This window comes from Spermophilus citellus (genome assembly GCF_964194105.1).
Source record: "Spermophilus citellus genome assembly, chromosome: 2".
Classification (NCBI taxonomy): Eukaryota; Metazoa; Chordata; class Mammalia; order Rodentia; family Sciuridae; genus Spermophilus; species Spermophilus citellus.
This window is the reverse complement of record NC_138183.1, coordinates 203,959,845-204,081,740: the sequence shown is the minus strand read 5'-3', so window position 1 is coordinate 204,081,740 and position 121,896 is coordinate 203,959,845. Positions and strand designations below refer to the sequence as shown.

The following is a 121,896-nucleotide window of genomic DNA, read 5'->3' as shown; positions in this document are numbered from 1 at the left end:
CTTTCCTATCCCCACATCCCCTCCCCTTCCCTCCCATCACTTCCCTCTACCTAAAGATAATACTATTCTTCCCTAGTGCCCCCACGTATTGTGAATTAGTATCTGCATATTAGAGAAAACATTTGGCAATTAAAGGCAATTTTTACAGAGTATTATTTCTGACTCCCAGGCCCAGATTTGGCTGAAATATAGAACTTGTTCAATTCAATTAAATATTCTTTTTATTTACCAAATCATTAATTTCAATATTTTTAATAATTTCAGTCTTAAGTTTTTTGCCTTCCCAGTGTTCACATATTTATCAAGTAGTCAAACTTTGAACAGCAAGCTAGGCGCTGTGCTGATTGTCAGGGAGACAATGGTGGACAAACAGAGTCACCTTGATGAAGTCTTACCATCTTACTGAGGCAGTTTAAAACAAGAGTTAAAAGCTCAGGCTCAGAGTTCAATAGGCTTTGGTTTGAATCTGGTGCTACTCCTTACTCATTTGAAATATCTTGGAAAATTTGACCTAAGCCTGTTCTTCATCTATAAAATGAGGATATTTATACCTACCTCTTAGGATTGCTGTGAGAACTAAACGAATTAATACCTTTAGAGTTCTTAGAACAAGGTCTGACACATAGCAAGCAGTCAATGGATTTTATTTATTTTTAAAGGACAGGATTAGGCTTTTTTGAAGAAATTTTTATTGGTGCATTATAATTAAACATAATAGTGGGATTCAGTATGCCATTACGTAATTTGCTCAAAATCCTTCCCTAGCACCTTCCTTTTTCCTCTCCTCCACCCTCCCCCATCCATTTGTTCTACTCAGCTGATCTCCCTTCTATTATTATTATGTTAATTTGTGCATTATTTTCATAACGAGATTCATTGTAGTATACTTGTACATGGACATAGCATCATTTGGTAAATTTCCTTCCCCAGTACTTGATTAGTTCCTTACCTACTAAATCTACAAATGACTGATGAAAGGATTCAGGCGCCCAAACATTAATTTATCTGCTAGGCATAGAGACAGTAGTATCAGCCATACTTCGGTTTAAATCCTTGCTCTGCCGTTTACTTCCTGTATAACTTTGAGCAAACTACTTAAACAAGAGTGATGCCTGTAAAAATGCCTTCTCGCAGTATTTGAAACACAACAACACATGCTTAATGGACATCAATTATTGACTAAAATGTTCTGAAAAGCAGTGATATCGCCCACATGTGTTCCTAATAAGGCTTGATGCTTTCCACACGTTCTCCTTTACGCTTAACAACCCAGCCAGGTGACCATGATCGACCCCATTTCATAACGGAGGAAGGAGATGATCTTTGTGTAGCTGTAATCGGAACGAGAAGCGAGTCTTCTGTGATCCCAGGGAGAAGTGGTGGCCTGGAACCCAACCCTCGACCAAACCCGGGACTCGCAGTGCTGCCTCCCTCCGATGCGGAGGCGGGAGTCGGCCAGGCAGTCCCCGAGACTACCCCCACGGACCCGTGCCTGGAGCAGCCCGTCAGGCTTTCGGTGCTTCGGGGTGCTAGGCCTGGGCAATCACAACCGCAGGGGCTTAAGCAGGTTCGCGGCGCTCAGACCTCTGGGCCGCTGGCTGCTAGCCGCGAGAGGTGGGGCAAAGCCGGGCGGGGAAAGGTCGGAGCACCGTTTCCAGGCAACGCGCCGGGGGGCGGGGCCTCGCGTCACTGAGGTGCGACCGGGTCGGCCGCCGAGCCGCCGCCTGCTGGTCTGAGCCCGGGGCCGAGGCGGCGTCGCTCACGCCTGGAGCGCGATGCCTTGAACTTGGGTGAGCTCCGCTGCGTTGTCCTCTTGCCGTACCCCAGCTTAGCTGCTCCACGCCCCTCGAGCAGGAAGTAGAAACCCCGATCAGGCCTCGACGGCTGAGCGGGAATTCGGGGAGCTAGGCCTTTTCCAGGCCTGGACTTGGGGCGCGGGGCTGGCTTGGGAGGCCTCTCGGTGTACTCCGATCTCCACCCGGCGGTTTCCAGTGCCCAGGGTGAGGTGCTTGCCCCGCTTTGGAGGTGGTTCCGGGAGTCTGGGAGAGAAGGTTTTCCTCCTGGAGCCCAGAACCGTTTTTTTGAATATTGCCGCCGGCGCAGTCAGTCGGCCTGCGGATTTAGCTGTTGGTTACAAGTGCATGTGCACTGAGGAGGGGCTGAGGCGGAGAGCTGGCGCCTGCACCTGGACCGCACGCGGGGCTGCGCCTCCCCGAGTGCCACTCTCCTGAGGAGAAACCCTTTACTTGGGGCTTCAGCTCAGGAAAGCCAAGTCGTTCTTAGCACACCCAAAGCCTAGGGCCTTTGATTGTCAAACTAGCTGCTGCCTTGAGACCCAGCGCAGGAGGGGTAGTTTTCTTGCTAATAATAATTGTAGTGATTACACAGAAGGGAAAGAAACCCCTGTTAGTTTTTGAAACTCCCTCTTCAGTTATTTGTGTCGTGTTATAAAATGTGGATTTGCTATCATTGTTGAAATATAGCCCCAACTTCCTTAAATAGGCACTGTCATATTCTGATCCTGTCCTGTTTTACAGTGCCCAACATTCATTTATTTCCTCTGGTGTATTTATGAAGCTGCAGTAACACCTCCAATTCTTTGTAATTCTTACACCTCAGCAGAAGTTTATCATTACCACTCACCTCCCAGCATTCTTGTGGCTGTAAAGTGAGCTTCAGCTGTTCAGAATTTGCCTGGGGCCTGAGCTACCAAAGATCCTGAAGTAGTGTCCTCTATATTGAAGCCATTCCTCTGAGAAAAGTGGTGCCTTTTGAATTTATCATTACCACTCACCTCCCAGCATTCTTGTGGCTGTAAAGTGAGCTTCAGCTGTTCAGAATTTGCCTGGGGCCTGAGCTACCAAAGATCCTGAAGTAGTGTCCTCTATATTGAAGCCATTCCTCTGAGAAAAGTGGTGCCTTTTGAATTCAGAACTCAAAAATAGTATGGAATTTTCTCCTTTATGCTGCCTGACTTCAGTTGCTAAATATTGTCCTCCAGAATATGATTGTATTTTTCAAAAATATGTTAATTTTTTGTCACTCGATCCCTCTTGGTTTTTATCTAAATACACACTTCCTTTCTCCTCCTTTTCCCCCGAAGACTTGGGAGATCCACACAGAATTCTTGCAAGTGTAGTGTGTTTTTCTAAATATGAAAAGTTTTTAGTAAACACATTGATGCTATTAGAAATCCACTAATTCCCAAGATTGTTTTATAGATAGTTTTTGTTGTGGTAGTGGGGATTTTTCTTTTCTTTCTTTTTTCTTTTTTCTTTTCTTTTTTCTGATTAAGGTCTTTAGTAGAGGAAAGGCATCAGGGCCCAGAGAAGGAGAGGGAAAGGGGAAATACTAGGGACATATATTGACCAAATCATGTTGTTGGATTGGGTGCATATACAAATATGTAACAAATTCCATTATTATGTATAATTGTAATGCACCAATAAAATATATGGAAAAATCTTTCATCCCAGAATAGCTATTCCAAACTCTAATGACTCTGACTAGCTAATTGTTCCACTATGTATCGTGTTAATTTTCTATCTTGAAATGTGGTTGAGACCTGCTTAGAGATGTAGAGTTTGACTAAGCAATAAGTGTCAGTTTCCTTAGGGAACTACTTGTAGTACTTAGTACTTATTACTGAGATTAAAGTTGGCATGAAAATAGATGATGACCATTTCAATTATAAGTATCTTTTGCAAGCTAATTTGATGGAGAACAAATTTCAGAGAGGTTTTCTAAATGTTTCATTACTTGTCAACTAGTCAGTCATTTTGTTGCACTTTCAGTTTTGCTTTAATCCTTTTATGAATGGATTGTGGTTTAAATTTGCAGAGAGTTTTTGTGGACTTTTGGTTTTGATTTGGGTTTTGGTTCTGGGGTATCTTTGTGTGTGTATGCCAGTTAGCCATGATGTGGTTGTTATATTTTTATAAGAAATATTTGAACTACAACAGTTCATTTGTTAGACAAAGAAGTGATCAACTGTATGTACCACCCACTAGAGAATGGCATTTTTGGAATCCTTGATGAGCTTTTGAGTTTCAAAATAACAGTTCTTTATCTAGAAAAACCTTCAAATGTTTCTGAAAGCACATTTCTATCTTGCTAGAAAGGACTATATTAAAAGTGACAAAGTAGTTTTGAGAGCTGTTAGTTCTTTGAGAAATCTTGACTACAGGTTTGTGTTTTTTTGATGAATTTTATGCCAGTGGTTTGCAAATTAAGTTCCTATGCAATACTATTGTTTAATGATTTAGAGGTATTTTGTTAATTTCAAATAGTGAATGTTTCCCATTTTATATAAACATCAATGATAAGGTTTTACAGTTTTGTGTTATTTTCTTCCATATGTGTTTTTAACTTCTACTTATCTCCAAGTCATTACTAGATGACTGGACAAATAAACAAAAGTCAAGGAATTACTCAGTGAATAATTAAAAAAACAAAAGCTGTCAACAGTATTTATTGCATTCATTTAGAAAACATTATGTACCTATGTATTTTCTAAAAGAGAGAACTTAGCTCTTATCCTGAAGCAGCTCATGGAGGGGAATGGGTAAGTGACTTAACTGATGATATATGACAAAAAATGGGTAAAATACCAAAGATAGATACTTTAAAAGCTGTGGCTAGTGACTAAAGGATGGCCTCAACAGATTGTCTTTTTGAACATTTATTCTTGATTGAAGTCTTATATTACATAGAAATAACAGATATACTTTTAGGCTAGTATTAGACATTAATATTTAGCAATATTTTATTGTTTTCAAAATAAACTGTAAATTCAAGGTTCTTCCTCCTAAACCAGATTGAGAATCACTATTCCAGCTATCTTGGCTAAATACTGTTGTATTTTAATCTAAGGAGTCAAATGATGAGGTTTCCTGGATACCAAGTGAATTACAGAAAAACAAGTTAATATGTTGCCTGAGATTATAAACTTTATCATTCAAAGTTAGAACACCAGATTGAAAAAAATGAAGAAACAAAGGGAAACATTTTCTAACTCAAAAAACAAGCAACTAAGGCTTCCTTGTAAATAGATGTTGGTGATCAATGTAGCAAAATATGCCACTTTGGTACAAGGATTATTTGGGGTTATAGGCACTTAAAAAGTAGAGGTTTAAGAAATGCACTCTACCTTCCTTTTTCTTCCTGAAAGCAGAAGATAAAACCCAATGTAAAGGTACTCTCCCTGTACCAGGGAAAAGAAGACATTCTTAACATCAGACATGGGCAATCAAGGCTGAGAGAAAGCTATACAACCAAACCTTAAAGTAACTCTTATTTTCTCACTTTTCCACAGTTAGCTGCTGTAGCCCCAAATCCTTTGTTTCATCATATTTTTCACAAATTACTACTCTTGGTCCAAAGCAGCATTTAAACTTTTAGCCCTACTTTGGTCTGTGCTTTTCTTGGGTCTCCGTTTCCAATTGATTTATTCGAGTATTATTGCATTTTTATTAAGTTGGTACAGGAAATTTAGAAGAAGTTTAAGTTTCATTTGGAAAACTCTCAATATTAGGTTCAAGGTCACCTACTCTACTTCCCACCCAAGAAGAATCTGTTAGTCAATAGATGAACTTCTCATTTTAAACACTTCAAACTTCAGCGAAGAGGCTCACATACATCACCCATTTCCACTTCTGGATGGTAAGACATTCTTACACCCAACTGAAATTTGCCTCTAATTTATACTTTTTGACCATTCTTCTCTTTGTAACTATAATATAAATCTTACTTCCTCTTTTACATGGTAGCTCCTAAAATATTTGAGCAAACCAATCATGTTGCTCTGGGTTACCAAGCCATACTAGAATAAATCATTTTGTTTCCTTTTCTAGACCTGTAACATCTTGAATATATTCTAATTTATTAGTACCCTCTGACTACTTAGAGCTGAATGTAGACCTTCATTGTGGTCAAACCATTATAGAGTACAATGGGACTAGGTTTCTTGTTCTGGGCATCTGCTTCTAGCAAGAGTTTAAGATTATTTTAGCATCTTTGGTGTCCCTATTACACTTTTGATTATTTTGATTAACTTTTTTTTTTTGTATTTTTAACTGCTTAATTGGGTGCATCTTACCTAGATTTTTTTAAAATTTATTTTTATGCCTTTGTTTACTTTTTTTTAATTGGTTGTTCAAAACATTACATAGTTCTTGATATATCATATTTCACACTTTGATTCAAGTGGGTTATGAACTCCCATTTTTACCCCGTATACAGATTGCAGAGTCACATCAGTTACACTTCCACTGATTTACATATTGACATACTCATGTCTGTTGTATTCTGCTGCCTTTCCTATCCTCTACTATCCCCCCTCCCCTCCCCTCCCCTCCCCTCCTCTCTCTCTACCCCCTCTACTGTAATTCATTTCTCCCCCTTGTATTATTTTTCCCTTTCCCCTCACTTCCTCTTGTATGTAATTTTGTATAACCCTAAGGGTCTCCTTCCATTTCCAAGCAATTTCCCTTCTCTCTCCCTGTCCCTCCCACCTCTCATCCCTGTTTAATGTTAGTCATCTTCTCATGCTCTTCTTCCCTACTCTGTTCTTAGTTACTCTCCTTATATCAAAGAAGACATTGACATTTGGTTTTTAGGGATTGGCTAGCTTCACTTAGCATAATCTGCTCTAATGCCATCCATTTCCCTCCAAATTCTATATTTGTCATTTTTTAATGCAGAGTAATACTCCATTGTGTATAAATGCCACATTTTTTTTATCCATTCGTCTATTGAAGGGCATCTAGGTTGCTTCCACAGTCTTGCTATTGTGAATTGTACTGCTATGAACATCGATGTAGCAGTGTCCCTGTAGCATGCTGTTTTTAGGTCTTTAGGGAATAGAAGGGGAATAGCTGGATCAAATGGTGGTTCCATTCCCAGCTTCCCAAGAAATCTCCATACTGCTTTCCAAATTGGTTGCACCAATTTGCAGTCCCACCAACAATGTACAAGTGTACCCTTTTCCCCACATCCTCGCCAGCACTTGTTGTTGTTTGACTTCATAATGGCTGCCAATCTTACTGGAGTGAGATGGTATCTTAGGGTGGTTTTGATTTGCATTTCTCTGATTTGCATTTCTCTGACTGCTAGGGATGGTGAGCATTTTTTCATGTACTTGTTGATTGATTGTATGTCCTCCTCTGAGAAGTGTCTGTTTAGGTCCTTGACCCATTTGTTGATTGGGTTATTTGTTATCTTATTTAATTTTTTGAGTTCTTTATATACTCTAGATATTAGGGCTCTATCTGAAGTGTGAGGAGTAAAGATTTGTTCCCATGATGTAGGCTCCCTATTTACCTCTCTTATTGTTTCTTTTGCTGAGAAAAAACTTTTTAGTTTGAGTAAGTCCCATTTGTTGATTCTAGTTATTAACTCTTGTGCTATGGGGTTCCTATAGAGGAATTTGGGGCCCGACCCCACAGTATGTAGATCGTAGCCAACTTTTTCTTCTATCAGATGCCTTGTCTCTGGTTTGATATCAAGCTCCTTGATCCATTTTGAGTTAACTTTTGTGCATGGCGAGAGAAAGGGATTCAGTTTCATTTTGTTGCATATGGATTTCCAGTTTTCCCAGCACCATTTGTTGAAGATGCTATCCTTCCTCCATTGCATGCTTTTAGCCCCTTTATCAAATATAAGAAAGTTGTAGTTTTGTGGGTTGGTTTCTGTGTCCTCTATTCTGTACCATTGGTCCACCCGCCTGTTTTGGTACCAGTACCATGCTGTTTTTGTTACTATTGCTCTGTAGTATAGTTTGAAGTCTGGTATCGCTATACCACCTGATTCACACTTCCTGCTTAGCATTGTTTTTGCTATCTGGGTCTTTTATTTTTACATATGAATTTCATGATTGCTTTCTCTATTTCTACAAGAAATGCGGTTGGGATTTTGATTGGCATTGCATTAAACCTATAGAGAACTTTTGGTAATATCGCCATTTTGATGATGTTAGTTCTGCCTATCCATGAACAGGGTATATTTTTCCATCTTCTAAGATCTTCTTCAATTTCTCTCTTTAGGGTTCTGTAGTTTTCATTGTATAAGTCTTTTACCTCTTTTGTTAGGTTGATTCCCAAGTATTTTACTATTTTTGAGGATATTGTGAATGGAGTGTTTTTCCTCATTTCCATTTCAGAGGATTTGTTGCTGATATACAGGAATGCCTTTGATTTATGCGTGTTGATTTTATATCCTGCCACTTTGCTGAATTCATTTATTAGCTCTAATAGTTTCTTTGTAGACCCTTTTGGGTCTGCTAGGTATAGAATCATGTCATCTGCAAATAGTGATAATTTAAGTTCTTCTTTTCCTATTTTTATGCCTTTAATTTCTTTCGTCTGTTTAATTGCTCTGGCCAGTGTTTCGAGAACTATGTTGAACAGAAGTGGTGAGAGAGGGCATCCCTGTCTTGTTCCAGATTTTAGAGGGAATGCCTTCAATTTTTCTCCATTCAGAATGATGCTGGCCTGTGGCTTATCATAGATTGCTTTTACAATGTTGAGGTATGTTCCTGTTATCCCTATTTTTTCGAGAGTTTTGAACAAAGAGGGATGCTGTACTTTGTCGAATGCTTTTTCTGCATCTATTGAGATGATCATATGGTTCTTATTTTTAAGTCTATTGATGTGGTGGATAACATTTATTGATTTCCGTATATTGAACCAGACTTGCATCCCAGGGATGAATCCTACTTGATCATGGTGTACAATTTTTTGGATATGATTTTGTATCCGATTCGCCAGAATTTTATTGAGGATTTTTGCGTCTAGGTTCATTAGAGATATAGGTCTGTAGTTTTCTTTCTTTGAAGTGTCTTTGTCTGGTTTAGGAATCAGGGTGATGTTGGCCTCGTAGAATGAATTTGGAAGTTCTCCCTCTTTTTCTATTTCCTGAAATAGCTTGAAAAGTATTGGTATTAGTTCCTCTTTAAAGGTTTTGAAAACTCTGCTGTATACCCATCCGGTCCTGGGCTTTTCTTAGTTGGTAATCTTTTGATGGTTTCTTCTATTTCCTCAATTGATATTGGTCTGTTTAGGTTGTCTATATCCTCCTGTCTCAATCTGGGCAGATCATATGACTTAAGAAATTTATCGATGCCTTCACTATCTTCTATTTTATTGGAGTATAAGGATTCAAAATAATTTCTGACTATCTTCTGTATTTCTGAAGTGTCTGTTGTGATATTGCCTTTTTCATCCCGTATGCTAGTAATTTGGGTTCTCTCTCTTCTTCTCTTCGTTAGCATGGCTAAGGGTCTGTCGATTTTATTTATTTTTTCAAAGAACCAACTTTTGGTTTTGTCAATTTTTTCAATTGTTTCTTTTGTTTCGATTTCATTAATTTCAGCTCTGATTTTAATTATTTCTTGCCTTCTACTTCTTTTGCTGTTATTTTGCTCTTCTTTTTCTAGGATTTTGAGATGAAGAATGAGATCATTTATTTGTTGGTTTTTTTCTTTTTTTAAGGAATGAACTCCATGCAGTGAATTTTCCTCTTAGAACTGCTTTCAATGTGTCCCATAGATTCCGATATGTTGTGTCTGTGTTTTCATTTATCTCTAAGAATTTTTTAATTTCCTCCTTAATGTCTTCTATAACCCATTGATCATTCAGTAACCTATTGTTCATTCTCCAAGTGATGCATGATTTTTCCTTCCTTCTTTTATTGTTGATTTTCAGTTTCATTTCATTATGGTCAGATAAGATGCATGGTATTATCTCTACTCCTTTATATTGTCTAAGAGTTGCCCTGTGACATAATATAGGATCTATTTTTGAGAAGGATCCATGTGCTGCTGAGAAAAAAGTGTAACTGCTTGATGTTGGGTGGTATATTCTATATATGTCAATTAAGTCTAGGTTGTTAATTGTGTTATTGAGTTCTATAGTTTCCTTATTCAACTTTTGTTTGGAAGATCTGTCCAGTGGTGAGAGAGGTGTGTTGAAGTCTCCCATGATTATTGTATGGTGGTCTATTAGACTCTTGAACTTGAGAAGAGTTTGTTTGATGAACATAGCTGCACCATTGTTTGGGGCATATATATTTATGATTGTTATGTCTTGTTGGTATATGGTTCCCTTGAGCAGTATGTAGTGTCCCTCTTTATCCCTTTTGATTAACTTTGGCTTGAAATCTATTTTATTTGATATGAGTATGGACACTCCTGCTTGTTTCCGAAGTCCATATGAGTGATATGATTTTTCCCAACCTTTCACCTTCAGTCTATGTATGTCTTTTCCTATCAAATGCGTCTCCTGTAGGCAGCATATTGTTGGGTCATGTTTTGTGATCCATTCTACTAGCCTGTGTCTCTTAATTGGTGAGTTTAAGCCATTAACATTTAGGGTTATTATTGAGATATGGGTTATCCTTCCAGCCATATTTGTTTATTTATGTTACTGAATATGGTTTGTTTTCCTCTTTGATTATTTTCCCCCCTTTACTGTCCTACCTCCCACTGTTGGTTTTCATTGTTATTTTCCATTTCCTCTTCCTGTAATGTTTTGCTGAGGATTTTTTGGAGAGATGGTTTTCTAGCTGCAAATTCTTTTAACTTTTGTTTATCATGGAAGGTTTTAATTTCATCTTCCATCTTGAAGCTTAATTTTGCTGGATACACAATTCTTGGTTGGAACCCATTTTCTTTCAGTGTTTGAAATATGTTATTCCAGGATCTTCTAGCTTTCAAAGTCTGTGTTGAGAGATCAGCTGTTATCCTGATTGGTTTACCCCTAAATGTAATCTGCTTCCTTTCTCTTGTAACTTTTAAAATTCTCTCCTTATTCTGTATGTTGGGCATCTTCATTATAATGTGTCTAGGTGTGGATCTCTTATGATTATGCACATTCGGCGTCCTGTAGGCTTCTAGGATTTGGGATTCTGTCTCGTTCTTCAAGTCTGGGAAGTTTTCTCGAGTTATTTCATTGAATAGATTGCTCATTCCTTTGGTTTGGAGCTCTGTGCCTTCCTGTATCCCAATGACTCTTAAGTTTGGTCTTTTAATGTTATCCCATATTTCTTGGATGTTCTGCTCCTGGTTTTTTAACAGTCTTGCTGAGCTGTCTATGTTCTTTTAAAGTTGAAATACTTTGTCTTCATTGTCTGATGTTCTATCTTCTAAGTGTTCTACTCTGCTGGTAGTATTCTCAATTGAGTTTTTAAGTTGGTTTATTGCTTCCTGCCTTTCTAGGATTTCTGTTTGTTTGTTTTTTATAACCTCTATCTCCCTGTATAGTTGATCTTTTGCTTCCTGGATTTGTTTATGTATTTCATTGTTGAAGAGATCTTTCATTGTCTGATTTTGCTGTCTAATGTCTTCCTTGAGACTCCAGATCATCTGAAGCATGTATCTCCTGAATTCTTTATCTGACATTCCATCTGCTGCAGATATTACCTCTTCTAACGTCGAGTTGACCTGCATTGCTTGTGGTCCTTTCTTTCCTTGTCTCTTCATACTGTTCACGTTTCTTTCTGCTTACTGAGACTGTTGTGTTGTTGAATTTTCCCCCTATATATTTGTATTACTCTTGTATAGTTGCAAAGTCTCCCGCGCAGGCGCGGGCAGGGGCTCTGCTCCTCCTCCAATTGGGGCACTGTGCCTACCACATCGGCAGGCCGCTGGGCCTGTTCTGCTGGTTGGTAGCAGGTGCGCCTACCTTGCAGGCGCGTGGGGCGGCTCTGCCACTCCCAGGTTGCTGGGCCTGACCTGCTGGTGGGTTGCAGGTCCGGCTACCTTGCAGGCACCGGGGGAGGGCGCACACCTATTTGTATTTAGACAGTTACGTGAAATGGAGGACGTAATGCTTGGGATGAAAGTTGGGGGGAAGGGGAAGGTAGGTGCTCTTGAAAAGAAAGAAGGAGAGGGAGATAGATAGCATAGAGGAGAATGGAAAGAGCAGTAAAACTTGGAAGGGGAGAGAGAGAGGGAAAAGGGAGAGAAAAAATTAAAATGAAATAGGAAATAAAATTAGGTCTCAGAGATCCATTTTCTTCTCTTCCCGTAGGCAAAGCTGTGCCCTCCGGGCTGAGTTTTGCCCTCAATGTGTCAATAGCAATCCCTGTAAGGCGGTTCCTGGGAGTCTCTCAATCCTGTTGGTCCAGAGCCGTTTCACTTCTACGGCCCCTCCTCCCCTTCCTCCTGCCAGCCAGCCAGGTCCTGCTCACAGGAGGCAGTTCCCCAAGGATTTGGTTACACTTTCAGCCCCACCGAGTGCTCTATTTCCCTAACTACTGAGCACTCTCGCTGTCATTCATCTAAGCCCCAGTGCTGTGGAGCTGTGGTCTGGGAGTCAATTGTTTAATTTTTCCGGACCCCTTTGGTGGGCACACCTTCGGAATCTGGCAGCTAAGACCATTGGTGTCGCTGCTGGTGGTAATAGGAGTTGGGGGTCGATGATCCCCTCTACTTCCCTCAGCCCCTACAGTCACAACCATACTGCTGGTGGTAGGAGGAGTTGGGGGTCTGGAGTGTCCTCTGTTTCCCTCCGCCCCTACCGTCACACCCTCTCAGTTCGCGGTTGGGGGATTTGGGGGTGGGGAGTCTTCTCTGCTTCCCTCTGCCCCTACAGTCACGCCCTCGTCACTGGCAGTAGGGGGAGTTGGGGGTCGAGAGTCCTTTGGCCCTTACGGTCTAGATTTTTTTTTTTCAGTTGATATTTCAAAACATATTCAGGAGTTAACTTTGTGCTGTATTAAACAATTTTAATTTCAGCAGGTCAGTATCTATTTTAATCTTGATTCTTTGGATATTAATCCAATTTTGATCATCTGCAGGTTAGACAGTCATGCAGTCTTGTCTTCAGGTCATCAATAAAAATGTTAAACTGCCCATCTTTTGGTGCCAGCCTCCCTTTCCCTTAGTCTCTCTGCTTTAGTTACTTTGGTTTTTTAAAAATTACCTCAAAGACCCCATGATCCTTCCTATCTCGGGCACTTTCCTTAACTTCAGCCTGGAATACCCTGCTGTCACCATGCACCACCCCTCTTTTCTTACTAATTCTGACTGTCCTGAACTCAAATATTTTCCCAGGAACTTCTTTCCTCACACAGGACTAGGTGGATGCCTAATGCTGGTCTGAAACCATTAGTTCCTGATATTGCTTTCACAAGTTTGAATTAGAACAAGAAAAATAAGGACAATATATCATTTTAATGTGTGTACATATATATTTTGAACATTAGGGTGAAGTCACTGTCTTTCTTTTTTTTAATTTTTTTTAAAGATGGGGGAGAGAGAGAGAGAGAGAGAGAGAGAATATTTTTTAATATGTGGTGCTGAGAATCGAACCTGGGCCGAACGCATGCCAGGCGAGCGCACTACCGCTTGAGCCACATCCCCAGCCCGAGTCACTGTCTTTCTTAGAAAGGACTTTTATTCTAATGTTATATCCTACTATTCAATTTTTGAGGTTTCTTTTTTGTTTATTTTTAGATTACTTAGACTAAAAAGAATTATGCGACCCCATGGTACATATACTAGTCTGTAATACTCAGAAATCACTGATGAATGCTCTAGACATCCCCCTCAAAGTTAGTGTCTTTACTTGTTTCTCTTTGGATATAATTGCTATAAATCTAGTTGGTCATATTTTAAAATGTAATTTTTACCTTCAGAGTTTTTTTTGTTTGTTTTTAGTTACCTGGATCTTCCTCATCAATGTCTTTTCATTTCTATCTAATATTATAATATTGTTGCCAAGTAGGCTCAGATTCAAAATAGCACTTGTATGTTTTTGACAATTGTACACTTCCTATATTTAAGATAACTTAGAGAATAAACCTCAAATATAGTGCATTAGAATTTAATACCAGAAGCAAATTTTGCACACTTAGGACTACTTACTTTATATTTTAAAACTACATTTTATATTTAAAGCTATAACTTCATTTTTCATTAAGTGATGAAATAAATTTCCTGACAAAACTTTTTCTATGAAAAGTTTTCCCATTTCATCTACTTTATATGGTATGGATGTTAATTTGTGAAATAAAATGATAGTCTTTAATGGGTACATGAAATAGAATTTCCTCAGAGATCACATTTTTAAAAATTATTATTCATTTTTCATTTCTTATCTGTTTTTAAAAACTAAGAAAAAATTACTACTAGCTCTTTGACTCTGGGCAAGTTACTTTAATCGCTTGTTTCCTCACTTATTTCTTCATCCATAAAATGGTTATTCTAGGAATTTAAATGACTGAATCTATGAATACATGTAAAGTGTTTAGAAGTATATGTTATACAATGGAAGTGATCAACAAATGTGAACTGCTTTTACTATTATTAATAGTATTTGTATTGAGTAGGAATATCACATGTAGTTATTGAATACATGACCATAGACAAATAATAAAATTTAGCTTAATGTTAACCAGTACTTGGTATTATGTTCAATCATTATTTACCAAAGGAAAAGAACTCTCTAGAATAAACACTTCCAACTCTTCTGTAGCCACATACATAGGGTTATATCTTTCAAGATTTTAGAGTATGTGATTATTATATAAATGTTTTATGGTTAAATTTTAAAGCCAATTCAATAAATTATTACTCTATATTTATAATAGATTATTAGTAGTGATCTGGCCTTTTAACTAAAAATATTCATATTTAGAAAACAAATTACAGGGCTGGGGATGTGGCTCAAGCAGTAGCGTGCTCGCCTGGCACGCGTGCGGCCTGGGTTCCATCCTCAGCCCACATACAACCAACCATGTTGTGTCCGCCGAAAACTAAAAAATAAATATTAAAAAATTCTCTCTCTCTCTGTCTCTCTCTCTGTCTCTTTCTTTCTCACATCTCTCTCTAAAAAAAAAAAAAAGAAAACAAATTACATAAATTCTAAATTAAAAATACCTTGCAGAATTAAAGAGCAAAAGAGCTCTTTTTCCCCCCAAGCAGAAATTGTGAGATGGTTAAATTATCTTAACATTTTCATTTTATTAAATATTTTAAACCAAAAAGCTTATTTAATGTATTTTAAATTACAAATAAGTTGCATATTGATAAATAAAAGATTTAAGCTGATATAATTTTATCAGGAGCCCGTGTATCATAGTGTTTAAGAATGTGTTCGAGCATTAGAATATGAAAAAGGAGTTCAAAGTTCACTTCCACCCTGTACAAAGTTCACTTGCACTCTGTACTATACATTTTATATAACACTTGGCTCCATTTCTGTATCTATAAAACAGGAATATGATAACATCTACCTCAAAGGATGTAATAAATTAATGATATATGGAAAGCACTTAGTTTGGAGTCTGACATGTGGTTAGCAGTCAGGAAATGTTCTTAGGAAAATTAAATAAGATAAACAGTTTCCTATTAAATACAATTACTAGACTGCCCCCTTGTATAAAAATTATCATAAGTGAATGCCATTTTCTCATTTACCTATGTGATTCTGAAAAAATAAAATAAATCTTAACCTTGAAAATATAGTCATTTGAAAAGATTCTGTATTAGACTCAGATAAAACTACTGAACTCTTTACTTCCTAGTTTTTCTTTATTTGAAGGATGGATATATCACTATTTTTATGTTGTGTGTAAAAGTAACTTTTTTATATATTTTACAGAAACTATGTGAAGCAACACTTTCTGGATTCTAAGAGACATCATTTCATCATGGGACAGCAAATTTCGGATCAGACACAGTTGGTTATTAACAAGTTACCAGAAAAAGTAGCAAAACACATCATATTGGTTCGAGAAAGTAGCTCCTTAACTTATGAAGAATTTCTTGGGAGAGTAGCTGAACTAAATGATGTGTAAGGCTTGCTCTTTTTCACTCTATTTTTTTCCCCTTCATGTGTACACCATATGTCATGGCTGTGTAAGAAGTAACCAAAGATATTGATTGGTAAGATTTAGTGTTTTCAGCAACAGTTAGCAAATATTTGTTGACTTTATTATAAGTAGACTTCCTGTGTAGTTATTTTAAAATAACTATGTAGATAATGGGAACAGAAAAGAAGAACTTAAAATGAAATTTGGAACACAGGCCACAGATATATTGAAGCATTTCTAGAATATAATGCATCCTAACATCTCAGTAATTGTATACTAAAAGACTGTAAATTTACTTGTTTGAAAGCACTAAAGGGGTGCCCTACAGAAGGAACTATGTCATTTAGCCACTAAAAAGAAAGATTAGGATAGTCGGAAGTAACTCTGAAAAGGCTTCTGTACATCAGCCTCTTCCGTTGAATGGAGAAGGGAGAGTATCCCTTCTGTGTTTGTTTACTAAGCCGTTATTTTGCCAGAGAAATACATAGATAGTGATAGGTAACTTTCATCACTTAGGAATAAAATTTTGCTTATTCATGTTTTCTAATTATTAATACCTTGAAAGCCCAATGTAGCTCTTTTTTGAGAGAGAGAGAGAAAGAGAATGAGAATTTATTTTTTAGTTTTCGGCGGACACAACATCTTTGTTTGTATGTGGTGCTGAGGATCGAACCTGGGCCTCACGCATGCCAGGCGAGCGCGCTGCCGCTTGAGCCACATCCCCACCCCCCCATGTAGCTCTTTTGAATAATTTTTTATCTAAGATGGATTGTAAAGGTCTCTGCCTTCTTAAAAAGCACCTAATAAAACTTAGCCTTTTCTTTGTGAGTTTATTCTTTTTTTAAATCAATTTTTATATGTATTTGTATAGAAATTCTTAAAATACACAGGTCTTTTTATCCTCGAATGTTCCCAGACCACTATGATTTTTAAATACTGCTTGTTTGTTTTCTCCCTTAGTGACAGGTAGGCAGATGTCAATTCTTTCTATTAAATCTTTCTGTTGCCAGTACCCACTTCTATCTCTTTATTTCACATTTATATATATACACACACATATACATACATACACACACACATATATACACATAAATATGTATATATACACACATACACACATGCATATATATTTATATATTTTTTCGTATATACCCTTTATTATATGTATATTTTAATATATATCTTTTCTTTATTATATATACATTACATATTGATCTTCAATCCCCCTGGGAGTATAATTAAAACTTATATAAGATATCTTAAATAATATCTTAAAGATTCTCTTATTCTCTTTAATTTAGTCAACATTTACTGACCATGTATTACATGCAAAGTATTGTGCTCAGGGTTGTACATTTTAACTGAGGCCTAAATTGATTACCCAAGTATTATGGAGAATCCAGCTCTGAGTCTGAAACTCCTTCCACTATTCCATATTCCTTCTCCTTAAACCCAAAAGAGACAAAAAAAAAAAAAATTACCTGGAGGTCTAGAACCACTTGGTATATAAATTTGTAGTAGTTTAGTCACTATAAATAGCTTAAAGTTAGATTTATGAACCTACTCCCTAGGCTTTATGTGTTAGATAAGAGACGTACTTATTGAAAGAATGATATACTGTCTTTATGGACATGACTGGAGTTGGATGTTCCTAGCCAGTGATAAAGAATAAAAAAAGAAAACTTGTATAAAGATTTAATATTTATATATAAAATATATATAGAAAATGAACTAGAAGAATATGCACTAAATTATCCCAGTGCTTGTCTCTGGATTAGGGGATGGTTGGAAAAGGAAACAAGAAAACAGTGCAGGGAGATTTTACATTTTACTAAGTTTTTTTTCTTTTGTATATTTTTGTATTGTCTGATTTTTTTTTTACAATAAAAATGTACTGTGGGTTTAAAAAAATTCTAATATTTAAAAATTTTTAATCATCCAAATGGTAGTGTTTAAAGCATTACTTCTGTGACCATATTTTTAAAGAATAAAGTAAGATTGAGAATTTAGTAGTATCATAGAAGAGGGTGCTTTTTGTTTGTTGCTTGATTTCAACTCTTAAGAATGATTGGGTAACACTTTCCATCTTTTCAGTCTTAGAATTCATATGTGCAGGCTCTGTCTATTCTATAATATTTTGCCTATTGACCTAAAGATATTGGATAAAATACATCCTATAAAATCACCTACAACTTTATTGTGTCATACAAAAGTAATGGTAAAGAATATATTTCTTTTATTTAGCACAGGACACTTCTAACTGGATTTGATATTTTTTTGCTTTGCTGTATTAGGGGTTGAACCTAGGGCCTCAAACCTGCTGGACAAGCACTGTATCACTGAGCTACAACCTCACCCTCTGGATTTAGTTCTTAAAATCAATTTGTGGGGAAGGGGGTAGTACTAGGGATTGAAGTGGATTAAACTATGTTATATACATTTATGAATATGTCAAAATGAACCCATTATTTGTATATCTATAAATTTAAAAAAACAATTTGGGTTAGAGTGCTCTCTGACAACTGTAGTTAAACCTATTTAGAAGTGTGGCTTGGTAGCTGGGAAATAGAACTAAAAACTGGCAGGACAGAATTATTTTCACTGGCAGACTTTATTTCCTAAGTCTAATTGCTTTATTTCTGATGGTATCATTTTACTTAGCTCTAAGTCACTTAGTTGAATCTGCTTTACCCTACTGATGCTCAGAGAGAAATGTTAATAATTATAAATGGAAACTTCAATGTTTAAATTTGTCTTTGAACTGGGTATTGACAGTATATTGAATTATTCTTTAAAAGAGTTATGTTTTCATGTTATGTTTTAGGGGCTCTCAAAATTACTCTGCTGGGAGAGGATAATAGAACCATATTTAGTTTCTCAAGGGGTTTGTTTTACTTGATCACTCCCCAGATTGTCTATAAAATTAAAACTTTCGAGGAGTTCATGTTATTGCTTAAGTAGGACTCAATGAACAGAAAGATATTTCTCAATATGTATCTCAACAGTCAATATTTGGATTTCGGATAAGTGAAACTGGACTAAACTTTTTCTTTAGATACTAAATTTCTTTGACTTATTTTTCCTAAATGTCTTTCTTAGGACTTTAAAGATAATTGATACAGATATGAAAAAAGAAAGAGAGATTTATAGGTATTACTCCATAAATCTCTTGGCTTTAAAAACTTTGGAAATTAAGTTGTATGTTTATGTTCATAATATTCTTTATTCCTGTGTTTTAAGAATCTAATTATTACAGTCATGGTTATCATTTGTCTTTATGTGTTTTCTTTGTTTTCTATTCTGTTTGTGTTTCTTGAATCTGGTTTTATAGCTCTAGTATTGTATGTGACTTTTCATAAATTAATAAATATGTTTGTCTCTTTTCAGAACTGCTAAAGTGGCTTCTGGCCAGGAAAAACATCTTCTCTTTGAGGTACAACCTGGGTCTGATTCTTCTGCCTTTTGGAAAGTGGTTGTACGCGTGGTCTGTACCAAGGTGAGACTGATGGAGACTTCTGTTTCTGAGCTTCAACTATTTGGGGGTTAAAACCACATTTTAAAGTGTAACATCATATAGTGGAAGTAAATGTTAATAATTTGGTGGTCTTGTAAAGCATAGTTTTGATACTGCCTTCCAGCTTACTGATTTGTCTAATTTTGATGTATTATAGAGATTTTTCTAATCAAAGAAAATGGTAGTAAACCTTTATCTTTTTTTGAGTTTTAGCTGGCTGAGGAGTCCTGTTTAGCACTAAGATGGTACTTTAAAAATTAAAAATATCTTAGAAGATCATTTCTTTCAAAACATTGGGTTTTGTTCATTTAAAAAATTCACTAGAAAAGTTTGATTTATTTTTTAATTCTTTGTAATGAATTTGTTTTGATAATTCTTAGTAATGGATTTTTCACCATCAATACACTGTCCTGTCGTTGTCTTTATATTTTAGATAATTGAATATTTCAACTCAGCTAAAAATACAGTGGTAGCTGTCAATGAGTAGATTAGAATAGGCAACTCTTAACTTCTTGAAGCCATAGACATGTGAATGAAAGGTAAGGATTTCACTGGCCTTCCTTAAGTCCTAACCTCTGTTCTAAAACAAAGATGCAATTAAATTGTCCATTTGCATATACACTATAAGTTGGATATTAAAAATGCCTTTAAGTCCACTCCTGACCAACTCATAAAGAACCCTAGGGTTCATATTCCCTTCATACACATACATTAGCAGGAAGAATGTGCTTCTCATGGCTAGTTTAGATTATACTAGTTAGTATTGACTCCTGAGTCATTTTAGGGGGTTATGAATGCCAAAATAAAATCAGGCTCTCCCAGTGATGCAAAGCGGAAATGCTGCTTGGATATCAGCCAACTGTTTCTGACACATCTTTTGTTTCTCCATGTCTAAACTTGATGTCTCTTAAAGGTCCACCTTAGCCACCATCTTTTATAAAGTCTTCCATAAAAACTTCCCTAATAGGAATTCTTTTCCTCTTCTAAATTCCAGCAGCACTTTATTTACACTTCATAATTAAATTCAGCATTAAAAATAAAATAATTAGGTTCTTGGCTTGAAAATTAGATAGTAAACTTCTAAGGGCAGAGACTAATCCTTTTATGCCTTACTGATGTAATCCAGTGCTTTGCATCTGATGGGAACTCAGCATATGTTGGGTGATCAAAAGTCTTTTGCAGATCCAGATGCAGTGGCTATCAGGAAACTTCATGAATTATATGTTTCATCATTCTTGATATTTAGACTAAAATTTTAATTGTCCTTGAATTTTCTTTTTTTCACGCATTTTCAGAGTCCATTCATAAATGAGTCCTGTTAGTTTTGTCTTCAAAATACATTCAGAACCTAACAAGTTGTTACCATATGCACTCTATTCCCACTCTATCCCTGGTGATCATCACCTCTCACCAGGATTATTCCACTTGTCTCCTAACTGGTCTCCCTGCTCCTGCTCTTGCTCTGCTGTGCCCATTTTCAGCACAACAACTAGTCTATTAAACATCACAATTTAAAATGTAAAGTAGATCATATTACTTCTTGGCTCAAAGCCTTCCAGTACTTCCCATGCATGTGGAATAAAAGTCAATTCATTTTAGTCAACAAAGTTCTATATATTCTATCCTTACCTTACTCTCTAACCTTATCTTCTGCCAATCCTCCCTCTCATTCTGTTTCAAGCACTCTGGGCTCCTTGTGCTCCTCGCTTGGTATACATCTGCCTAACAGCTTTTAAACTTCCAGAAATGACCCACAGCTATCCATATATGATTCATTCCTGTACTTTTTCAAGTTCTTAAATGTCACCTTCACTGTGAGATCTTCCCTCCAACCCCTCAACATTCCTCCTCCCTGATTCATCTTATCCACAACATTGATGTCCATCTAACCTAATCTGTATTCTGCCCGTATAGCCTACCTATCTTATAACTTGCATGAGGGCAAATTTTTGTTTTATACACATTATGTCTTTAGTACCTATATTTTTAGTGTCTGGTGTACATAATACTATAAAATCTCCATCAGTAAATGTAATAAGTATAATTTTTTTTTTGATGTGTTCTCACTGTGTTTATCTCAAACTCCTGGGCTGAAATGATCCTCCTGCCTCAGTTTCCTAAGCAGCTGAGACTATAGGCACATGACATCCAGCTACCCGGCTGCAGGAATCCTACGATAGGAATAGTTAGTGTGATAAACTTTGCTAATATGGTACTAAGCTTATATAAATTTTTCCATAATTTCTTCTGTACTTTATAGTTCCAAAGGAAGACTGGCCTACTTTCTCCAGCTGTGAAGCCCTATTCTATAAACTGATAAATTTCTGTCCCTTTTAATTCTGTTTATTTGTTCTCCATGTACAGTCTTTTATTATATATTTGCATCTCCACATAGATCTTACCTTCCAAAAAATCGATCAACTTTCCAGTTAGTAAAGATGAATTTATCATTTGAGCTAAAGCTCAAAATTCAACTACTCTTTGTTAGTATTTAATGTAATTTTCCTTAGTTTAGAACTTTGGGTACAGAGCAGAACTTAAGTACTCAGTTGTTTTAGTCATAGTAGAATGGCATATGGTTGTTGGATTCAAGTAAATCTCTTAATTTTAAGTTCTTTAATTAAGAAATAAAAATGAAAGTATTGTGAATATTAATCTCTAAAATTGGAAAAGTCACTTAACCTCATCAATTCTTAATGAGATGATCGCCTAATCAATCTTACATAATAATGCAGTGGCACCCTCTCCTCCACAAAAAGTCTTAACTGGGCTTCTCCAGAAATCTTCACCATGGCTGATTTTAGGACTGTCAGCAAAAGAGTCGCTACAAAAGAGTTCAATGTAGATAAACTTCCTATTTTTGTGTTGCCCTATTTTACTTGGCCACTGGCCAGGAAGAAATCGGCACTCCAGATGTTGGACATCCCATTACTAGTTTTTCACATTTATCCAGTATAGTAGTTTGTAGATGTGCAAACAAGGCCTCTGACCTTGAGCTGGAGCTTCACAGAGAAGTCTACATTTCTAAGATAAGAGAAATTACCAGGTGGGCTCCATGGTAACAGCTAGCAGGGGGAGGAAAGAAAGGAGAGAAAAAGCTCTCCCCTTCTCAGGTGTTGTCCTTGAAGGGTTAATGTGCCCAGAACAGTGAAAGAAAAAGCCTCTTTTATGTGAACTTCTGAGCCCCTCCCCTTACATGTTGGGTATAAAATTCTGAAACCACCTGAACTCGGGGTTCAGGGGATTGATTGATTACTGCAAAAGCTGTGCCCTCTGAACCTGGCTGCAGCCAAATAAAACTGTTTCCTGTTGCTAACTTTGGTGCTTTGCCTTGTCTGTCCTTACAACAATAAGAGTGTTCAAATAAGATGTATCAAATACAATACATTTGTATATATATTTTAAACACCCACAAATGAAGGGGACATGGTATTATTCATTTACACAGACCCTTACTTTCTCAAATAATTTACAAATATCGAAAACCTCTGTTTTGGTAAATGGATGGCATTAGAGAAGATAATGCTAAGTGAAGTTAGCCAATCCCAAAACAAATGCTGAATGTTTTTTCTGATATAAGGAGGCTGACTCACAGTGCGGTAGGGAAGGGGGAGCATGGGAGGAATAATGAATTCTAGGTAGAGCAGAGGGGTGGGAGGGAAAGAGAGGGGGCAGGGTGTTAGCAAAGGATGGTGGAATGATGGACATCATTATCCAAAGTACATGTATGAAGACACGAATTGGTGTCGACATACTTTATATACAACCAGAGATATGAAAAATTGTGCTGTATATGTATAATAAGAATTGTAATGCATTCCACTGTCATTTATTTTTTTAGAAAAATCAATTTAAAAAAAATTTTTTTAAAGAAAAAAACTTCTGTTTCCTAGGATATTTGGACTAAATATTTGTGGTTCCCCCACACACACTTTTTTTTTCCCTTCATTTCTTTGTATTTTTAGATTAACAAAAGCACTGGCATTGTGGAAGCATCACGGATCATGAATTTATACCAGTTTATTCAGCTTTATAAGGACATCACAAGTCAAGCAGCAGGAGTGTTGGCTCAGAGCTCCACCTCTGAAGAAGCTGATGAGAACTCATCTTCTGTAACATCATGTCAGGCTAGTCTTTGGATGGGAAGGTATATAATGCATAATCATTGTGTTTTGCTTATTTCCATTTGTACAAACCACTGAAATCTCATTAATATATTGGCTGGTGCTCATTCTGACACCTTAAATCTTTTTGTCTGAGTTGGTATTATATCTCAGATCACTTTTGGATCATTTTGTCCTTTCTTTCTTTTTTCAGTGCCAAATTAAAGCTAAATTAAAGTGGTTCACACCAGGTAATGTTTCTGTCAACCCAGTCTCTAGGAATCCACTTTCTATATGCTTGCATCTGATTATAAAGGAGATATTAATAAGAATTTGGGTTCTTAGATGTCAAGCCTTTAAAGGAATTAGGTTCAAGAATTTGGCCAAATCATTTCAGAAAGTGTCTAATTGAAGGATTAAAATTTAAATAATGGCAGTCCATTCAGGAATGAACAAGTCATTGGTGCACGTATTGCATATACTGAGCTACCAGAAGGAAATGAAGTCTGCCAGAGAATTCTATGATGGTTCTTGTTTACTCAGGCCTAATATGTTATCGTTATACCTAAAGTATTTTTTTTCCCTTCTCTATTATGCTTTTGGCCTGTGAAAGCTCCCACCTGTTGCCATTTGACAATCATGACCATAATTTAAATTTATAAATACCTCATTGGAAAAAGAGTTGCGTGAGTCCACACATGTTGACATCCTGTCTTTTTGTCATATTGGATAGATAGCAGAAATCTGTATTGACAGTGTCCTTTCCTAGAGTTAGGAATGTGTATAATCAAGAATTTCTCTTTTATTGTTTTATTTGCACTTGCATTTTCTTGTCCATCCTTAACCAACTGGTTTCCAAATGCTACATTGCAGTTAAATTTTCCATTTATCATTTCCTGTTTATCTTTAGTAGCTTTCATGGCTAAGGCTGTTAGACAAATGACATGCCAAATGAGGTTTAGAATGTTGTAGGTAGTATTTAGGCTTATCTTTCCTTTACTTTATAAAGTTAATTTTTCAAAGACAGGGGTCTAATTTTCTGCTTTTTTCTTCTCCCTCTTCAGAGTGGCAAATTTTTTTAAGTGTTTTGAAAGCTGAGGATATTTAAGCCATATGGTAGCAAATGAAAAGAAAGTAATACTAGTTTTCTTGTTGTAGTCATCTTAATGAAAGAGGTAAAAGTGTAATCTCTTCATGTGCCCTTAAGATGGGGAAACTCAGTAGCTTAATGGTTAGTTAGGGCTGCTTCTTCCTTTGTTTTTTGGTTCACAGTGACACCCTGATATACTGTTTCATAGAAAAAGACTTTCCAAGTTGAAGAGGATCTTAAGGGACCTTTCTTTATACAGTCTGGTTTTACATCTGATGCAAGATTTTATTAATGGTTTACATCTATTTTTACAGGATATTAGAACTCATTAAATCCTCACAGTAACCCGATAGAAGTATAAATATTGGCCTATGTCAGATGAAGAAAGATTTAAACAAATAAATGCCTGATTAGAAATTGATATCACTGAGACTTATATTTAAGCCTGTCAATGCAGCCATGCTCTAACCTCAAAGATCTTATAGTACTATACTTCTGCAAGTTTACTTTTCAGTGGTTTTGAAGAGGGACCTAAAGTTCTGTCAAGACCCAGGGTGGTGCCAATGCTATTGACCCTGAGATAACACTTGGAGTAGCAAGATTCTATTTAATCGTACTTGACCAAATAGAATCCAGTTTTTACTTGCAAATTGGACAACTGCTAACCCTGCAGTTCTGTGAAACTCAGTGTCTCTGAAAAGCAAGCCTTTCCATGCCCAGACAACTCTAATTACTATGAAGTTTTCCCTTTTGCCTTGTGTTCCTCAAAGTATTGAAAATCTGGCTCTCTGGACACAGCACAGATTCCATTACCAAGTCATGTGTATTCAAATCCTTGATCCACTTTTTCATCAGTTTTCTCATCTTTTAAAAGAGGTTAAGAATAATAGTATCAGTCCCAGAAGAATGTTGAGAAAGTTTTGTGAGTTAATAGATATACTATGTGCAAGGCATTGAGAGATTTATATCTATAAAAGTTAACTATCAGAGCTGGGGCTGTAGCTCAGTGGCAGAGGGCTTGCCTCTAGCATGTGCGAGGCACTGGTTCAAGCCTCAGCACCACATGAAAAATAAGTTAATAAACAAAGATATTGTGTGTCCCTCTACAACTAAAAAATATTTTTAAAAGAATTAACTATCATTCTTATTAAATTGTTGCAGTATTCTATTCCTTGCTTTCAGTGGCTGACCCTCTGAGATTGCACTAAAAACTCTATTCTCTCTTCCAGCCCTCAGATATTTAAAAACGAATCAAATTCTCACTGAATCTTCTGTTCTCCAGAATAAGCACTTCCAGTTCCTTGGCCTGTGTTTATATGGCTCTCTTCTTCATACTGTAGATTTTCCTGGACAATACTTTATTGGTCAATATTGTGTTCAGAGTATGAGGTAGAGAAAATTAATTCTTTACAAGTGGTCTAACAGGATCAAGTAGAATAAGACCCTGCTCCTTCTTCTGATCACTGTGCTGCTAGGAAGGCCAAAAAACAAACAAACAAACAAACAAAAGTACATTGTACAGATTCCACTAGCTATTTCTGTATTTCCTGTGTTTTATCTCTATAATGCTGTTCTTTGTAGCCCTGTGCTCCTCACTTTTAAATCTAATCTTCAGAACACTCTGACACTCTTTGTAGATTCAGTTATATTCTCTGAAACTGCCACCCAAGTCTACATCCCAGATGAAGATTTTAATACTCTCAGAATCAGAGACTCTAATTCATGAGGGTCTGGTATAGATCTAAAAGACATTTGAATGTTGAACTGACTATATTTCATCAGATATAACAGATTCACATTCATTTAGGTTTTCATTCCATTTCACCCTTTCAGTTCAGTGGCCGCTCTCTTTTTCCCATGACTAAAGTATAACATTTAATTTTAATCTATTACCACATCCTAATGATTTGTTTTCTATCATGCTCCTTAAACCAGGCCCTAATTATCTCCCAAGTGAATTTCTGAAATAAGGTCCTAACTGGTTTTGCTTTCTCTACCATCACTCATTTTGTATTCCCAATTAATCTTCCTTGAGAAAGAGAAAATGGATATTTTGAGTTGAATTACTAAGGTTGAAGTTTACAAAACTCATAAGTGCATCCTGGAAAGGAAAATACTATGTGCAAAGGCAGTTCAGGGCACTCTGAACTGTGGCTGAGGCAGAAGTTTCAATATTTCTTTTCTTTCCAAGAAGATGAAAAGGCTTTTTGAGGACAGAGATTTTGTGTTCTATCCCTTTTGTGTTTTACATAGCATTTGATACTTAAGATTAAACTTTTCTTTTACTTATATGCCCACTATCCGTATCAGCAGTGCAAGGTTCTGATGCACTGTTCATACTTTACTGTTTTGTATCCTATGTGATGGATAAATAATATATTGATTGAAGTCATTTGTATAAATTCAGTAGATTAAAATGGGCATTTTCAGAAAGACATGAATAATTCCAGTTTTTGTCCATGTTTTGTTTTCTTTAATAATCACAGAATTTATCTTTTATCCAGTCTTTATGAAATTTATCCCTTAGTTTCTTCCCTAATATAATTTGCTACCCTAAAAGATGGTAATTTTAGTTTCATATTAACTTTGCACATAAGTCATATTGTACTTTATATGTGTTTTAATGCTTTTTAAGGCAATGAAAACAAAGTAGAAATCATATGGACAGAGAATATCCTTGTCCCAGCTCAGTTTTCACATTGCAGGGTGAAGCAGCTGACCGATGAGGAGGAGTGTTGTATCTGTATGGATGGGCGGGCTGACCTCATCCTGCCTTGTGCTCACAGCTTTTGTCAGAAGTGTATTGATAAATGGTAAGTTATCTGCTGCCTTCAGGGATAGGCAAAGGTCAAATGAGATAGTATATGAATAAACTTTGAAAAGTACAAAAGTATTGTAGTTAAGTATAAGAGATTTCTATTCTTTAGTATTTTGAATTTTATGATATAACTGCTGCTAGTTAAAAATATTTTTATACATAAATTTTATAAAATGTGGGAATATAGCTTGGTTTTAACATTTTTGTTATAAGGAAATTTGTGCCTGATTTTAATCTAAAATCAAATGTTTTTCTTTTTCTCAATGGATATTCATATGTGCTTAGAAGGTAAGTCTTTGTGTATTGGATTTGGTGAGCTAGGTCAGCTAGCTAAACTTGTTATTTTACAAAATAAGAATCAAGCATTTTGGAGGACCTGTAAATGACATACAATAAATTACATGTATGTAAAGTACAATTTCATGTTTTGACATACATATAGACCCATAATAACCATGATCGTGATCACAAGATAATGAGCAAATCTACTGCCCCCCAAAATTACCTTACACCCCATTGAAAAACCTCCCTCCCAACCTTTCCTCTAGTTCAGGCAACTGTTAATCTGCTTTCATTTGCTGAAAAGTAATTTTGGATTTCATAGAATTTTTATAATTGGAATGATATAGTATGTACTTTTTGGGGGGAGTGTCTGGCTTATTTTGATATAATTATCTTTAGATACATCCACTTGGATAAATTACAAATAAAAGCTCCTATATATATTCATAGGCAAGCTTTTTGGGTTTTTTATTCATTTGTTCTGGGTTTTTGTTTTTTGGGGTTTGTTTTTGTGTGGTACTGGAGATTGAACCAATGAGCTACATCCCCAGCCCTTGTTTTTTATTTTAATTCTCACTAAATTGCTGAGACTAGCCCCAGCTTTGAAATTCTCCTGCATTAGCCTCTTACATCACTGAATCACAGGTATATGCCATATGCCACTGTACCTGGCTCATTATAAATATTTCTATGGACTTTGATTTTTTTCTTGGGAAACTACATAGAAGTAGAATAGCTAGATTGTATAGTAGGTGTGTATGTTAACTTGTTAAGGAACTGCCAATTATTTTCCAAAAACGTAACTTTTTATTACTACCACCAGCACTGCATAAGAGTTATAGTTGCTCCAAGATATTGCCAACACTGGTTATAGTCAGTCTTTTTAATTTTAGCCATTCTAATCAGGTATATAGTAGTATCTCATTATGGTTCTAATTTGCCTTTCTCTACTGAGAGAAGATATCAAGAAGCTTTTCACATGCTTACTTACCATCTGTATGGTTTTTTTGTGAGGTGTAGCAGATATATATATCTTATCAGACACAGTATATGTTTTACACATATTTTCTCCTCTGTGGCTTTTTTCATTCTCTTTTTTTTGGGGGGTGGGGGGAGGCAGTATCCCTAGCCTTTTTTGTATTTTATTTATAGACAGTATCTCACTGAGTTGCTTATTGCTTCACTGTTGCTAAGGCTGGCTTTGAATTCATGATCCTCCTGTCTCGGCCTCCCAAGTCTCTGAGATTACAGGTGTGAGCGGCCATGCCCAGTTTTGTTTTTTTTTTTTTTTTTTTTTTTTAACTCTCTTACGAATGTCTTTGAAATAGTACAAGCTTTTCATTTTGATGAGGTCAAATTTGTCAGTTGTGATTTATAGTGATTTTTAATGTCCTAGTATAAGGAATCTTTTCCCTAACCTGAGGATATTAAAAAAAAATACTCTCTCTCCTCCCAAAAGTTTTATAGTTTTTTAAAAATTTTACATTTAGGTATCTGATCCATTCTGAGTTAACTTTTGTTGAAAGACTTTTTCTTTACTAAATTGTCTCTTCATTTTTGTTGGGAATCATTTGTTCGAATATGGGCCTGTTCATAAACATTTCTGTTCCATTGATCTGTTTGTCTATTTTATTCTAATTCCATACTATCCTGATTATTGTAGCTTTATAATAAGCCTCAAAGTTGGAAATAGTCTTTTGGATTTCAGTGGTCTTTTGGATTTCAATATGAATCTTAGAATCAGTTTATCAATTTCTACAAAAAAAAACTTGAAAAGATTTTGATTGAGATTGTGTTGAATAAACAGATCAATTTGGGGAGAATTGATTTCTTAATAATATTGAATCTTTCAATACACAAGGTATTTCTTCATTTACTTAAGAATTCTTTAATTTCTCTAAGCAATTTTTTACATTTTCAGTGTTGCATATCTTTGACAAATTGTCCCTATTGTATATTTTATGCTATTTTTTAAAAATATATTTTTAGTTGTTGATAGACCTTTATTTATCCGCAGTGCTGAGAATCGAACCTGGTGCCCCACACATGCCAGGCAAGTGCACTACCACTGAACCACAGCCACAGCCCTTTTTATGCTATTTTTAAATGGGTTTCATTTCATTTTAAATTTTTTATTGCTAGCATATAAAAAGACAATAGATGTGCATCAGATCTTATGTCCTGCACTCTTACTAAACTCATTTGTTCATTTTGGTATTTTTATAGATTCCGTAGAAGTTTTTGACTGTCTCAACAGTTTTTCAAAGTTTTTTTTTTTTATACAAAATTCTAGACTGAGAATATTTTTATTTTCAGTACTTTAATGATGTTGTTCCACCCTCATCTTGGTTGTATCCTTTTCCCATGGGAAATCTGTGGTCCTTTTTTCCTCTGGAGACACTGTCTTCTATTCTCCTCTTGGTGCCTTAATATTTTTATCTTTTCACTGGTTTTAAGAAATTTGAGTATGATGTATTTTTTTTCCTCATGTTTCTTGTTCTTGGAGTTTATCAAGCTCTTAAATTTGTAGATTTGTAGTTTCATCAATGTTGGAAAAGTTTCCAGCCATTATTTTCTCAAAATTTTTACTATTTTCTCTCCCTTCTTCTGGGAGTCCAGTTGCCATATTTTAGACCACTTGAATTTGTGTTTCATTTTGCATAGTTGCTATTGCTATGTCTTTCAAATTCACTAACCCTTTTTTTTTTCTTGGTTGAGGGCCAGGGTTACTGGGAATTGAATTCAGGGGCACTCAACCACTGAGCCACATCCCCAGCCCTATTTCATATTTTATTTAGAGACAGGGTCTCACTGAGTTGTTTAGTGCCTCACTTTTGCTGAGGCTGGCTTTGAACTTGTGATCCTTCTGCCTCAGCCTCCCAAGCGACTCCCAGATCACTAACCTTTTTTCCTGCAATGTCCAGCTTTCTATTAATCTCATCCAGTATCATTTTGTTTACCTTAATATTTTAGTTTTTATTTCTGGAAGTTTGATTTGAGTTGTTAAAGTCTTCTATATACTACTTAATATAATTGGTCTTTCCTCTAGTGTTTTGAATACATGGAATGTAGTTATAACTTTTAAATTTTCTTATTGGTTAACACTAATATCTGTGTCAGTTTTGGGTTATTTTGATTGTTTTTTTCTCTTCATTGTGGGTTATATTTTTCAGCTGTTTCTTTATATGCTTTGTAGTTTTTCTTGGATGCCAGATACTGTGAATTTTGCCTTTTTAGGTACTGGATATTTTTGTATTATTATAAATATTTTTGAGTTTCATTCTGGAATATAATTAGGTTACTTGGAAATAGTTTGATCCTTTTGGGTCTTGCTTTTGTGATTTTTAGGAAGGACCCCATCAATGTTTAATGCTAATTATGTCCCACTAGTGAGAAAAGACCTTTCAGAGTACTCTACTCAATGCTTTAAAAATTATGTGGTTTTCCAGTCTGACTGGTGGGCAACAGGCAGTATCCCATACCCTCTGTAAGCTTTGTTCTCTGAAATCTTCAGCCTCACATAGTTTCCTCATTTGAAGGGGAAACTATTTGTAGATCTCCAGAATTCTCTCTGTAGCTCTCTCCTCTCCAGTATTCTGCCCTGTGAACTCTAGCTTCCTTGGCCTGCAGAGTTTGACCTGTCTCTTCAACCTGGGGTGTCTGTCAGGTTCCATCTAGATCTGTCCAGGCCCCCTTTCTTTGCTTACCTCCTCTTAGGAACCACTGTTCGTGTTGCCTAATGTCCAGTGCTTTATATGAAACATTATATTGTAGCACTACTTTATAAATTTTGTCCCATGTTTTAATTGTTTTAGTGGGAAGATAAATCTGGTTCTTGTTGGCCAGAATCAGAAGTTGTTTTTAAATTGTGATGTTATGTGCCCAGAAGAGCACATATAAGTATCTCATAAGATATCTCTGGGGAGCTAGAAATCAACCTGAATGGTATATGTCAGCTGGAGCTCTCACATTTCGTTTTTGGAGCATATTTCTAAATTTTTGAACAAAAAGCCAAAGAGCAGTTGATATAGCTTCATTACTCTTTGGTCTCAGATTTTACAGAGAAATGAAAAGAAAAACATTTTTCCTTGTATGACATATTTCTGACTAAAATATGGTAACATTTGAAAAGTTTCCCAAATAGTATTTGACAGCAACAAAAAAAATCCTTTGGAAAACAAAATCTTATTTAAGTAATTATATATGTATTCTCTGCCTATCAGAAAAATCTTAATGCATATAAATTTAATCTCTTAAATTTGAATGCTCCACTTTTATAGTTTCCTTAAGAAATCTTATTGCTTATGAACCAAAGGACCTTCTGTCAGATCTTTAAGCATAATTGTATGTCTTAATTGAGAGTTATGAAGATATTACTTAGAAAAATGACTGGTACTACCCTTTCCTTCTGCCTTATTCCCCTACCACTGCCAAGAAGTTATTCCTAGGGTAATGGCTTCCATTTAAATACAAGTAAACATTAAGTTTATTTTTTATGTGCATATATTACTTTTCAAACAAATCCATTTTTTAAAAAAGGAAAGAAAACAAATTGTTCTTTTTTTGACTTCCCTAATAGGAGTGATCGACACAGGAATTGCCCTATTTGTCGCCTGCAGATGACTGGAGCAAACGAATCTTGGGTGGTGTCAGATGCACCTACTGAAGATGATATGGCTAACTATATTCTTAACATGGCTGATGAAGCAGGCCAGCCCCTTAGGCCATGACCTTCCATGGGGGAGATCTTCCTTTGCTATTGTGGGCTACAAATACATAGTGGTCATGGAGGACAAATGAAGGGATATTGTGGCAACGATACAGAAAAAGCAATTTTTCCCACCCTCTTATTTTTGCTATTGTGACAATATGTCCCATTTTTTTAAATAAACTTCCCATGTCTTCCACTTTGGTAAACTAAAATTTGCTACTATTGTAGATCATACTTCCCTATTATTTAACTGTTCTAATGTGTATTAGAACTAATTGCTCTTGAATCCTTTGCTAGCAGGTAACAGCAATATTTCCGGAGGCTTTTTGACACTACAGTTTTTCAAGGCATGAGTATTCTGGAATCTTTTTTGTTAGGTTTATAAACTTTGAATGTTGAAAAGTTGTAGCCATCTGAGAGAAATTTTTAAATGACTAAAAATGTAGACTACTTCAAAGTGCATGTTACTACTTAAAACGTCTTTCTGCTGGAATCTAAGGAGTATTTATTATGCCCCCTTGTGGTGAATTATTGCTCCTTTTACAATTTTACTTGAAGTGCTCCACAATTATTTCATAACTTTATATAACTTCAGTGTGTTTTGGAACTATGTATTTTTAATTTTTTACTTAAAAATCCATTTTTTTGTTATATGATACAGTTTAGTTAAGGACTATAAAGTTGGGGCTTTGCCTTATAAATTAATTTCTGCTGGAGAACCTTCTTGGCTGTCCTGGAAATGCATTCCCAAAGCTAGATAACTGATCTAATTGACTTTTATAATGCTCATGCATTTGGGGAGTTTCAGAAGGAAATTTTTCTTCATCACAAATACTAAATTTTGTACTTCTAAATTATAATAAGTCATTCAGTGTTCATTTATGGTGCTTTTATTTTAACTTGAAGGCATCTCTCTGGGTTTCATAGTCCCTGATTTTCTTAGATTAAGAAATAAGGAAATAGGATGAGGCTTTTTCGCCATATTTACATAAAATATCTCAGAAAACTAGAAGATAATTTGGCTTTCTTACTGCTTCACTGTATTTCCTTTGAAAATCTCCCAAAGAATATAATAATGATGAAATTATGGTCTTCATTAGCACCTCAACCATTTCTTTAGATTTTTGCTTAAGAAATATGAATTTTAACAATATTTCATCATATAGTTAAAACTAGGGCTTGAAGTCTCCTTTAAAAAATATTTTAACATTCCATGCAAATTTTGACCTATTATTAACAAGTTACAAATATTCTTGTTTTTCTAAGTACCAAAACTTTAAGTTGCTACCTATTGATGACAGAAATTTTTGAACGTTAAGATTTTAATAGGGCTGGGCATGGTGGTCCACAATTGTAATCTCAGTGACTCTGAAGGCTGAGGTAGAAGGATTGCAAGTTCAAGACCAGCCTCAGCAATTTAGTGAGACCCTGTCTCAGTAAGAGGAATTGGGGAGGTAGCTCAATGGTAAAACACTCCTCAGTTTAATCCCCAGTACCAAAAAAAAAAAAAAAAAAATGGACATGCAAATAAAATAAAATCCATTGCAAGGAAAAATATCTGGCTAATAACTTGACTCCTGATAGGATCAGCTAATTACCAAATAGCTAAACACTCACTACTGGGTGTTTATGCAAGCAGAATACTGGAAGCTCTATCACATCAACATGGAGATGCACTTGGATGATTGTGTAACCTTGAGAAAGTCTCTTACTCTTGTTGGTAGTTTCCTACTTTAGAAACAGGTTTTTATCTGTGGTTTTCATACTACTACTTCAGCAGTGGAATCCTTTTTTTTTCAAGTAAAAAATCTTAGAACCCTTATATACATATGCATGCACACATTCTAGCCCACTATATTTCTTATTTTCTTTTTTTCATTAATATAAATTTCCTTATATAAACTTTATGTACTATAATTACTAAACATTAGGTTAACCAATGAAAACACACAGTAATGCATTGGTAATACATATATTAAAATTTGGTAACAAATTTGTACCATGAGAGTTGTTTTTCTTTTTTAAATCAAAAAAATTTTAAAATTCCAGTCAAATTTGCAGGTTCCTAAATCTTCTCCATTGATTCCTCTTATTACATGGAACGTTTGTTATTTGAAAACCTCAGGATAAGTGATCCTCTGAGATGTTTTCCAGATCTGAAATTTTAATTGTCATTTTGCATTAGACTGAGTTTAATTTGGAGTGTCTTAATTTTAAAACATTTCTGGAAATGAGCAATGTTGCTTTCCAGGTTTTTGATCTCTCCAGGTATAGCCAATTATTTTATCCCCCAGGGTCACCTTTAAAGGAATTATTAAACAGTGACTTGATATTGCATATACCTTTTTATCTTGCAATATGAACTCCAAGACACTAACTGATCTACTGTGAAATATAAAAATGTTTTTTATTAGCCTTATTAAATGAACGTAGTTCTTTGCTCACTTTATTAAACTGAGTGATAATTCTTAAGATGTGAACTTTAGGTAGGTTCTATTGTAATATCTAATCATAATAAGAGTTTTAAATTTGTTTAATGGACAAAATGTATGCTTTTTCTATTCTGTACAGCTTTGTCTTTTTTAAATATGAAGTACTTAAATGCACTTACTATGATAGGAAATATGTGTGCCTTCTAGGATTTGTGAAATGGTCTCATGTTATTCTGAGGAATTTGTTTTGTAAGCTATAGTTTTCCCTTCTATCCTAACTCAATAACAAAGGGTTTATTTATAATGCTGTAGTACTTTAGTTTGAGAAAATGAGTTTGACTCTGTACTGAATTTAGAGGTTAAGAATAGCAGCATTTTAGCTAAATGAAGAGATTTCCTTCTTATGTTATTTCACATTCTTCTATACTAAATATTTATATTCCTTAAGAGGACTATTTGTGCTCTGAGGATTTGTGATGTTCATGTGCTACGTTTTGAGAATAATTTCAAATTGGACTTGATTTTCTTATATCCAATATACGTCTGGATAATAAGGCTGTTTGGAAATATCTTTCAGTTCAGTGATTTTTAACATTGGGAAGGTAGGTTCATTAAAAAGCAGTCTGAAGAATTTACATTTTATCTGTTATGTTTTAGTTTTATGTTATGTTTTGTTATGTTTTATTACGTTATGTTTTATTGATTTTTGTTTGTTTGTTTTGTTGGAAGTTTACTTGGTCTATCCAGGAATAAGAAAACTAATTGGAGATTAGAGAAATCAGCTGATAACCCACACTGACAATATAATATATAATATTGGCAGTAGTAATATTTTGCCCTATTTGACAGTAAAAATAATTGATAAAATACTCTATCTTGTGGTTGTTTGGTGTTTACCTCATAAAAATCATTTCCAAGATCCAAGAATATAATTAGAGATGCATCTTCAAAATTTTAGTGCTGAGAAAACACATAAGAGGAAGTGGCAGCTTATAATTAAATTTTCTGGTGCATATTATACTGTGGAGAAATATACATTTTGGTGTCAGGAGACATAAAAGCCTCCTCAGAATGTATTCATAGTCTTACTGTCATCATCTTACTAAAAAAAAAAATATTCTTTAGAGGTTTGGGGGAGCTATATTTATCTATGATTTGTGTGCCTTTTATTGGAGTTAATTACACTTGTTCTTTATAACAGTCATGGTTCAGGGATAGAACATTCAGGTGCACCACTAATATAGTTTTACTAGCACAGTACTCAGAAACAAGTAAAGAGATAGCTGGAGGGATGTGCTTTCAGCTCTGTTTAATCCAAGAGAAAGTAAAAGCCAGGAATGGGCCTTGATAAATACCATCCCAGGAGCTGAGATTTGTGTGCATGAGGCAAAGAGTAATGATGTTGACTGTTTCAGTCATACAACTCGAAGTTACACGGAAAACACACTAATTAACACTGCATCAAAACCATTCTTTTAGAAACCAGTGTACAATTGCCTTTGATTCCAACTGTGAACACAATGGAAAGAAAGAATTTACCTCCAAAAAGGCCAATCAAGTACAACAGTGTAGTCAGAGCATAAAGTGCTTCAGAAGATAGGTGCCTGGAAAGATTGCAGGACAGTAGAACCAACACACATTGGCTGAGCAGACTAATGTAATATCCAGGGAGAGGAACTTTGCTGATAAGCCCCTAATAAGACAGAAGTTAGAGGAAAAAGATAGCAAAGATTTACCTTCTAAGGTCTAATGAACTTCAGTTTGAATAATTTGAATTTTTCTAGTGAATGTCATCCATGTCTCAGTCTTAGTAAAAAATAAACTGTTATTGATAGCTTTTCATTATGCCCAATCTCAAAAAAAAAACATTTGATGTAAATATTAATTTGAGATAGTTTTAAATTATTGAATCACAGTCCTAACATACTTTTATTTAATAATTAAAAAAATACTTGATACAGATAAAATTACAATGAAAGTACAGTACTTGCTATGTTAGGGTGAATGTATACAAATGGAGGCTTTTAAAAAATAATTTCTAAGATAATGACAGGTTTTTATTCAGTTTCATAATTAGCTATATAATATAGCACATATGTTTGCCTAATAAAAAGATTACATTTATAGTTTCATATGTTGACCACTGGAGGGGCAGGCATTATAAAGTCACAGGACAAGACAATCTAAAGTCAATACACATGTTCCCACACAAAAACAGGGTTCTTCTAGTTTTGAGTACTTTGTTGAGTGCTCAGAGCACAGGTCCTTAAAAAGTTGCAAAAAGAGAAATTCATCCATTTATTCCATGTGCATTTATTGAGCACCTACAATGTACTAGGCACTAGTAACACAGATGAGGAATTCATTAACAAAGTTTAACTTCAGATTAGTCATAGAAATGCTTTTTACCTGGGACCACTCATCTTCTGAAGAAGTCTTCATATCAGGTAAGGGGGAAATTCTGTCTTTGAAAAAAATGTACCAGGTTACAGTGGTTTAAAAAGAAAAAGTCATTTGTTCAGTCTAATGGAATAGCAGGGGAAGGACTGGATTGGAAATAAGGAAACCTAGCTCTAGTCGTCTTATTAGCTGTGTGACCCTGAGCAAACAAATTTCACTTCTCTGGCCTAACTCTTCATGGATAAAATAATAATTGGGCTACAATCATAGGATAATAAAACCAGAAGGAACAGAGATCATTTGGTTCTGTATTTTTTAAAGTTTTTAGTTTTCAAATGAAAATATGTAGTAGCCCCAGTGGAAGACTGATGAAAGCAGAGTCACTTTGACAGCCCCCAGAGCCTCACTTGCCCCATTTCCTCCCCACCCCTGGAATTATTCTTGGGGGGAATTCACAGAACACATTTGTAAACACTTTCCAGACGAGGAAACCAAAACAGAATAGGAGTGCCCATGTTAATGAGCAAACTTGGTTTTATAAGTTAGAAAGGAGAGCTAAATAAAACAGGTTAAGAAATTCATAAAAAAAAAAAAAAAACAAGAAGGGAATCTCTTCTATTCCTCTCAAAGTAGCCCCTTTATGAAAGGGAGCTTTGAAGTGATTTTGTGTAAGGCAACCAGCTAGCCAAAGGCTGAAATGAACAGCTACCAATTAGCCTGCAAGGCCTGCAGAGAAAAGTGGCAGAAAACCACACAGACCTCATGTCACTTGGCATTTGACCATGGATAATCCTGGCCCTAACTCTTTAGCCTCAGCAGGTACAAGAGAAATATGTGGAAAATTAGGAACAAGTACAGACTAGTGCCAGCTCCCAGGTGCCCGAGGAAAAGCTGCCATTTCTTACTCAGAAATACTAACAGAAGTGGGCATGTCTGATCATAAAATGAACAGGGCAACCAAAATCACAAGTTTAAAATTTCTTCAGACACATCCTCTTCACAGAGGAAAACCCTAATTTGGTATCTTGACCACTGTTAGCCATAGCTGACTTAAAATTAAAAGGTTAAGGTGCGTGTCGAGTGCGGACCTATTTGGTCAGGGCTGTGAACTCTTCTGATTTCATGGCATCAGACAGGAAGCTGAGCTCATTGCATAAGGTCTCATATCGGAACGCCATCCGGATCTGAGCAACATTTGTCTTTCGAATATCATTTCCCTCAGGTCCTTCTTTGTAATAATTTTGTCCCAAAAACTTTTGCTTTTCCTGTGGACCAAGAAAAATACAAATAGATTCACTTTCTGTACCCACAGGGTAGCTTTGACATTAGCCATAACATACAGACTAGTCCCCATGAAGCAGATTCCCCATAAGTACATCTCCCCGCAGGACTCATAAAATTCCTTCTGGCCTCTGTGTCCCTGAGGATGTCACCTGACAGCCTCGGTCATTCATTCCTATGATTTCCTGGAAGGGAAGAACTGTAGGAACTGCTGGGGGTGGAGAAGGTGAGGTGAAGATGTTAAGTCCCTCCTGTGAGCTGACAAGAGCAGACAGGTGTTTCTGGGGAACTACACACAGAATCTTGAGCCTCTGTTCCCTGTATCGTCATCCACAAGTACAGCACCTGAGGTAGCCTCTTCTTGTACCAGTGACATTTCCCAGGGGAGGTGTCCCAGGAACTGAGATACCTTCCGGAGGAGGGTTCTCAACTCTGGCTCCACAGCAGAATCACAGGGATCTATACAAATATTGCTGACACCTGGGTCCCATCCCTAGAGTTTTTATTCAATTTAGATACTAGTCATCTAGTTTGAAAGTACTTAGTGGCTACTATGTGCCAGGCCTGTGCTAGGGTCTGGGGATATGCATGCAATAAGGCTCTGCCATCATAGAGCTTCCATTCCAAGAGAAAAACATAAGTACATGTTACAGTATCGGTTGTGACAAATGTTATAAAGAAAAAACAGATTTAAGGAACAGAGGAGGATGGCAAGTGTGTGGCTATTTTAGAGTGTCATTGAGTACAGGTCTGAAAAGGGTGAGGGAGCAGCCATGAAAGTCCAGGAGGCTCCTAATGATCCTCCCAGAGCCCAAGAGTCCGTGCACCAGAGGCCCCGCTTGTTCTGTTCGCCACAGACCCCCGTGCACACAGTAGACATTCTTTGCCCATTTGGTGAAGGATGGCAGGGACAAGGGCAGCCCCATCACACCGTACCTGATGTGAGAGGCCACTCTGCAGCACACTGTTCCTGGCGATCTCACACAGGTCACACGTGCTCAGCTTCCACACTTGGGCTGCAATGGCATATTCCTCCATCAGTGCTTCCTAGACCCCTCCCCAGAGGACATGGATTAGATGTAGAATGTCCATTTCTACCCTTCACACATCTCCAAAACTGAAAACCACCTACATTGCAGAGTTCATTTTCCTTTACTACTTTTTTGGCACCTGAGTCTCCAAACAGCATCACACCTTAAATCCCAAACTCCTAGGATCTTTTCTATGTGAAATTTTAAGTTACCAAACAGAAATAAAAAAATACCTCTACATTTGGTTTTTGACCAGTACTGGGCTCTACCATGTTCAAAACTGAGTGCCAGTCATCAGTGATGCCAGGCTCTGTGCTCTGGGACAATCCCTGTTAAAAGGAGAATTCCTAATACCAATTAAATGTAATAAGAGTCTGTTCAAGCAAAAACAAAACAAAAATGACTCATGAATAGGGCAGCTCCCTGAGCCAGGACAGAACTCCAGCCAACAATGGGATCTGACAGCATTTATAGAAAAACAGCACACAAAACAACTTCACTGGTTACAGCTTCATCAATCAACCAGTAAATTCTTACAGCTTCACTAGTTAGTTGGCTCCAGGGTCTCCTGTAACCAACCTAAGCTCAGTTACTGAATTGTCTATAATGGCTTGGTCTGTTGGGCTTAGTACAGGTGACCATTCCAAATCCATGGCCTCCTATAAAATTTTTACCCCTCTAGTCAGGCACATTTTTAATAGCTGCTCTTTAGAGTTACTTAATGCACTTTTTTCTTAAGATTTTAAAAGTATGAGTAAAGTACTGAGAGAAGAGATGGAACATTAAATAAGAATAAAAAATGGTCCTAGTACAAGCCAGGAGATAATGTTACCCCCAGAGGATGAGCTTTGTGCTGTGGTCCTGTGTCATCTTTTGGGATGTGACTGTCTGCCATGAATCCCCAGTCCTCCCATTACCTCTTCCCCCATTCACCCCACTGCCTCTGTCTTCTACAGCAGTGGTTCCCAAAGTGCTCCAATGCCCTCTGGGACACAAAGACCTTCTGAAAGGTCCAGCCTTTGCCAACTATGTATCTTTGTGAGGCAATATTATTTTCACAAATTTTGATAAAAACAAATTGAATGCAGAAGCAGATATGGGAACCCAGCTGTCTTCTATTAAGTAAGACATTAAAGGATTTGTAAAATTGCAAAACAAAGCCACTCAGTATTTTTGTTTTGGGAAATAGTTATTTTTCATAAAAATTGCTATTTATATAACAAGTTCATAGTGTTATTTTTAAATGAATTAATAGTTTTAAATGTCTTTAGTTTCTAAGATTTTTCACTTTTCCCAGAAATACAAAGAGTAGTAATAATAATAGTATTAATAAAAAGGCACCTAATATTTTGAATAAATGCTAAATGCAGACATATTAGACTCTATTATAATTTTTAGATTATTTTCTTAATGAATTTCTGCAGGAACACAGAGAATTTTATGCCCATTTTATAAATGAAGAAGAAGAAGAATACAGAGAGGTTTAATAACTTGACCAAGGCCACAGAGCTAGTAAATATCAGAGAGGAAAATGGAGAAAAGCAAAGAAATGTACTTGTGTCTTCAAGGTTCAAGAACCCCAAAGAGGGTTCCTGAAAGAGAGACTTTTCCTTACCTGGGGCCCACCCTTTTTCTTTACTGGGTCACCAACCCCCCCCCCCCCAAAGCCAAACTGAACCATGAGTACGGGTACCCACATGGGAAGACAGGCCAGGACCAACGGCTGCTTGGACACAGCTGCCCTTCCCCCAGAGCCCTCACCTTTGTGTAGTGGAACTGCATGGGGTCATCAGTGGAGAGAGAGATGTGCAGTCCCTTGTGCAGGAATTCCCGCAGAGGATTCTTGGAATATTCTAGGAAAAGGCTGTTGTTGCTAAGAGGGGACATAGCAATGGGGATCTGAGCAAGGTAGTAGAGATACTGCAATACCGGACTCTGCAAAAGAACCACCAAATTCCTGTAACACGTGCTGGAGGTTGGACAGTGTCCTTACAGGTCCCCAAGTTCCCCAAAGCCAGTATACCCGGCCTACCTTCCCTTTTCCTCCTTTCCTCCATTCCTACATCACATGCCAGCCCCCAGGCCACAGTCTTGCTATCTACCCTCGGTTTGGTGTACACACTCTTGGCTTTAGAGTCAAGGCACAGTGAGGAGCAGAAGGGGCAGTTGCCGCAACCTACATCTTCATCTCCCCTCCCCCAGGGGACCCAAGTCAGGCAGGAGATGCTCCATTTGTATGGTTTTGTGCTTTGATTTCAAACATTCAAGTAGAGATTATAAACACTGCAGCCCCTCAGTGTGTTCTGAAGGGATGGATGGGGCACACTTGGAAGCTGCAGGGGTCTTCTCATGTAGCGTGCACCCCACACAGAAATGTGACACAGGCTGGAATTGCCAGACCAGGGTAAGGGCTCCAAACAATATTCCTATGGAAGTGACCCAACATACGGGAAGACTAAGTACTCAGAGTTCATGGTAGCATTATTTACATAAGGGAGAAGTTGGATGGCTGATGTGTGCCCACCACTGGGACTAGTTGAATCAGTTGTAGACCAAGTGGCAGATAATTCATCTAAAGCCTTTGGAGTGAGGAGCCAGGTATTATATTGCAGCACAGAAAACTGCTTACTATACAGTGTTAAGGGACAATGTAGGAGCCAAATTTCTGTGTTTACTATTACAGATGCAATAAAAATATGCTGTGGGTGAGCCGGGCACATTGGTGCCCAGCTGTGATCCCAGCAACTCAGGAGGCTGAGGTAGAAGGATCACAAGTTCAAGACCAGCTTCAATAACTTACCAAGACCATGTCTCAAAATGAAAAAATAAAAAGGGCTGTGGATGTGACTCACTGGCAGATTGCTTGTTGTGGATGAAAGATGGGAGTTGGAAATACTAAAAAGCTAATAAAGCTGTTTCCATAAATTAGTAGCAGTAGGCTTTTTTATTTCTCCATTTTTCAGAAAATCTCCATCATGACGTGCTTGGTTTTATATTACTTTCAAAATTAAAAATGAAACCAAGATGACTACAGACAGCCTGGCCCAGACAAAAGCCCTGGCCCTCTAGCACCACTGGCCAGGGGCGGACAGCTACTGCGGGGCAGGGTCCCGTGAGTGGCTTGCTTACCTTCTTGAGGAGCAGCCCATGGGAAATGTTGTCAGCAGTTAGAAAGGCAGACACCAGGTGGGTGATGGAGCCAGCCTCCCCACAGTGAGGCCGGAACAGAAATGTGCTCAGGCCTCGTTCCCTGTAGGAAAAGGGAGGCCCTAGGTCAGGAAGCACCTCTGGTTCACTCGGCTTGGGGTCCACACCCTCAGCCCAGGACCTACTTCAGGGGAGACTGTGCCCATGGCACAGCACAGCTGACCCAGTGCAGCCTAGAAATAACCCCTCCAAAAATTCAGAGGCCCGGGCCTAGAGCCCCTCAGAGCTAACAGTTATGATCTCCAGGGGCAGAGATAGGGCCTAGGATAACCCTGGCTGCCTGCTACCGACTCTTGTGCTTTCCTTGTCTCCAGGACTTGTTTCCCATTCATGAGCCTCCAGGGCATGAAACACACCATGACAAACCAAGTCCAATCTCTTTATAACAAAAATGGGCAAACCGAGGTGCAGAGAGTAAGGCTGTATTCAGTGAAGCCGCTGAGCAGGTCCATAGCAAAGCTAGAACTAGAATCCCCACCTCTAAAAGCTCATTCAAGGACTGCCTCCACCCAATACCAGGTCTCTTCCTTCAACCACGGCCCTGTTCACAACCTCCACACCTACTAGCTCACACTGGCCTAGGCTGAGCCATGGGGCCCACAGGCCCAGCAGGGGCATGGAGTGGCTCCCGGCCCAGCTGCCCTGGGCATCTGACTCCTACCGTGTGTGCCTCGTATGTGGCTGGAGGCAGCCTGTGCAGGTAAGACCACTCATGAGGCACTAGTGGACTGAGTGTGCTTTCATCCATTAGTTGTTTGGTGCCTACACTGTGCCCATCACATTGCAGCTGCAGTAATTAGCTGAAAACACAAATGTGTGCAGACACTGTTGGTATCGAGTGAATGTTCTTGTGTGCTCACATGTCCTGTTTCTGTTGTCTCAGGGACATACAGGTACACATGGAGGTATGTGTTGGTGAGTGTGTACCTATGAACTGTGTGGTGTGTAGCTTCACTGTATATATGCATGTGTGCTGGCATGCGGGTTGTGGACATGTCGGCATGCATGTGTGATTTTGTGATGCATGCCTTGTGTGGTGTCCTGGGGGTTGTCTGTGTGAACAAATGGATGTGTTGGTTGGAGTGTACATAGCCGTGTGGAGTGCATGCACATGGGTATGTGCTAGCGTGTGAACACAGGCCTGTGCAAGGGGCGGCCTCACCCACCTGCGGAGGTTGTTGAGCACCATGATGTTGGCATACATATAGTACAGGTAGTAGCTGTAGGGCGGGTTCTGCTCGCTGGTCCAAATGTCTGGGCTGGGGCTCTTGTCTGAGAACATGTGGTCGCTATGCTTGGACTCATCATCCACACTGTCAAACCCTGTCACCTGGACAAAAGAGGAGGTCTTGAGCATCAAGCCAAGGTGGGACAGGTCAGGACTCAGGTTTGGCTCAGCTTCCTGTGGCTCAGAGCTGAGCTTTGGAGGGCCTAGGAGTTCAGGCCTCTCAGGTTCACGTCTCACCCAGGAACCCCAAGCCTGACTGAGGCCACTTTCTTCCCAGGGATGGGGACTGGGTGCAGTGCCTCAGTCTGTTCTTTCAGAGATTCCCATGGTCCCCGTAGGCCAGGCTGGAGAGTACCCAGTCCCTGTGTGGCAGTGTTGATAGTCGGGGCAACTAAGGTTGGGCCAGGTGAGAGTGTGGTCCCTAGGCCCACTGCCCGTCCCTCTTCTGTGCCACTGCCAGCAGCATAGTGACAAGCTATGACAGGGAAGGGGAGCTACTCTATGTCATGCACCTACTACACCCCAGGCCCTGCTTCAAGCTCCTCACACACACCAGCTAATTCAACACTAAAGAACGCTGTAGGGGAGGGGTTGGCTACGAGCCCCATCGTAAAGTTGGGCAAACCAGGGCCAAAGTGGTAAAGGAAGTTGCCTGAGCAAGATGACGCACAAGGGCCCTAGGTCTGGGCCCTTTGGGGCCTTAGGTAGAAGATACACTGGGGCACGTCCAGGTGTGGCCTGAGATGCCAGCCGGGTGCCTCACAAACAGACCAGAAGCTCACTGTCCAGGCTGAGCTATTGCTCCCACAGGCAGCTCTACTAGCTGAGGGGAGCTGCCCTTTGAACCAGGTCACAGGGACCTCAGGAAGCTCCTTCTTCCAATGAGTTAGACCTCAGCTGGAACGCATCTGTGGATTCCCAGAGCCTCTGGCTAATCCCAGAGGCTGGGCCCTGACCAAGAACATACCTGCAGAGGACACAGCCCTCAGCCAGCACTTGGGGGAGGTCTGCCAACAGCCTCCCTCCTTTCACTCGGCCTTAGCAGGATTTTGGGGAGGGGCCTGAGCACCAGACAGAAGAAAGAATGATTTCCCAACTCAGGCCACAACTGGCCCACACTGAGGGCTCCTAGCCCAGGCCCCAGGCTCTAGGCCCTGGCCCCAGCCAGATCTGCCAGCCTGTCTGGTGTCTCTGTGGACAGGAGGGATCCTGCAGAGTAGGGAACACAAGGGTCTTGGCCAGAAACTTCCTGTCACAGAGCCCTCTGTTCAAGGGAACAACACATTCCCACCATGGCTCTCAGCAGCTCCTGAATGGGTCTGGGGAGCTAGGGAGGACCTCCAGCTCTGCTATGACAACTGAACATTCCAGCATGGGGATAGTGCCATCCCCTCTCCCAATCTCTATCCACCCAGTACAGGGCCTCACCACTGCATCTCACAGGCCTCAATCTCAAAATACGTCCAAACCCAACTCCCCTCTCAAGCCTGCTCTCCCCTCACAGTTGACAGCAGCCTTCAAATACACCATCCACCCTCCTGCAAAGCAGGCACCCAGGAGGCATCCGTCTTCTCCTTCTTCCAGCCTCCACTTAGGTCCTGTGAGTCTACACCAGCCCCTTCTCATGTAGCCTGTCTCTGCCCAGAGCCCCTGCCCTGTCTCGAGCAGGCCTCAAGCTCACTTCCTGTACACAGGAGGCAACACAGAACAGGGGTTCAGGGCACAAGCTCTGGAGTCAGGTTCTCCTGGGTATGAATTCCAGTTCTGCCACTTTCTAGCTTTGTGATCTGTTTAATTTCCTGGAGTGTACACTGGAGCCTGTAGCTTCATAGGGCAATTGAGATTACAGGAGAGAATCAATGGAGGGCCCTGCACATAGTGTCCAGCACAAAGTACACGGCACACACACAGCAACTCTGCTTATTACCAACAGCACAACTGAGATGCAGACAGGATAGCTGTGAGGCTGAAGTGAGGCCACGTAGTGGCATACCACTAGGCCTGGCAGCAAGCGCAAAATATGTGAGCTGTCACCGTTGGCTCAAGTGCCCACTATGTCTCTGGGGCTGGAACAGGCCTCTCACTCTCCTCCTAGCCCCCCATCACCTTCTGTTTCAGGCCTTCCTCCTCCACACACAGCCAGATGATGCTTGTCTAAAACATATACTCAGTGAGGTCCCTCAGCTTGTCCAAACACTTTCCAGGCAGCCCCTACATGTCCAGATTCAACCACTCCCTCCCCAGACCTTGGTCCCCTGGGCTCCTCCCTACCAGACCTCATCCCATCACCTCCACCTTCACCTCCATCAGTACCTCCACCTCCACCTCCCCAAAGCCTCCTCCAGTCCTGAACTTGCTGCTCTGTCTGACATCCTCTTTACTCCTGGCATCCAGAGGAAGGGGGTGAAAACTGATCCCCTCCCTCCTGGAGTCTCTACCATACCCCTTCTTCCCTTTTCCTATAACTACTCAAATACAGAAGTGAAATATATTTCCTGGTGTGGGAGTCCATCCTCGCACGTGATTTGAGTTACCTCTCTGGGTGAGAGGCGCTTAGACACAGCTGTGTCTGAGCCTTCCCCACCTTTCCCAGGTCCGAGGGCTTGTCCGTGCAGAAGGCGTGCCTGGCTACTGACCTGAAGACCCAATCATCGTCCTTGACCTTGGGATGCTGCCCCCCTTAACCTTCATTGGATGGGATTTTCCCTGGATTTTTTGTTCTCCAATAAAAGCTCACTCCCTGGCGTACTCTCCCTCTCTCGCTAGTCTCTTGTGTAAACCTCACCACCTCATTAGGTGGCTAGAGGCGGGAGCTAGGAGAAGCTGTCTCAGAGCTGATATTAAAGGTAATGAGAGTCTGTCTCTTTAATTTAAAACTCCCTAATAATTTCTTATGACCCGAACCTTCTTTCATGAAGCCCGCGCTGGTCGCGTGGCAGATCCTGGAGCTCATTATACTAAACCAAAAATGGTGTGAGAACCTTTGTTTCAGGTAAAAAGAGCGGAGCAGAAATGTCTGCATTTTTAAGGAGACCCTGGGGCAGCTTGGTGCTGGCGGGGACAGGATCCATGTCTTCAGCGTGCGTGGCCAGGAACCAACTCTCAGTCCTTACCTACTCGCTGCCCTTCCCCACTGGACCCACAGACTGCTCCAGGACCATCATCACCAGCACCCACCCGAGGCTGCCCCTGAGGACCTCCCACCTGGGCATGCTCCCTTATTTTAGAAAATCTGCTTCTAGGGGCAGGCAGCCCTAGGCCTGATGTACAGGGTGGCGGGAGCTGAGAAGGGAGGCCATGGCAAGGAGTGAGCCCTCCTCTACCATGGTGAGCTCACCTAGGTACCCACCACTTACATATTTGAGGAAGAGGTGAAGCTCCCGATGATCTTGGGGGTTGATTGTGGCCTTAAAAAGGGGCAGGAAGATATTCTCCAGCATCTTTCCAAAGTTTGGCAGCAGCTTCTTTGACCTAAATATATCACTGTAGGGAAGCAAAGACTGGCCTGTTGGGTGGACCCACAGTCCCCTTGGCCTGCTACAGAGTGGCCACAGTCACTTCAGCACTGCTTCCCACTAAGCACCCAGGGTAGAGTCAGCTGTGGCCCTTCTGCAACACTGGGCAGTGCTGTGCAACTTCACACCTGCCTCACCTGTCTCAAGCCAGAGGCCATTCACGAGTGGGGTGAAGGGATTCAGGTGGCCAAGGGTCCCAGAGAGGAGTCCTCCAGTGATCCAGACTCAGTTCCACTCAGCTCAGTTTCCTTAGACCCAACACCCCAGCCCACCCAGGAGGGGAGCAGTGATCCAAGGGGAAGTCAGCAATGTGGGCCACTACCACAACACCTCAGGCCTCTAGGCCCACCCAAATTCAACAAGAAGGCAAGCCAGTAGACCCCACAAGGCTTTGGCACATGAATATTCTTCAAAGAACCAAATTTTAAGTGTCATAAGGGTGTCTTTGCCAACCACTCTTCCCTGGGGAGGAGAGGTCTAAGATGGCACTGGACTTAACAGTCTCCAGCCCACCAGACAGGATGTCATGCCCAGGGGCATGGGGCAGATACTGGGGCCCCTCACTCACTAGATCCGGGGCACCTGGATGATCCAGCGCATGTTGGGTGAGTAGACCTTGTGCTGGATGAACCAGCGGGCCAGGTTGGGCCACTCCTCAGGACTGCGGCCATAGATGGAGAGCCGTGGCTCCGAGTACTGGTACTTACTCTCCTCCAGCTCCCGGGCCACCTCCTGGCACCAAGAAGAACCAGGTCAGCCCCAAAGCCTCCAAGCTACATGGGAGACCTCTACCTCCAGCTCTGCATGACAGCTGGGTCCTGGGCCAGCTGCTCCCAGCCAGGAAGGCTGATCTGCATCCCTGCTGCCTACTGCCATGTGAGCTCTTCAACCATAGTGGAGGCTTCTCCCCGGGGGAGAAAGGCCTTGGGTCTGCACCGTCACATTGCAGAACTAGGCTGGGCAGCAACAACAACTCCACCCGGAGCCAACCCGCACACAGCCAAGTTTAGACTATAAATAGAGACAGGCATGGTGCCAGGATGCTGTGAGCTCAGCCAAGGTGGATGCCCTCCCCTCCTCCTCCCTGCAGTTGGCACACAGCACCAGCCTGCCCATTCTCAGAAGAAGGAGACCAGGGCTAGAGCATAGGTTCCTGAGCTGGGTAGTGGATAGAGGAGATTCAGGGAAGGGAAGGAACAGAAGGCCATGCAGGGTCCCCTCTGAAAGTAGACACCATCAGGTATCTGAGGTGGCCTTGGAGAGGCCAAGGGACTGCTCACCTTGACCATCCTGGCAAAGTACTCTCCTCCCAGGTAGTTTTCAGTTTTTAAATACAGGTCGCGAAGCTCACTGGCCCCCACAGGGTTGTATTTGGAGTTGAACTTGTCAAAACGATGGAATGTCTGCCGGCCCTGAGGGGAGGAGGCCACCAGCCCTCACCACATTGTTCTGCAGCCATCAAGCATGTTTCCCTCTCCAGGCCTTTAGGTGTGGCCACACCGAATGATGTCTTTAAGTCATCTGCATGAAATCTTGGAAATTTCCAAGGGCCAGAACCATGTATCCTCACAGCCAGCCACAGGCTCTTTTCTGAGTCACGGTGTGAAGGAGCATGGAGGGCTTCAAGCTCCAAGGAACCATGGCAAGGAACATGCCAGCTAGAGAGCAGATGAGGCTAGACCACCGAACAGCAGACAATGATGTGTTTTCTATGCCTTTTTAAGGCTGAATAATATTCTATTGTGTGGATATACCACATTTTGGTTACCCATTCATCTATTGAACACTTGGATGATGTCTACCTTTTGGCTATTGTGAGGAATGCCCCTATGAACGTTGGCACATGGTGCCAACTCCAGTCTCTAATTTCAGTTCTTTTGGGTGTCCACCTAGGAGTGGGATTGCTGATTATATGGTAATTTTATAGTCAACTTTTTGAGGAGCCACCATATTTTCCACACCATTGCTTAGTGTTTTAGTAACAAGGTACATGGCAGTTACCATGTTATAGGCAAGGAAATAAAACCTTCAGTGAGTTGCTTAAGGGCATATAACTCCTAAGTGGCAGAAAGGGGATTTGAACTTGGACCCATCTGACCAGAAGTCACGCACCCTTCCTCTGTCCCATGGCTGCTCCCAGCCCCATTATTTTATGTGGTCAAACTAACACCACAGCCTCCAAGACAAGAGCCAGCGGCTCTCCAAGCACAATCACAGCGTTTTCCAGGGGCTGAGTCCCCAGTCAGGACTCCTTTCTATTCATGGCACTGGGGCAGAAGCTCACTCACAGCATGGACATCCAGTGAATCCACAGTGAGGTCGTAGGGGTCCATGTGCAGGCTGTCGAACACCTGCCGCAGGGTGATCTTCCGGCCCAGCTTCTCAGCCACAGTCCTGTCAGGCTCCGTCTGGTACGTGTGCTTGATGAAGCGGAGCAAGTGCTTCTGGTTCATGCAGGCCGCTGCGTGGATGTGCGTGTCCACCTAGAACAAGCACCCACCAGTGAGCCAAGCTACTACATTCTCCACAACAAAAGAGCCCGGCCCTCAATATGGAGCACAGAGCCTCGGCACCATAAGGGCCACAGAGGCAGTGCCTACCTAGGCCTGGAGGCCCCTCCCCATTTCTCCTCTGAACTTCAAAACTGGTCTCCTCCCCTTTAGCCTTGCTGCCCAATCCACCTCCTTAGAGCACCAAGAGAGGGTTCCAAAATGGAGACTGGATCAGGCCACTCCCCTGTTAAGAAATCATAGTGGGCCAGCATCCTCAAAGTAAAGCCCGACTCCTTAGCCTGGGAGTCAAGGCTACTTGCCACTGCCCCATTCTATGCTCCAGCCATGGCAAACCATGCCTGGATGTTCAGGGCACCAACCTACTCCACTCTGCGATGCTTTGCCCACACACATCCTCAGCCAGGAGTGCTTTCCCTCCTCCCCACCAACCTCTTCCTTATCCTTCTACATCCTCCACTTGGACACCAATCCTGATCCCCTAAAAAACAACTAACCCACCCTCTCCTTGCCTGACTGGGACCCTGGCATAGACATTCCCTTGCTGTGTCCATCCTCCTGACCCATTCAAATATGTTTCTGTCTACTCCTCCGCTAGCCTGGGAGCTCCTCAAGCACAGGACCATGTCTGATCCACCCAGTCTACTATCTACCCCAGAGACTGGTAAGATGTACCGGGTGAATCAATGAATGGATGAATGAACAAATGCACTCTCCATCTCTGGCACAGTTGTAGTAAAGTTCTATATCCTCATATTAGCCTGAGGGCCCGTGAAATGCCTTACAGAATCCCCCTCCCTCTCAGAACCCCCTAACATTCTGAAAGCAAGGTCCAAGTGGGAGTGAGTGAAGATAGCAGTCACTACCACACACTTCCTCAACCAGTTCCAGCTCACCCCACACCCAAGGCATCCACACCCCAAGAAGCAGTGGCTCTTCTGACCCTGAGACAACCGTAGAACTCAGAGCAAATGCTAACTTGAAGAAAGGCACATCACTCTTCTCCCCTTACTTCATGGCAAGGCAATGTCCTTGAAAAAGCCCTGGAAGGAGCCCACCAGGGCCTCAGAACACCTCACAGGATTTCTTACATCTATGTCTCTCTGGCCTCTCCTTTTCAACCTCCTCCGTCAGCTCATCCTTGCTACCAGACCTCCAATACTGGCATTTCTTCAGGCTTGGTCTGGGCCCTCCTGTCCCCTCACTATATACTCTTTTCAAAGGTGATCTGTGCCATCTGTGCCTTCAATTTTCTTCTTTATACCAAAAACTTACAAATGTGTATCATCAGCCCAAAGCTCCAGAATTGTAGAGAGAGCTGCCTATTTGGCATTTCCACTTGGGAAATTCAAAGGTCCTTCAAATTTTAAAGTGGACAGACTCTCCATCTCTGGCCCTAGACCAAACCTGATTGTTTCCCAGGTTCCTGCACCCCAGGAAATGATATACCCTGCACCCAGCTGTTCACAATGGAAAACTGCAAGTCATCCTCCGCCTCCCCTCCCTCCTGCAGCACCAGCCAGATCCATCAATTCCCCCTTCCAATTAAATCTCAGATCCACACAATGGATGACCCGTCTTGCCACTTTTTCTCATGCTCTGGTTCAATTCATTCTTCACTCAGAAGCTAGAATGGATTTTTTGATGCAATTTGATTCTGATTAATATTCTCACTAATCTAATACTGCTAATACTACTTAGTCCCTGCCGTCTCCCCCACCTTCCACATCCCCACTCTCCATTTTCCTCTGTGCTCCACTCCCAGGACAGCCACTTGGCTAAAATGAGAGATGGCCTGGAGTCACAGTGGGCATCTTGCATCTCCTTCTATGAGCCCACGGGGCCTAAGGGAAGTCCCCAGGGAAGGAGACAGCAGCCTCACAGGCCAGGATGCCACCCGCCACCAGTCTGCAGCATGGAGTTACTGCTGTGGCTAACTGGGCACTGTGCGAGGGCCCGGGTGAGAAGGTGCTGACCTCGGGCCAGGGAAGGCTGTTCACAGCTGGTTGGGCATCTCCACATGGTGTCAAACAGACATTTGATCTTTTGGACTTCTATGTGTGTTATCCCCGCCAGCCCGTGTCATTGGCCACATCACTCTGTCAGCAGGGTCCTTCCTGCCATTAATCCTGCCACTCTTACCAGAAAGATAGACCGCTGGACATCAGAGAAATGACACCACTCAACGTACTAAAAACCAAAACATCACCCAAAACACAGAGTCAAGGCTCAGGCACTTCTTGTGCATTCCTTTGGGATGCACAAGAGAAGGTCAGCTGGGATTAGCTCAGCAGGACACAGCCTGGCTCCACCGCCTCAGCATGACTCAGCACATTCTGGGCTTCTGTGTGTGTCCTCCAGTTTACCAGTGACACAACACGGGGGGTTCAGCCTGTCCTTACCCCATGAGTCACAAGATAAAGAAGGAAAACAACTGGACAGTCCAGGAAGCACCCAATCCAAACTACAGGACCTCAAAGGTGATTATTTTAGGAACAAGTCAAAGAAGTTGTCATTGAAGGTCAGTATTTTCAATTCACCCGAAGATCCAAGCACATTCTCTGCTCTCTCCTGAGATCCAGGTCTACAGAAACTGTAGAGTTCCCAATACCTGAGACTGGAGCTAACACTGGCCTTCCCATACCAATGGCGGACATCAGCAATAGGTCAAAGCACTCTTTTCACTGAGGTTCTGGAATAGCTTCAGGGAGTCACTCCCAACTGGTCAAGTTTGGCACAGAAGCTGAAACCTATTTGCTATCCCTGATGTGACACTCAAGCCCAAATGGATAGTGCCTAGTCCTACTCTACTCCCAAGCAGCAAACCCGCTCAGCCCTTCTGTCTCAGCCCTGAACAGAAAACAAGTGTCTCTGTTACACAGTGCTGCCAGCTGGGCCTCACAGTGTCATAACCCACCACCCACCACCCACCACCCACATATATCCACAGCCAGGCCTCGGCCCCGGCGTGCCCTGCCTCTGGGAAACAACAGCCACCTCCAAAATAGGGAGCTCCCCTCCCAGCTCACTCTGGGTTTTATAAGGCCGGCTCTCCTCGCCACAGTACAGATTTTGAAGGTGAGATAAAGCTGCTGGCACCCAGGAGGCTCCCTTTACCCAAGACAGAGAGCACAGCCTGATGCAGTGGCCCCAGCCCAACTGACTATGCACCAGAGAAAAGGCCACAATGTCACCACACACACACACACACACACACACACACACACACACACACACAAGGACACCTTGTGTCCAGAGAGCATAGTAACCCCCAAAGTGATAGGAAGCCCAAGGATCAGCTCTGATATGGAACCACAGCTCTACACAAGGGCTCGGGCCCACACTGTGCAGGGAGCAGATGGTGAGTCCATGGGGCCCACCTCAGGAGAAACCGCTTCAGAGCCTGTCCAGTCAACAAAGACAATTCAGGTCAGGCAGCAGCAGGAGGCAGGCCCAGCACAGTTCACGTCCGCAGAGGGCAGGGCTGCCCTGGGCTGGGCAGGACTGCGGGGAGCTCACAGTGACTGAGGCACCTGCCTAACACCTAAGGCTCACAGAGAAGGAACAAATGGTGCTTGAGGTGAAAATGCCCAGCTGCCCACATAGGTGTGTCTAATGCATGACCTTTAACCTCCACCCGGAAATCCCCAACACTCTTCCACAGCCTTTCGGAGCCTATGAGCTGAAGCTAAACTCTCACTTCTAAAGGCTCTTAGTCCCGTCCACGTGGGGAGTCCAGATGGCATTAACAGGGGGTCTTAGGCCTCCCCAAGATACGGGGGAAAGAGGGGCCTTCCATCTGGATTGCCGAGCGAACTCAGTCAGGAGGTCAGGGAGGCTGAACAGGGCTTTCCCAGAGGAGCCACAAGCTGATCCTAGGGAGAGGAGATCCTCAAGAGGTCCCAGCAGGACAGAGGTGGCTCTGGAAATGACGACCTCACCATGACCCGCCCAGGTTTGGCCGTCCTCCTCCAAGCACAATCTAAACCCCCTGCCCCCACTGATTTACCTCCAAGATCACAAGCACACGCGGCCCACCTCCCAACCCACAGACCCCATTATCATCCAGAAGCCCCACACCGCTGCAGCTTCATTCCTCACAACCCACTGCTCTCCTCTCTCTGACCCAAGCTCCAGCCACACCAAACTAGCAGCTATGTCAAGACACCACTCTAACCCTTTCTCCTCTCGCGCGCACGCCTCTCCCCCTCCTGGCATTTGCACATGCTGTTCCCTCCACAGGAAATGCCAGGGACCTTGCTGCTTCCCTCCCTGCATAACACTCTGCCTGGATAGCTTCTTACCCTGTAGGTCAGCTTAGTTAGTTCTGGCCTCCTCCTGAAAGCCACCCCATTACACTTAACCCTTAGGTAGCAGACGGAGGAACTTCTCATCAGCAGGAAGTAACTTGCTCACCATCAAATGCCCCATGCTTAGCACCGATCCTGTCTCACTATAGGTTACTTAATTGGAAGAAAACGGAAGAGCTGCAGCACATAATCACTTAGTATGCACACCTGCCACCACTCTGCAGGCTGAAAGTGCCAGGAGCCACTCGGCCACTCAAGGGGTACAAGAGGGACAGAGACAGGAGCACATAAAATGTTCTTCTTTAAATATACCTTGGGCTGGGATTGTGGCTCAGTGGTGGAGCACTTGCCTAGCACATGTGAGGCCTGGGTTCGATTCACAGCACCACATATAAATAAGTGAATAAAATAAAGGTCCATCAACAACTAAAAATATTTGTAAAAATAATTTTAAAAAAATAAAAAATAAATACACCTATCCTGAAGGACACAAAACCATAAACTACCAAAATCCAAAGAGGTCATATAGCTTTTTCCCTCCATGATGAATCTAATTCTTTCCCTACCCTAAGAGTGGCCTGTGCTCAACAGTTATGACCACCTAGGCTGTGTCCTGCTTCCCAAGGCACATTCCAACAGAGGCACACCATGGAGTGGCCCCCCAGTACCGTCTGAGGCACATCCTGACTCTAAGAACACAGTTTACCCACCTCTCTTCTGCATGGACCCATCGCACTCCTCTGGCCAAGAAGGGCCTTCACCAGCCTCCACTCTCACAGGGCACTAGCCCCAAACTGGCTCAGGACAGCCCCGGTGTGGGGAAAGGAGCCAGCCAGGTGGGTTGGACACTGGCCACTAACGCACCTTTCTCACGTTATAGAAGTCTCGATGGGGGTTACTCTTCAACTCTTTGAACTCGGACATTTCATTTAACATCTCGTGAAGGCTGAACTTGGATTCCAGAAAGTTCAGTCGCCGGTGACAATAGGTTTTCCTGCAGGTTGGGGAAGGGGAGAGACCACAGTTGAGGGGCAGTGACATCAAACTCTGTTTGGAGACTTCCAGCACAGGTGGGCCAAGCCCAGTGTGGGAGGTTCAGTTCTGGGAGGATGGAGCCAGGAGGGCTCAGAAGCTCCCAGATTTCTGTTGACCTGACTGACCTGGCTAACACGTCGGTGTGCCCCAGTGAGAGTGGAGAGTAAAGATACGGGGCAGCAGAGATGACTTTGAGACCCTGTATTTTTGACTTCTAGCTCTATGTGTTTAGGCAATTAACCACGAGCCTCCCTCCCCATGAATGAATCGATGTTGAGATGGTAATTCCAAGGCTGAAGTGAAGGTTAAATTGGTTGATGCCTATGAAAGGGCCTGACTCCGAACAGAGTGGTTACTCAATAAGTCTCCCTCTTTTGTCCCCTCTTTTCTTTCTTCCCATCTGTCCTCAGCCACCTTTTATTCCTTGAGAAATCAATTGTCCAGAATATGGATAATACAGTCACACTATAAGGCATGGCCTGCCCACCTTGGGATACAGAGATAACTCCCACCCTGATCAAATGCTCCCAAATCCCAAAACCTGAGGACTCCCAGACTCTGACGCTTCAGGTCAAGAGGAGAATGTTTCTCATCAGAGCCAGATTAGGAGCACAGGGGTATTTATCACTGGGATGGAAATCTCTGAGACTCATGCCCCAAGTTCCCACCAACTCAAAGAAGGTACTCATGGGTAAAGAGGTTTTCTCTGCCAGCAAAGGTGGGAGCTCACTGCTGTGGTCAGCTGCCAGCCCACACCCAGCCAGGGTTGGCCAGCCACATGTCTTGAGTCCAAGACCACACAGAACCTTTGACCATAACTCATGCCACCCTGCTTCTGCACACAGCAGCTGCTCCATATCCCATCACTGAGGCTAAGAACAGCTGCCTACCTGCAAGAGTGCCATCCTGTCTGCCAAGACAAGCCCAGGATGAGCCCAGGGGTGTCATACAGTGAGAAAGGAGGTCAAGCCCAGCCTCTTTCCAAGAAAGACTCTCCTTGAAAACCAGTCAGGCAGGACAGCCACTTCTCACACACTTGGCCCAGAAGGGCCTCTGAAAGAAAACTACCCCGTCCCCACCCAGGGTCTTAATTGGATCAGTGAGGACCAAGCTACCCATCCACCCCAGACCCACTCTCTTCCCTTAGGACCCAGCATCACACCATTCCCAACAAAACCCAAAAGGCAAGAGCAAAAGAGCAGGGGCATGACAGCACACTCCCCTCCCAACCCCGACTCTGGCACATTGACTCCAAGGCTCTCAGGGTGCAGATTGCTGAACTTCCACACTGATACTCAAGTGCCCACCAACAAGTGAGGGACCAATTGCAGGAAGACATCCACCTGCCAGCTCAGCTTGAGTCAAGCCCATGGCCTCAGGGGGATCAGAGTCACAAAGTGCCCTAGGCTCTCTGCATGCCCTCTCCAGAAACACAGAAACCCAAGACCTGGAGCGACAATCATCGCTCCTCCTCCGTGTGCAGCTGTGTCCCAGGCTGCCAGTTCTCTGCAAGGCTGTTTTCTTGCCTGACAAGAGGTGTGACAGTCATTTTAAGGTGCCCAGATTGCCAACAGCAAACAGAAGTTCCACACCTATACCACAGAAGGGACAAGTAGTAACAACTCTAAAAGTGTGGCAGCCCAGGAAGGGAGATTACTGCAGAAACCCACAAAACAAAGGGAATGACAACCACTCTTTCAGGATGGTTTACCTGCAGGAAAGCCTCAAACAGAGGGGCAGCCTAGCTGGCTTTTCCCAGCTCCTTCCTATAATGAGAGAGAGAGTTGGGGAAAGCTGGCTTACGTGGGGCCGTCAGTGATGAGAGCCAGGATGTGGCTCATGTCCACCGTGTAGGTCTCCAGGTCAGGGTAGGGCAGGCTGTGGGGCTCCTGGCGCTCCAGCATCTTTTTGTTATCATACACGAAGAGGATGCCCCCCTGCATGCAGACCAGGTAGCCCAGATTGGGGGGTGCATCATCCAGGCAGTAAGGGTCTTCCCCGGGCTGTGGGGGTGGGTGGAATTCTGCAAAACAGGATCAAGTGATGGCCATGAGCTCTTGAACTCAAAAGTCACATTCGGGGTAAAGCCTGCCCAGGCCACTCTATCTAAAACCAACCACCCTCACCTGCACAAACACCACAGCTCCTCTTCCCAGCTCTGTTTTGCCTCCTTAGCGCTTAGCCCTGACTAAAGGAACTGTACCTCTCACCTTGGGTTTTAGAAACCTTCTCTACTCAGAATAGAGACTATCGTGCAGATTGAGACTTTGGTTTGCTGTACCCCATTACCCAGAAAAGCCTGTGGCACATGGTTGGCACTTCAATATATCTTTTTCATTTAACTGAAATGGACTTCAGTTTCCTTGGCCCTGCACGGCCCCCAGGATTTTTTTTTTTTAAGGGCAGCTGCATCCTCTAGTAAGAGAACAGACAGCTTTTGTTGCTTCCTTTGAAGAGGAGCCAGGGTTTCCTCCCACCGCAGCTGGCAGCTGGGCCCCTGGTCCTATATGGTCTTGGCTGATCTGCAGAGAGTTGAAGCCCCCAGTTCTGCTATGTAGCATCTGACCTTGGCTAGAGACAGCTTATCAAAAGCCAGAAAACAGGTGCTTCTCAGCTTATTATGTGGTCATGTCCCAATAAACCCATCATAAACTGAAAATACCCTGAATTAAAAATGCATTTAATACACCTAACCTACCAAAAATGTGATGAGAACACTTGTATTAGCCTACAGTTGTGCAAAATCATCTAATATAAAATTTACTTTATGATAAAGTGTTGAACACTCATGTAACTTATTGAACACTGTACTGAAAGTGAAAAACAGAATGGCTGTATGGGTACATTTTGCACAATCATGAAGTTGAAAAATCATTAAATTGAAACATCATAAGCTAAAGACTGTCCATAATGCCCCCTAATTCATGTGCAAGGCATTCCTGTTTACAAAGGCAGTGGGTGTAATCCTTAGATGGGAAGACAGGATCAGAGAGGCAAAGGGGTTTGTTAAAAGTCTCATGCTTAAAAATAATAAAAGAGACATTTTGGGGGCTGGGGCTGTGGCTCAGTGGTAGAGCGCTTGCCTAACACATGTGAGGCACTGGGTTTCATCCTCAGCACCATATAAAAATAAATAAATAAAATAAAATAAAGGTATGTGTCCATCTACAACCACAGCTGCCAACCACATTGGAAGAAAACCTTGACTCCTCATCAAAGAAGGCCCCCAAGGCAGGGTCCCCCGCTGGGGTTTCCTCCACCAGTGCTCACAACAGGATGCCTCTAGAGCAAATGTGAGGAGTCACTGAGGAGCTGAAGCAGAGCAGAGCTGGGGTTGATGTCCCACATCAAGCAAGGCCACAGGCCAGCTCAGAAGTCTCTAAGTCTCTTGCAGACCACGGGGTCTGCAAGGTGCAAGCAGTTGCAAATGCCTGGGTGAAGCCACAGCCTGCACACTCCAAGGTGGCTCCACCTCACCACACTCAGGCCCAGAACCCCTGAGTCCTTCATGCGAAGTATACATTTAGCCATCAGCCCTGTCTGTCCTTTCTAGGGCAGTAGGATCAATTTCCCTAAGACAGACAGGAAATGGGCCCAGAAGGTCTGAGACTTACCCAGGGGTCTGGTGGTAACAGATGCTCAAAATGCAGGACTCAGAGGTTCAAGGGAGCCAGAGACAGGGATAACCCAACACCAGCAACCACAACCAGGGCAGCCAGGGTCCTGGGCCTTGGTGCAAACCTTCAGGCCCTATCTGCTCCCCAACCCTGGCTTTCAAGCATGAGGTTTCCTGTCGTTTTCGTTTGCATGACTTAACTCACAGCCTCTACTCCTTCAGGGTCCTTCACAGACCAAATGGACTCCACCAGGAAGCCATCCTGCCCTCTCTCATCTCCCCTTCCCTGAACTCTGTGGCATAAATGCAGCTGCCATTTATTGAACACTCACTAGATGTCAGAGAGGCACTGAGTACACCACAGGTATTTGCCTATTTAATCTTCACAGCAGTCCTAGGAGATAGATATTATTAGTATTCTTATTTTATAGATTGAAAAAATAGGAGATTTAGAGAACAATTTGTTCAAGGTCCAAGAAATTGGCAGAACCCAGATACAGGTGTGTTAGACTCCAGAGTCAACTTGCCCTGCCCCAGGAAGGTGCCCTCTGTCTCGATTCCCACCCCAGCCCATAATACCTCCAGCTGGTCATTTATTGGTTGATCTTGTTTTAAATGTCCCACTTGAGAATTCCTACCTCCCTGTCAGACTCCCACCATTAGGAACTTTCATTTCTCTTAACTTCCACAGGTTATCTCCACTCAGCCAGGCACACAGGACACATAAAACTGACCAGGGGACCAGCAAACACCAGTGTAGGCAGAAGTCTACACCAGGGTCTACCCCCAAAACACCAGTGGGGAAAACACATTCAGCCCACAAAAGGTCCCCAACAACCCTTGGGCCAGACCCATACATGGGGCCCCATTTCCTGTCTGAGATCCATACCTGGGAGACCCTCTTCCAGGAGTGCCGTGTTGGCCCGCCGATGACCTAGGTACTGGGCTGTGGTCCGCGGGAAGCGGTGATAGGCAAGCCGTGCATACTTCTCCCGGATCATCAGGGCCTTGGCCAGGCTCTTGGCGGCCTGCTCGTAGTCCTCCACAGTGATCTGCAGAGGGAGGCGTGCAGAAAGGGCTCATGCAGCAGACCCGAGACTGCCATGCTTAAAAGGATCTGCTTGCAAGGTTGGCTCTTGGCCAGCACCTGGGACCCTGGATTTCAGGAGAATTCCCACGATTCAATGATCAATGAGTGGCTCACTATATCTAAAATATACAAAAAACATGGCTTATGCTGGATACCAGACTCCTTCTGGGAGTCTGGAATTTGGACATGAGCTATAGGTGTGTGAGCAGACCTAGCACCTTGGGCACCAAGAGGCTAATGAGCCTCCCTGGCAGACAGCACTTCACACATGTTGTCACACTCAGATGCTGAAGGTATTCTATGTTCTGGTGACTCCCCTGGGTGAGAACCCTTGCAGGCTTGCACCTGGTGTCCTCCAGACCTCAGCCCACGTACCTTCTCCTTTCTGGTTTGTTCTGTGTCCTCTCACTTTAATAAATCTTAGCTAGCTTTGAATACAGCTAGATGCTAAGCTGAGAGTGCTCCCAGCAAGTCACTGAACCTGAGGTGGTCTTGGGAACACACACACACACACACACACACTCACACACAAAGAATTTCTGCATGCCCATCCCACTGCTTTGCCAACTCAGGCTTCTGATTAAATCTGGTGATCACCCAACTCATCCAGTCAACAGCATGTGCTATGTGCTAGACCTCTCCTTAGATGTCATTTTGCTCCTCAAAGCAGCCCATTTTAAAGTGGGAAAACTGAGGCCCAGAAAGGATCAATCATCCATGAGAATGTTGCAAAGTCAAATTTCAGACTCAGCTCTGATTGATTCTCAAAGCCCAAAGAAAGATGAGCTGCTTTCCACGAGCTGCTTCATATACAAAGATGAAGGAAACACAGGCCTAACTTCCAACGGGCTCATTTATCTTGGTGGGTCTGGGAAGGAGGAATATCACAGAAATCTAAATGTGCTCAGGAGCACAAGCGGTAGACAGGACAGGGGGTGAGTGACACAGAAAAGGAGGTGCAAGATGCTGGAAGAGCACGGAGTGAGAAGGGCTGGGCCTGGAATTTTCCTCTTCTGCTTTAATAAAATAATCATTTTTTAATTTTGAAATGTTTTAAATCTACAGACAAGCACCGAAGGTTATATAACAAATACTCATGCACCTACCTTCCAGAGCTATCAATATTTACATTTCTCATAAATGTTTCAAAGGTCTTACAAGTGTAAATAAATCATTGTGGATACAGCTAAAACTCTACCCTCCCCCACCACTCATTTTTAACCAAATATTACTCCTTGTTTTCTGTCAAGGCAGAATCTTCTCTCCTGCCTCCAAATGTCCCCCACAAGAGGGGACATATTAATGCCACTTTATACCTTCCAGGGCATGGCCTCTGAGAGCAGCAAGGATAGGTAAGCAGACACAAATGTCTTAAACAAAACTATGTTCCTGACCACAGCAAAGCCAAACATGCTCCCTAGAACCAAAGGATTCACATAACAAGGGGCTCAGGCCACAGCCAAGAATATCAGTGAGGGTGCTCAGGATCCCTGTGGAGCTGCAGCCAATCAGGCCCCATTGCTGGCAGCAGACCCTCTGGGGCCAAGGAGATCTGCAAGGTGAGCCTGCTCCTCACAGACATGTAGCTCCCTGAAGTCTAACTGCCAGGGTCAGGAGCCCCTTCCCTACTCCATGCCAGGCTGGCAGAAAGAAGCTAGTTCATGCTTCAGGCTGATGTTCTCTCGTTCAGCTTGAGGTCAGCCAGTCTCCACTCTCCCTTTCCACCGCTGTGCCCACACACCTGAGGCTTTCACCAAGGCTTGGCCAGGATTCTGACCTTCAAAAAGGTCTGAACTGTTTCCAAATCAAATTCCCATTTCCAAGAACTTAACATAATTTGCAGTGCCTCCACACCATGGGATATTATGCATTTGTAAAAACAAATAAATAAACAAGAAAGTTCTTTATGTTTTATATGGCATTATCTCTAAATGAACTGTTAAGTGCGGGGAAGAAAAACTTGTCCACTTTCTAACCAAGACCCTCTCTTCCTGGTCGAGGGGATCTGGCCTATATTTAAGGATACTGACCCTAAGCACGTTAAAAGGAGCTAAGTCGGCCATAAACGATTTCATACAAATCAGTCAATACCATAACTTTGAATCTGCTGAACGTTTGAGAATGCTGATGTACCCAAGCTGGCACCCTGCTCAATTGGCTGCGGTGACAGAGGGCAGCATTCTGGACTTGGAGAACATAGGGAATTTACAGGTCCCAGCCATGCTGTTCCAGACTGCAGCTCTGGGCCCTTTGCACAGGGCTGGAGCAGCTCCCTGAGCACTTCCACACCCTCCAGCCTCTGCTAGGACCCTTCCTCCTCTTCAGACTCCTGCACCTCCTCTCACCACCTCCCAGACACCCACAGACTGAGCCCGGCCTCTGCATGCAAAGCCCATAAAACACTCTCATGGCCACCTTACCCCAGCACAGTAATCTCCACTGATGGTGACCCGCTGGTACTCAGGCATGGCGTAGGGTACTGGTGTGGGCTGGGAAGTGGCTCCAGGGGGTGCGGGGGTTGCAGGAGACATGGCTGGACTGGTCACTGGGGGGCCTTTCCAGTCTTGCTGTGTCGGCATTTGCAGAGACAGGGACTGGGAACGGATCATCTTGAAACTTTTCTTTCTAAGAGCCAAGGACAAGGAAAGCAGGAGACATCAGCAGCTGATTGAGGTGAGCCATAAGCAATCTTTATTAGGTACAGAGCAAGAGAATTTTGCTATGATTAATCACGGGTGCTGGCCCTACCATTAAGAAGTTTCTAATTACTTATGCCTTCCCTTTTACACACAACTCTGCATGAGATTCAGCACAGCCCTCCAGATGCCCCAACCTGTGGTCACTATGATCTGCAGTGGCTGTGTCTGCAAGTGCCACAGAAGACAGACGGATGCAGACCACTGCAGTGCATAATGGAAGTGAGGATAACGTCAAATCGGCCAGGCTTTCCCCATGTGAGGCCCTGTGTGAGGACAGCACATTACCTTCACAAAACCCAAACTCTAAGGCCCGACACACGAACAGTCTCAGGAAGGTCTGTGAAGAGGCAATCACACTGCATTTCCCAAAGTTGGAAATCTGGGGTACTGGATTTAGAAGAGATAGAGATGATCAGCTAGCCCAAGCTCCCTGTTTTTAAAATAGGAGTCAGGGATCCTACAGTGGAAAAGGGGCTTCCACAAAGTCACACAGCAAGGTGGCTGCCCTCCCCAGCCTGCTGTTAAGGAAAAGGAATGATCAGCATCAATTTCAAGACTGGACCTCTGGACCTGTCACCTTGGCACCAAAAGATTATTTCACTTGCTCTTGGGCACAAGGCTGTTTTAAAATGCTGCACGCTCATGCTGAGTTGGGATGACCTCACCTTCTTTATGAACAAAATAGTTATGTTTCAACTGAGGTCACTCCACATCCTGGAATCCCCAGGAAGGAAACTGCTCAGCACTTGGGCGAGGCTAATTAGCAAATCTCCCTCCCACTTCTCTTTCTGCCTCGGGTGGCATCCAGCCTCTGGTATTGTCAACCACAGTGTCCAGTCAGCAGCCAGCAGACTCCTTGCCCCACCTCATGACTCAGGGACTCAGAAACTTCACGGGATTTATTCCACCACAACCAGGGTCTACAGCCTCCAGCAAAGAACTTAGTGATAACAAGGATCCACCAGAGCCCATGGAATCCCTCTTATTCCCCAGGCAGTGGTGACACAGGGTATGGAGAATGCATTGATCCCCAAGGGGGCCTCAAGGCTCACCCAGAAACAGCTGTCTTCCTGCTGGCACTTGCCCAGGTCTCCTCAACTGCCAAATGTCCAGGAAGCACAATTCACCTCCTCTAATTATACACCCACCACATGCCACGGTCCTGTGGTTCTCATGCCTATGGTAAAGACTTGTGTTACCACCTCTTTGAGGCAAGGCTATTTGCACCTGAGAGATGGAGGTGGCCCCTTTTCAGGAGGTTACCTGTGTCTTCCCCTGGCCTTGAATAACAGACTAAGCTACCTCGGGAAACTCAGCTGGAACTCCAGGAACCCCAGCTGCTGTCCATCACAGGGAACTGAATCAGCATCCTGCCCCATGTTAGATGTCAACTCAGACCAGACCATAATTCCTCAGAGCAGAGTCACCCTGAACAAGGAGGCTCTCCCTTGGCATCTTTGGAACATTCCCGTCTAAGAGCCAGCGCTTTGGGCGTCCTCTCATCCTCTGACAGGCTCAGCTAGGTCCCAGGAAACTCCAGCTTCTGTGTCACTCTCATGCCCATCAGTCACTGTTTTGTGTCTCTCTGCCAAACCTCCTCACCCCTGTATGCCTCAGCCCATGCTGCCCGAGGCCTACCAAGGAGAAGTAGCAGGTGACTTCTAAGGTGAGCAACAGGTATGAAAGGCTTTAAAAAAACACAGGCCAAAAGCTGGAAGGTTGCACAAGCCAAGAGCCTCCCAGGCTTGTCCTAGGAAGGTCCACACCCTTCTTTCCTACTGAGGAAGCCAACTGGTGCCCAGAGAATACTCCTTCTTGCAGAAATCCATTATGGCTCCAGCCTTGGTCTTCAGATTGTCACATACAAACATCCTTAGGCTGGAAGCTCAGACCTTTCAGGCACAAAGGTAAGTTTAAAGACTGATGGGCCATCTCCTCAGCGCCCACTCCTCTTGAGCAGGGCCTGGGAATCATCAGAAGCTAATTGTGGAGCTTGTATCTCAAAAAACTGGAGAAGCCGGTTTTGATTACTGAATAGCAAACTGCCACACATTTATTGGCTTAAAACAATAACCATTCATTCACTCACAGTCCTGCATGTGAGAAGTCTGGCTGGGCTTAACTGGCCTCTATGCTCAGAGCATCAAAAAAACAAAATCAAGATGTTGGCCACACTGCTCTTGTGTGGAGGCTCTGGGAAAGAATCCATTTCCAAGTTCATTCAGGTTGTTGGTAGAATTTAGTTCCATATGGTGGTGAGACTGTGGTCCCTAGTTCCTTGCTGGCTGATGGACAGCGGTCACCTCAGCTCCTGCAGATGACATTCTGATCCTCACATTTAGCCCTCTGTCTTCAAAGCCAGGAGGGCTGTATGTTCTAGTACTTCAGAGCTCTCTGAGTTCCCCGCCTACTCTCAACCTGAGAGAGATCTCTGTTTTGAAAGGTTCCCGTAATTAGATCAGGCCCCCTGACAACTTCCCTATCTTAAGTTCAACTGGGCCATATGTCATGACAATCACAGGAGTGTCAGGTCATATTCTCAGGGTCTGGAGACTAGAGGGGGACATCTTGGAGGGGGAGTATTTTTAAAATTCTGTGGACCTCAGCCCATATCTAGTATCCATCTACACAGGAGAGCTGGAAAGTGGCAGCTGAGTGTGTGGGCGTGAATGTCCACACTTGGGCCTCTCTTTCCTTCCCAAGGCTGTCTGAAGCCCCACGTGTGTCACCATAACAAAAGAAGGACACATAAGAAGTCACCATAATCTTTATCTGAATTATAGAACCATAGGGTCTCCTGGCTACAAAAGACCTTAAAGGCTCTGCACCCCAACCTCTCACTAAGGAGCCTTTGCCTGGATGCCTCCAGTGACAAGGTTCCCCACATTTCTGCGTAAGACATCAGCATCATCATTCAATAAACATCTGCCAAGCACCCACTCTGGGCCAGGCCAGAGCCAGACACACAAACACACACGACATTGGCCAAAGCACAGTCTGTTGCCGCTGTTAGAAAGCACTTCCTCATGATGGGCCAACACTGTCCGTCTGCAGTGCCACCTGTCCACACCTCGGACTAGCCCTTGGGGCACCAGGGTAAGCCAGTTCTCTTGACACAGCTGGCCCGCCCCCTCCTTCTTCCAACCACATGTACAAATACACTGCTGCCAAGGAGCTGGCAGGGGTGGGGCTGTGAGGACACCAGCTCTGGCCAAGCCTGAGGACCTGGGCTTAGTAGCAACTTTGTCATCCCCTACACAGCTGGTCCTCCTGAGCTACAGGGACCTTCTTGTTGACCAGACCCCTAAGACAAGAAGACGATCTAGTCACGTGTGAGTTTTTACAGCATTTCATCTCCCAGCACCTGTCCAGTGCCCCCACCTGCTCCATGGCCCTCAGCTGCCCCTGCCACTCATGATGTCCTCATTCCTACCCTGTCCACTACCCAGCCCTCCTCAGAGCCTGGGAAGCAGGAACCCCCAAGCCTCCCAGAATATCTGGTTCTATGCTAAACTCTAGAACCATCAGCTCCCCCACCAACTTGTTCTTCATTCTAGAGAAATGCTAGTATCTTCCTGGAGGGGCTTCTAAAACCCACTGCCCCATGCATTCTGTCCAGGAATGGCCAGGCAGCGGGGGGGGGGGGGGGGCGGGGGGGGCGGGGTAGGCTCTCAGAAGTGCACAGGGGTCGGGAGGCTGCACATGGACTCCACTTCTTTCCATAAATTACCACAGGTCAGTCCCTGGGGGAAAACAGGTAGATCAAATATAACCCCAGACCCCAGGGGCTATGTCACAGCAGAGATGGACATAGGCAATTGAGCAAATTATTAACAGTGTGTAATGAGATGCCCAGGATATTTTGGGATCCCAAAGGAGATACCTAATTCTGACTGGGGGTGGGACCAGTGGAACAGCAGGATGGAGGGAGAGGGGGACATTGCAGAATGGGAAGGCTTGTCTGAACCCCTCCCCCAGCACACTCAGACCATCCTGGCAGCCCCTCTGCCTCCAGATGGGCACCACTACTTAAGGTTGGAGGCAGGAGGGTTTTGTTAACAATGTGAATCTGGACGCCGCTGGGTAGGGAGGTATTCCCCACTTCCACAGGCTCACTGCTCCTGGTGTTTCTGAGGTCACTGCACTGAGCCATCTAGAATTGGGAGCCCTGGTCTAAGGAGGGGAACAGTGGAGAGCTGGCACCTGCTGTGTGATTGAGACCAGAGGTCCCAGCCTATCTGGAGAGAGAATGTGGATGCAGTTGACCATGGTGCAGGGTGCATACTGAGCAGAATGGAGAGGCCCCACAGAGACCACTTAAAGTCTGAGGGCACAGCCAGGTGACCAGCACCACAGCCCGACCAGGCGGGTGTAACTTTGAGTCACCAACTCTGAAGCCCGTCAGGCCTAAAGACTCATAATACCCGACTCTGTCTCTCCCTTAGCTACTCTATCTTCTCTTCCCTCTCTACCCCAACAGCCTCCATTTGTCTCCCCACCATTACCCCAGTCTCCACTGCCCTTTCCCAACCCTTCCCAGCTACTGTTCCTCCCTAGACCCCAGAGGTCAAAGTGAAACACAATCCTTACAGCCTTTTATATTAAGAGTTACAATCTCTATTCCTAATTTTTAAAGTGGATGAATAGGCTGTTTCAAATGAAGCTTCTTTGTCAATGGTTGTGAATTTAAAAAAAAAAAAAAAGAGTTTACCCATCCCTGATTTAAGAAGTTTCATAATACTAAATGACTTAACAAAATGTTAGCCGTGCTATGCTTTCGTAACAAATACGTTTATCTATTTTGTTCAAAATGTTCTCGGTACAATGGCAGATGCCTCTAATCCCAACTACTAAGGAGGCCGAGGCAGGAGGATTAGAAGTTTGAGGCCAGTCTGGACATCTTAGTGAGACCTGTCTCAAAAACAAAACAAAACAAAAAAAAAACCACATTTTTAGGGAAGTAGCTGTTCTGGATAGCTAGATGTTTAGATTACAAAGTCATTCCTCTTTTATGTCCTAATTTTAAAAACAACAACAAAAAAAAAAACTCTGATGTAGCATTTTTTATGAAATACCTAAGTCCTACATTCTTAACCAGAGTTTTCTGAACATAACTTAAAGTTCTTTCAATGACTCAGGGTCATCCCTGTATTATCTGGTCATGATCTTAGAGGTGTTTTGTCCCTACACTGCTGTGCTTTGAATTCTCCTGTCTGCTTTTTGTAACTATTCTGTTTCCTCCCTCACTGTTGACTGTCAAGTAATAACAATAACAGAAGCAGGACCATGAGAGCAGCTCCTATCAGTGGGCTAAGGAGATTATGTGGATTCGTTCATTTAATTCTCACAAGGTAGGTCCTCTGATTACACTCATTTTGCAGATCAGAAAACAGACTCAGATATTTAAGAGCCTTGACCAAGTCCACCCAGTAGTGGACTTGATGGGCTGTCACTTGAATCCAGTTGGTCTGACTCCCAAGACCCACTTAAAATCACCACACTTGACTTCTGAGATCCTCCCTATAGCAATCTTCCCCTCTACTTCTAATTTGCTCTTTAAAGATAGCCACGCTTATCAAGACTCTGTGTGAAGTAAGGCTAGATGGGAGATGGGATGGGAAGATGCAGGGTGGGATTGGTAGGTAAAAGACACAGGTTTTCTCTGGGTGGTGATAAAAAATGTTCCAAAATTGAACATGGCCATGGTCTCCCAACTCTGTTAATGTACAAAAAACCATCAAACTACATAGTTTAAAAGGCTGGCTTATATGGTATATAAATTATATCTCAATAAAGCTGTAGAAGAAGAAATCAGAAAGCTGAAAGAGCCCTAAAATGCACTTTGGTTGCTCAGAAACTTTTCATGCTGTCCCCAGTGTTGGCTAAGTTCCAATATGTACATTTGTAGGGTAGATGAACTCTGGCTAATGCATTTGAGACTCAAAAAATAGCTCTGGGCACCACCAGTGTTTTCTGGTTCTCACTTTGCCTCCACAGTTGATCTGCCCCTCCCTCTGGCCCTCACCAAGCCCTGAGTCCCAGCAGGGACCTGATCAGTGTCATCTTCCTAAGTAGGCAGGGAGTCCTGCTGGCTCCTGATCTGGACTGGCCTGCAAAATATGCATCTCTCTGAGCAGCCTGGGTGGGTCTGCAAGCCTGCAAGGGCCGTGTCTGAACCCAGCCTGGACCCTATGGCTGGCCACCCTGGACAGGCTTCCATTCCTCAGGTGCTCATTCGTCTTTCTTGATCATAGCTCAAGTTCTTCTTTTTGTAAGAAGCTGGTTTACTATCATGATTCTTTCTTGTGACTGTATATTAGATTTAAAATAGTTGTGTGTTTTGTTTTACTTTGGCTAATTTCTAAATGTGAGAGAAAAAGGAACTTGTTGTAAAGAAAAGCCTTCTCCAAGTGCCAGAGATATTCAGAGGAACCAGGGCAAGGGAGGGTATTTGTTATTTTGTTTTGTTTTTTGTGGTCCTGAGAATTGAACCCAGGGGCACTCTACCACTGAACTACATCCCCAACTCTTTTCTTTTCTTTCTTTCTTGGAGGCAGAGTTTTGCTAAGTTCCCAAACTGGCCTCAAATTTAAGATCCTCTTGCCTTGACTTCCCAAGTTGCTGGAATTACAGGCCTATACCACTGCACCAGGCTAAGTGGGGGCAGGATTTTCCAAATAGAAGTCCCATCTTATGTCACAGTTTGAAACATAAACCCACAGACTGGGTATCAGGAGATCTGCTACTGGTTCCAGGTCTGTGGGCTCCTTGCAGGATGACTGCATATCACCAATCACATCTAGAATGTCAAGGAGGGGCCACAGATGGAGAGGCTGCTGAAGAAAAGGTGTCCTCTGTGAAAATATTAAGATTGGAAAGCTGTGTAAAGGCCCCTCCAGTGAGCAGTGAAGTTAAAAGACAAACTTGGGTATGCATGGCCCCAGGTGACACTGGGATGTCTGACCAGGCTGCCTTTCAGAAAAGAAGCCAGTGGGCACGGGCAGAGCTGAGACCATCTTCCGTTGTGCCACTCAGAAGCCAGCAGCTGCATCCTGAGGAGCAGCACTGAGTGTCATTCCAGTGTCCACACACCAAGGAGCCAAAGACTCACCCTGCCTGCAGATAGGACAGTCTCCTGGCCAAGGTATGACATTTAGAGCTAAAAGACAAGGTTCCAGTCCCCACGCTCACTTAACTATGTGCAAGTTAATTCAACTTCCCTGAGCCTTACTCTTCTCATCTACAGTCAAAATACTAAGAATATCCACTCAGTAAGCTCCAGGTGGGGATGAAAAAATAAATGTAGACCATACCGCCCAGAACTTTGCCCAGGGTAAGAACTAACAGCAAGCTGCCACTGCTGCCCTCTCAGCAGCAGGAAGCTGGAGAGTTTACTGTCATTTACATGGTGTACTATGACCCAGGCATGTCCTAAGCCTTTTGCATGTTAACTTCCTCATTTCTCACAATACCACATGAAGACAGCTACTGTCATCATCCATGCTTTATAGATGAGGAAGAAGCTGGGGCCCAGAGAAGTTTCCTAATCTGCCCCAGGTCACAAAGCATGTGAATAAGTGGCAGAACACAGCAGTCTCTGTTGTGGTAGCGGTGGGGAAGCATCTTGCCTCTGCTGGACGTGCACTGCCCACCAATGTAGCTAAGGCCGTGGATCCTGGAGAGACAGTGGGAGCCAGAGACACTCCTCAAGGGGCTTACCTCACGTGGGGCAGACAGACACAAATAAGGAAGGGACAGAACAAATTTCTGAAGAGGGGTCTGCAGAGAAATTTCTGGAAATCACAGAGCACCATTTGGACTGAGAAAGCTTCCGTTTTGCCCTTATCCTGGGAATCGAGAAGAACAGTGGTCTCTTTTTGCAGATGTTGGGCCCCATGTCACTCTGTAATAGAAAGTGGCCTCAGACACTTATTGTTCCTGGTAATAAAAAATGCCAGGACTTCTCCCCCTCTCATTATGAAGGGTCTAAAATGCTCAATTCATCACACACAGAGGACCCTGCAGGGCACTCAGTTCTTGCAGACAGCCCAGTGTTATACCAGGGCAGCATGGACAAGGGTCTCTACTCTCATGCTTTTCTTCCTCCTTCTAGGGAGAAGCACGGCGCTAGCCAGGGACTGCCCACCTCGCTTCTTCCCTGAAGAGGGCAAGCACTGATCTCACAGAGGGCAAGGCTCTGTTCCTGCCTCTGTACCCGCAGTCACCTTGTTACTTCCAAAAACAGTCAAGGGAATGCTAAATTCTATACTACCAAGACAGGCAAGAACTTGCCTTTTAAAATGACGAGGTGCTTTGGGAAAGGTCTGATCCCTGACTGGGTCTCAGAGAGGGCTCAAATTTCCACGACACTAGCTGTTGAGATCTACAATGTGCTGGGCAAGTGGGGACCTGGCGACAGCCCCACTAGATACTTCCTCAAGGCTTTTCTGCTGCTTTAATTTTGCTCTTCCAGGTGAGATGAGCTGTGAAGGATGAGGACTTCCCATTGCACTTGCCTGAGATCCAAACTTCTGATCTGGGAGCACAAAGCCAGTCTGATAAGCCAGCCTGCCACCCTTCTAGCAGCAGGGTAAGGCCTGTCTCTCAATAGGCCACTAACTACGTGGGCCTCCTTGAAGATACCTGGGGCCTCAGCCCGCACCTGACTCCACACATAGCTAGATCCTTTGCACCCTTGAAGTGTCACCTCCTCAGAGTAACTCATCCTTACTACCCAGTCTAATAAAAGTCTCTCAATCCTACCCTCCCTCTCTCCCTCCCTCTTCATCTCCTTCCTGGCTCTCATGCTGATCCTAGGCCTGTTTGTCCTCAGATCCATTCCTTCTCCTATTTCCCAGGGGTGTCATCTGGCGTCTGGCCTAGGTCTGGCCAATGCAGCCACTGGGAGAAACCTGGAAGTTTCAGGAAGAGTAGAGCCATGTATGGTACCTCCTGCCTCCACCTCTGCTTCGGGAGGCAGCTCTTGGGTCTCCTTCTTGGCTCCAGTTCCCTTTGGAAAGGCCAACCCAGTGCTAGCTTCCCCAGGTGACCCCACCCTAGGCTCCAGCCTAGTTTGTCTCTCTAAGTTGTCTGGTGGTGGCCGCCCCTACTGCCTTTCATCTCCAGGCTGCCTCTCTCCCCCCATTTGGCTCCTCCGTTCTCTACCACCCATGTAACCAATTCCTTGCACCAAAATCCTATTTCCAATACTCAAATTGTTTCTGTCTTTCTGGTTGGACCCTGACTGATACAGCAACTATCATAACTTGTAATTCTTTTATTAATTTGTTCAGTTAGTTATTATCTGGACCCACTGTAAGTTCTACAGGGTGGGGGCTGTATCTCTACTGTGCATTGCTATATCTGCAGTCCCGGTACAGCACCTGGCAATCAGGGAGCCACCTTAACAAGAAATGCAAACAAGTGTCCAGTGATAAAAAGATATAAAAATTGGTGTTTCCCAAGAAATCCTCAAATTTCCAAAAAAGAAAAGGGAAATACCATTTGGAAGCAGAGTGTATTTCCACACGTCATTTGTTATTAAAATTGTAGCAAAGAAAGAGTGTTTTTTCATCTTTTCCACTCAACAGAAGCACCAAGACCACCTTCAATAAATAAGTGGTTTGTAAGTAGTCTTGATTAAGAAATCAACACAGCCCAGGGACAAGCCAGCTCCCCAGGTGCCACGCCTCAGGACATGAATGCCAAGTCCTGGACAAACCTTTTTGCAGTCTCCACAGACTTCTGCTCCGCCAGCTCCTTCTGTAGTTCCCTCTCCTTGGCTTCCTTCTGGCCAATGGGGCAGTCCTCAGGGACAGTGAAGAGGGACAGGGCATCTTTACTGTCCTCTTCTCGTAGCACTTTAGCAAACACCTTCTCAGCCAGCAGCCGGACTTGCTCGTCCACTTCAGAGATGTTCAGCTTGGGGAATTGTCGCGGCATCTCGGCTAGCAAAGAAAGAAGAAGAAGAAGAGCGTGAGTCTAATGTGTTACTGGATGTCCTGGGTCCCCACTGTGGGAGGCCAGAAGGCACTGAAGTGAGGACTAGTTCCACCTGATCCTTGGGTCAGCTGTCAACCCAGGAATTCCCAGATCAAACCCAGCAGGCCACATTTCAAAATCCGTTCCATAAGTGATCAAGGGTGAAGCGGATGGAGCCACTCATGTTTCATGGAAAAGCAAACACTCAGACGTCAGAAAATGAACTATTCAACTAGGTGTTCCCATTTTCCTGACCTTAGGGAATCTGCAGCACATGGCAGGCCTGCCCTCCTGACTTTGCTTCCAAGACTAAGTAGGGGCGGGGGAGAATTCAGAACGTCCCTCCTCCAGTCTATGAAGTTATTAGGAATGCAGCACTAACCAAACTTTACTCCCCCTCTTCCAGGAAGGAAGTCCAAAACTCACGGGGTTTCACAATGAGCTTATAGCCCCACAAGATTACAGCAGAGCCCTGGTAAATCCAAAGCTGCCTTCTACAATTCATAAAATGAGAACTTTGGCTGCTAAGAAAGAATCTGCTATCACAGTTTATGGTCCCTCAAAACCTCCAGAACTGTCTAATAAGACACAGCAAATAAAGTTAAGGTTTGAACAGGGATGCTTCACCCAGCTGAAAACTCACTTCCTCAAAGAAACTTTTCCTATCCAACTCTCTGACACTGGAAGTTTTTCTCATCACCTGGATGCTTTCTTTTTCTTTTCTTTCTTTGCTTTTTTACTTTTACAAACAATTATACAGCACTTAATATGTACAGTCTGCCAAGCATTTTATATTTATTATCTCAGTTAATATTTTTTTTTCTATTTTACAGATGAGAAAATTAAGGCATAGAGCGACCTCTCTCAGGGTCACACCTGCAATAAGTTGGCAGAGGTCTGTGCTTTTCTCAAACTTTCTCTCTTCTGTCCTCAGATCTGAACCCAAGCCCCCAGTTGTCCATCTATGTCCTTAACCACTATGCAGTGCTGCTACTCTGTGTTCCTTCAGGTGCAGGACAGGGACTCTTCATGCTCCCCAAATATCACAACACCTTGCAATGGGCGAATTCTGCCAATTTTCAACAAGCCACCTTCTCCTGGAGCAACTCTGAAAGGGGAGTTTCCTGTCCACCTATTACCACTGTTTCTTTAAGGCTGGTTTAAAAAAGAAGTGATTTTGTTGACAGACAAGACAAAGGTGAGGCAGGAAGAGGAAGAAATTAATTCCAGGGAAAGGGGCTCAATGGGCCATCTCAGGACAGTCATTCTCTGGCCTCATAATTTTCTTACCTGAGATTAAACGACAGGACTAAATGGTCTCTAAGGCCCTCTCAGTTCTAAGTGGTATAATTCCAGGTACCGGAGAGGTTTCCGGTGCCTGGGGAGGCTTACTGTGCTGGTCTTCTCTGTGGCGTGTGAGGCTAATTCATGACACAGACAGGAAGGAAGAAAGTAGGCTATAATGGGCAGTTAGAGCGGTGTCTGTGGGCCCCTTGACTCTGAAACCAATTTTCTCTTCCCTCCACACCCAGGGACATGACTTTCTCAGGCCTCCATTTCCCTAAGGGAGTTGGGTAGGAGGGAGCTGGTGAGGAAGAGCCACCACAGCACGCAACTCTGCTGGTCTAGGGAGCAGACCCAGACAGCAGAGGTCTGGCCCCTTCAAAGAACAAGAGGAACAGAGTTGACTGTGGAGACTGCCATGTTCTAATTGTAGAGTTAAGGGGAAGCTAGAGGTCATCAGAACAGAGGTTCAGAGAAGCCAATGGGGGGATGCTGGAACAGCATAAAGAACCAGGCACAGGAGGCACAGTCAGGCCTCCACCACCCCTCAACTCCAAGTCCATGGGTCAAGTGCAGCATTCCAAGTCCTCACATCACATTTCAGAAGTAGACAGGCCCAGATAAAGGGCAGCAAATGTCACAAATCACCCACATTGTTTGACCGGTAATCCCACTTCTAGAAATTTCTCTAAGAATCTGAAGAAAAGAAAAAGTACAAAGTTCATTAGCTGTACTCTTTATGTAAAGAACTTTAAAATGTCCAAATTAAAGCATACACACTTGAAAAAATTGTTAAGCTACCAATATTATAATTATGAGGACACTGAATCATATTCTAAAAAAATCTTGTGAGATAATAGTAAATAAAAATATTAATGCCTGAAAATTTACCTGTGCTTTGATTATGATGGTATAAAAGTGAATCCCCTTATGGACAGGGGCTGCAAGGGAGAGACATGTTCAAAATGAGCAGATGACAGGATAGCCTATGTGTAAGGCTGTCTTATTTTGATAAGTAATGCTCTAATAATGTCACTTTAAAAAAAAACACACAGAAAGAACAGAAAGAAAAATGATTAGATTTAAGACCTTATTTTAAAAGGTGGGGGGACACAGTAAAAATAAACCATGATCTTATTCTAGCAAGTTTTGGCAATCAGGAACCTCTTCTGCCTACCCGACATGGAAAGAGGCCAGAACAAAGGGATTTGTACCATTGAGATTCATCTCTGCCTAAGCTCCTGTCCTGCATGGAAGCTGCCCACCATCACCTTCCTGCCCACTCCATCCCCACAAATGCACACATTCCCCAGCAGGTTGTTTCAGGAATGGGCAATTTGGGGGAGGGTCCTTCATGTCTAAGGGTTCTTACACCAGAGCCTGCCATCTTTGTCCCTGAAGCATTTTCAGCTTGCTCAAGTTAATTCAAACATACTTTTCAGGATGCATCTTTCTATAAAAGATCTCCTCCTTTTACTTTAGCTTAAATAGTTTAAATCAAACTGGGCCCCAAGAGAAGTTGATACCTGTTGCTAGAAAAACAGGACCTGCTATCAAATACTGGAGAGATGCTGTGTTCCATAGGCCCTCCACCCAGGTTCATAAGGCATGTTAGACCTCAGGATCATGGAGTAGCATTTTCCCAAGGAAGTCTTTCTTTCACAGAGCTCATGGGAACCACGGCAGTGTCTTAAACAACTGGTCACTAGTAGGGACCCACCCACTACATCAGTGGGCCTTGCAGCCTACCACATATATGCTGTCTCCTAGACATTCCAGACAGACAACTCCACCTGCCAACCTTCCTGACAGAACTCAAACCCCCCTCAGACCTCTAGACACCTGCCAGGCCAGGCCTGCCAAGGAAAGATCACTCTGCAGATGCCAACTAGAGTTCAGCTCCAGCTGCCTGATAGTGTCTGGCCTTCAACCATTTGTCAGCTGAAGCCAGCAGTCGTGTGAGACTTAACTGTGAATTCACCAGCATCGGTCAGCTAGTGATACAGCTTATCTCTGATGACACCCTCTGATGAGCATAAAGAAATGTCCCGAAGTTAGAAAGCTCTAAAAATGCCACCCATTTCAACAAACAGTAAATTTGCATAGCACTAGAGCCCCTCCAGAAAAGCAGCACAGTGACCCTGAAATCCCCTCCTTACACAAATGAAGCTGTTTCCTGCCTTTGCCAGATGCTCTCTGATAGAACCCATGACACAGACCTGAGCCGGGCTCTGGAGACTCCATGACTGATCCTGAGGATCACACAGGCAACGATGTCCTCTGGCCAGGTGCTAGTGCTGCCCTGGAGGCTGCGCTGAGTCAGTGTAAGAGCAGCTAGCTGAGTCCTGCCTGCCGCTGCTGGGGTGGGAGGTCTCTGCTTTGCATATCTGTGAGCAGGAAAAGTCTGGGCTGGAAATTCTCCCGTGAATACAAAATGCAAGTGGAAAATTTCAAGAGCCCTAAAGGCCCCAGGTAACGCCGGTTATCCAAGCTTGTAGTATGAATGTGGTCTCCTGGCCCGGTTCCCAGTCCTCCACAGAAGAAAATAAAGCAGCCACTACCCACAGCAGCACATTCAGCAGTCCTGAGCAACCACAGAAGATAAGCCACCGCCTCTCTCTAACGCCCAGATCCTCCTGAAAGCCGAGGAGCAGTGACATACCATCACCCCTTGCAGCTTCCGCTTTGAAACCCACTTCAGGCCTGACCTGGAGACAGGCCCATCTCCCCAAGGGGTTTCTTCTATGGCACAGCCTGCCCTGTCTTCTCTCAGAAGACACCCCCAAACCAACCCTCCTGACGGCACCCCAGGACTGGAGCAGGAACTCAGAGCCCAACTGCCAATACCAGGGCCTCCCTCCCCTCCTCCTCTAAAAGAGGAAAGGCCCGTGAACTGTTTCCTCCTGGCCCAGGAAGGACAGAGTCTCAGAAGAGGGGAAAGCCCCAGCGCAGGGACAGCACAGGGATAAAAGCAGCAAGCCCATCCCTACACATCCTTTTCTTACCTGAAAGAAACCACACATCACAGATTACAGGCCAGCCTGACAAGCTCCAACACACACACACACACACACACACACACACACACACACGGAAGAAATATGTCCACCTGGCCCACCTGAGCCCACGCCCTGCACCCTTCCCTTCTTACTGCCTCTTATGTGGGCTCCAGCTCTGATCAGCCTCCTGAGCTGGCTGGACTCTGCCATTCTCCTGGGGAAGGTGGAGCCTGCCTCAAGTGACCCACAGAAGCCAAGCAGGATGGATTAAAACAGTGTCACGGGCACAAAGCTCTGCATCCTTTCAGTCTGCCTTTTAGGAGAATGGGGAGGCCTCAGAGGAGGCGCATTGGCCTTCCAGTGACTTCGACAAATTGTGTGCGGGTGGGAAATAACCATGAGCAAAATGGCTATTTCGGTGGTGCTGTTGAAATCCTGGGGAGAAGAGCCCAGAAAGAATGGGTCAGCTGTTTACCGAGAAGCTAGATGTAGCTCTGACTTGGGCCTGAGTCACCTCTTCATGTCCAATCGAGATGTTGTGCCTTGCTGAGCCCACATCATAACTCCTGTGAGCACAGAGCAGGATTACAGGGTTGACACATGATCCTCAGGCTGCTGCTGGGCTTTGGCTACCCAGAGATTACGATCCACCTGTCCTCACAGCTGTTTCATAAACATTACAATCAGCAGGCTACAAGCAACGTAGAAGGAGGGTAATATTTATTCATTAAATAATAAAACGGGCTTACAGCCTGAGAGAAAAATAATATCCAAGCCCTTAGTATTGTTCTGCCAGAAGGGAGGAGACAAACGATTTCTTCTGCTGGTGTTTTGGGGGAAAGGAAAGATCAGGTGGAGAGTGTGATGGGAGCATCCTAAACCATGGGTCTAAGTCCAATGCATTCAGGTCATTTTATTCTGTACCTTTAATGAGATCCTAGATAGCCTTAGTCTGTGGAACCTAAAAGGACAGAAGGCTTGGAAAATACTGCATTCCACAGTTCCACCATGAGGATTCATGCATAATTTCTACTAGCAGATTCAACTCCATCGAGTCTAGACAGAGACAGGTAGCAGCTCCATCAGATGACACTGGGTATAGCAACAGCCAAGGGTCCTGCTGGAGCTAAATGATGGAACACCTTCTAGAACAGGGCCCATTTAGGAGCAAACTAGAGCTCTATTTCAGGAGGGCAAGCTCTGCTCAGGACCTCATGATTCCACCTAGAGCCTAACATGTTGCTATTCCCTGAGGCCCAGGTGTTTCCCTAGGCTAAAGAACACTGGTCCCAAGCCCTAAGCCTTACTTCCCTATTGAATGGACATCAGGTCAATATTTAATAGTCAGACTCAAAGGCTGTATCCCCTGCCTGGGAAACCAGGCTACATTCACTTTTATCACTTACATGCCCTTAAAAGACCAGAAAGGCTGGAATCAAATTATGTATGTCTCATTGGGAAAGAGAGGCACAGGCTTGCCTAGAGTGGTCCGTTTCCCTTCTTGTTCCTGAGATGCCCGTGACTTACACAAGGAGTTGGGCAAAGAGGTTTTATCTGCTCAATATGAACTCCACAACAAATTTTGCCTGTCTCATTCATAATTATATCCCCATGCTTGGAATATGGCAGGCACTCAATACATATTTGTTGAATAAACTATTGTATAAAACACAAATAAGTGAATAAGCTTTGTACAGGAATCTACCTATGGCAACTCAAGATCAGTACAGTGAGTAGCTAATAACATGGACTCCAGGCAATCTCCTGGGTTCGAATCTCATTCCACCACTTAGTTGCATGACTTCAAGTAAGTGATTAAACTTTCTGTGCCGCAGTTTTATTCCTTATAAAAGAAGAATGATAAAAATACCAGCCTCATGGGTTGCCATGACAAATTAGCATATGTAAAGTGCTTAGACTAGTACCTGGCTCAGAGTATGTGCTTTGTAAGCATTAGCTGTCAACATCATTATCTTTATCATCATTTCATCAGATAAAAGAGATTCCAACTGGGAAAATAAGCATAAAGTTTAATCTAGACACTGAATCCTTTCATTTAGTATTACTTATCAAGCACAATTGGGCCTGGTACTCTCCCAAGTTCCTACCTGGGTACAGGAAGAAGGAAGCCATGTTTAAATGTGAAGCTAGGTTAGAAGGAGGAACAGCCTTCTCCTCTATGAATGCTACTTCTTGGTAACTCTACACATCTAGGATTCTAACCATGTGTCCCCCCTCCCATTCCCTAATCAGTTCCTCATCACCATTAGAAACAGTTACTATTGTCTCTTGTCCTGAATATACAGTCAAGATGTGGAAGAACTAACAATTCATCTGCTTGGTGGAAGAACCAGGAAAGCCAATGAGCAGCTTATGGAGAAAAAATAATGTATCTCCCCACTTAATCCTAAAACTACATTTGTCTGCCCATGATGTTATCAAGATCTGAGACTGATGTTAAGACCACCTTGAAGAGTGATCCAGCAAGTGCAACGGCAAGAAAAACAACTCACATATCTCAAAGAACTTCTTGTCTTGGGTGAGAGCAGCTCAACACTTATCCAGGATCAAGTGACTGAGCCTGGGCTAAAAGGGACTAAAAGTTCAGAAGGTCTCCCAATGCCCCAACCACACAAGAGCCATAATTCCAGAGAGGGTAGTGCCCTACTATCATTTCCAGAGAAAGTCAGGCCCCTCAGAGTGGCAGCCAAGAGAGACCAACTACCCCCCAGGCCTTCTGTCAACACTCTGAGAAGTAGGAGCTGACAGAAGCTGTCTGGCTCAGTGGCTCCACTGCCACTCAGCATGGATGCTTCACAGCCAGAGGATAAATTTCTCCGCTGCAGGTTCCAGCTGCAGTCAGCTTTTCCCTGAAGATGGCCAAATGTTTGTCACTCCCTGCGGGGGAATAGCCAACGAGGGCTCAAGGCCATGCTGAAATCCCTCCTAATGCTGCCAGCTTTCACCCAGCTCCTTTGCTTATTTGTAGTCAGAAAGGTTCCAGCCACAAACAGTTCAGAGACTTGACGGTTAGCAAGCCTCTCCTACTCCAGGACCTCTCATAACTCACATCAGAGGCCACTGCCAGCCTAGACCAGCCATTAGCAGCTCTGCTGGCAAAGCAGCTACCAGGAAGTTCAAGGGCAGAAAGCAGACTACCAGAAAACAAGGCTACCCCCAGAAAGCCAGAAGGAAGGATGAAACGACTCATCATCCTGTCCATTCCATGCCACCAGGTAGAGTCCACCTCAGCTGCCCACATCCAGCAGGTCTCAAGCACTTAGAAACTTGTCCAGACACTTAAGTGGCAGCATGTCCCAGGGCCTTTAATTTCCCTAAATCTTGAGAATCCAATCTAGGCCTCCAGGAATCAGGGATGCTGCAGCTAGCTCACCTGGGGCCGCTGAAGCCCAGGCTACCTCCAGGAAAGGGGCGGGAACATAGGCAAGGATAGGGCAGGGGATAAGCCTGGGGTCAGCGATGCCACCACTGTGGGATGGGAAGCCACAAGCCGAGGTCGCGACCCTGGAGCACTCAGGACTCCCGACCTGGGCTGCAGGGGCCACAGGGAGCCGGCCCAAGGTCAGCAGTGCTGCATCGCGCGCACTCACCAGGTTCGGAGGACAGGGCCATGCCTGGGCCCGAGGGGGGAGGCGGTTGCAGAGCTGGAGCGCAGGTGACACGCTAGGCAGGGCACACAGCTAGCGCCGCGGAGCCGGGCTGAGGAGCAATGAAGCTCCCAGGCGGGCTCCGGCCGAGCCAGGCCGCGGTCCGGCCCGCGCTCCGCAGGAGCCCGCAGCGCGCCAGTGGCAGGGGCGGGGGCCAAGCTTCACCAAGGTGCTGCGCCACAGAGCCCTGGCTCCAAAGCCCCCGAGGCTGTCGCTGCGGGTGGAGCGAGGGCCGCCTCCGCAGGGAAGCAGCCAGCGAGCGGCGCGCCGCCCTAGTCTTGCCCTACCTGGGCGCGGAGCGGAGGAGAAGCGAGAAGCTGGGAGCCGAGGGGCGCCGGTCTGGCAGCCGCTGCCCGCCAATTAGGCCTGCCTGCGGCTACCTGAGGCTCCCCGCTGCGCTGCCAACAGGAAATTTGAGAGTGCCAGGGGTGCGGCAGCAGCCCAGTCCCCCCGCCGGAAGCGCGCCCGGCGCCGCCTGGGCTCTGCTGGGCCACCGCCGCAGCCACGGGTCAGAGCCAGCCAGGATCCCCCTCCTCGCCTCCGCTGCCACCCAACGCCGCTCGGTTCGGCGATCGGGTTTGCCTGGCATCCTCTCCTCCCAGCCAGAACTTTCTCCAAGGCGAGATTCGAGGGGTCTCTGCCCCCACACAGGTGACTTACTCCCTGTAGTTGAACCGACCCGCAAGCATCCGTTTTCTCCCAGGTGTCCGTCTGGTCACTTGTTTCACCTTCCCGCCCCTCCCTCCTTTGCTCTCCAACTCTGCTGCCTGGCTTCTACTCCCGCCCCTCAAAGTCCGGAATGACCTCCTGGCTGCCAAATAGGTGCCTCCCTCGCTCACCTCTCTCCAGCACTTGAGCCTGCTAACCACGCCCTCCTTCCTGGAACGTTTGGAGAATGCGATCTCCTAAGGGAGAGAGCCCGCTGACACTCCTCCCTGCCCCCCACCTTCCTTCCCAAAGACACAAGCACAAGCTATATCTGGGGGCCTGTGGCTTCTAGGCCTCCAAGGCCTGGCTTTTCTTGTGGTGTTCCCTGGGGTCCCACTGTGTCAACCCCCTCGCTCACTCTACTGATCCGTTCTTGGGGATCCCTGATACTCCGTTGGTTTTTACTACCTCCTGTCTGTCCTGTAACAATTCTTGAACACCATCTTCAGCTAAGAATGCTCCAGAGCTGGGGACGGTCACTTCCTGGGGAACATCTCCACTAGCGGTTCCCATGGAAATTGTCCATACCCAAACTCTCAGGAAAGAACCTGCTGCTGTATTTCCAGTCTTAGTGAATGATACCACCTGGCACCCGGGCCACATTTGAGAGCCACACTTCATTCGATGTCCCTTTCACCAAATTAGTCACCAAGGAGGAAAAGGAAACTATTCATTAGTGAGCACCTCATGTATCCTCACGCGTGCCATCTGCTTTCACATAGTTGCTTCAGCATCGAGTTTTATTCCTTCTACCTCACAGCCTGATATTTATAATTTATTTATAAAGTACATGCACTGAGACTATGCTAATATATATTTTGAAGGACATTGGGAAATGTTAAAGGATGTGGTAAAAATAAGACAATAATTTTAAATTATTTTTAACAAGTGACACAATATACGTTTTTCCTTTCACTTTTAAGTTCTTTGTAATCATCTAATGAGAACCACATAATTACAAATGACTTTAATAAATCTTAGTTTAATATTTTATGAGACTAGAAAGTATGCTTTTAAGTTCAATTAATGTCAACACTGGGTTCTAGTGGCTTTTATTGTTTTGTTTTGTTTTGTTTTGTTTTTAAAATATCCCAGCCAGGCAGAATTGTGCATGCCTGTGATACCAACTACTGGGGAGGCTGAGCAAGAGGATGTAAGTTCAAGACCACATGGGGCAACTTAAGGAGACCTTGTCTCAAAACAAAAATGAAAAGGACAGAGGGTATAGATCAGTGGTAGAGGACCCCTGGGTTCAATCCCCAGTACCACTAGGGTGGGTTATAAAGATAAAAAGATAAATAGAAAAACTCAATCTTTGCATCTACTAAATCATAATTCTCATTAGAATGCTATTACTGATTTACAAATGTAAAATTCCATAGAAAACCTCTTTTTTGTTCATGAGGCCAATATTCTCAATGAGGTTTTCATTGGTTGTTCTTGCAAATATTTTGAACAAATAGGATTTTTAAAAAAGTCTGGAGATTGTGCACTTGCAATTTATAAAATGGGTTTAAAAGTATGCTTCTAAACTTTGCAGACTATGACCCAGGAAAGTATAAATGACACTGACATTTGATCTTGGCATTAAAATCACATGATAATCCAGGTACAGTAGTGAACATCTATAATCCCAACAATTTAGATAGTTGAGGCAGGAGGATCACAAGTTCAAAGCCAACCTCAGCAACTTAGTGAGGCCCTAACTGTTAGACGAGGATGCAAGAAAAGACCACTGACTCCAATTAAAATCAAATTAAAGCAAGCTTATTATTTCGACCAGCCGGGCTGCCTCTCCCACCCAAAACCTCGGGAACAAGATAGCAGCTTTCCTGCCGCCCAGCTTTATGGCCCAGAAAGTCACACAAAGGGGAGTTACAGATAACAAAACTCTGAAGAGCATAACACAAATGGTAGTTTACATTTTTGCTGGCCCCAACATCAGAATTTATGAAGGTCATTAGAGCCTCAGAGAGGGTCCTTATCTGGCCAAGGAAGGCCAAGATTTATGAGGCGTCACTAAAGTTTCAGAGAGGGCTACTATCTGGTCAGAGAGCCAGGCATGGGTGAGTTCAAGGCACGGGCAGGCATTCCAAGCAGGTTCAGAATTTGTAGTAATTTATACTAAAGTCGAAATTAGCTTTTCATTGCTTTGTGGTGAGATGGCTCCCAATTTTAAGAAAAGATCAGGTTGGGTCTATCACTAACCAGCTTAGTGAGTCTCTGTCTCAAAATAAAAAAGAAAACTGGGGAAGTTTTCACAGCTCAGTGATAAAGTGCCCCTGGGTTCAATTCCAAAAGATAACAAAAAACAAAAGATAAAAATCAATCAATTATTCACTTGATAATGGAACAGTCCAAATGCCATTTTCAAAATGTTTTCCCCACAACGTGATTCTTTTTAAAGCATGATTATTTTCTTATTTCATTATTAAAATATTACCTTTACCTGAAAGGTAATAGTGGGAGAGAGGGAAGGCGAGAAGTCTCCTCTCTGCTGGGTAGCACACTTGGAACAGTCACAGCCAGCAGAAAAGAGGACCACACGTTTGGAGTTGTTTTCCTTTTTCTTTTCTTTTTTAAAATATTTTTAGTTGAAGATGGATAAGATATTTTTATTAATTTTTTTCTGTGGTGGTGAGAATTGAACCCAGTGCCTCACATGTGCTAGGCAAGCACTCCACCACTGAGCCACAACACCCCCCACCCCCACCCCATCCTTTTGTCAAAGAAAATTCATCTTTAAATTCCACAACTTCCAGTTCTTTGCCCTGATATAATCAGTAAATCTTTGACTCATAGAAAAGATTTTTAGTCTTATTCTACATTTCATCTTAAAGTATTATAAAGACCATAGTATTTTGTTTTGCTTTGTTTTGACATAAACCATATTATTGACATCCTATAGAAGTTTGTGCTTGTCCAGCTTCAAGTGTATTGTTGTTGCTTATAGACAAATGAGATGATTGATGAGTTTCACACGTCACCCCTCAGTTTTATATTCCAGACAGGCAGCCAGTTCACCAGTGGTTACTCTCATACATAAAAACGTTTTACTATATGTCACCCACTATTAAAATAAAATATTTATTTTAGTAGATCACAAAAAGTAGTAAGTATTTCTTCATGAAAGATTTCATCATAAAGTATAGCAAAGACTTAAGGTGACACATGTTAGCAATTTGCACCCAACCCTAAAGCCAGCCAACCTCCTCAACATCATGTGTTCTAAATCCTTTCTTCAGATGTTCAACAATGTTTCCTGTGTATCTTCCTTTTTTTGTTTGTATCTGGGATTAAACACAGGGTGCTTTACCACTGAGCCACATCCCCAGCCCTTTTTATTTTTTATTTTGGGACAGGGTCTAGCTAAGTTACTTAGGTCCTTGCTAACTTGCTAAGGCTGGTTTTGAACTCAGGATCCTCCTGCCTCAGCCTCCTGAACAACTGGGATTACGGATGTGCACCACCATGCCCCAGTTTCTGTGTGTCTCTCAATAGCATACACTTTTATGAGTTGCCATCTCTTCTCTGTACTAATTCAGTCTCTTAAACCATGACAAATAGAACAGCTTTTTTTTTCCAATGATATTGGCTAGTATTTTGCCTCTTACTATTAACTAAGAAGCCTTAAAAGAGAGTTATGAACACTTTTATTACATTTAGTAATGCTTCACAAAAGTATACAACTAAATATTGCATGGCTTGGAATATCCCTGAAAAAGATTTGAGGTTTATTTCCATGTTCTGGGTTTATAGAATTTACATGTCTTGCTGATCACAATGGCTTATTTATATTATTATTAGTTAATAACCTAAGATCCAATGTATAGTCATGTAAATCCATATATCAAGTAATCTTTTTTATAAATTTGAACTTCTTGGTCAACTCCATTGTCAGAGCTGACTATATCATCATAAAGAATCTTGTGCTAGGGCTGGGGATGTGGCTCAAGTGGTAGCGCGCTTGTCTGACATGCGTGCGGCCCGGGTTCGATCCTTAGCACCACATACCAACAAAGATGTTGTGTCCGCCGAGAACTAGAAAATAAATATTAAAAATTCTCTCTCTCAAAAAAAAAAAAAGAATCTTGTGCTAGTAGTAGGAATTTGTTAGCTCGGGTTTTTTGTTTGTTTTTAGTTTGCTTTTGCTTGCATATTCATATTATTTTCATTCTATTGGTATCTTTGCAAGAATTTTTTTCAAATAAGTTGTCCCTTTTATGAGAGCAGTTTAGGTAAAATTAGATAATATAATCTGTCTACCCACTGCCTGGGATAGAAGTAATTTGTAATCATCATGTCACACTTGAAAGCAACTAGACCGGTAAGGGGATGGTGGTCCCCTCCTCTACCCCCTGTGTTGTAGAATCTCCCCCCTTCCCTGCCAATACTTGACACAGACCCCTGGGCTGAGTAAGGATGCCTGTATTGATCTACATAGTAAATATTTGTGAAGCAGATATTTAGACCCAAAAAGAGAAAAAAAATAAAAGTTTTCAAATTTTTTTCTTTTATATTCCAATTGATGATTCTATGTGCCCCACTTTGAAGACCACTGATCTAATCCATCCCTTCCACTGCCTCAGTTCAACGTGAACACTATCTAACTGGTCTCTGCCAACACAACCAGCTCTTCCATCCCTCCTCCACCCCTCACTTTCCCAGAAACTCCCACCCCCACCCCCGCAGCAGTGACACCACTAGTTTTCTTCATGCTTCTCCCACCAGGAGCAGATATCCTGCAGGATCTAACTCCTCTCCTCCAATCTGCCTGGTGTTCCCCCACTAAAAATTTGGAACATCATGGAGAGCACCTAGGGCCAGAGCTGTGGCCTCCAACAGCACTTAGAGTCTTGGCAGGGTTTATTCAAGCACTTTTGGAAACCAAGAGCTGTTTGCTCCCCCCACCACGATTGTCCCCTCGGTGTGCACACATGTTCAAGAAGAATGTGATGCCCTCCAAATACCCAGTTTCTCTACCTCTTCTGATAGTTCCATGAGTTGCATTCCCAATGCCCCACCCAGCTGCCCCCAGGAGGCAAAATGAGAAGGTGTGCTTCTGAGATCTTTAGCAATCTCTCTTCAGACACAGCCAGTTTTTAAACCAGAATGCCCTGGGGACTGCTACTAATTGAGTGGACAGAAATCATGGCATACGGTGGTCAGACAACAGAGCAGAAACAGGACATCAGGAGTACAAGATGGCTCAAAGAAGAGAACCCAAGGCAGTCATCCTGGCTCCAGACATGGAAGGGCATTGCAGTCCCCCTTGATGTTATACACTAATGGAAATGCAAGCCTTCCCGGAAACACACCAGTCCAAAACTGATCCCCCCAATCCCCACCCCAGGACTTCAATGCCACATAGTCAATTACATATAAGCAAGCAAGCTGAGGTCTGACAGACAGTGGGCATAGTGGTCCCCTTACTGTTAAGAGCTGCTTTCTTCTTTCTGAAAATCAGGATCTGGAAGGAGAGAACCAAACCTTTCTTTCTTCTAGTATGGGAGAGAGTCAGACCCAATCATAAGAGTACATATATTAGGCTTTTAACAGGAAGTTCAGGGAGGGCATCCTGGGAACCAGATGAAAGCCAGGAAGGGGAGAAGAAGAGAACTCAGCAGAAGGATGGATTGAGGCTTCTTTCAGGGGCAGAGACCCTTCACTAAGTACCCTCACTTCTCTCTGGACTGAAGAAGGGTTAATGAGTGGGGATTTGAGGCTTGGACCCCCAGTACCTAACCACAAAATGCCTAAGTCTGAGAGCCTGGTGGGGGCAGATGCTTCTCAGGTCATGCCTTATCTGCTGATAGGTCTATGGTTTCTAAATTAAATTGAAGTCTGATTAAATTTAAAAGTCTAATTAAATTGAAGTCCGAGTCAGGCATGGTGTCACACACCTGTGATCCCAGTGACTTGGGACGTTTAGGCATCAATATCAAAAGTTTGAGTCCAGCCTCAGCAACTTAATGAGACTCCTCCCCCCCCCCCAAAAAAAATAAATAAATAAAAATTAAAAAGGACTGGGAATGTAGCTCAGAGGTAGAGCCCCCTGGGTTCAATCCCCAGCACTGAAGAATAGAAAAATAAAAAAGAAAATTGAAATCTGTAAATTAGCAATCACTTTTCCCATCTGAGAATGGCCTATGGCTCTGCCTTCCCTCCAGGACTCTACAAAATCACCCTAGGTGATGCAAGCATCTGTTGTGGTGAGACTGCAATTAAGTTTTCATAGGTGGGAATCACAACCTGGAACATCCTTGCACAATTAACCCATTGTTGGCAGTCCCCTAATCGTCTGCCTCAATCCCCTTCATCACTTGCCTTATAATTTTAAATGCAGATTTCTAATGATAATGTAGCACTCTAGAGTTTTTGGAAGCAGGGAAAGGGAGGCGAGCAGAGCAGAGCTCAGATAAGGCTATGATCTCTGTCCTAGAGATACAGTCACCTCATTACCCCACCAGCACCACCAGTACACACACACACACACACACACACACACACACACACACACACACACCTTAGGTCATACTCAATCCCAAGATTCTTCCCTGGCTATAACCTCTAGTATTTCTAGTCCGTGGCTATTCTCTTCACTATTCCTGATTCAGAACTGCCCACTCAACCATTCAATGAGAAATAGCCAGAGGCTGAAACAGAAGCAACAGTATGTAGCTATCCTATCCCCAATATTTGCACCCCAGTTGAGTGGCAGTGCCCTTATCACCCAATACATCCACAGCTCTCTGAATTCTACCAGGGATAACTGAAATAGGGAAGGACCAGCTTCACTGTATCAGAGAGAAGCACAGGGATTTTTTTTTTAAGTTCCTGAATTCTTATTCTTTAAGAACGAACCTAACTATTATCTCATTGATGATATAACACCTCTGGGTGGGGGAAGAAGATTCTGTCTAAGAACTGGATGTGGGAAATCAACACTCCAAAAGTTGAGATGACTGGGCGTGATGGTGTACACCAGTAATCCCAGCTACTCAGGAGGCTGGGGCAGGAGGATCACAAGTTCAGGTCAGCCTGGGCAATTTAGCAAGACTCTGTCCCAAAATAAAATAAAAAGGGCTGGGGATGTAGCTCGGTGGTAGAGTGCTTGCCTAGCATGTTCGAAGCCCTGGATTTAATTCCCAGTACCGAAAAAAATAGCAATGATTTTACAACGTGGCGAACGCAATTAATGCCACTCAATTGTATATGTAATATGGTTAAGATGCCAAATTAAACATTAGATATTATTTTTCTATGACAAAAATTAAAAATTTTTGCAAATCAAAAAATTTCAAATGTTATTTCAGAACTCTATTGCTTCTTTGCATCATTAAGCATGAAAAGGGCAGGCCAGGTGGCTCTTTATCAACCATCCAACCACCCGCAACCATCCAGGCAAAGTGGTGGAAAGCTGCTCTTGGGGTGGGGGGTGGGGGGGACAGAGCAGGAATAATCTTGTTCCATGCTGGCTGGGCCCAGAGAGAGGAGAGTAGCACCTAAGAGCATAAGCACATTACAAGAAATGAGGACACAAAGGTCACTATGACACAGAGCTCCACCTAGGTCTCCAGAAACTAAGGAAGATGAGTAGCCTGGTCCCACATAGCTCAGGGTGGGCAATAGTTCCCATAGCTCATAATTAGTCTAAAGGATGAATCGTTACAAAAGAAAAGCATATCAATTAGAAGTCACTGGTATCTGTCACCTGTCAACTGCTTCCAAAAGCTGGGCCCCAGTCACTGGCCCAATGACATATTTCCTGTATACCTCACATTCCAGATAATTCCCACTTGAACCAGAGAAACTCTCAATCACCTATGGCAACATGCAGTGAAATCTTGGGGTGGTACCAATAATTTAGTATTCCCCAAGTGGATTCTTTGGAATTAGGTTCAGATAAGGGAAACAGAGACACAAGATAATAATGCTAAAAAAAAAAAAAGATTTGGTTTTACTAAATAGCCAGAAGTTGGAAACTAGAGGCTATTCCACCAAATTTCCAGGCTCCCTTCAGCCACCACTTCATCATGCTTTGAGCTCCTGTCATCCTTGTGGGATTCCAAAGTCCTTCTACCTTTGCTAGGAGGAGCCGACAGCTACACCTTCAGCCACCTCATCCATGTTTCACTCAGCAGGAAGGAGGGGAGGAAGAAGAACCCAAGGTAAAGGGCACAGACCAATTTTTGTCTGTTTATTTTTCTGGTACTGAGGATTGAACCCAGGAGCACTCTACCACTGAGGTACATCCCCAGATCTTAAATTTTATCATTGTTATAATTATTTTGAGATAGGGTCTTGCTAAATAGCCTAGGTTGGGCTCCAACTTGAGATCCTTATGCCTCAGTCTGCTGAGTCTTCAGGGTTATAAGAATGTGCCACCACACCTGGCTTCAAACATCATTTAACAAAGTCATCGTATCACCCTTCCCATCAGCGACACCAGGCTGCCCTGTAACATCACTGACCAATAGCATCAGTATTTCTTTCCTCACATATAACTCCACCCAGGAATAGCTTTCTTTCCTATGTATCTATCATTGGTTTCCACAGTTCAGTTGGTTATACCAGGCCTAGGATCTTACATTAAAGAAAGCAGAGAGGGGCTGGGGTTGTGGCCTCGCCTAGCACATTCGAGGCGGTCCTCAGCACCACATAAAAATAAATAAATAAAGATATTCTGTCCAACTAAAAAAATAAATAAATATTTAAAAAATAAAATAAAAAAGAAAGCAAAGGAAGCTATCAACACGGTGCAGTTAGCTATCCTCACCACCTCCAAACTTCTCCACTGGCCTCATGCCCCATCATGTTTTCATAGTTGTAGCAGCCACTGCAAGATCCAATGACCTCTGAGTTAAGAGAAAACCTTCTGGCAATTTCAAGGAAATCAAAGAAGCTGGTTGTCTCTCTCCTACTGTGAGGGCAAGATTTGATCCCATTAAAGTCTTGGTATCTAAAGGTACCAAGCTGTTATCACACACTCCCATCTGCTACACTGGTGTCAGGAGAAGGGTAACACAGAGAAATGCAGGTGATGTGTGCTGGGTTAGACATTGTGCTTCACCTTCTCTTTCTTGGGAAGCCAGTCTCATCTTGACATGCTTTAAAAGTCCTTCAGACAGTCGTCCTTAAAATATCTGTCAATCATCTAGCAGGTGGCAGGCATGGTCCTAGAGCAATGATGGACTTAGAGCAACAATGGAGAGCAGAGGGCGCTTGTTGCCTTCATGAAGGTTCTCAGCTAGTGAGTGAGAAAGGACATTCATCAGATGATCAAGTGACTTCAAACTATAAGAGATCTGTGAAGAAACAGTACAAGAACCATATCAGAGCATAATAAGAAAACCCAACCTCCCTCCCTATGAGGGAGGAGAAGCTTCCAGACATTGGGAACAGCATGTGCAAAGGCCCTGGAATAATTTATGGGAATAGTACCTGAGTCATTACCCCCTCCCTTTATTTCTCACACATATTTGTGATTGGAAATTGTTAAGTTTACACAAGAAAAACTCAATTTTTCAATGTGTATAAATCCCTTCTTTCACTGAGAGGAAGTACCACATGGCCTGGGTAAATAAAACCAGATTTTGTGCTCCAGGGTGGTGCTGTTTTTAAACTAACTTTTCCAAATCCTGTCACTTTTCCAGCATTTATTAAATTAAGAGCAAACCTGTTTTAAAATCCCTCATGCCCACCCTCCCTTGTCCCTCTTATTTTCTGAGTGTTTCCAGCTCCATCTCTCCCAAGCATTTTTTCCATGTGAGTGTATTCTGAAACTCAGTGGGGGGAAAAGCATCCTGATCGCTAGAGCTGTTCTGTGAGCATCTTTAGTTCTTCCATCACAGTGACAGAGTTGCCCATTTGAGCAAGTGCTCAGTGCCGGGTACTTGCTCGTCCTTCTCACACCGCTCCCTCCTCCTACAGTGGGTTCTTACTTCAATCATCCCTCCTGCCCTGGAGCCCTGACCCATTCAGCCCTTCTCCAGAGAGCAAGTGGAATGGATCCAGGTGAGGCTAATGGTCACAGGCCATGGTCATACTGTAGTCTTCCTGCCTCCTAATACCACTATCCCATCCCTGCCTCAAACCAGCTCTAACTAATCTCTATCCTGCCTGACGATTTAGGCATAAATAGATAACCAAAAATTCCCACCATGGATCCCTGAAGTGTCAGTAGAGTCCTTACCTTTTGTGTGGTAAAAGCACACACCCTTCAAACCTCTGTTCCCATCCTCCAATCCAGAGCTGTTGCCAAGAGCCAGAGTCCCAGGGATCCTTCCAGAGCCATCAACAAAATGACCTTCTCTACATAGGGTCCCACAGCAAACAGATGGCACATTGATATTAGGATCAAGGATTCAATATATAATAGGAGAAAAAAATACAAAAAAAAAAACCTGATATATAATAGGAGGACTATTAAGGACATCACTAATAGCAGATAATTTAATAAAGGGACAAATTAGAATAATTGATGTAGTAGACAATTTGATGGAGAGATGATTTACAAAAATTTGGGAAGGGTATAAGACAACCATGAACATTTGTGCAATAATCGAGAGCTAGTTACATCAGGGCTATTAGATGGCTCTCTGGGCCTGAGGGCAGGGTGAAAGAGCAGCTACTCTGATTAAACATCATCATGTTTCCAACATGATATTATTTTACTTGTCCAAGTTATTTCACTTGTCTCATGTTCCCAGACCAATTCCTGTGGTCCTAGTAGGCATTTCTCCTCACAGCCCTATCCTGTAGGTGCAAGCCCCTCACAAGATCTCACTAGGCCCGTCCCCAGGGGTTACTCCTCAGGAGAGGGTACCTAGTCTCTCACAGAGCCTGCAAGCTGTGCTGTGAGCCTGATGGCTGCAGGCACCTGGCCAAGCCCACAGGCCTCTCAGGGTTCCCTCTTCTCCTCAGTTGAGGAGCTGGGAACTGGTGTTAAGGGTCACCACCTTTGCCCTCTGACCTCCCTTGCCTTTTTTGTTATTGGTAATTGGTACCCAAACAGGCTGAACATTAAAGTCACAGCCAGTTCTTGTGGCAGCGCAATGTGGAGGTCTTCCAACCCTCCTCCTCCAGGCCAGCGAACTATGGTCCAGCTCATGGCTCAGGCAGCTGTGTCCAATCTGTTTCCCAGCATTTTCCACATCGAGGGGGAAGGATCCCTCCCGCCACTGCCTCCCTGTCTCCTGTGGTCACTCTTACAAAGAACACAAAGCAGAGTGGGCCATACTCCTGCAGCCCTTTCCATGAACTGCCCTGTTTTGACTCACTTGCCATTATAGCCTCCCCTTCTGGGGCTGGACCACCGCTAGTGACACCCACAGGCTGGGCCCTCCCAAGAGGCTCCTAGAACCTTCTGTAAGCAGACAGCTGCCTGCCTGCTCCCCACTATTGCTCCAGCCAAATCGGATGTATTTGATTCTGATAGACCTGGTGCTGAGGGCAGTAGGTGGTGCCAGCAGAACCTCAGCTCTGGTTCAATTTGATAAGGGACAGCTCTGAGAAGTCACCCCACAGAATTATTCAACAATATCCTTCTTTCGGTCAGCTGTCAGCAGCTGAAAGCACACAGCTCAATTTACTGAAAGCTCTCTCCAGTGGGTGGGACCCATGAAATTGTGTGTCCTTCCTGTACCCCTTAGAACTGACCATTGCTTTTTTTAATAGGAAAAAAAATGTGATATAAAAAAGATGTTTATCAAGATCACATAGTAGTCTGTTTCTCCTCCTGGAGATGGCCCACATTCTCCTTTAATGTACCTCTCCTTTCCTAAATAAACCTCTATGTCTCTGACCAGAGCATGCTAAAATTCTTTTCCATCAGGTATGTCAAGAACCCCACTGGTTCTGAGTCAAGTTCCCTCTTCTCTCTGGGAACTCCTCAGACCCTGCTTTGGAGACATCTCTTCTCCTGGGACATCTGTTGGTGGCCTGCACAGTGATCTTCAGAGGCATCAACTTTGTTTCCAACAATTCCGTGTTTGGAAGATGGCAACTGAGACCAATGTCTCTCTGTCTCCTTTAGATCAATCAAAATGAGACTTTCAGTCACTGGATCATCACCCCTGCCAGCCTGAAGCCTCCAAAGAAGACGGATCTTCACACTTTTCACCCACCCTTAATATTAAAGGACCAAAGTCTCAGATATAGAAATATAAGATATAGAAATTTAAGGATACAAAAAAGGAGATATATACTGAGTATCAAGGGAAGCTCCCAAAAACTACTTAAGTGCAAAAAGCACCCATGAACAGTTATTATTCCTGACCCACCCAGTCCTTGCCCTTGGCCCATGCACTTGGCTGCAGAAAGTAACTTGAAGGCAATGCACAAGCACAAGGAAAACTGGAGCAAAATCACATGACTCTCCCCTGACTCCACCCCTATCAACCGTCCCTCTATGTTAACACTTCACACCAGAAGGGTTGCTGTTTCTCCCTCTGGAGATGACCCATATTCTCCCTTGAATGTTCCTCTGCTTTCCTAAGTAAACCCCTGTATGACTCTGGGGAATTTTTTTGAAAACTAAAAATATCTTGTAATAACAAATGCTTATGATAGAACATTAAGTTATAAAAATGGGACACAAGAGTACAAGCTCAACTTTGTAAAGAGTACACAAAGGAAATAAAGTCAATAATAATCTGAGCAGATGTGGGCTGGGGATATGGCTAAATCATAGAGGCCAGTTTAGCATGTATAAAGTCCTGGGTTCCATTCCCAGCATCACAAAAAACTAAATAAAGTAAAATTAAAAAGTAGTATGTAGAAGTAAGTGGCAGGGAAAAAAAAAAGATAAAAACAAACTCTGGGTTCTGGGGAAGAAACCTCTCAGCTGACGAGAGCTTCCCTGATTCTCCATTGGCTACCCACAGCCCTGTCTCTGCCCTAAGCTTCTGAGTGTGCTTTAGTCAGTAGAAATGAGAATTTGACCTTTGATCTTATTCTTTATTTAAGAAAAAAAACTCTAATGTCAAAGTTGGAGAGCTTTGAATGCTCTGGAGTAGAAGAAATGGGAAGATGCAAGAATAGAGACTGTGAAAAATAATGTGAATAGAGAAGGAGACCCCAGGGATTTGGAAACAGAGCAGGGCTGACCTCGAAAGACAATGAAAAAATCTCTATGGAATGGAGAAGAAGGCTTATTGAAGTTGTTTCCTATGGTGCATTGTGCTGTAACACTCTCTCACTGCTCCCACATTTTCAGTAAAAACCTCTTACAACAACCATCTTCTAACATTGACATTGGTGGGATAAAGGAGAAGAGGCCTTGGCAAGCTATAATATAGACTGATAAAAAGAACTGATATAAAACAAGTCCTTATATTAATCATGATAGGCTAGGCTGTAGCAAGCCTCTTAAAAAAAAAAAAAAAAAAACCTCTCAGTAGTTCCACATATCAAAGCAATGCTTCTTGCTCATATCGCACGCCAATGTAGGTCAGGCAGCTCTGCATGCCTCTCCTCCAAATAGGTACTCAGAAATTCATGCAGATTCCAGCCTGCATTTCCACACGTAGGAGTCTTTCGCCACTGAATGTGTGGGAGAAGGGAGGCAGTGTGTTTAATAACACTGATAATTCAGTGCCTAGAAATACTTTTATACCTTTAAATCTATATGTTTAAAAATAAGAAAGGTTGAAAACTGATGACCTAAGGGTCCAACTCAAAAACCTGGAAAAAGAACAGTAAATAACTGCCCTCCCCCCCAAAAATAGAAGGGGGACCAAAGACAAGAAACTGATGAAATAGAAAACACACAATAGGAAAAAATCAACAAAGTCAAAGGATATATTTGAATAGATTGAAATAATTAATAAATTCATAGCAAAATATATTAAGAAGATAGAGGAACCAAGAGATAAAGAACACAAAATTCCAAAACTAGGTTTGATAAAGGAGCTATCACTACAGACCTACAGACATTGGAAAAGACAATGAGAAGATACCATAAACAACATTATGCTAATAATTTGCCATTTAAGATATACAAGTTTCTTAAAATGAAATTTACCAAGATTATCACAAGAAGAAATGTTTTAAAAATACCAATAGTCCTATATCTATCAAAGGAATTGATTTAAAGGAAATTAAAATTCTTCCCACAAAGAAAATTGTAGGCACACATGGTTACACAAAAATCTGAGGAACAAATAAATATCAACCTAAAGAAGTGAGTCCAGAAAATTGAAGGGAAATATCCAAATCCATTTTTATACTAAGGCCTATAAAACCTTGATACCTAAAGCTCAGAAAGACATCACAAAAAAGGAAACGTGGTGGTCAGGATTTTAGGCTGGGAAATGTAAAGGAACACATAATGAGGCTATTTGGTGACCAGTAGCTATCTCCACCCCAGTACAATCTTCCAGACATTAAGATCCCTTTGTTCTCTTCTTCCCCAAGTGGGACAGCTTTGACCACTCCTAATGGAAGACCACCCACTGCCTTCCATCAGGAACACACATGGCTTCCTTTGGACTAAAGACTTGTGAACAAAAAGGACAAGTTACCTACATCAACTCACATCAGTATACAAGCATGCCATGATGAAGGACCAGGACAGAAACATTCCCACTCAGAAAGGGGAAACTGAGGCACCCATGGACGTCACTGGTCTGTAGCAATGCTAATGGCTGTCTAGCCTGAGCAGGAACTCCCTCCTCCGCTGTAGCTTGTGATCCTCGGTGTCTACCTCTGAGCAGCTTGCTCCTGGACCTTTATTCTCTTGACCACATCACAAGAGGGAATTGAGTGTATACTCGAACAAGGTGACCCTTCCTCCAGGAGGTTCTTTTAAGGCTGAATGAACAGACTCATGCTTTTAGTACTGTGGTTTCTTTGACACTATGGTTTCCTCAAAAAAATGAAGATCTTCTGCTGGGCCTGGTGGTACATGCCTATAATCCCAGCAATTTAGGAGGCTGAGTCAGGAAGATTGCAAGTTTGAGGCTAGCTTCAGCAACTTAGCAAGATTCTGTCTCAAGTTTTTTAAAAAAGTATGGTGGTAATGGGATGGGGAGACCCACTGGGGATATAGCTCAGTGGTAAAATGCCCCTAGGTTCAATCCCCAGTACCAAAAAAAAAAAAGAAAAATTGGTGAACTTCTGATCTATTTGCACCCAGTCAATTTCATTTGCCAGTATCCACATCCATCATTCCTTTTGTAAGATACAATTTTCAAATTTGCTTTATCTTCTGCCTTTTTTTTTTTTTTGTCAAGGCTCTCTTTCAAAGTGACAGGGAAGCTACCTAGAGCAAAGGAACACAATGTTAGTCATATGTTTTTCATGATTCATTTTAATCACCTGAGATATTTTCTTGGGCCTTTCTCATACCAAACCTTTTAGATTCCTGTAGGAACTGCAAGCGGTCAGGTTTTTTGGTTTTTTTGTTTATTTGTTTGCTTGCTTTGTACCAGGGATTGAACCCAGGAGCACTTCACCACTGAGCCACATACTGAGCCGCAATCCTCCTGCCTCAGCCTCCCAAGTCACTGAGATTATAGGCATGTGCCACCACGGTCAGCCCTACTGCAGTCAGCTTTTCTTACTATGCAGGCTACGGTATTCCGGACTTTCCCTATCTCATTTGACTTTTTTAGCAATACTTACAAAAATTGTCTAATGTAAATTACTGTTATTTTTCTAGTATTCTTTTTACCACTTTCCTTGAAAGATGCAACAAATCGGGCTGGGGATGTGGCTCAAGTGGTAGCGCGCTTGCCTGGCATGCGTGCGGCCCGGGTTCGATCCTCAGCACCACATACCAACAAAGATGTTGTGTCCGCCGAGAACTAAAAAATAAATATTAAAATTCTCTCTCTCTCTCTCTCTCTCTCTAAAAAAAAAAAAAAAAAAAAAAAAAAAAAAGATGCAACAAATCCATACAGGTACAAAACTAGAACAATGTCTTTTTCCAAGGAAACAGAAACTCATATTTAACATGGTTAGGCAACAGCCAATTAAGCCACACCCTACAAATACATAGGATTTTGTTTTGTTTGTCTGGGGGAACTGACTGCTTTTTTGTTTACTTATATTTTAATTGACAACCATAACGTGTATACTTATGGTGTACAGCATGATGTTTTATGTATACATTGGGGAATGGCTAAATGGAGCAGAATAACATGTTTACCTCTTACACTTATCATATTTTTTGTGGTAAGAACACTTAAAGTCTATTGTCTTAGCAATTTTCAAGAATACATTAACTATGGTCGCCATGTTGTACAAAACAGATCACTAACGCATATTCCTCTTGTCTGACTGAAAATTTTGTGTACTTTGACCAGCATCTCCCCACCCTCAAATCCCCAGGCTCTGGTAACCACCATTCTACTCTCTTCTCCTTTGTGTTAACTTTTTAGATTCCATATATAATTGAGAACATTTGTCTTTCTCTGCCTGGCCTGTTTCACATAACACAGTGTCTTTATTTATACATGTTTATTCATGCTCTCACAAATGACAGTATTTTCTCTCCTTTAAGGCTAAATAGGGTTCCTTTATATATATCTATATCTATATATATATATATACATATATATATATACATATATATATATCACATTTTCTTTATTCTTTATTCCTTTATATTCCTTTATATATATCTATATATATATATATATCACATTTTCTTTATTCATTCATCTGTTGATGGACACTTAGGTTGATTCCATATCTTTGCTGTACTTAGATTGATTCCATATCTTGGCTGTTATGAATAATACTACAACGAACATGGGAGTACAGATATCTCAGCAGAATAATGATTTCATTTCCTGTAGATATATGCCCAGTTGTGGCTGTGACATATTGTATTTCTATGTTTAATTTTTCAAGGAACCACCATACAGTTTTCCATAATGGCTGTACTAATTGACATCCCCACCAACTGTGTGCAAGTGTCCCCTTTTCTCCGCATCTTCTCCAAATCTTGCTCTTTCGTCTTTTTTGGTAAGCTATTCTAACAGGTGTGAAGCAATATCTCACTGTGGTTTTAACTTGCATTTCCCTGATCATCGGAAATGTTGAGCAACAAGCAGTTAAGTTCCTTAAATTCCTGTATGTGGTGGCTTGGATGTCTTTATTTCAGAACATTTCCACCCGCCCAAAAAGAAACCCCATAACCATTAGCAGTCACACCCTATTTGCCACTCCCCCTGTCCCTTGGAAATCATTCATCTACTGTCTGTCTGTATGGATTTGCCTATTTTAAACATTTTGGATAAATGAAAGCATACAACAGGTAGCCTTTTGTGTCTGGTTTCTCACTTAATGTTTTCAAGGCTCATCCATGTTGGAATATTAATAATTTATTCATTTATTTTTATGGCTGAATAATATTCTGTTGTATGAATAAACCATTTTTTTGCCTATAAGGAAAAAAACATTTTTTCTTATCTGTTGATGGTTACATGAATTGTCTCCACTTTTGAGCTAATATAAATAATTTTGTCATGAACATTTGTGTACTAATTTTTATGTGGATGTATGTTTTATTGCTCATGGATAACAACCTAAAGAGTGGAACTACAGATCTCATGGGGGCCCCTGACCCTTCTGTTTGACATAAGGAACTTTCCAAATTGTCTTCCAGAGAGGCCACACCATATGACATCCCCACCACCAACAAAGGAGGGTTCCAATTTCCCCACATCCTCCTCAGCGCTTGTCATTGTCTTTATTTGATTATAGACATGTTAGTGGGCAGGATGTGGTGTCTCCTTGTGGGTCTGATTTCCATCTCCCAAAGGCTGAGGTTGAATATCTTTGCATATGCTTGTCTGTTTGTGTGTCTTCTTTTGAAAAATGTCTGTCAAATCCTTTGCTGATTTTAACATCAGGTTATTTCTATTTTTATTGTTGAATTATAATAGTTCTTTATATATTCTGGATACTAGACCTTTATCAGATATCACATGCCTATCAGACTTGCAAATATTTTCTCCTGTTCTCTGTCTTTTCACTTTCTGAATTTTCAGAATCCTTTGAAACACTTTGAAGAGCCCTTTAATTTTGGTTATACTATGTTTTCTTCTAAGTTCTGCCTCTTAAATTTAAGTCTTTAATAAATTTTGAGTTAATTTTTTATATATGGACTGAGATAGTAGTCCAACTTCATTCTTTTGCATGAATATTCAGATTTCCCAGATCCATCTGTTGAAAAGTCTATTCATTCTCTATCAAATGGTCTTGGTATCTTCGCTGAAAATCAGTTGAATCAGTTGAGTATAGTAAATGTGTGGGTTTATTTCCAGACTCTCAATTCTATTCCACTGATATCCTTATGCCAGTGCCACTTTTTTAAATATTTTTTAGTTGTTGATTTACCTTTTTTATGTATTTATATATGGTGCTGAGGATCGAACTCAGTGCCTCACACATGCCAGGCAAGTGCTCTGCCACTGAGGCACAACCCCAGCTCCCCTCCCCCCGCCCTTTTTTTGGTACAAAGATTGAACCCAGGATGCTCAACATTTAAATTTACTGAGCGACATCCCGAGTCCTTTTTATATTTTATGTAGAGACAGGGTCTCACTGAGTTGCTTAGGGCCTTGATAAATTGTTGAGGCTAGCTTTGAACTTGTAATCCTCCTACCTCAGCCTCCTGAGCCACTGGGGTTACAGGTGCGTGCCATTGTACCAGAACACACTCTTTTGACTATCATAGTTTTTCGAAATTTTGTTTTTTCTCCAACGTTCTTTGTCTATTCTGGATCCTGTATATTTCCATACAAATTGTATTATCAGCTTGTCAATTTCTGCGAGTGATAGGAATTTGATATCAATTTAGGGATACTGCCATCTTGACAATATTGTTTTAAAATTCATGCTTTTCCATTTACTTGATTTCCTTAAACAATATTCTGTCATTTTCAAAGTACCAGTATTGCATTCTTATGTTAAATTAACCCTTAAATACTTTGTTATTTCTAGTGCTACATTTAAATTTATTGCGATTTGTTTCACAGCCTGACATATGGTCTATCCTTGAGAATATTCCAGGTGCTTGAGGAGAATTGTATTATTCTGTTGCTGGGTGGAGGATTCTATTGCTATCTGTTAGGTGTAGTTTATTTAGATATTATTCAAGTCTCTATTTCCTTGTTGGTCTTCTATTTAGTTGGTCCATGCATAAAATTATCTAAGGTGAGGTATTGAACTCTTCAACTATTACTGTAAAGTTGTCTAATTTTAAAATTTTTGCGTCTTATGTTTTTGTGCTCTGCTGTTAGATTTACATGTTTACTTTTTACATCTTTTTGATGGTTTGATTCTTTTAGAATTACAGAAATGTTTATCTTTGTCTCTAGTAACAACTTTTATCTTAAAATCTATGTTGCCTGATATCAGTAATAGCCACACTAGCTTTCTTTTGGTTACTATTCACATAATATATCTTTTTCCATTCTTTTACTTTCAATCTATTTCTGTCTTGAGGACAACATGTGCCTTGTATATATAGCATATAGTTGGATTGTTTTTTAAATTCATTCTGTAAGTCTCTGGCCAATTTATTCTGAGCTCATCTTTTTCTTATAATATTTAACAAAGGTAGCAATAATAGCCAACACACATTATTATGTTGTTTTCCTGTTTCTTCTAGAGATGCCTCCCAAGATAAGTTGATAACTTTCTGACACAACATGACATGTCTTGACCTATTTCCAGTCTCCAACATCAGTTTTCCTCTTAGCATGCTGTCAGATCATTAAGCTGTTAGAGCAGTGCCCTATTTCAATGTATAATATCTGTCTTAGTATAATATCTATATTACTCAGAGTACTATTAACTATGCTGTATAATAAACGAGACCAAAAATCTAAGTGGTCTAATCCAACACAGTTTTCTCACTGTGTCACCATTCAATACAGGTCAGTAGCTACAGCATGGCTGTCTCCAAGCGGTAACAGCTGCTTATATCTGGCAACTTGGCTGTCTCAAGAGTTCTTCATTTAAGGAAACACAGAAAATAGAGAGGAAGAGTGGCTGATAATGCAAAGGCTTTATGTCCAGTCTCAGAAATGACACATAGCACTTCTGCCTCATCTAATAGGCCAGACATATATAAGGCTCAAACTCAACTGCAACACAAATGGGAACATGTTGACACTTGGTGATCACTAGTAGTCTCCACTGTACCCTTATTCCACAAATACATCAGAATTTCACCTTCAAAAGGGGAGAAGGGTGGCAAGTGTCCACAAATTTACAAACACAGACCATTCAGGGTACTAAAAGGCATCATGATTAGGTGGTGTTGTCTCTGGATCTAGTCTAGCTGGGCTCAAATATTGAATCTGCTACTTATTAAGTGTGTCATACTTAAGCCCTATAAGCTTCAGTCGCCTCATCTAAAAAGTAAGGATTAAATATTAGGTTTTTATTGTTGTTGTTGTTGTTGTTGTTTTAGATGAAGTGAGACGGCTCATGTGCAGAGGGCAATACCTAGCACACAGTAAGTATGTGATAGAGGTTACCTATTCTTAGCTTAAGAGAATGAAAATAATGGGATTGGAAATAAAACCAGACAGAGATTATTATTGTTAATGATATTTGCCTCTGCGTACCTGATTGGCTCCAACCATGGCAGGAAAGTGCATGGCCAGACAGATAAAGTGCTAATGGGCCTATTCATATGAGATGAACAGGCATCTGATAATGATATCAACTCTCACCAGTGTATGGGCCAGACCTGAATATGTGTCCCTGAGGACCAAGAGGAGAGCTGCTTAATTGAAGTGCAATTTAAGTCTCAATCACATCCCGACTCACAGGAGAGTGGAGCTGCCTGCCTGGTGACCAGAAGCTTGGGCTCTGCTTTGGCTGCTTCTGGTGTTCCAAACCACAAGGCCCTGTGAATCCCAGTGGGAGGGCCTAGGGGGAAACCAGCCATTCTGAGTCTTTCTTCAACATTCGGAGAAAGCTGAACTAGGGGTTCTTGATGCTGCAAAGGGACCCAAGAGATAAAGGAATCCACCGAACTGTGTAAGGTCAGTCTAATGTCTGAATTCGAGGTCTTCAAATAAGAGGTGATTGAACACAATAGTAGTCAAAGTACTGGTTCCAGAGCCAGACTGCCCAAGATCAAACACCAACTCGTCCCCTGAATTAATCATGCGAATCACAGAAGTCACCAACTCCTCCAAACCTTAAAAATAGCCAACTAGGACTTCTGTTATTGTGTTGCCATCTTCTGTTTGCCCCTCCTATCTATCTGCTACCTTTCTCCACCCTTACCTGGGTCCCAGGAGGCTGGCTGGTATAAACTATATCCAGGGACTGCAGTTGCACCTGACAAATGGGAGGGTGGGAGGTGACATCTGGGTGCTTATTGCCCTGAATCCACACTGCTGGGTGGCTGAGGGTTGGTTGGTCCCCAAGGGCCACAGCTACTTATCTTGGGAGGCAGACTGCATATTAACTTATATGGCATCTCTAGAAGAAACTGGAAAACAACATAATAATGTGTGTTGGCTATTATTGCTACCTATGTTAAATATTATAAGAAAAAGATAAGCTCAGAATAAATTGGCCAGAGACTTACAGAATGAATTTACTGCTCTCTCCATGGGTTCCAGAGGCCCTACTTCCTCTTTTCCCTTCAGACCCAGGATGGTGACATCTCCTGCTGTCACTAGCCCCAAGATAGTACTTCAGCATTCCTTGTTGCTGTCCCTAAACTCAACTCACTTAATCTCCTTATTAAGTGCTTTTCAGTTAGCTACTTTTGAGTGAGCCAGGATCCTGTTGACAAAATGATGTGCTTGCAGTTATCACTCTTTCATCAACTGGCTCATGGTGATTCTGTTTCTTTGAGAACAGCTCTTATATAAGGGTGAGACCCTCACCCCCAACAGCCATGCCTGTACTACATGATCCTTCAACCTGACTGATCCAGGACAGGTCTTCAAATAAGAGGTGACAGGCCAATCAGGTTCTCCCCCCAGGAATATATTTTGAACAGAGATAATAGGAACCAAGAGCCACTAGAACTGCACAAGGTTTATCCCTCAACCCCATTCAGGGTACTTCTAAGGAGCCTACAAGATCAGGCAAAAATGGGTTCCCCTTCTCCAAAGTTTTGATTATTGGACTCCTCTTCTGATAAGGTATCCATGAGATCGTCGATCATCCTTTCAGCACACTTCTTTATTTAGCTAGCCAGAATTGGTTTCTGTCACGTACAATCTGAAAAACCTCAACAAACCCAGATTGCTTAGTATATGGCAAGCTCTCAATGTCTTTTAGCAATTATCATCTGTGGAAGTGGGGCTAATAGTTGCCTCATAGGTTTTATGAAACTTAAATGAGCCTTTGAAGTCTATAGTAAACCCTGATGGGCTCCCATAAGACTTAGGTTTGGAAAATTAAATAGAGGTTCTGAGTAAATCTCAACTGTTTCTCATGTCCTGCAAGAGATAGTATCAGCATCTCCAACCAATACAGCCCTAGAATGAAGATGTCATTTTGTCTGCTTGTGTTTCCTCATTTACACACTGTTCTGCCCACCTTTCAAGAGAGTCTTGTAGGACTGTCAATCAAGTCAGGAGAAGCAAAAGGGATGAATAACCAAGCTGGCCTGTCACCTGGACACAGGAATGCTCACACCCAAGCAAGGACTAATGGAGTCCTCTGAGAAATTGGATTTACTACTAGGAGTAATCTCTCTTTTATCTGAGATCATAAGAGTATGGGTCCTATAAGCCTGGAATCTTTGGAATTCTTTCAACATGTGGGCAAAGAGTGTAAGACCTTAATCCAACATTGATGAAAGAAGGACCAAGAAAGAGAAAGGAGAGAAACAGATTTCTGGCAAAAGTGTAGAGCCCCTTGAGCCAGCTATACCTGAAGCTGAAAACTGGAGTTTGCAATTATGAACACATATCCTTTTTTGTCTAGACTGATTTGAGATGGATACCTGTTATTTGCAACCAAAATAGTCCTACCTATTATATAAACCTTACTTTTAAAAAGTTTAGACACTGTCAGGATTGTTTCCCTTGTCTTAATAAGAATCCTGGAAAATAAATGGGTTCAGAAATTGTTCTTCCTATTTTTCTGATAGAAAAATAATTAGTCTGTTAAGAAATGTATCCAAATCTACATGGCAGATCAATGTCAGTGCCAGGGTGCCAGATGACAGGTGGATCAGGGTCCTGTCAAGGTCACATTATGGCTTTCACAAGTCCCAAAGACATTTGCCTTCATGAGACATTTGCCTTCCTTCCTCCATAAAATAATACTTTAAATAAGTAAGTGAATAAATAAGTGAATTTTCTGAATACTATTTCATGAAATATTATCTTATAAAGAAGTATAATCTAGTCTGGGTTCATTATAAATCATTTTTGTAATCATTTTTTATGTTTTTCAAAGAAACTAAAATTGACATTTTTTTCATGAGCACTGAGCCCTAATATGTTTAATGGATAAGTTGACCCTGACTCTCATTTGCAAATAATAATAATAATAATGAGATTGTATAGGGAACATACTAAAGTATTCTGTTGACATATGTCATTGAACAAATATAAAGGCTATTATTATTAAAAGAGGGGTGTATAGATCATACACTTACCCCACTCTCGGAGAGGTAAGTGTATGATCTATATATGTGATTGTGAGATGATTTAAGCCAGAATCTCACATGGCTACACATGGGAGATGCCTAATGGAAGGAGACCAGAAGGATGGGGAGTCAATGACTTTGGGCAGTAAGGGGGCTTTTGCAGGCCAGTATCTGCCCCTTCCAACCAGCATGAGGCACAGTGCAGCAGGACCCAGCATGAGGCACAGTGCAGAAGAAGCTAATCCTGGGCACCAATGGAGCCCACAGACATTTAGATATGTCTAGGTCCTGCTCTCCAGCTGAACCAGACTAGTAGAAGCCACCTAGAAGGATCTGGCCAAAGAGGAGTTTGGGGGACAAGGCTGAAAAAAGAGTGACCATAGGAGGAATAGAGCTCGCAGCATAGACCAGATGTCAGTTGTGAAATATAGAGTCCAAACAAGGGAAAATGCTTGGGGAACTGGAGGGATCAAGGACAAGCCAGAATATAGTGTGTGGAGTTTCCATGTGAGGTCCAAAGCCATGAACCAAAGGTATTAAAGAGTGTCTTTAGTATCACTTGGCTCTGTGGCCCCAAAAACAATTCCTGTTATTTTTTAAATTTTTATTTATTTATTTATTTATTTGCAGAACCAGGGATTGAACCCAGGGCCTCATGCACACTAGACAAGGACTCTGCCGCTAAACCATATTCCCAACCCAGTCCCTGTTATCTTAAGGAGCCCATGCAGAGCCAGACATACTGGATAAAAATAACATTAGTCCACAAAACATAAGTACTAGAGATTTTCTCTTTTACTGTGAACTCTGAGCAACTGCTGACAGACTGAAGATTCCCTGTGATTGATTAAGTCCCATTTTAAGGAAAAAAAAAAATCATGTAAATGCAGGAAATACAATAAGTTTAAAATTCAGAATAGGGTCAAGAAAGAAAATGAGGCCAAGATAATAAAAGGAGAGGATATCAACAGAATCAGGACAGAGATGATCCCCTCGGCCACATCTGGCTACAGTTACGGTCCCCTAGAAAAGAGGGATTAGCATCAATAGCTGAACAATATTTCATCCGATTTGTAGCTACTCACATATATGTGTTTGCTAAAAGCCACTTGTTTAGTTCTCAACCCCTAGTGTCAGCTCGGCCATTCAAAATTGGCTTTTGTGCTGCTATTATCCTTAGGGAGTTCCAGGAGAAAGCTGTTTTCTGTATATGGTAGTAGAGACACCTGTTTTGTAGAACAATACCTAGAACAATACCCAAGCCAGCTGGATTCCAACAGGCAGTCACAGCTCAGATCCTAGTGCCCAGGTTGAGCAGACCAGGATACTGCAGTCCCCAACCCCCTAGAAACTGTAGAACAAGCCAGAATGTTGGAGAAGGAGGGCTTCACTTGCCTCATTGCTATATGGTTGTACCACATATTACAGAAACGCATGGGTTAATTGAGAAGCAAGTTCTGAACTAAGAACAGGATCACACATGAAGAAGCCCAAGAACAGCAAGAACTCTGATCACTGGAACATGACATGGGAACCTGCCAGCCAACTGGGCTGTTAGGTCAGTGAGAAAGGTGCTGCTGGGAGATGCCAAGGCTCTGCAAGATGACCAGGATTTTTCTGAGATGCTTCTTCCTAAGGCACTAAGAGAGTGGCAATCACAGCCCCAAGCTACAGGCCTTTGGCTGGGAAGTAGGAAGCCCCTGTGGAAGTGCTGCCAGGGCACAGAACCTCAGGCTGTCCTCAGAGATGCTGCTGCTGCTGGGGTCCCCTGCCTGGCAGTCTGCCTGGGGTGTGGGCAGTGGAGGGGCTGCTGAGCTTATAGCAGCTTGGCCCACCCAGCCCTCCTTAAAACCTCCGTGGGAGTACTGTGAGCTCTCTGAGGCCCCTGTCAGTCATGAAGGAAATATTTTCAAGCTCTCTGCCTCCCTCTTTCCTCTCTTCAAAAGGCTAAAGTCTTATCTCTCCTTCTCTGTTTTCATAAATAGGTTGCTATTTTTATTTTTGTTTTTTCCCCAAACCAAGAACTTCAATAACCGCAGAGAAACACAAAGGAAAGGAAACTGTGATAAATAGTCATTTCCCAGACTCCAGCCCAAACTCCTGGGGAGAATTTGCATCTTAACATCTGCTCTAAACTGCAGACCATAGATTTTAACTTTCAACTTGGAAGCAAAATGGTCTTCTCTAAGGATACTCCATAGAGGAAAAAGGAACTCAAACTCACTTTCTCCCACTACATACTCACAACACAGATCACTCCAGGGATTCCAAAATGTTGTGGGGGTGGGGGTGGGGGGTCCTCCCCACTAGCAAGCACTTCTGCCATAGACACCAGCTGCGCATCCTCTGATTCAGTTCTGACACTATCTACCCAGAGACAGCATTCATCCCACGAGACTGCCCTCTCTTCACGTTCCAGTCACAAATCTAGGCCTCCAAAACTTCTAACTTGCAGGCTGCAAATTGGGGATTCCATACTCGTTTCCTTGGATTCCATGAATTTTCTAGAGGGGCTCCCAAAACTCAGGAAAATGCTTATATTGACTGCTTTATTATAAAGGCTATTTTAAAGGATAAATAAGTGGCCAAATAAAGAGATACATAGGGCAAGGCATGGCAAGGTCCTGTGAAGATGGGGTGCGCCACTTGCCCAGCACATGGGTGAGCTCTTGTTCACCTTCCTGTGGGCTTCTGAGTGTTCAGCTGCCCAGCAACTCCCCAAATCCTGTCCTCTTGGGGTTTTATGGAGAGCTCATTGCTTTAGCACGACTGAAGTGTGGATAGTCATGTAGAAATGTGATTGGACAAGAGGAGTCTCAGCTGATGCCAATAGACTAAGTGGGGAACCCAGCAAGGCCCGTCTGCTGAGATTCTTCTGGGCCTCTCAGCAGCATTTCTTCCTTCCAGGTATGGGGTGGGGGGCCTTCCTGAAACGGAGGTTTTAGGGTCTGCTGTCAGACAAGTAGTTCAGAGAATTTCTTTACAGCCAGTGGCAAGATAAAAAGGCAGGGGAAGATGAGAGTACAGTTTTAGATTCTGTGACCTTGTCTTGGTGAAGAAAGAGCCTGTTTTGGCAGGAGGAAAGACGAAAAAGCCAATAACAGAAACTTTGCTTCCTGAGGCTGCTTCTGAGGGTTAAGGTGTCCCAACATTATAACAAAACTGTCACCTTTATCTTTCAAAGCTGTTCCAAATCAGTTTCAAGAACCAAAGAAGAAAGGCCAAATACTTTAACCTTATTGTTCCAGTCATTTAGGAAACAACAGGAGCTGGGAACTTGTGGAGGGGGTATGTGTCATAGTGTCACAGCTTCTTATAACCACACTCTTTAAAGACAGACACAAAGGAGCACCCTGTGTGTCTCGCACCAGGACTCTCCATTCAAAAGAAAGCTGGAAGAAAGCTGGGAGTTGGCAGCACCAGCTACAAGTGACACCCCAAGTCCTCCCTCTCTGCTAGTGTCAGGCCCTCCCAGCTGTTGGAGTCCCACTCTTCACAGTTGAACCTGGTGACACTCCTGACCATGTGGAAAATTACCCCCCAAAAGTTGTGAGCAGGAGATGCCTGCGAGGCACGCAGATGGAGACTCCAGTGAGCCGCTGGAGTTCAGGGAAGATTCCAGGACTGGAGATAAACATGTGGGAGGCCTTGGTATATATGAGGTATTTAAAAGCCCCAGGACCAGATGAGATCAACTGTGGAAACTGTGTTTAAAGATGAACATGACCAAGGAAAAAAGTCCATGGAAATTCCAGAAGAGCAAAAGAGAGAGTACAGAGTAGCCAGTGGTGTAGCAGACAAATAAGAAAAATGTGTTATCCTGCAGGGCAAGAGAAGCGAGTCTTTCAAGAGGAAAGGATTGGACAGACAGGTGATGCACACCTAAAAGCCCAGCTACCCAGGAGGCTGAGACAGGAGGATCACAAGTTGGAGGCCAGCCTGGATGACTTAGCAAGACCTTCTCAAATAAAAAATAAAAAGGGCTAGGGATATAGCTCAGTGGTAGAGCACCCTTGGGTTCCATCATTGCATAATGATATCTACTATGAATGTTTTAAAATACAAGCAAAGCAAAGTGGTGTTCTAATTTGGGAGACGGGCACCTACCCTAGACAGAGGAGACTAAGCAAGCCTCTCTGAAGAGGTAAATATGTGAATGACCAGGAGCTAGGGCTGAAGTGAGCCTTCTAGGCAGAAGGAAGAGCAGTGTCCTGTCAACAGCACAGCAGATGCTGAATGCAGAGTCTGGAGGAGAAAGAGGAGGAGGAGGAGGAGTGAGTGGCCAAGTGCGTGGAACGCTGCTAAGAGACTGGATATTATGGAGATAGCGAAGTCACTGTGGGATTTGGCAACAAGCAGACTGTGGGTGCCATTGACGAGAGCAGTTTTAAGGGACTGATGGAGACAGGAAAAAATGTTGATGATGACGAGGATTTCTGGTGGAGCATGGGTGGTTAGACACATGTGACACTCCATTCCTTCCTGACCCCCACTGTAATAACTGTAAGTAACAAAGTCAAGGTTTTAAAATGAACCCACAAAACCAAGAGAATGGCATGAAGGTGACAGAAAACAAAAGAAGTCAATAATTGTTAGGTGGGGTGAGAGGCCAGGAATTGGTCACACATTTACCAAGGAAGGCTGAAACTGAAGCCACGGAAGAGAGGGGTGCCAACAAGAAGCCAGCCAGCGCCAGCCACTGACCTCACAAAGGCTCTTGGATTGAAGGCAGTGTGAGAGATGGGGCAGAAAACAGGAGGGTGGGCCTAAGTCTTTATAAGAAGCCTGACTCCCCCCCCCCCAATCCCTCCCAACCCTGTACTGCCAGCAAGCTCTGGGGGAGAGGGGTGACAGTACTTTTTGTTTCCCATTCACTGTACAGAAAGCAAAATTTGCATTGCAAATGATGAGACTCCTCCCACCCTCCCGAGTGCTGCTGCCAGCCGGCTGACAGCCTTCTCTGTAGGAGACTCAGGAGCTGCAGGGTTACACCCACTCTGGGCCAATGGCCAGGTTGGCCTGTGCAGGCAGAGGAAGCCAGTTGAGAGGAGAGAGAAGGCAGCAGAGAGGAAGGAGGCTGCTACACAGGAAACAGAGCCAGCTGTGGGTGCCAGCCTCAGGCCAGGACCAGGGGATTCTTCCAATGCCATGTCAGGAGGCTGCCCATCATGCCCACATGGCACATATCCTCTCCTTGAGGAGCTTGGAGACTTCTGACCTCGCAGCCTGGTGATAAAGATAAGCACCACAAGTACACAGTGCATAGAAGGCTGATCTTCCAGACAGGGTGGGAGCATCATTTGTAATCTTCCTCCATAATTATTATGCAGAGGTGGCTGAATGAGCTACAGGCTGTTCCTTCCCAGGGACTCTAAAATGGTCTGAAAAAAAAAAAAAAAAAAAAAAAAAAAACACCTAACTGCTTGTCTGGAGGTTCCAATAGGATAAGCAGTGGTCCCAGGTTGCTCGGCAGCATCTTGTGCAGCCACCACACAGTACAGATAGAGAAGCGCTAACCCCAGGGCTGCAAAGGCCCAGCGTACTGTTTGCCATTCCCAAAGTAAGAACTTGAAGAACTCAAAGAGAGGCTTTGGACACTTTATTACCCCTGCGCTCCTTGGTGGCCCCAGGGAAGGCTACATAGAGGGCCACACCTGGCCTACCAGCAGAGGGCATATAGGACAGGCCGTGTGCCCACTGTGCAGGTGGTCTTCTTCAGATGTTTTGTGAGTACATTCCTTTACTTTACAACCAAGGTCACTGTGCTTTGATCCTCATCTAAAGATTGGAAGTAAGGGAAGGGGCCAGTTTCCCCTCTCCATTTCCTTCCTATCACATTCTTTGGAGTCCTTTCTATCTCACCACCAGGAATAACAAGCTTTCTTAGGCACTGACTAGTGTTTACCCCAACAGGAAGGTAAAGCCCAGAGGATTTTAGGCAATCTGCCTAACGTAACAGAGTTTTATCAATAAAAGAAGTAGTTAAAAAAATACAATTCAACCTCTTGACTTTCAGCCCCTATGTCTTTCCACTGCCTATGTTATTGTTGGGGTGTCTGGGTCCGTGGTGTTCCCAAAAAGAATTGAGCAAGACACACAAAAGTAACAGGCAAGGTACTGATTTATTGATGGTAAAGGAAGTATCCCATAGGGCAGAGTGGAGTGGGCCCAATGTCTGGAAATCAGGGTCTCACTGAGTTGCTGAAGCTGGCTTTGAACTCGCAAGCCTCCTGCCTCAGCCTCCTGAGCCACTGGGTACAGGCATGCACCACTGCATCCAGCTGGAAAGTGGGGTTTATATGCTGACCTGTGTGACATTTTCTTTCCTATACAAACTGGATTGAAGACCTTAGCCCATTTGCTTCCATTTGTTACCTTATGATACCTGATTAGAATATTGTCCAATCCCCCCACCTCGTCACTGGTTATTTTTGCAAACCTAATTAGAATGCTGCTCACTTTGGTCATTTTAAAATATCAAATCTGTGGCAGGAATTGTCATGGTGATAAGTCCTCAGTGGCAGGAGTTGTCATGGTGACAGGACTTTTCATAAACAGGGACATGACTCCTCTCCCTGTCTTGTTCTCAAGCAGTGTCTTTCTTATGCCCTGTCTCCTCCATCTTGGGGTCCTGAATTCTTCCCTAACACCCGCATTCCCTCTCAGTAGACAGGATTGATTTGAAACATAATGTGGTAGCCAAAGACTATTATTTCCAAGGCACTGCTGAAATGAAAATACTAAACCACAAAGCTATAGATGCGATTTTTGTGTAATAGACAAAACGCTGAACGCAGAGTCCAGCGTGTAGGTTCTAGTTCCACTCTCTCCTCTCACTCTTAGGCAAGGTATTCCCTTCTCCAGATCTTATTTTCCTCATCTGAAGAATGTGGGAGAGAGCAGTGCCGAGAGCCAAGAGTCCCATGGGACTGGGAGCATCACCTGTACAGGCCTCTAAGCTTGAGGTTCTTGTAAGGACTCCTTATTTACTTCAACACTTATAGAAATTTTGTATTTTATTCCTGTAATCATAGTTGTTTAATGATTGATGTTTGTTAATATAAACATAAATGGAGGTAGTGTTTCAGCCAATATTTACATCCAATTGATGCTCCAGGAAAATGATCTATATTCATTTTAACTTTGCTTATTCTTGGATAGCCCGAGGCTAGAAGCCCTCCTTCTAATGTCCACTGTGAAGGAAAGGACAAATGTGTTAAAGAAGAAATTGTCAGGCTAGTTCCACTGAGGGCCAACCTGTATGATTCAGTCCACCAATTTTCCAGGGCCTCAGAGATGCCTCACTCAATCCACAAAATACTGGACCCCAGGGAGATCCCCTTCCTGAATCCAAAATTATCCTTTCCCACAGAAGAAAAAAACCCCAGAGTTGAAATTCCCTTCAATAAGATCCCAAGGGAGGTGAAAGCCTGGGTCCAAGCTCCATAACTAGTCCCCAGGGATGCTGAAGGAACTCTCACTTGATGGTGTGCACAGCTCTCCTGGGAGACTGGCAGCCATTTCTCTCCTTGCTCCCCAGGAGGGGAGGCCTCAGGGGAAGACCAGAACAAAGGCTGGGCCAAGACCCTGCTCCTCCTACCTTCTCTCACTCCTCCTTCTTCTGGCTCTCTCTGCTTTCCCTGCTCTCTCCCTCCCCCATGTCAGTGATCCTGCCAAAGTCCCTTTCTGTAATCCTGACCTTGTCCCTGACCTGGTTTCCATCCCTCTCTGCCTCACAGTGATACAAGATTCCCTGCTTGGTCCCCATCCCACCCCGCCCCCTAGATTCCCTGTCAGTAAACATGACAGAATGTTTTGAAGTTCAGTGACAGGCAGGCATCCTCAGTGGATGAGGGCCCTTGAGGCCATGGCAGTAGCAACTGGCTACAGCTCCCAGTTTCTATCTAGGCCTGGACAGTTCCCACTAAACTGCTGGTTCAATTCCAGCTAACAGATATTATCAAGGCCCACTTTGGGCCCATCTCTGCACTAGGTTCTGGAGTGCCAGCTGTTAGGTACACACAGCCTGGACTAACCCTGAGGGGAAACAGAGCTGAAAAGCCATCTGCTGGCTACTCAGAGAAGATACTTGGTAAATAGAGAAGAGCGAGGGAGTGGGCAGAAATCAAGATAGCCAGTCTTCCTATGACCACCCCACCCCAGTGTCAGATCTCTGAAGTGTGACTCCCCACAAGACATTATATCAGTAGAGACCAGGATGTAGGCCTGCCTGGGCCTGAGCAGGGGAGCAAGTAAAGAAAACCAGGGTTGTAACCCAAATTAGCTATTCCTGAGCCAGACTTCCATTTTTCCTTACCTAATTCACAGAACAATGGGCCCAGGAGAGCCCACCTACCCTCCAGAGATAGATGTGGGAAGCTCAGGACTGTTCAATAGCACTACATTAAGGTACCAATTTCTGATTTGGTCTTGTCCTCAGAGTAAGACCAAAAAGACTGTGTGTATTATAACAAGATGGAGAAGAGAATGATGAAAGGAAGATCCAAGGATGCAGAATGAGAAAGAGATGTGGAGAGCAAGAAGACAGCAAGCAAAAGGCAGAGTTGGCTGCGGATCTCTGCAAGTGAACTCTGAGCTAATGAGATGCAGATGATCAGCATCCTGTGTGCCCAGAGACAGGACCCATCCAGTCCTTCCCTGCTTACCTCGTGTTATGGTTTGGACATGAGGTGGGCCCCAAAAACTCCTGTGTTGATGCAGGAATGTTCAAAGGTGAAGTGATTGGATTGTGAGAGCTGTTACCTAGTCAGTCCATCCTAGTTTGAATGGACAAACTGGGGCAGGTGGGGGGTGGCTGGAGGAGGTGGATCACTGAGGGGAGGTGCCCTGGAAGGATTCATCTTCCCTATAGCTCCTTCCCTTTTACCTCTCTCTGCTTCCTGGCTGTCATGAACGGAGCAGTGCTCCTCCACCATGCCCTTCCACTATGATTTCTGCCTCACCGTGCGCCCAGCGTAATAGACTCCATCATTTATGGACTGAGACCTCTGAAACGTGTGACCCCCAAATAAACTTCCTCCTCTAAGTTGTTCTTGTTGGGTTTTGGGGTCATCATGATGCAAAGCTGACTATGACACCTGGCCTGAGCTCTAGGGTTCAAGGGAAATGGTGCTATGGACACTTGGTCTCTATCAAATTAGCTTCCTATGGTGGTTGCTGGAAGGGCTCCCACCCTGGACCTTATTCAGGTAGTCACCCAACATACACCATTTTTAGAACTCAAAAACACAGGATTTGGCCTGGTAGATTGGCCTGTGCTTATAGTTCCAGAAATTGGGAAGCTGAGGCAGGAGGATTGCTTGAGTTACTAAGAGTCAAGACCAGCCTGGGCAAATAGTGAGACCCTGTCTCAAAAACAAACAAACAAACAACAACAACAACAAAAAAAGAACTTGATTATTCATAACCCTTGGTTCCTGCTGTACTTTGGATATGTTTTGAGAATGTTCCCCAAGTGTTCATGTGTTAGGAGCTTGGTCCCTAGTGCAGTGGTGCTGAGAGATGGAGGAACTTTCAAGAGGTGGAGCCTAATGGGAGGGCCTTAGGTCATTGAAGAAGCTGCCATCAGAAGAAGTGATGGTAGCTCTCATGGGACCCCAAGAATAAGTAATCTGACCCCTGAATTGTTCTCTGGCTTCCTGTTTCAAGACATGATCTCTTCCTCCCACGTTTGATCCCATTATTGATGCCATCCATCATTAGACCCTCCCCAAAGTTAAAACCAATAGGCTACCCAATATTGGACTTGAACCTTCAGAACAGTGAGTTTTAAAACACCTCTTTTCTTTATGATGTTAGTTTGCCTTCAGTATTTCAGTATAGTAACACAAGATTGATACAGTTCCTAACATATTTTTAGGTTAATTTATGGCCCTTTCGTATTATTTTACTATGTCATGCCTAATGATTTCTGGAAACGTATTCAAAAGTCACATGACTGAATTGGCCAGGCACAGTGATGCATACTTGTAATCTCAGCTACTCATGATGCTAAGGTATGAGGATTGCAAGTTTGAGCACAGCTTCAGCAACTTAGCCAGACTTTGTCTCAAAATCAAATTTTTTAAAGGGATGGTATTTAGCTGAGTGGTAGAGCTCTTGCCTCATGAGCGTGAGGCAAAAAAAAAACAAAAGCAAAAGACCAAATTGAGTTATGGATATGGGGTTGTACTCAGAAAGCTAAAATATATTAGCTTCTTCAGGGGCTAAAAGGACTTTTGGGTTCCATCCAAAACACACAGGAACTGAGAACATCCCAGTAAAACGAAAGGTCATGGCTTCTTTATGCTGAAACACAGAAATCCAAGAGCCATTCCTTTCCAGAAGCCCTCCACCCCCAGGACTCCCACACTAAATGCACCTCTCTGAGCTAATAATTGGGGAGTCGTGCCCCAGAGGGCGAAGCAGGCTCTCCACATGTTTTGTAAGGCCAAAGAGCCAAGAATGGCTTTTACATTTTTCAGTTATTGAGAGAAAAAAAAATCAAAAGAAAAATAAGACTTTGTGACCCATAAAAATTACATGAATCCAAATTTCAGCATCCATAAATAAAATGTATTAGAACACAGCCACATTCATTTACTACTTAGTGTTGACTGCTTTCACACTACACTAGCAAAGTTAAGTAGTTTTGACCGAGACTGTGTGACCCATAAACCTAAGATAATTACCACCTAGTCCTTTACAGAACAGTTTGCCAACTCTGGCTCTAGACCAGAGCACAGAAAGAGAGTTCAACACACATGTGTCTGACAGGTCTCACTTCTTCTACCATCGCAAGCTTTCTTCTCCTTCCTCCCACAATTCTCTGTGAACAATAAGTGAGTGTTTACTCATTTCCCTTATCTCAGATCGTCATCCTTTCTGACTTAAGCTTGCATACCCTTCCTAGGTCAAAGCTTCCCAGAGGAAGGGCTTCAAATTGGCAATAGGAGTACAGCAAAATGGCGGTGCCCTGGGTCCTCAGGTGAGGGAGCAGCTGGAGCACACAGACTGGTCATTCCTGGGGAGAGCCTCACCTACAGCTGCCAAGAGCAGGCCCCACCAACAGGCAAGGACAGTGATCTTCCCCCAAGCAGTGACTACCACCATTAGCAATGACAAGGCTACCACCATTTGACATGTCCTTCAGCAGCCAGCTGTTCCATGCACTGCTGCCCACTGTGGCCAGAGGCCAAAGGAACTGCTGGAGGAGCAGGAGTCCCATCTGCCTGGGAGCAAAGAGCACAGGTCAAGAGAGGTGGGGCTGGGGGCTAGGAGAACAGGAGGGGACTCCTGGTGGCTACAGTATTACAAAGGATGATGATCTGACATAAATCTCCATTTTCACCCATTTTACAGAAATCGTACTTCATTGTCCAAACAGGTACCTGTGATTTTTTTAAAATCAAGTTTAACAAGGTGTAATTTATGTAAAATAAAACATACTCATTTTAAATATGCAGTACAATGAGTTTTCACAAATAGATGTATATATGGTGATCCAGCACTACCGTAATCAAAATAAAAAAACTGTCCTCTCGTGGAATGAATATGACATAACTTTCCTAAGTACATATACAACACACCACAGTGAATCTCCACATCAATACAACCACAAGACTGGGATCCTAATTAGAATAAGACATACTCCATATTTGTATAAATATGTCAATATGACTCCACTGTCATGTATTACTAAAAAGAATGAATTTTAAAAGAAGAAGAAGAAAGACTTGTCATCACTCTTCCAAAGTCCCAATGTTCCCTTTGCCGTCACCCCCCTCCATCCTATCACCCAGCACCACTGCCCAAACAACGACTCATCTGCATTCCATCACCACAAATTAGTTTTGCCTGTTCTAGAATTTCAAATAAATGGACTATACAGCATGTACTTTTTTGTGTCTGGCTTCTTTCAGTCAGGATAATGTTTTGAGACTCATCTATGTTATGTGTATCAATACCAGACTGGGACACTTCTGTTTGTTTTCCAGCGGAAGGAGGTGATGTTGAATAGGGATGTCAGGCCAGAAGGCATGAATCAGACATGCCTTCAGGACAAGTCAGGACAACGGTCACTCTAGGTACATGGGCTATTTCTGTCTTTCACAGCAATGGAGCTTTTTAGTCATTGCTCTAAAACTGCTTGCGTATTCTACAAATCAGTGCATCACCATTATATTAGTGCACTTGAACCAAAACACGTGAGTGCTAAATCCAATGCCCATTGCAAGATATTTCAACAGTGCATTTGTCAAAGGGGCAAAAAAAAATCCTATTTATGTTCTTTAAATATAATTTCAACTGCTGTATACTTTTAAGTGGTTGTAAACTGCTTACAATTTTTCATCACCAATTTTACAATCAAAATTTCTTGCCAATGATGCTTACCAAGAATTTGAAGAAATCATGAAAACTCTGGATCAAAATTTTCATGTTGCCATTTCAAGTGTACAATTAGATATAAATTATCATATGCCAATTGAACCAAGCTTGTGTTTCACAATAAAATGTTTAAAATTATTTTATTTAGAATTTTGTACATATTCAGCATCTAATATTTTCCTCTACTTTGGACTTGACCAGATCTCTGCCTGGTGTGCCAGACTTGCATTCTCTTTTCCTAGGTGTGCTGTCATGAGCTGGGAAAGATTTGGCAGCACTGGGAGAACCCAGCTCCTTGGCTGAAGAGGTCTCTCCTGCCCCCTAGTGATCACTTCTGTAGCTGGGTCTCAAAGGGAAAATGGCAATGTAACGGATAATTAGACTAGTTTTGTATTTGCAAAGCTACCGTCCCTGTTGTACAGGCGTTGTACCTATCTTGGGTCCCGCAGGCATCCCACTTCATAGACATCCCCCTGGTGCTCCATGGGGCCTGGAAGGTGTCTGTGTCTCCTCTTCCACGATTCCGCCACCCTCTCTGCCCTTGTCTTCACCCCTACTACAACAAGAGTCAAGGTCTTCACCATCCCCAGTGAGACCACCCTTGACATCACCTTAGAACCTCTGAATCCCCTTCTTTACCCCCTTCAGATGCAAATGCCATAAGAGGGGAGAGGGGAGCATGAGCCTAGAGGAACACACCACCTGTTCAGCAGTCTGACATCAACAAGCAAACCCCAGGTCCCAGATATCTAGGGGTCTTGACGCATTGAGGGGAAAGGGTCCAGTTCCACCATAAACACTTTTCTCACCCCATTGTCTAGGCATAGTCTCAGCCATTTTACCCCTAGAAGCAGCAGGTAGTAAGTGGCTATCAAGAGAGAATGTAAAATTATCATCCATATATACTTATATAAAGTATCTATTTTGAAGTATCAATGAGTGGAAGTGAAACTCATATGAAAATTATATGAAAATTGCAACGTATTGACGTTTAGAATCACTCATACAGGAAAGAAAAAACTTGTTGAGGATAATTGGCATTGGATCTGAAATAAACACTATAGACCTTTGCTATTGGGATAAGTTTAGTTCTGTTCCAAGTACAAACTCAGAAAACTACAAATTCTATATAGTATGTTTTGGTGTTTGGTCTATCTCATCTTCCACTTGATCTGCTACATTTGGGAACCTCTGCAGGCAGAGGCCCTGGACTCCCTATCTGGCCCTCTATCTCCCAGATGGAGATGCAAAAGTCTATTCTAGGAAGAGCTGTCAAAAGATTAAATTATAACCAGGAGTGGGCAGTTTGTACTGCTATGATGAACATCAGAAGATTTCTCTCAGCTTTTGTTTCTAAGTGGAACTTTCCTTAGTACCCCTTCTCCCAGGAGAGCTCACCAAGTTCCAGTCCTGGTGTCTAATTAATCCCCTTTTCTTGGACTATGTGAGCAGACTTACCTTGGGATACAGAATTTGGCAGTATCAGCCCAATCTCTTCCTAGTTAAATATGTCACAGCAAGACAGGTTCACTAATGTCCAGATGAACAGGCTCTGGTCATGCCTCACTGGGAATTATTGGGCAGATGTCCTGGGCCCCAACCTGTTGGTATCAGAATCAGTGGGACCTGACACGAATTCTACACAAGATAGTAGTCATCAACAGATGAGTCCCCTGAGTCACTATGGGACTAAAGTTCAAAGAGATCTTGAGGAATCTTCACCTCTCACATGGGTCTTTCTGAAGATAAATTTTATCATGGGTTCTGTATCAAGCAGGACTTTTCTGATTACTAATGATCAAAACAAATTCTAGCTGGCTAAAGTAAAAAATAATAAATAAATAAGAATACAAGGAGCCCATAAAACTAAAAAGTCCCAGGAAGGCCAGCTTCGGGGCAGGCTGCACTCCAAGTTCCACTATTTGGCATCCCTTGGTCTAGTTTTGCCTCTGTTCTACTCTTCTTGTTGCCTTTCTTCTGGGATTTCACGTCTAAGGAAAATGACTATCAGCAGCTCCAAGCTTCATCTTCCCAGATGCAAATACAACAGGAAAAGAACGAGTCTCTTCCCCAAAACCCAAATCTTTGAAATTCACCATGAAAGACCACTGTTGGGGCAGGGCCTGCTGGCACATGGCTGTAATCCCAGCTATTCAGGAGGCTGACGCAGGAGGATCACAAGTTCAAGGCCAGCCTCAGTAAGTTAGCGAGAACCTGTCTCAGAATAAAAAGGGCTGGGGACATAACTCAGTGAGATAGTGCCCCTGGGTTCAACCCCCAGTTCCTCAAAGAAGAAGAGGAAGGAGAAGGAGGAGGGGAGAAAAGGAAGGAAGGAAGACCACTGTTGGGCCATGTGCCAGTCCCTGACGTAAGTGCCATAGTCCTAGTGATGGAGCAGAACACATTTCCTCCTCTGAAGCCTGGCTACCACAGCAAGAGCAACCTGCAGCCCCCATTTCTCAATCAAATCGACTTTCCATGGCCACTTCCAGGTCTCTCCTGGTCTCAACTTCTGCAGAACACTTTGTCCACCCATCTTTCCTTCTCATCCCTGGCCATCCACCAGAGGCCTACCCCGCGGAGCCTCTCTGGCCCTCCCTGGTTCTCATTATAACGTGCTTCTCAGTGCCCTCTCCTCCATCCCCAAGTTTAGGCCTGAACTCAGGGACTGTGAGAGCTTCTTCCAACCTCATGAAACTTTTAGCATCAGTCAGTCAGAATTATGGGGAACACAGGGAAAGACAGCGCCTCTTGGTGTGCAGGTCACTTCCTAGGCCCTTGTCCGGCTGCCAGGCACAGGGGACCGGCTGCTGCAAGCAAAGAAGTGGGAAAGCAGAGGCAGAGTGGGAGCCATTCAGGAAACCAAACCCCTTATCCAGCTCCCTCCTAGATGGCCCAGACTGGGAAGGGCCAAGAATATTGGACTGTATCCAATAACACACAGTAGTCCAAAGGCTCACTGGGTGAGTGACTGGATAGATAAACAAACAGATAAGTAATGTGAGCACAGAGATGGAAAGTGACTTGCTCCACATCACACAGCAAACAAGTGGTAGACATAGGGCCTAACTCTGGCCTCCTCGGGCCCATCCTGCCCCTCCCGCCCAGGGCTGTCTGGAAACCTGGAGATTATCAGCCATGCTCCACTTCTCAGAGGAGCCAGACCTGGACTCCTGAGCTCCCAGAAAAAGCAGAGGCCTAGGGATTAGCAACATGGACAGTCAGGCAGAACCAGCAACTGGGAAATCTCAGGAAGGCTCCAGCTGGCGCCTGCCTTTGAGGCTGAGAAATTCTAGGAATACTGAATTCTCTGACAGCGAGGTAGAGACAGGCAGAGGGAGCTATCCCCAAGCTCAAGTGTGCTTTGCTTTTGGTGAATCCAGCCAGACTTTGAGGACAGTCCATCTCTGACAAAGCCCAGGGCTCAGCCGCAGGGGACCACACCCGCTTTGGTGGGTGGAGGGGCTCTGGCCTCCAAAGACCTTGGCAGTCCCCCTGCTGAACCTGGCATTTTGCCCCAGGTCCCAGAGTTGGAATTAACAAGGGCAAGGACTAGTATCTAGGGTGGACAGAAGGAGGCCCTTTGGCTCCCAGTTTAGGGGTTTGTAAAACTAGTTTGAATCCGGACCTCAGAGGTGAACAATGGCCCAGAATTTACACAGAAGCAAGACTTTGTGTATGGCTCACTACTGTATCCCCAATGTCTGCAATAGAACCAGGCACATGAAAGTGCCCAGTAAATAGTTAAATTAGTAATGGATCCTGTTAAGGGATGGGGGAGCAATATTTTTTTAAATACTTTTGAAATTTCCTCTTCTTTTCCTCTACGATTTATTATCATATCATAAAAAGTCTGGGTGAAATCAAGTCAATGCATATACAGTGGTTGGTTAGAAACTTTCTGTTCTCACAGAAGCTGCTCACCCCATGTAGAACACTTTATTCTCTGCTCTGTCAATGTTTGAAGGATGCTGAAAATATTAGGATGAATATCAGAACATTTTAATCTTAGGAACACCGAGGTATCTATCGGTAGCAGATGTGAAGGAGGAAAAAAAAAAACACTTTTCAGAACATTTTCACAATTAAAAAGAAAAAAAGAATATCCAGGCAAGGTGGCACACACCTGTAATTCCAGTGACTTGGGAGGCTGAGGCTAGAGGATCACAAGTTCAAAGCGAGCCTCAACAACACAGTGAGACCATAAGCAACTTAGTGAGACCCTGTCTCAAAATAAAAATAAAAAGGCTGGGGATGTAGATCAGTGATTAAACAACCCTGGGTTTAACCCCTGATATAAAAAGTATGTGCAGATTTTTACAATTGAGTCTCCTATTATTATGTCCATTTCATGAATATGAAAACTATGTTGTTGGCTGGCACTAGATCATATAGCCTGGGAGACAGGGGGGGCGGGGGAATATATATATCTCACAAATATTTATATATCTGCTTGACATCCCCCAAGAACTTGCTTTGCCACTGTGAGTAGCTTCTTCCCCGTCTCTTGAGCTGTTTTCCCTTATTTTATTTTATTTACAGTACTGGGAATTGAACAAAGGTCCTCAAGCATGCTAGACAAGTGCTCTAC

At 42.9% G+C, this 121,896-nt stretch overlaps 2 protein-coding genes across 12 annotated transcripts; one reads left to right on the top strand and one right to left on the bottom strand.

The window, feature by feature from the left end:
• The first annotated feature begins 1,655 nt into the window (after positions 1–1,655).
• RNF141 (ring finger protein 141) lies at positions 1,656–47,252 on the top strand. Of its 4 annotated transcripts, XM_081274846.1 has the most exons (7): positions 1,656–1,790; positions 15,603–15,794; positions 19,201–19,309; positions 23,293–23,474; positions 27,226–27,333; positions 43,566–43,597; positions 46,504–47,252. In XM_081274846.1, exons 2-7 carry the CDS (start codon positions 15,652–15,654, stop codon positions 46,548–46,550), a joined length of 621 nt encoding a protein of 206 aa, XP_081130972.1. In that variant the 5' UTR covers positions 1,656–1,790; positions 15,603–15,651; the 3' UTR covers positions 46,551–47,252. The 4 variants fall into 4 exon arrangements, with proteins under 4 accessions (XP_081130972.1, XP_081130971.1, XP_081130974.1 ...); XM_081274845.1 differs by lacking the exon at positions 46,504–47,252 and having other exon boundaries at positions 43,566–43,839; XM_081274848.1 differs by lacking the exons at positions 43,566–43,597; positions 46,504–47,252 and adding an exon at positions 32,200–35,635 and having other exon boundaries at positions 1,657–1,790.
• AMPD3 (adenosine monophosphate deaminase 3) lies at positions 36,044–80,720 on the bottom strand. Of its 8 annotated transcripts, none has more exons than XM_081274790.1 (16): positions 76,956–77,051; positions 76,170–76,337; positions 72,407–72,632; positions 62,407–62,611; positions 59,786–59,948; positions 57,084–57,303; positions 55,110–55,239; positions 49,714–49,908; positions 48,706–48,837; positions 47,994–48,157; positions 47,267–47,393; positions 43,849–44,012; positions 42,605–42,725; positions 41,237–41,410; positions 39,381–39,491; positions 36,044–38,428 (listed from the first exon to the last, which is right to left on the bottom strand). In XM_081274790.1, exons 2-16 carry the CDS (start codon positions 76,192–76,194, stop codon positions 38,252–38,254), a joined length of 2,334 nt encoding a protein of 777 aa, XP_081130916.1. In that variant the 5' UTR covers positions 76,195–76,337; positions 76,956–77,051; the 3' UTR covers positions 36,044–38,251. The 8 variants fall into 8 exon arrangements, 7 of the variants coding, with proteins under 7 accessions (XP_081130916.1, XP_081130919.1, XP_081130917.1 ...); XM_081274793.1 differs by lacking the exon at positions 76,170–76,337 and adding an exon at positions 73,957–74,087 and having other exon boundaries at positions 76,956–76,974; XM_081274791.1 differs by lacking the exons at positions 76,170–76,337; positions 76,956–77,051 and adding an exon at positions 80,561–80,720.
• Positions 80,721–121,896: the final 41,176 nt, after the last annotated feature.

Coding starts and splice junctions, on each gene's coding strand:
- AMPD3 (XM_081274789.1), bottom strand. CDS start 77,159: ATGGCAGAGTCCAGCCAGCTCAGGAGGCTGATCAGAGCTGGAGCCCAC. Junction 57,304..59,785: donor CCTGGAAGAGGGTCTCCCAG/GTATGGATCTCA, acceptor CCTGTTTTGCAG/AATTCCACCCACCCCCACAG. Junction 49,909..55,109: donor ACTTCTATAACGTGAGAAAG/GTGCGTTAGTGG, acceptor TGCTTGTTCTAG/GTGGACACGCACATCCACGC.
- RNF141 (XM_081274848.1), top strand. CDS start 15,652: ATGGGACAGCAAATTTCGGATCAGACACAGTTGGTTATTAACAAGTTA. Junction 15,795..19,200: donor GTAGCTGAACTAAATGATGT/GTAAGGCTTGCT, acceptor GTCTCTTTTCAG/AACTGCTAAAGTGGCTTCTG. Junction 19,310..23,292: donor TACGCGTGGTCTGTACCAAG/GTGAGACTGATG, acceptor TTGTATTTTTAG/ATTAACAAAAGCACTGGCAT.